Source organism: Primulina tabacum, chromosome 2 (genome assembly GCF_025594145.1).
Source record: "Primulina tabacum isolate GXHZ01 chromosome 2, ASM2559414v2, whole genome shotgun sequence".
In the NCBI taxonomy this organism is placed as follows: domain Eukaryota; kingdom Viridiplantae; phylum Streptophyta; class Magnoliopsida; order Lamiales; family Gesneriaceae; genus Primulina; species Primulina tabacum.
In genome coordinates this window covers 5,127,015-5,252,397 of record NC_134551.1, presented here as the reverse complement: position 1 = coordinate 5,252,397, position 125,383 = coordinate 5,127,015, and the positions used below count along the sequence as shown (strand labels likewise).

Below are 125,383 nucleotides of genomic sequence, written 5' to 3'. Positions count from 1 at the left end.
TTCTGCAGCAGAGATATGATAGCAACATATTTCTCAAAAGCTAATGTTATTATGATAAAACGATCTTACTAACTAATTTTTAATAATTCTAAAAAACTACAATATAAATAATTTATAATATTAACTTTATTTAAGTCTGTTTTAATTATATGGCATGTTTGTTAATCTGGCACATTCCTACCAACTGGGCTAGACCTTTTATGAGGTCAAGGAGTCCTCCAGACATGACCTTGGAAGAGTTCAATTTTTTTTTTTTTATTTTTTTTACGTATGTATTTTGAGTTGGTGATCTACTGAAATAAATATTTTGACCCAATATTGATGAAAAAGAATACTAATTTGAATATTTTCTATTTATAATTGTTCAAACTTGATATTATCTTCAAATTTAGTTTGAACAATTTAAACAATATTAAGATATTTTTTTACTATTTGTTGAGTTCGAAGAAGTTATAATTAGTCTTTAACTAGCTTGATAAAATATTGTATGGAGCTTCTACAATTTTTGAAGGCCACATTGTATAATAATATTGCCCACACAATTTTGTTAATCATACCAGTACCAATACCAGTTACATCAGCAGAAAGAAATTTATCGAAGTTGAAGTTAATAAAGACTCATATTCGATTAATAATGTAATAAGATAGAGTAAGTAGCTAGTTATATTGTTGATTGACAAAAAAATGATTTGGCAACTGGATTATACAGATTCAATAAATATTTTTGCATCTAAAACAGTTAAATATATAGTGTTTATATAAATATTCAAATATTTATTAACTTATTTTTTTATATAATATATATTGTCAATGTTGTATTTATGTAATGTTTATTATATTTATTATTTATTACTAACTAAACTTTTCCATTATTTATCGAGTTTTCGCTTCAAGTCAAATCTAACATAGGTACGGATGTGGCTACCTACAATACGATGTGTACCCCATTTATTTTACTAGGAGGAATCATAATAATGTTACATTAAATGACAGACGGCATTCATTCTTTAATTCAACTAATTAATTAAGAAAGTTTAGCTTTTCCAATTGCTAAATTAATATCATTTGTTTTTTAGTAGGTGTTTTGTAAGATTTTATAGATTTTTATTTGTGAGACGGATATACTATGTTCATATTTATAATAATAAGAAATATTTTTGGTACAAAAAATAATATTTTTTTATGAATTACCAAAATAAGATATTCGTCTCGCAAAATTGATCCGTGAGACCATCTCACGAAATATTTTGTGTTTGTTTACTTAATGCCCACTAAATTCTCCTTATGCCAAATGGTGGTCTGTGACAAAAATAAAAATAAAAAAATAAAGCCAGCAATTAAATATTTTGTATTAAAACATTGTATCTAATGTAATGGTTGATTGGCTCATACTTAGGAAATTTAGTTGCCGTTTTTTCGAATGTCGGGTTTAAGGATACTCGGATAAATTGAGGTATCATTAACTTAGGAGGAAGTAAAAATTTAGTCGAAGTCATAATTTTGTTAAGATATTTACCGAAAAAATATTTGGCGACTAATAATACCGTACCAAGATGTCCACTTTCTTGTTTAAATAATTTTATTTTGGTCGATGAATTCTATATATTCTTTCTTGTTATATCCCACCAAGTGACAATGATCCACGATAAATATATATATATATATAAACATATTTTTGGTCGATCATTTTTTTGTATTTTTATTGACATATTTACTCTAATAATTACTTTCTCTATATATAAACTTTTGATCCCGAACTTATACTTTTTCCATGAGTTATAAAAATTGCTAAATTTAAGATATATTAATATTTTTATTATGTATTTATCCATATAATATTAGATCGATCAATTTTTTTTTTTCAAATTTAGGCATAATTGCTCATTGTTACATCCCTTATGTGCATGATTCTTATTTCTCAACACTGAATTAATATGGAATGTCTTACACCAATTTAAAATTTATAGGAGATTTTCTAATTTAATTATTTTCCTTTGGATTTAATTTTGTGAATACTTAAATCTTTTTTTTAAAAAAAATTGCATATTAAGGTAACCAAAAGTGATCTAAAAAAATGATATCAAAGTTTTATCGTTCATCATGAATATTAACCGTTGGCGAGCTCGAAATTTCGTCCCTAATGGATTATCATTTATGTATACACATATATAAAGCGATATTATAGTAATATAAACATCATTTCCAAACTTTTTTTTTGTATAAATGTTAGTTTTTGTAAAATTACTTGATATAGGAATGAACGTATATATTTAATTTATATACATTCTGAAGCCAACTAAGAGCAAGTAATGGTTAGTTATCAATAGGGAGTAGGGGCCCCAATTAAATCTCTCGATCCACTTCTAAAAGCAGATAATATGGTGGTGCAAAAGTTTCTGTCTTTTATTTTTCAAATTTAAAAGTTTCGAATTCTTTGTTACCCACTTTCTAATTTTCTAATGATCGATCCTTTTTGAATATTTCCCAAAATTGAAAAAATAAATAGAAAGTGATCCACGAAATGTTAATATGCATGACACCTGTAGCAGCCACCCACACTGACATATATATATACTAGTTACTCTACAAACGCGATGCGTGTGTGTACAATCTTTTTTGTCATTATTGATAGACTAAAATAAAATTTGACAAATTATAGAGGGACTAAATTGATATTTGAATGGTTGAAAAAATAAATAAATAAATAAAAATGTGTGTTGAAATTAAATCTCTAGATAGTTAGTATAACGTCAAATATGTATAAAAAAATTTAGTTAATATGTTTGCTATAAACCGTACAATTTGGTAGAATCTTCTTAACAAAATAATGATATATATCAGATTCTTTTGTGATGGGGTACAAACAAAAATATAGTGGGGGGATCCTTTCTAAATCATGTTAGCTATATAATATAAAATAATATATATAATTACAACAACAACCACCCATTAATTATAAATTGGTCAGATACCTGCATTAATAGTAAAAAAAATAATGAAATTTAATATATTTAGTGGCAAGTGTAAGTACTGGCATGCTATTTATTCTTCCTTTATTTATTATTTTATTGAATCTTGTAGATTAATGGGATTATGTATAGTAACAACTTTATAATATTGTCGTATCAAAATTGTGTGTGTGTGTCTATATATATATATATATATATATATATATATAGTCAATTGGGGAAATTAGCAAGTCAATTTCTAATAAGACTCAAACTTATATAATTCCAAAATAAAGAAGAACAAAGTCTATTATATATGCAAATTGGATCACGATTTTTGGTTAGATTCATGGGTTTTTTCTAATTAAAAAATTTTAAAATTATATTTAAATTTTTACAACATGGGGTTTAATAAGTTTTATTAACATTTTTTAAAATTTTATTTAGGTTTTGTATGTTTGTATTAATATTTTATATAACATTATATATAAATAGTGACGACGACGACGACGTTCTATCAAAACAAATTACTACTAGACCTGGTCACGAGCTTGCTTCGATATGGATCGGGAAATCTCGATTTCTAACCGGTCCGCTTGTGTCCGGTTCGACTACTTATAATATTTTTAAAAAATATATATATAAACTCTTTTTTCTTCAAACGCAACATGTCGGAAAGTATGAAACTAAGGATGACAACTTAAGAGATATGCTTCTCATTTTATATTTTTGTTATCTCTTTTTTTAACTAAAATTTCGACATGGAACATTAATAAATATTACCTTCCAATGATTATGTAATGTCTCACATGCTAGTCTATAAAATGAGAAATAAATCTCTTAAATTCCCTAAATTTTCATATCTAATAATTTCAACACAGAAGTTACTTCCATTTTAACATTTTCTTTTAAAAACAATAATACGACCCGACAGGTTGCATGTTTTCTACCCGTAAACGGAACCGGACCGCAAGTTTTAGGGTCAAACCGGTTGACCACGGACTTGGCCAAATCTAATAACGACACGTTTTCAGAAAAACTAACAAACAAATTACAGCACCTTGTATATAGAAATTAAACAAGCGATTTTTTCTCCGGAACAACGTAAAAAAAGACACTTAATAGCCAGAAAAGAAGTCATTTTGTTTTAGCAAGGATTTAAAGTAATGACCATCTCCCTGGCCTCAGCTAAATAACGGAGTTATAGACCATTTCTCGGTTTATGCGTATCATCCTTATGTCCGATGGACGACCCAGGTGAGAAATCTTCCTTGTGTTTAGCCCAACGTCGCGCACAGCTCGGATATAGCATCTCATCTCTTGTCCAAATGCAGGCATTGCCTTATATTAGCATCCTCCAATTATTGTTGCACTTAACTAGCGTACCCCAAATTTGAGGCTTTACTCTTCATCCTCTTGCAAGATATGGTTTATGGGCTTGGGTTTCGGATTTCGAGTTGGGCCTCTGAATGTACTGTATTATTAACATATGTAAACAACAAAATTTTAGATATTATATGTAATTTTTTTTAAAAAAAAATCGTTAAATCTTGATTTGACATATCATTAGTATATAAAATCAGAGTGTTGATGAATATTAATCATTTAATGAATTCATAAATTTTTAGCGTGCATTTGTATAAAAGGATTGTAATTAAACAATATTTTAACTTCGTAAGTAGAATTACAACATTTTTAAGAGTACGTCTCTTGTAAGACGATCTCACGAATCTTTATATGTGATCAACCCTACCGATATTCACAATAAAAAGTAATAATATTGGCATAAAAAGTAATATTTTTTCATGGATGACCCAAATAAGAGATCTGTCTCACAAAATACGACCCGTGAGACCGTCTCACACAAGTTTTTGTCTATTGTTAATGGGATACATTTTTATTTATTTAGTTCCATGTTCTCCCATTCATGAGTTTAGATTGCATTTGGATTAATAGATAACGATTAAGGATTCAAATCTATTATCTTAAATCCATTGTGTTTGTGTGGATAAATTTACTTTGTAGAGGATTTTAAATTCTTTATTGGGCCAAGAAAAGGTTAAACTAAGCCCACTACAATCTTATTATATTTGTTTTAACCACAGGACCAGTTCTTATTTGAAAATTTTTAATTCTCTCCCAAATTTGCACTTTAAGACTGCCGATTTCAATGCATTATGTCCGATTCAACATTCAGGTATAACTTATTATCTCTAAGAATGTGACCGATTCGAGACCGGACTTGTAGTCTATTTGGGCTCCCTCTATGTACCTTAATATCAAGTCATCGTTCGATTCTCTCTCTTCATCTATATATATATATATATATATATACACTTATTATCTCTAAGAATGTGACCGATTCGAGACCGGACTTGTAGTCTATTTGGTCTCCCTCTATGTACCTTAATATCAAGTCATCGTTCGATTCTCTCTCTTCATCTATATATATATATATATATATATATATATATATATATATAAAAGCAGAGTTTTTGCAAAAAATAGTAATTTCTCCCCAAAATGTCATTTCTAAAAAAGGAAAGATTTATCATGATTATGGACATATGTGTATTGCAATAAATGATCACTTCAATTATTGTTTGCATTGATTATATCAATTCATTTAATTCAATTTTTAATTTAATTAATTTTTATATTAATTCAAATATAATTTATATATTATATGTATTTTATTTTTTTTTACTCAAATTGAAACTAAACTCTATTGAAAACGTAAACTATATTATAATTTTTGCACTGATTATATTAATCAATTTAATTAAAAATTGTATAAATAAATTTAAAATACAAATGATTGCAATGTTCAGTATCACTCATGAGGTAAATCATTCAAAAATACATTTTGTTATTTTAAGTAATTTCCTGCCCTATAGATATATATATAATATATATATTATATATATCTATATATATATATATATATATATAAGAAGAGTTTTTGCCAAAAATAGTTTTTTCCCGTCAAAATGTCATTTCCAAAAAAGGAAAGATGTATCATAAATATTGAAATATGTGTACTGCAATAAATGATAATTTCATTTATTGTTTACATTGATAATAACAATTCATTTGGTTCAAATTTGAATTTAATTCATTTTTATATTTTCAATTTTTTTTTTGAAATTATAAACATTTCAAAGTTATTCTCTATTATTTATGTAATTTAATTAACTTTTTCCAATATTTATTGTCACGTTTACATACTTAAATTGAGCAAAAACATCCGAAACTACTGGGATTTAGCCTTTAAACCTTAGACCAAATAAAAAGATTGCGACAACGTACGCCAATAATTGCGTTATTCAAAATAAATAGAGAATTTGAAGTCATCTCTTTTCACATCTCTCTCTCTCAGCCCCGCCGCCGTCATGGACGACCTTGCATCCGCCCTTTCACGCCCCTCAATCTCCACCTCACATTTAGTCGTCCCGACCAAGTTCGCCTTCCTCGGCCATCGCAGCTCCTCTTCCATCGTCATCACCACCTCACCTTTCTCCTCCACATCCTCTTTTCCGTCGGATGATATGGAGATGCTACCAATCAAACCGAACCGCCACAGCTACACTTCCCTGAAGGAACTCTTGCCCTCAGTCGCGGTCAACTCCCCCAAGCCAAGTGCGCTCCACTTACCCCATCCAGGACCCGACATCTGCATCCGGAACCGTCTTGTGAAGCAGGCAGCGTGGGCCTACCTCCAGCCCACGTACACTTCGCCCGGACCCTCCGGTGGTTGCTTCTTCCACTGCTTGTGGCCGCGCGTCGCCGCCATATTCGACTTCCTCTGCCGCAACGTTAGGATGGTCCTTCGATCGGACCCTCCGGGCTCTCCGGATGTGTAGCTCCAGATAACATCAAAGGATATGCGGTAACTGATCCTGATTCGTTTCCAAAAACCACATATATGTACAATTTTTTTTATTTCTTTTCAATTTTCGTCTTATGTAATCGCAAATTGAAATGTTTGTATGTGTTCAATAAGTTCCAAACAAGAAAAGGAAATAGAACATATACATACAGAAAATGAACAAATAATTAATGTACATTTTCGTTTTCTCCGTTTCTTGGCACCACTCACACCATATTTGCTAATGATTTTCTACAAGCCCATAATTAATAAAAACATGCGAATCAAGAATAAATGACATCCTCCGGTCGAATGAAATGTTTATGATTCCGGAGTTTAGAATGGGTATATCGTTCCGGCACACATCGCTTGTCGGGGCTGTTCCTCTTGAATAATCGGGACAGCTTGGACGGCGGAGGAGCCGCCACTGAGCGCTGATCATACATGACAATCTGGTAGAGGTTGAGTGGTTAGACCATGGTTAGAATTGATGGCGACAGCAATGGGCCTGTGAGGGATTGCCTAATTTTCTGGCTTGAATGCACATGATTTGTCGCCATTTCCAACACAAATTCATTTGTTAATTAACTCATTGGGATTCTAATTTTATATTCTCGCATATTATGTGAGATTCAACGTATTATATTCTTTTGAATTTTCAAAAAATTATTTTTAAATAACATGTTAATGAGATGCTTCACTTGATATTCCACGTATTATATTCTTTTGAATTTAAAAAAAAACTAAATAACATGTTAATGAGATTCTTCACTTGAGATATTATCCTAAAAATACATCTAATGATCAAGTTTAACATATTAAACCTAAATAAACTATGTTTATAAGGTAAGTGTCGAATTATATATTGTCCTAAAAATACATCTAATGATCTTGAAATGTAGGATATTATTCTTTACTATGCAAGAATAACAAAAAATATATAAATTATATCAAAATTTCATTTTGTTCATGTCTTTTTATATAAATTATATTCTACACCTTAAATTCGTCTAAATAAATCTTATTGAAAAAATTTAATTATAAGTGTACGTACCTGAATGGGTGGTGTTGTGATGGTAGATTGGGAGGTGGCGATTGTAAAAATTGAAGAATCTTAGTGGAACCCAATTCAGTGCAATTATCCCAAAAATAGATTGCTAAATTCCATGCCCTCTCCTTAAATTCCAGTAAGCTTCTCTCAAGTATCTACCTCGTGCTTCCTTACACAAGGCCGCAACATACTTTCGTAGATAAGTCCACTTCCCTGTAAAAACCTAAAATTAGTTCAAATGTTCTTGATTTTCTTGTAAAAAAAAGTGTTCTTTTCATTTTTTATAAAAAAAATTAGGCGGGCTGCGGTTGGTCTGAGTTGGAAATTTAGTGGTCCGCCAAAATGATGGGATGACCCTACCCGCCAGCCCGACTTGACAAGTCTGTAGAGTTGGTGTCTTTACCTTGGTTTTTGGATACCACAAAAAGATGAAGAGTGCCAATTTCATCTCACCATATATTGGGATCCTATTGAAAGAATATTCAAGTGATAAAATAGTAAGGAACAACAAAATTAAAGAGAGTAAGGTAACAATTGAAAATTATTCATGTTAAACTACAACAAAACAAAAACACGATAGAATATACATACCACGAAACCAAAACATCGCCAACTTTCTCAAGAATTGTCAATATCGCGACAATTATCCTGCAAAGAATACATGGTACACAAATATATTTAATAAAAATTTATACAAGATACTGAATTATTAGGTTTCAAATTTACAATAATATAATTCTTTTTTGTATATATAATTTTATTTTCTATTTCACATACATACGACTTTCGTGGAAGAATAAATAAATAATTGTGTTCTTTTATTTAAATACATATTAATGGTCCTTTTCTTTCCTGAGTAAGTCTCTCGTGAAATGGTCTCACGAATCTTTATATGTGAGACGGGTTAACCCTACCGATATTCAGAATAAAAAGTAATACTTTTAGCATAAAAAATTATATTTTTCATGGATGACCCAAATAAGATATATGTCTCACAAAATACAATTCGTGAAACCGTCTCGTACAAGTTTTCGCATCTTCCCACACCCACATAAATTGAGATTATAAAAAAGAAAGTAGTTGTCTAGTTCAACTAAAAGAAAGAGAACAGTATATAATAATCACCCTATAGAACTACTTTATTATAGAAACATTTTACTTTAATATATCATTAGATTGGCTCAACGTTTCTAAACATTATTAATTCTCAACATGCCATTAATTAATTATGGTCAAAAGGATAATTAACTACAAATTATATGTAACGATTTGTGAAATTTTTATGCACTCCGTTTAATCATTATATTATACTTTCAATAAAAGAAAATTATTGATCTTTCTTTGGGAAGAATTTGACGGGGAATGCATGCTTGCTTACCAATATTGACACCAAAACCTGAGTTCTTGAATCTCGACTCCATTTTTCTCCATGGATTTGAAGCACTGCAACGCATGCAGGATAAGCGTATCCAAGAACCAATCTAATCACAATAAAACCCAATTAATGAATTCCAATAGATTAATTTCCCATTAAAGAAAAAGGATCGAATAAAGCAAAAGGAGGGCTAGAAACAGATCGTCTAGTCGACTGCCAAAAAGCAAAAGAATTTACATACATTAAACAGGCGGTGACGAATTCCCCGATCATCTTCAACACACTCCAAAACAAATTAAAGAGAAAGGTCAATATATAGTTTGGCGAATTTCAGTATTTTTGAACAGTTTGTACCAAACAGATTACTTACATATGTATGTATTTTCAGCTGTTATGTGCAGGCGGTGGACCGAAACACATGGAGCACAAAAATGTTCCAAGTAATGAAAACATCAATTTACTGAAAATTAAAAAATATCAGAAATGAAATGAATTTGCCTCAAAAACTAATCATTCAAGTGACCAAGAAAATATTATTCAAAATAATGTTACCTCTGCAGATTGATTAGAGGAAGAATCCTTCAATTTGTGAAGTGAAAAAAGAAAATCCCAGAAATGAAGCGGCAAGAATTAGTAGGGAAGATAAAGATTGAAATAAAAATATAATGGAGAAGATGGCGAGAGAGAGAGAGAGAGAGGAAGGTAATCGAGTGAAGGGGTATCTTGGCACAGACGCCTCCTCCTTTATTTTACACGTAACTCATGTGATGATTTCTTTTTTTCTTTTCTTTTTTTCCATGGTAAGGTTGTTTGCAGGTAACAGTTGGTTGCCGATGAGGGTGATTTTGTCTTTTCACCGCTGCCGGATATTAGGGTATTATTGGAGTAGTTTAATTTTTCCTCGCACCACCGCATCAGGACTAGTATGTTGATGCCGATGGGCTCGTGAGTCGAATTATGAATTTTAAATATCCAAACAGATCCTGAAAGTTTCCATGTTCGACAAATTCTATAAGTGAGATAGACACTAATCTAATTCAAAAAAGGCTTCCATGTTCACCTATGTATATATACACACATTCAAACGCACTAAGTACGGTTGTATGATTCATTGAAAAGAGGTACCAAACAGGAGAAGATGAATAAGAAATTTGCAATCGTTGGAGATGGATCAGAAGGAGACGGGGATGGAGGCTGTGTTCTGCCCAATGCCATTGTGGAGGATATACTATCAAAATTGCATTCAAAATGGGTTACAATGTCCAGATCGATTGAATAGAGTTTTTGAGAGTTGCATACATGAATTTGAATAATTTTCCTCTTTGAGTTAGCTTTTAGTGTTGAATCAAGTACAAATCTCAATCTTAACAAAACCCCTAGTGAAGCTAAGGATCTGGATCGTATGCAAAAAGTGGAAAACTTTGATATTTACCATGTTATTTCATTCCTCTACATAATAAAAAATCCCAACCTTTTGCTCTTGCCAAATTCCTCTTCCCATGTTTGGAAAACCATCTATTTACCCCTACAACCATATTCAGAAGGCGTCAGTGCTTGTGGTTTCTGTTATCTCCATAGCATGAACCAATGCGTTATCATCATCGTAATTTGCATTCAGTGGCAGATGATCACTTTATCCTATAGCTAGAAACAACTTCAAAGACTTGAGTACTGGTGGCTGGAAACCCATTAAGAACAAGTACACCATGTAAGGTGAAGGGGCATGCCCTGGTGTGTTTTTGTTAACGGGGCTTTATACTGGACAGGACTCACTTCGTCTCCTGTGTTTCGACTTGTACGAGGAAACATTCTTTAACATTTTACACTCGGATAAGATCAAAGGCCTTTCTCACTCACTTCACAATCTAAATGGAGATTTGCATCCGTTGACACGGCTAGAGAGGATATCGAGGACATTTTGGAAGCTTGATGATGTTCGAAATCAGACATGGATTATACCGTACACCATTTACGTGCCTGACTCGTATTTTTGAATTAGAAGAAAAGGAGACAAAATTTTTGGACACTTTACATACGTAAAGAAGATAAAACTCCACGCTGATACCCTCTTACTGTCATGAGCTAAGAAAATTTATTGTTTTTTATTTTTCTTCCTATCATAATGAAAAAAATTACTAAGCATAAGTCAAATGCGAAACTGACAACCTCAAATTCCCATAATAAATATGTACTGGAACAAAAAAATTACATCTCATCAACCCTCTCCCTTTCTCAGATCAGCTTTTGCCTGATATATATGCATGCTCTTTCAGCAGTTACAGGATTCAAATGAAAGGCAAAGGGTTATTAATTATAAATGTATTACATGCCAATCTTCACAAAAAACAAATCCATGCAATAGGCACGTATTGGAAGTGTCTTACGGAAGAAGTGGTCAGCTGGGAGTTGGTGGAAGTAGAATTTTATAATATGCTTAGAGGGTAGTTTTTCTTCATTATTTCATCTATGCTACCTTCTAGAATTAGTCGGTGACCATAAAAATTTGTAATATGTTTCGAATGAGGGAATTTTTTTGGGAAAAAGCTAACCATTCCTTTCTGTTAAGATCAAGTTTCCGTACATGAGACCAATAATGGTTAAAACACGAACATCCAATGATCTACGTTCATTCTCACATATGAAGTTCCCATATAAAAATATATATAAGAATCAATGTGAATAATGATACACACTCTTAGCAATGCCCGAAAATTAGGTTGAACTCAACCTTAAATAACCTATGCTTCGAATTCAGCTAGGAAAAAAACTGGGTTTATTAAAGTAAGTTATCAAAGTATGTATTAAGTTGAGACTTGTGATTTGATGCTTTTTAGGTACATTTTGAAATGAGGCATGTAAATTCCACTAGTGAGTAATTTTCTTAAAAAAATTTAATAACTTTAGTTTATTTTAATACTAAAAAGTTATATTATAATTGAAGGGGGGAAACTTGGAATTCGACTTAATTTGTTCGTACTTTGTACCTATAAGTTTGACATGTAAATACGTTACATTGATATCCCTTTATATCTCCTTCACATAATTTCTTAAGATCTTGAAATGTAGGATATTCTATAATATGGAAGAATAAACAAAAATATATATAAATTATATCAAAATTTCATTTTTTTCACGTCTTTTTATATAAATTATATTCTACACTTTTAACTCATCAAAATAAATTTTATTTGACAAAATTTAATTGTGAGTGTACCTCAATGGGTGGTGTGATGTTTGTAGATAGGAAAAATTGAAGAATCTTAGGGGAACCCAATTCAGTGCAATTATCCCAAAATTGATCCCTAAATTCCAGTAAGCTTCTCTCAATATCTACCTCGTGCTTTAGGCGCAACATACTTTTAAAGTTGTCAAAAACTTGTGTGAGACGGTCTCACGGGTCGTATTTTGTGAGATAGATATCTTATTTGTGTCACAATGAAAAAATATTATTTTTTATGCTAAGAATATTACCTTTTATTAATGTGAATATCGGTATGGTTAACCTGTCTCACAGATAAAGGTACGTGAGATTGTCTCACAAGAGACTTACTCTTTAAAGTTTATGCAAGATGATTCAAAAGAAAAAAAAATGCAGTATTCATATTTCTATTATCTAATATTTTATGTGGATTTATGGATTTCAAATGTATTATTATTGTTTATAAAAGTAAGACAATAAATTTCAAATCCGTTCTTTACAAATTTATATAGTATTTCATGTTAATTAAGATGAATTTAAAGTTCACTAAATTATGATATCATTTAAAATTCATTCTACTTTATATTAATAATGTGTAAACAAGTAAGATATATATTTAAAATTTGATCGAAATCTATTTATTTCAAATTCATATCTCCAAATACAACCTAATAAAAATAGATTATCCAAATATAAGATAAGAAAAAAATATTTTGAATTTTGACAAAAAAAATAATATTTTTCACTCAAAATAGAATATATTACGTAATATATTTTTGACATAAAAAATAACATTTTTTATTCAAATCAACATATATTACACAATAATTCTCATAAAATAAATAACATAAAATATACTTTTACAATTAAAAATAATATTTTGAAACAAAAAGTAATATTTTTTATATATTGAAGTTGATATAGGGAGACGGACTTGTATGTATTATATTAACTAATTGATATATTGATTTATCCATAATATGTCTAGTTCAAGTTAAACAAGTAGCAATTCACACAATCAACTAAAATAATATTTGAGACACGTACATGTATATATAACATATTTTAAAAATTAAAATAATAATATACCTGTAATATATTTTATAGTAATAATAATACTAAGAAAAATTTGGGAGTATCCCTCAAAGTTCACGGGCAGAATTTATAGGTTAACGAGACTAGCAGAGAGACAAACACTTCCAAACTTCAATGCACATAGATTATTATATTGTTATTAAGCTTCTGCACCATTTTCGCACACTAGAACTCACAGTAATCGTCTATTCATTCTCCCCTTCCTTTCAGAATGTCAAGCACCAAGAAAAGATACGTTAATCCAAACAAAGTTGCTGTGAAGTTAGGATGCAGCGACTGCAGACGGTGGCCACGACCAAAACTCCTCCTTCAGTTCATCTGACACCACCACCACCACCACCACCACCACTTTGACCTTGTCCGCAACGTACTCCGACATCAAGATTAGCCTGGCGTCTGTACAGGGCTTCGGAAGGATCGGTGATCAGAGCGTGGCGGTGGAGAAAGTTTCGGACGACCCATATCTTGATTTCCGGCACTCGATGCTACAGATGATTCTGGAGAAAGAGATATACTCGAAAGATGAACTAAAAGAACTGCTCTGCTGTTTCTTGCAGCTGAATTCGCCCTACTATCATGGGATTATCGTGAGGGCTTTCACAGAAATCTGGAACGGGTGTACTCTGCATCCGCCGCCGGAGCGCATGGATGCGGAGGATGCCACGTGACTCGCAGCTGTTGCACGTGTGACGCGTTGATGATGGTATATATCAAATGTAATAAGGGAAGAAAATTGTATGTGGATTAAATCGTAAAATTTGTAATCTCACATTTTGTTTTGTAGTTTTAGGTCTAAAATATATATTATTGTTGTTGTTGATAAAGAACTAATTAAAATTGGTGAGCAGCAACAGTTTAATGTTATTCGATTTAAATCGCGAATTAATATTTTTTCATGGATGACCCAAATAAGATATCCGTCTCACAAAATACGACCTGTGAGAGCGTCTCACACAAGTTTTGCCAACAATTATTATACAAAAACCTCGTTTTGTAATTTAAAACTCTTCTTAAAATTTCATAGTTAAGTGGGAGGTAGTTTTGTGTGCCGAAACCGAAACACGCCGTTTTTACTGGCTCCATGTATTTTTTGTTTTCGAGTTGACATGAGGATCATCTTAATTCAAAACAAAAATACGTGAAACTTGGTCGAAACAATGTTGTTTCGCCTAAACACCCGGTGTTGTTTTCTTCCCACGAGAGAGGATCCGAATCCCTCAATAACTGTTGCATTTACTGATTTGCTTCTGATTTCAGTCAAAATAAAATAGACACGCTCATAATTTATTTTGATTCTCAAACATCTATAGAGAACTTTGAAATAACAGTTTACATAGGGATCGTCATAGGTCTGAGTTTACGAAAGATGTAAGAAGATGAAAAATGGGCTAAAGGTAGATCCGAATTTCATGGGCCGATCTTGAAGGGAATTAATCTCGAGGCCCAATTATCACTTGAATATCTAAACTTGTTGAATCAACAGTGTGCAGATAAATTTGTAGAAAGCAATGCTGTTGTGGCCTTTCATTAACTGATAATTGAGATGCTAAAAAACTAGCTTACATTGTTTGTTATTTGATCTTTTATATTTTATAAAATTATATATAAAGGTTAAGGCGATATCGTAACACCAATTAGTTTTTACGAAATATTATTTTCATTTAGATAATTAATTTTTTCATATAATTTACTCATAATTACAATATCAAATAACAATTAAAAACTATAACAAAATTTTATGTAATAATCATTAGTTTACACAAGTATCGCGTATGAGTCGTTCGCTAATTTATATTATGCTCCTATTTAGGCTCGGCCTATTGGTATGATAATTTCGTCATTGTTTTCTAAGTATCCAAACCAATGTCTTTTTATTTTCCATTTTTATGTGTGATAAATGTGAAGTAGTATTCTATGAAAAGTCTCGTGACTAGAACCTAAGACTAATACTGAAGTTATCACTTTAAATACTCTCTTCCAAACACACCAGAAAGTGGTTGTCATGCTTCATATCTGAATTTGTTAGGTGTCCTGGAAATCTGCCATGATGCAACCGAAGTGTAGCGTTCAAGAACGTCTCGCTTTACAGGTTGAGTTTCTCATTGCAATTTGTCTTTTGTTTGATTGTGTTTTGGCAAAGGTGGATGCAAAGTTTTTAAAGTTGATGATGCATTTGATCAGTGCATCAGAATCCTAATGTTTTTTTTTTGTTTTGGCTGCTTATGTATAAATTGTGTGTGTTGTTGGTAAACCATAATCGAAAGTTTATGCTTGTAATAAAATATGGAGCTAACAAGCTAATGACTGATAACTTATCTACATAAAGATCATAAGTTTGAAATAATGTCTTAGGCGTATGACCTAATTGTAACAAATTTGTTTAGTCTCACGTCGTAAAAAAAAAAAAAAACCGACAAGCTATAGATCCATATAGAATGAAAAACTGGTAAAACTTGTGCTCGGGAGTCAGGAAGGGAGAAGAGGACGACTCGTTGATCACTTAGGCGCTCCTAAAATCGCAGACAAGATCAGAGAGCAATTTTACTACTCTGTATGCAGTCCAAGTTAACTTATTTAAATTGTTAGTTTCTAAGTATAAAAATTTTAAAATAATTATACGTTCAAGAAAATTTAACCAAGTTAATTCACATGATTTAGCCGATGACAAAGTTGGAACAGTCGAGTTAGTCCAATATTATCGATGTCATTTTTTTTTTTATCAAATTCGATGTGATACGATTTAAATGGTGTCGTTAAATTTGTGGTTGAAAACCCATAAAAAATAATAAGCTAAAATTGCATGTACGGTAAATTGTGTGGCTAAGACACCCATGTATTATCTTCGAATTCTAAAAAAAAGGACCCATTTTTTTAATATGTGTAATTAAAGTTTCCCAGACAATAAATATTTTTTTCATTCATATATAAGATTTTGCGAAAACATACAGTTCTCAAAATGAAAATGATATTTTGAATGAAATAAAAAAGAATTAGGATCTCTTTATAATTGCTTATAACTCATTAAAAAATGCAAGTATATATATTTTATGTAAAGATAATACGTGAGAGTTTTATTCTATTGATTTTTCAGAGATGCACATTAGCAAAAAATTTAAAAATATAGGAACTTTTAGTTTATTCACGGTTCGGTCATAAATTGAAAATATATGAAAATTAATTTTACTTGATTGATTTTACCAAGAACTTTTTAATAAACTTAAATGGATCGAAAAACTTTTTGTACGTAATTAACCATTTCAAAAAAAAAAAAAAAAAAGAATGACGTGTGTTCGTGATTCCCTGGTGTTCCAGACTCCTTATTAGATTACTTGATTCTATAATTTAAATTAAATGAATTTTCTCTATAAATATATCGATCATCACGTGAAATAATTAATGGGCCTTGCCTCGTCTGAGAGTGGAATTAAATGCACAAATAAAACATTAATTATTGTTATCGGTAAAATAAACACTCTCTTGTGAGACGGTCTCACGAATCTTTATCTGTGAGACGGGTTAATCATACCAATATTCACAATAAAAAGTAATATTCTTAGCTTAAAAAGTAATATTTTTTCATGTATGACCCAAATAAGATATCCATTTCACAAAATACGACTCATGAGACCGTCTCATACAAGTTTTTGTCAATAAACAAAGCACCAACTTCTATAAACAATGTTTACATCCATCAATTTCAGGGAGAAAATCAATTTTCTTGGAAATGAAAATAAAATCATAGCTTGATCGATATTAAAGCCTGCAGGGTTCAAGATCACGTGAATTTTCCAAAATAAATAATAAATAATACTCCCTCGTCATTTTAGGTCGTATTGTCTTTTTCATCCGTCTCATTTTTGTAGTTCAATTTTGATATTTGATATTATTTTCCATAGTTTTTTTTACCAATCTATCTCATTTAATTTGTTTTCTAATAATTTTTTTCATCAAATCATTAAATAAAGGTCAAATCTGATTTTTTTTAAAAAAATTTACATTTTCCATAGCTTTTTTTATAATTCGTACGAAAACACACACAAGTCTAAATATATTACGTACTTGTGATTTAATATATGAATATTTTGTATTAAAAATATCTGATAACTTTTAAATTTTAAAATTAAACTACAGGCGCAGTTAATAAATATCGTAAATTAATACCATTTTGGAATATTCATACGGAAGAGACCAAGGTATTTACTCTAATTCTTTATAATATAATAAAGAATTAAAGATATTAATTAGATGTCCAATTTTATTTTTCTATCGACATGTGTCAATAGTGGATTTGTGGATGAATATTTTATATTTCAAAAATATAATTAGCATTATGTAAGATAAAAATTGAGCAAAAGATTCTATTTTTTTTTTTACAGTTGAAATCTTGTAATTTATTAAGAAGAAGATATATCCGCAATTACAAGTTTAATCAACCACAAAGGAAAAGATCCATGCTCCCAAACAAAATGAGAGGAGGATGAAAAAGCAAAAGCAGCAACCAAGTGAGCCACCCGGTTAGCCGATCTCCTGACATGAAAAAGATGAGAGCTCTCGAGTGCCTCCATAAGTATGCTAATATCCGCAGCAATAGAACCCACATAACTAAGATCCTCTTCTGGCCTTGTGACTGCTTGCACTGCAAGAAGAGAGTCCGAGGTGATTTGATGAATCTGAATGTTGTTCTACCTGGCGACTTTCAAGCCAACCTGGATGGTAAGAAGCTCGGCCATTGTAAGAGATTGGGCCTTGTCAATCAATTCTCCGAAAGCCAAAATCGGTTGCCCCTCATGATCACGAATCACTCCACCGACTGCACAACTAGGATATCCCTCTTTAAAAGCTGCATCCACATCCAACCGGAATTGGTGAACTAACGGGGCAGACCAAGTGCTTTGAGAGCTTATCAAAGTTGACTTTGTGCCGCTCATAACTGAATCACGTGCCGCACGGAATTCCCGGAGCAGATTTTCACACCAATCAGCATCCAATTCTCGAGCCTTGCCATTACATTCATGAAGATAGCGAAGCCTCTCATTCCAAGTGGCCCAAGTACGCATGATAAACAGTTAGAAATCAGGTTTACTCAGCTTCTCCTTCATCCCTAGAAATATATCAAACACGTCTAAGTGGCGAAGCTGCTTAAGAGACGACCAAATCCAGCTTCTTTTCCAACAAGATTTCACAGCCGGGCAAGAAAATAGGGCATGACTGGAAGTATCCCAGTTAAATTGACACAACAAACATCTTCCAGTAACCGGAACATGATGTGCAAGTAAGTTTTGTTCCGTTAGGATAATATTATGAAGCGCTCTCCACCGTAATATTCTGAGCAAAAGATTCTATTAATATTATTAAAAGAACTAATAAATTAATATCTTATGCACTCATATCAATTAAGTCAAATTGCACGACTAATCAATATTATCTTCCCATTATTATATATTAAATGTGAATTAGTTTGTAAGAGAAAATTGGTAAAGCACAAAGTTTAGAAGGTTCGGCGCCGAGAGAGGACGTGAATCTTTCGGAGATTGATGCATGTGCATTTCATATAGGTGTCTATGATAAAGCCAAAATTGTTAGAAATTAGTTTAACATTCTTTACTCTCTTTTTTTAAGAGTCAATTTGTAAAAAATCCTTCCGCGCGTCTTTAAATTAAAATTCAATACTTTAACACAATTTTTTTAAATTAGTCTTGTAACGATATAATTTTAGTTTTAACTCCCCACGAACCCAAAGTTACAATTTTGTCCTTTTATTATTTAAAAAATATATAATTTTATCAACAAAAATTACATATGTTTTCTTCATTTAAAATATAATTAAATAAATTATTTCTCAATTATCATAGGATAAGAGTAAATACTTATTTTGACATACAAAGTACCTATTATGGATTTCAGATACTTGATTTCGCTTTTTGAATACTTCAAATGTATAAGAAAATACTATATTTTCGAGTAATCACCACAAATTCGGTCATTGTTGGTCTTCTCATGAAAAATACATTATGATAAGTTATTAATGTAATTTTATTTTTTAAAAAAAACATAGTTCACCACTCATCATGAAACAAGATTAGATATTTATTTTGACCTATAAAGTACCTATATTTTTGGAGTTCCAAATGCTTAATTTGACTCTTTGAATACTCCAAATGTGTAAAATAAAAAAAAAAACTGGATTTTCGAGCAATCACCATAACTTCTGTAATTTTTAGTCTTTTCATTAAAATTGTGTTAGGATAACTTACTCATATCATCTAATTTTTGAAAAAACACAGTTTCTCACTAATCATAGGAATTAGAAAAATAATTATTTTGATCGATATCTGGAATCCCAAAATAGATACTTTATCGGTCAAAATAAGTATTTTCTAATTCCATGATTAGTGAGAAACTGTGTTTTTTTCAAAAATTAGATGATACGAATAAGTCCTCCTAACGCAATTTCAATGAAAATACTAACAATTACAGAATTTTTGGTGATTGCTCTTAAATCCAGTATTTCTTACTAATTTGGAGTATTAAAAAAAGTCCAATTAAGCATTTGGAACTCCAACATAGGTATTTTGTATGTCAAAATAAATATCTAAACTTATTTCATGATAAGTGATAAACTATATTTTTTTTTAAAAAAAAATGACATGAATAAGTTATCATAATGTATTCTTCATGAAAAGACCAACAATGACTGAATTTGTGGTGATTATTCAAAAATATAGTATTTCCTTATACATTTGGAGCATTCAAAGGACGAAATCAAGTATCTGACACACCCTAATAGTACTTTGCATGTCAAAATAAGTATTTACTCTTATTCCATGATAATTGAGAAATAATTTTTTTAAAAAATTATATTTTAGATGAAGAAAACATATGTAATTTTGTGGATTACATTATATTTTTTTAAATAATAAAAGGGCAAAATTGTAACTTTGGGTTTATAAGGAGTTAAAACTAAAATTATATCATTGTCATGTACTAAATCTTAAAAAATTGTGGTGAGGTACTGAATTTTAATTCAAAAATGTGCAGAGGGATTTTTCACAAATTTACCTTTTTTTAAAACCATATTATATTTTTTATTCCATTAATACTAATATATGAGTAGATCTCTTGTGAGGCGGTCTCACGAATCTTTATCTGTGAGATAGGTCAATCCCTACCGATATTCATAATAAAAAGTAATACACTTAGCTTAAAAAGTAATACTTTTTCATGGTTGACCCAAATAAGAGAGCTGTCTCACAAAATACGACCCGCACACAAGTTTTTTGCTTTAGTGTGTGTGTGAGAGCTTAAATTTAGGAAAGAAACAGCACGAAGAGTGGAGCAATTTATGCAACTATGTTTTATATATATATATATATATATATGTATGTATATACTCACACTCTATGAACTTAGATACTTATGTCTAGATGTCTTGAGTTCGAATGTTAAAGAAGCTAAAAAAATCAATTCTAGGGATGAGATAATGGAGTGATGACGCATACCCATGAAAACACTAGACCCAAGATCCAGGATAACTCATTATCGTTACAAAATTTAACACATCCCATAGGTGTCCGCTGTTTTTGATGTGAGATCGCATATTTTGTGAGAGGAGTACACAAATTCAGAGACTATGACTATCATTACATCGAGTGTAATTTATTCTGTGTAGCACAACCTTCGCCTAAATGTTAAATGTAACTCATGCGAAGTAGAATAATATAGTGTCACAATTTGGAAAACAATACGAATTCATTGTACAATGATTGGCTAAAAGAGAATGAAATAGTTATTCAATAATTGTATGTTCAATGACTGATTTGAAACATGAGATGTCGCCTGGGCTTAACTTTTTGAAACAAAATGAAAGATTCGTTTCTTTTCAAAATATTTGGATTTGACAATATTTGAAATGTTTCATAAAAATGTACTTTAAATGTTTAAATTGAAATTGATATTTAATTCTGAACTCAAAATCTTAATTTTTATTATTATTATTATTTCGATCGAGAGTCAATTTCAGCTTTTTAAAAAAATGAAAATTAAAATTTTAAGCTTGAGATTCTTGTTTTTATTTGAACATGTACATAATTTTGCATTTTATATAAAATAATAAAAATATAAATAAAATTTTAAGTTTAAAAAGATCTTTCTATAATGGACAAGTCCAGCAGCAGGCTGTTCCCGATCTAGCTAATACATGGTTCAGTATGTGGGGAACTGATAAATGGGGTACATAATTGTGATAAATGATTCGCTCTAAAGTGGGGTACAAAATGCCATTTTTGGTATTTTGCAGGTTTAAATTGTGAATTTGGTATTTTTTTTAATGGTTTCAACTTTCAAACAAAATAATACATACCTTCCCAAACCTGATCTGAGTGCCAAGGATTTCTTGCCCTAGTGAACCACTAGGGTGATCTTGATTCAAATCCCACCGGTTGCATGAAATGTTTAATTAGTTTGTTAAATTATATTTAGGCAAGTAAACAACCCGTTGTACAAGTCTACGGTTTTAGTCGCTGGCAGGCCAGCAGGGCGTGAGCGCGGCGGGAACGGGCTTCAATTTTGCTTTGATAGGAATCATTTGAGTACGAATCCATTCGCATACGAACAATTGTATCATTCATGATAAACATGTTACCATTGGATTACGATGAACTAAGCACCACCAAACTTTATATTGATGCGATATATAAGTAACATTGTCTTGTCCATATGAGAATAATTTCATTTTCTTGTTCTTTTCCTCCAACCTTATCTGTTTAAACAGACACGAAAAGTCTATAATCGTTTCAGCCAGTGAGGCCTGAAAAGATAACATTTTCCGAAAAGATTTAATGATTACGTTTCTAAACCAAATTAATTATTTTTAAAAATTAAGCTACGGCACGAGCACAACCCAAGAAAACATGTCATTTTTTAAAATGTTAAACGTAAAATTTCAGAAATTTTCGAAAAATCCGCAGTGGCCTGTCAAAAACTAAAAGGGTAATTATACAGTTGAAAGATCTTGTTGCAGCTAACATGTAAAGGCATTCATATGAATGAATTAATGAAAGTATGGATTCTTCTCTCAATTTCTGGTTACTTATGAAGATGCTGCAGATATATTTACGTAATATTTATTTTTCAGACAGGACCACTGCAAATTTTTGAATCGTTTTAGAATTGTTGCTGTCAACTGTCGACCGATAGTCACTCTCCAATTTGAATTCCAATGTGAAAATCCCTCTCGATTCGAATGCAGATAGAATATAATATTAATCTATATATATAACAATATAAAATATATTTATCTTAATATAAATATTTATTATATAAGAAAAACATGTTTTTTTTTTCTTTTTGAAAACGAAAATTATGTTTTAAATACAAGCATTAATCGTTGGCATAGACACAACAATAATTTCAATGCGATATTTTTTATCCAAGGACCTATCTTATCTTCAAATTTTCATTAAATTTCGTAAAATACAGAGATCTTCTCGATACGTCAAAGTCGCTTACATGAATCCTCACACGAACGAAAGGTGTTGGAAACAATTGATTTTCATTTTATCAAAAATGATTCAACTATATATCATCTTCTACCTGCATGCAGCTGGCAACAATATTATATTGGTGTATTAAATCAATCTACACCGATTAACTCCTAAAGGGAAAAAATACAAGATAAAAATTGGACCAAGTTCACCTTTAATATCTAAAAACCAATAAACTTAAACACCTGAAGAAGAAGCATTAATATGTGAAGATGATGACGATGAAGAAGAACAGCCAACAACTTTCTCCACAACTATTTCAACTTCATTTTCTAGTGAAGATAAACAAGGGCTGCAGATTGAGGAATAAGTGGAAGAAGAGAAAGATAGAGGAGAAGTCAAAGAGTTCAGCGTGGTATTTGAAGAAGATGAGCAAGCTGGCTCATCAATGGCGGATTTTATAGAATCGGGAGCAACTAAAGAGAGGTGCAACAACAAATCTACAAAAGCTCCGATAACATATCCATGGTTAGTTCGGCCATTAACTCGAAGGTACCAAGTCAGAAGCTCCTCCAAGCATTTCCGATCCTTTAAACCGTGAGCCTCCACCATTTCCTCCATAGAAGCCCTGAAATCCGAGAACGGATCCCTTGAATCCATAGCCAAGATGGAGGCAGTTTCTTTGTACGGAAAATCATGGCCAGTTCTTGATTCTTCCAGGATGGAGTTCGTCTCTCCAGGCTCGAAGAACAGCCTGTCGGATGATCTCAGCCCTCGAACCACCGCAGATGGATCAATGTTAGCCTCCTCGTAGAAGAAACTTCCTTCAGAATAATCTGGAATAATTTCTGTGAATTCAAGATATGCGGAGTTCATGGGTTTGTATAAGTCTTCGTTTGGGTCCGCTCTGAAAGAGAGGGTTTTGGGGTTGCTGACGCAGGCTGGCCACTGCCAAGAAGTGTCGGAGGCCGAGGCGGCGGTGTCGGCGGTCTTGAAAAGAAATGGGAACTTCATTTTCTTACCCATTTGGGGAATGGTAAATTTCAGGGGGACTTGGGAGTGAGGAAAAGATGTAGTCTAAGATAGTGATGTAATATTTTAATGTTGTCTGTTCTTTACTCGCTCAACAGCATTTAAAGCGAACAGAAATGGTAGGTTCACTTCAACGGCAGATTTTCAAGTATGAAATAGGTCAATATAAAAGAGAAACTATATTTAATGCTGTCCTGTTAGCTTATAATAAATATGATCTAATAATATTCAAAGTGAAATAATTTTTTTTTTGTATTTTGAAATATTGAACATATAATTTGAATATTCTTCGATATATTTGTTCCGTTCCCGTTCTTATGTAAATGATATCATTTAGCAAGAACAGTTTTGACACGGTGATGAGGTATGTATTAAAGGTTCAAAATGTTGAATTGTAAAATCCAATACTTGTACATTTCATTAATTAAAATTGTTTCGTTTGTTGTCTAATACTATTCAACATGTATTAAAAAAAAGACTACACCAAGAGTTATAACATATGGTAATTGTGAAATCAAATCTTTTAAACTGCATAGCAGTCGAAGCGTCATGGTTCGATCGCTCTTTTCAGCAAGGATAATTATTGCACCTCAACAATTTCTCTCTCAGTTTGTCTATCAGTATCTTCCTTATATTTTATCAGTCTGACTTTGTAATCAGTTAGGTTCTTAGTTCACTTTTTCTCTTTCAATTCAGTTCGATTAGATTATGTAATTACCCTTTGAATGGATGATCTTATTAAATTACCGAAATTTAAATTATAACATCTTATTTTTCGTTTTTTCAGTTTAAATGTGAATGACGTGTGGCACTGTGGGGCATTGCCTCCACAGGATCTGGACCATTGATTTTAAAGAAATTGGTAGACCCCACATATACTTGATTAAAATTGGATCTTTGATTTCTCACGGGGCAGTGCCCTACGAAGTTGGGTGAAATTTTGCGGCAAACTGGGTCATCCAATGAGTACATGAAGCACAATAGGAGGTAGGTGAGTTCTTTTATTTCGTGAGTACGTTCTTAACGCTTTTGAATTAAATCGCTTATATTTATATGGTGTCAAAGTGTTAGAGAATTTTTGGGCTTTTGAGTTTGAATATTTGATTGATTTTGATGCGGAAACAAGTTTATTAATAAATGTTTGTATTATGGATGAGAATATATTTTTTCCCTTATAATTTTAAAAAGTGGAAAGGCTCATGTTTTACATTTTTCTCCATAATTAAGTAATATGTATAAAGGTGTGATATGTTGTCTACGTCCACCAAGTTCATCCATTTGTTTTAATTATATTCAATATATGAGTGTCATCTTATTAGTGGTATTGTTCATCCATTATGATCACCCACCGTATCAACCTCCGTACCTACGAATAAGTTGACACTTACCTATTGGATATACAATTTAGATATATTTCATCACATTCAATACTTATCGTATATTTTACATAATTACGGATTTTATCCACTAGAAATAAATTGACAATCAGATTGCCCATCAAGTTCTTAATTAACCTCTCATGCCAAAGCCCTAAATTCTAATCATTTCGTGTGCTTGAATAAGGTTATCAGGTTTGTACTTGGAATTGCATTGCTTAATTCTGGGGAATATTGCCGATGTCATACTCGGAGGTTAATGGCAAGTGACATTAGCATGTATATATTATGAAAACGTTGCCATATGGTAAAATTATTGAATTTACAAATCTTTACTGGTCATATCATCCTTTTATCAGGCGAAAAGAAACTCGAACTCGAACTCGAACTCAAATCATTATGGTGCAACGCCGACTGGGGTACAAGCCCGTATCTACTGGTCATATCATGGAAGAAAGGCATTTGATATGAAATTCAAATTTTATGAGGCGCGGGGTTAAAAAGAGACACCAAATGGAGTGGAAAATCATGTGAAGTATATTAATGAGTAGAAAAGCCTACGTCTCGTGCAGCAGATGTATGCTATCACACAAACATTATAGTACACAAAATTAATAACATATTTCTTTCAAAAAAATTTAAATAATATATCAAGATTAGTATATCTCAAATAGATAGCTTTGGATTGGGGAGTTTGATTTCACTCACATCCCATATAGTCAAAATTATTTAAATTATAAGGAATTTTTAAAAGTAACTGTATCATTATTTTGATTTTGATCTCAAGCTAGCTGATTAGTTCTCCCTATGTTGTTAGTTGTTACTTATCAAGCTATGCCGGATCACTTGGCCAACATTAGAATTTAGAATCTTGGCAAAAACTTGTGTGAGACGGTCTCACGGGTCGTATTTTGTGAGACGGATCTCACCTTTTAGTCATCCATGAAAAAGTATTATTTTTTATGCTAAGAGTATTACTTTTTTATTGTGAATATCGGTAGGGTTGACCTGTCTCACAGATAAAGATTCGTGAGACCGTCTCACAAAAGACATACTCTAAATTTTTTTAAACAATGAATAATTTGTTGCACACTATTTCAACAAGTATAACTGATTTTAAAATATTTTTATGCAATTCGCCACACTCATAATATTTACGAGTCGAATGACTGCGTGTGGAAATGTTTCCGATGTAATGATGGAAAAAAAATATTTGACGATTGAGTTAAATGATCCAATGATAAAATCAAGTCATCCATAACATATGTTTAACTCGTCGAAGAGTCATCAACGTGTATTTGACGAAGTCCCTCCAACGTTTAAATCAAAGTTAGGAATGACTATGGATATATGAACTTTTGTCCCTTTTATGTTAGGAGCTGATTTAACAGGCTAATTATCAACAACCTTCGCTTTATATAAATGAAAGGGCAGGGATCGTTGCGAAAAAACAATTTTAAATATATATAATTTCATTGTCTCAAATACACCAAAACATGTGTTTCTTCCTCTTTTATTTTCTTTTTTTTTTTAAATTTTTTTAATTTTTATTTTTTTTTTGAGTGGATCCTTGTTAAGTGAATGTACAAGCATTAATAGGTAATACATCATCGCTCTTTGCCTTTAAGCTCGAGAAGCGAACTCCTCGAAGATGAGCTTAATTACGCCTTCGGGCCTTTTTAAAAAATTGATTTCGGGCTTGGTTAGTGATGGACCCATCTGACTAGAGGTCCAAACAATTGCTGAAGTTGCATTGTAAAATGGGCCAGAAGCACTTGATACATTTTGTCTGCTTTGAATTATATAAAATTGGATTATAAATAAATTGAAATTCATTGAAGCTTTGAATCTATTGCATTTGAAGGTAGAGATTTCAAATTCATTTGTTTGTTTGGACAAATCCATTTGATAATGAATTTCAAATATCAAATAAATGTTTTTTGAGTCATCGTGGTAAATTTCAAATTCATCTGAATCAATTCAAATAATTCCCTAAAATCCAAAACCTTCCCTAATATATGATTATTTAAATGTTCGTCATATAATGTGTTGACTATAATTCAATATAATACTTTATTTTACGGATGTGATGAAAAGTTGAACGTAGATCATATAAAAGGAATTTTGAAAGTCGGGCTGAAAAAGTGTTTTAAAAATATAATTATAAAAAATTATGAGTATATATTTTTGTGTGCTTTTAAAATTAAAATAAAATATATGATACGATTAAATAAGATTCTTAAATTTATTGATTTCTATTCATATAAATAATACGATTAAAAACATAGATAACTTAAGCATAATTAAAATATAACAAAAGTATTATTTTTACCAATTATGTAATTTTAGTGTGTGTTTTTATACTATGTTTTGCACGATTGGGAATTTAAACATAAAAAATGATTTTATTTTTCAAATTACTATCGTATATATTTTAAGATCGAGTGTTTGCCGCTTTACTAAAACCTATAGTTAGTTGTAATGGTGCAACTCAAATATTTTAAACCGCACAACAGTTCAAGCACCACGGTTCGATCGCTCTACCAAGCAGGGACAATTATTGCACCAGCAATCTTCCTCGCGATAATTATACTACTTGCAATCAATGACAATCGAACCCGTGACCTTGGTTCTGATACCAATTGTAGAACCGAGCGCTTGTCGCTTTACCAAAAGCTATAGCTAGTGATAATGGTGTAACTCAAATATTTTAAACCGCACAACAGCTCAAGCACCACGATTCGATCGCTCTACCAAACAAAGACAATTATTACACCCATCATATATAATCATCGTATATTAAAAATCAATAAATCATAGTATAATTGGAAACCATCACATCTCTTTCTTTCAGTTTCCCAATTAATTTCTTATTTGTCATGTAATAATCATGCACCGTCACTTACTCGTTACATCCCTTTCTACAGCCTATTTTTCAAATTCAAAATTAAAATTAAAATAAATAACCTCATCTTCAAATCATAAATAATTAATTAATTAATTGTTTTCTTAAAAATCCAAACTAGAACAGAGATTGAAGCCAGGGTCAGTCTTTCAATTTTTTTTCTCTATACTTATGTTTTTCTATATAATATAAAATGTTTTTATTCCAATTTCTAAAATTTTATTTCAACTTTAAATAAAATACCTTTAGATTCAATTTATCTCACCACATGACGTAAAACAAATAAAGTTACCAAGTTATCCTTGCCTTACTCCTAACAATCCCTTTTTTTAAAAAATAAATAAATAAATCTATTTAACCTATCATAATATTTAAAGGCTTCACATACTTGGCACGTGGCAACGTTTCGCTGATTATTTTATTAAATTGTAACATGGACGTTGAACTACTTGGGCAGGCATGCATTCATTTTAATGATGCTGCTAAATTTAATTAATTTTATAGCTTCACGTGTTATGGATATATGCCAAATATAACACTACAACAAAAATATAAATCAACAATGCATCTACTAAAACCGTTGTCGTATGCTTTTTAAGAACGGTTTTAGTGAAAACTGTTGTCCTAGATGCGTATTTTAAGCAAAAGACAACGGTTTTATAAAAACTGTTGTCTTTTCGGGGTCAAAGACAACGGATTTTAGAGTCAATGACAATGGTTCTATAAAATAGTTGTCTTTGAGCGTGTTTTTTGGACAATCAACAACGATTTTCTACGACCGTTGTTGATTAGAGTGATTTTAACAACGAATTTAGCGACGGTTTTGCTGATACCGTCGCTACAATTAGCGACAATTCAGCAAAATTAGCTATGATTTTAGCAAAACTCGTCGCTAATTTAAAAATAGCGACAGTTTTGCTTACAACCGTCGCTAAATTTAGCGACGATATATAATCCGTCGCTATAAATAGCGACAGTTTTAAGTAAAATCGTCGCATGTTTTAAATTAGCGACGGTTTTGCTTATAACCGTCGAAACCGTCGTTAAATACAGCGACGGTTATAAGCAAAACTGTCGCATGTTTAAAAATGCGACGGTTTTCGGTTAAACCGTCGCTAATTTAACACACATCACTTCACAACACTTAAAATTTTTCTATTTTACACGATTTTAACACTTCAGAACACTTAAAAAAAAATTTTCTTACACGATTTTAGTTTCGATTTAGGGTAAATTTTTTCTCATTAATTTTTGGTAAATTTTTAAGTGTTAGTTAAAATCATGAATATTGTTAGCCTATTCAAATTGTAAGTTTTTTAGATTTATCATATTATCAAAAGAATTTTTTTTTATTTTACTGAAAATATTAGCGACGGAAATCATGAACCATCTGTCGCTAGTTAGCGACGGTTTTACATAAATCCAGTCGCAAGTTGTAGCTACAACAACGGATAAAAACCGTTGTCTTTGAGCGCATCCTTTAACCACAGGGGCTTTTAACAATGGTTTTAAAATACATAACCGTTGTCGTAGGCCTTTTTTTTTTGGTAGTGTAATTTTGGACACATTCAATATTAATATAATATATATTCAGAAAAATAATTGTGGAGTTGAACTGCTTGGGAGGACTTTTATTTACGGCAATATATCGATTGCCAAATATTTCTTAATTTATCTTCACATGTTACCAATCTTATCAAAGCATGAAAATTTACAAATATCTTATTGCAAGAAAATTCAATGAATATTGAACTACTCTTTCAGATTTTATGATATATAAAGAAGACCTGAATGTAATAACAATGTAAGAAAGAAGAAAACATGCATAGTATATTACCTAATACAAGAAAAATTTGGGCACATCAACATAGTTTTCTGCTAAAGATGGCACAAATCTTCATCAAGACTAATGTTACATTGGAGCAAGATGCAAATTATTATACGCTTACTGGACTAGAGATGAAGCTTAATTAAAGAGTGCTACTTGCATATATATATTGAAGACTTAGAAGATTGGTTTCCTTTTTAATGTTCACCATGCCAATTTATATAATAAATCTTAACTCTTCTTCGTCTTCCGGGTGTAATTATCATGGAGGACATCAAGCAGTACGCTGCTTTTACATTTCGGGCACCTTGGATCATCCTCAGCTAGCATCACGTACATCAGGCATCTTGGGCACCCGACGAGCACCATGGATGTCTCCTCGGGGTTCGTCGACTCTCGGATGGAATAGTGGTCGGGTTGATTCGGCTCGGACGACACGCACGAGCTCTGAGGGGATGTTGAAGACACGGTCGATGATGATCGGCTCGGGGACTCCACTACATGGTCACTGATCATTCTTGGGGGTGACAAATTTAACTTGAGGTCCAGTTGTGGTCCATTTCTTGGATTCATCTTTTGTAGTTTTCTACTCAAAACTTCTAGATTAACAACAACAAAATATCAGATGGAATATTATTAATAAGTTTATGATATATATATATATATAGGGTTTCAAGTCAGCTTTAAAGTAAATCAGAAACAATAACTGAGTCGATTCTTCGGAGTGCTTACCGGCGTGAGGGGTTTTAAATCTAGAGACGTCGAAGAAAGGCGGTGGCGGCCGATCGTGGTGATGACGGTAGAGTGTACGCCATTTTACATGGGCTTGTTAGAGTAGTTTTGAACCTCCAAATCCATGCTATATATAAAGAGAGTTGATAAGTGAGAGATATCGGATTGCTTTGAAGCTTAATTAATGTATGTGTGGAGCAATTGTGACGTGAGAAAGGAAGTACTAATAGAGGAATTATAATGGAAGTCTAGAGAGTGAATGGCTTAATTTTGGTAGGGGGGCGGGATAGGATATATATATATATATATATATATATATATATATATATATATATGCGTGCGCGCGCGTGTATATATTATATAAAAACAAAATGTAATAAATTTTCTTAATAAGATATGCAACCACCAATATTATAATTTTCCTATATAGATCTAAAGTCTTGCTTATGTAAGATGCCCATGTTGTCGTAACCGTGGAGTATGAATTCTATATAAAATATGTTGCATATCCACTACTAATTTGACTTTTTATTTATTTTTATTATTGTTTTTGCTCTTGAAAATTAATATTCTAGAAAACATGGATGCTTAAGATCATTGACCTTCATTATGAAAAGCTTATCACCTTCCAAGCTGGCCCTGCTTGGGGTGTACTTCTCATCAATCGGGCCAATCAGATTTAATACATCATTTATTGTGTTTTAAATGCACAGTTGAATTTTGAAATGTTTACAAGTATAATACACCATTTATAAAATTAAATATTATCTAGCTAGCTACGTACAAGGGTTTTTTATGATTTTATCTATGTTATAAAATTCAATAGTTTTTGGCCTAATTTTAATTGTGTTTACTAATTAGTCAAATTTAGAATTTAATTCCGCGCCGGAAGAAGAAACGACTACAACCTAATTGACTAATTACCAATTTATATTTGACTCTATTTATATATATATATATATGAAATTAAATTTAAAAATTATTTCTTTTTACGGAAAATATATATATATATAATTTTTAAATTTAATTTCATCGGAAATTTCATGGCAAGATACCTGGTAAACTAAAACTTATAATAAAACGATGTTGTTTTTTTCCTCCTTTTTTAGTAATGATTCAAATATGTGTGGCCATCTGTAAAAAGAAATGATATTTTAATTTCATTTCATCGCATAATAAATCTGACACCCATCTACTTAATAAAAGAACCGTCTCCATCCATTTCTCGTTAAATATTATGTTCATATTAATGATCGCTCAATTTAAAAGTTAAAAATCTGACCATATAATTATATAGCAGATAACACATCGATATGCTTGTTAATAAAAATGTTCACGAAAATTATATGTAACATACGATTAATTCATTATAACTCTTAATTTTTTTTTAAAAAAAAAAGAAAGAAAGAAAATGCTCAATATGAGAAAAGTCGCGTTGCTAGCGTCTAGCTTTACGTAACTGTTGTTTTAGTGTGTTATATATGTGTGTAGTATATATATATATATATTGTGTAGGTAACCATCGCCCATCCTTATTCTTGTCAAATTTGGGATACAAAGAAATTAATATGTTCTTATCAACACCCATTTTAGACCTGACAAAAACTTGTGTTAGACAGTTTTACGAGTCGTATTTTGTGATACGGATCTCTTACTTGGGTCATCCATGAAAAAGTATTATTTTTTATGCTAAGAGTATTACTTTTATTGTGAATATCGTTAGGGTTGACTCGTCTCACAAATAAAGATTCGTGAGACAATCTCATAATAGACCTACTCTTTAGATCTCCTCTTTTTCTTGATATAACAGTTTCGTTTTATTTAAATGGTTTTTTAATTTTTTGAGTTAATATAAGTAGAACTATAATGTCTATGTACATCTTTAAGGATAGGACAAAAAATATTATCATGAAGCAGAAGAAGCGAGAACACGGGTAGGCCCAACCATGAGAATTGAGCAAGCAACTTATTCATAATATAATAATAATATGATCAAATGTTTATTATTAAGCCAAAAATTAGATGTTTTTTTATACTTGTAACAATGCATAGTGAGCCTACTTGGGTGGTTATGAATAGGATTGTTAAACCTATGAGTCCTAGAAGGTACATGTCTAGCTATCTACTGGTGTTGTCTCGTATATCTTATATATCAGTTTTGCTTTTTCCCTACCGTCTATCATATCTCCAGTAGAGACAGTATAATCCGTTAAGGATCTAGCGTCACTATTTTACATCTCACCTAGCCAACCAGATCAAACGGTGCAGCGTCAGCATCTTGACGTACGAGAACTTTCCAGAAGATCGCTCATCTCAGTGCTACTCTCACTCATGCACGTTTAACCTAACAAATAATAATAATAATAATTTTCACATATATATTTGATTAAGGAAACTATAGAATCGAGTGTTTATAGCACAACAAAATCTATCATATGGACTATGTGAGTCAAATTTTTAGATCATATAGGATTATATTTCATGTATCATATTTCGATTATTCCACTAATATGAGAAAAATTATTGTTCCTCAACAACCGCACTCAATATTAATTATACTACCTTACGGTTCATGAGAATTTAGCGAGTAAATGAAACCAACTGTAGGATCAAGTCATTATCGATCTATCAAAACTTATAATTATTGCTAAATACAACAATAATCCGAACATCATATTCGATCGCTGTTAACTCGGTAAGGCAATTATATGTCCAAACAAAAAAGTTTTCTGTTTTTCATGTCAGTTTATCATACATACATACATATATATATGAAACATATATAGTTTGTGTATCAGTCGATATATATCATGACATAATTTATTTTAGTTGTTCTAAATTGTGGCCATTGTTATATGTTCTACTTTAGTCTATATATCTACCAAAGATATCCATCATTCCTCGTTACTTTTGAGATGTCATTTTTAAAATCTTTATTTTTCAACATACATTATTCTAACAAAAACCTAGCTAGAAATGAAATAAGTTGGAAGAGCGCCAAATTTTCAGGCAACCTAATTATGTCACCTGCCTAATTAATAATCCCCCCAACTCCAATACTTACAAAAATCTAAAAATTTGCGGCATTAAATTGTTTGCCTAACCATACAAAATAAGGGTTTCTCGCAACGTTGACTGTTTTTCTTTAAATGGCTAATAAATTGACGAAAACATTGTTATAATTGGACAAATTTATACTGGCTAGCTATACAACAAAAGTATACTAAATAATTAGTGGAAAATAGTAAAATTCATGTTACAAAAATGTTTACCTTAGCCCTCCAATCACTCAAAATAAGATCACGATTCTAAACTTCAAGATTGTCGTTTATAGTTTAACCGAGATGATACTCGGAGCACTCGAATTCAACTTGAGCTCGGTCGAGGCATGGAGGAATTAAGGATAGAAAAAGTGAACTAATTGTAATTAATGTAACTGTGTGGCTGAGACGTACGTACGTAATTAATATGAGTTGCAGATGCATTAGACGTAGGTGTGTTTTCCTTTTCAATATTATTGATCTGGGTTCTGCTCTGGACGCCTTCTAACATATTTGATTATATGTTAGAATTGAATATGAGATGTGAGAGGACTCAGTTTCCATCTTACTAATATTTAAGCAACATTAATGTTTCTGGGCAGAGAAAATAAATTATGCTGTATCAAACAACATAATGCATGGCTTTGTGTACTAAGTACGTGTAATAATTTGTGCAGACTATGTCGTCACATCATAACTTAATGTTGATTTAGCAGACTTTTCATCTCCGGAAAATCTTGTGGGATATGATGAAAGTTTGATAACTATGCAGAAGATGAACTCGATGACCGATAGTTGCTAACGACTGTGGTTATTTTTTGCTGATTTGCTCTAAATTTTCGTTTCTATGGAGTCGATAAACCCCACATACAGTGTGTGTCAGCAAACGACTACCAACGACAAAATCTATCTACGAAAACGGATTTCTCGCAATCTTCAACAGAAATTTGATGTTACAGGTAGGGTAAGCACAGTTGGATCTGGCAGGCCATCATCGAATTTCTTGCCTTCAACCGAGGGTGTGATCAGCTTCAAATTCATCGATCCAAACGCAACAAAAAGACCATGGTGTAACCTCTAATATATTCTCTTTTGATTTCAAAATCTTTTAAAACAAGTTTTTATTGGGTTTTTAAGCAGCAAAGCCCAACCAAAAAGGAAATAATTGTTTTCGTTCAGCCCATTCTAAGGCCTTGAGCATGTTAATACTGAAGCCTAATTCAACTGGATTTGACTTTGAATTCTTCAACGACAAAGGGCCCAAAACATTAGCTTGGCCTAAAAAACCCAATTTTAGAATATTTAATATATTTCAAATTTCTCAGTATTTGATTATATTTCAAATTTCTCAGTATTTGATTAAGATGTATTTTTAAACAAAATCAATCTGGGCTAAGATTTTATTTTTGTGTGTTCATATAATAAAATTATTATATTTCTTCACATGTCGAATTTTCAATGATGAGTTAATTAGACATCTATATTTATGGAACCCAATATGTAATAGATGATGATAAAGCTAAATTTTTTGTATTATTGTTTCTTTATAATTTGTGTATTTTATCTATTTTCCAACGTTATCTGAGATTGAAAATGTAATAATACTTGCTAACTTAAAATTATTGTATTATATATTTGAGTAAGTTTAATGTTAGACAGGTTCATGGATTTATATTTTGAGAGATGAGTGGACATATTTCATATTTACAAAAAAAAAAATATTGGTCTAAAAAATAATGGTTTTCATGAACATGTTAAGTTGTAGATTCGTCTCACGAAATTGATCAATGAGACAGTCTCGTATGAGTTTTTTTGTATTTAGTAATACACTTTTCAAATTTATTTATTATTATCATAACAAGAAAACACTTGGTCTAGCAACGGTCAAAACGTCGCTACAGACGTTAGTGACGAAATTGACGACGGTTTTTTATTTCGTTACAAAATTCACTCTCGATGTCTACTTGCGATGGTTTTCCTTTAATTCATCGCAAAATTAGTGACGATCTAGAGAAATTGTTGATATTGTAGCGACGATTTTTGTAATCAAGCGGTTGCTAAGTTTGCAATGATTTTTTCTTTTTTAAACCGTCACCAATCTAAATGCAATTGGGAAAATTCCGATCTACAGGCAACGATTTTTTTGAAAAACCCCTGCAACTTTACAGTGATTTAAGTAAAAACATTTGCTAATTTGATATTCTTTATAAAGAAAACCGTTGCTAATCTAGATACGTTTTTAGTTAATATATAATTGGAATTCTTGCTAATTTTTTAAATGCTTTTATTTTTTAAATACTGTTCTTTTTATTTATTTTTTAAAATAATCATTACTTAATTACATTATTTGTGTGGAAATTATATATTATCTAATGCATATATATATATATATATATTAAAAATTTATTGTTATTAATATTAATAAATAACTAAAATTCCTGACTAATTAATAATAAATTATTATGAAATATGCAAAAAATTATATAAGTTAAAAATGCATGCTTGTATGCAATCAAAAGATTCAAAACAAATTAAACTCAAATATTCTACATTCAAACATCGACAAGTATATTATAGTATGGAAGCGTAGATTATATAACAAAAGTCTCACATGTCCCTCATTCTACTCTTCCTTTGCTGTTGTTTACTCCCTCGCCACGTGCCAAGCATGTGAAGCCTTTAAATATTATGATAGATTAAATATATATTTAAAAAAAAAATTAGATTGTTTGGTACATTATCAATGGAACTGTAGTTACTTGTCAGACACCTACTCTAGACAGAAAGAATTCAAGTTCTACATATCAAAAATTAAACATTTGAAATAATTTGACTAAGACCTGTCACTATAATACTGATTATATATATAATTTTATATTTTTTAAAACAAATATGAGTAGGTCTCTTGTGAGACGGTCTTACGAATCTTTATCTGTGAGACATGTCAACCCTACCGATATTCACAATAAAAATAATACTTTTAGAATAAAAAAAGTAATATTTTTTCATTGATGACCAAATAAGATATCTGTCTCAAAAAATACGATAAGTGAGACCGTCTCACACATGTTTTTATCAACAATTATTTTATTTATATGAGTTATAAATGGCAATTCACATGCCGATGGTCATGATATTTATTGATTAACCTGTCCCATGGATTAAATGGCGGGTGATATTTCGTACCTCGAATTGAATATGATAGTAACATATAACTGCATTATTCAAAAATATTGCATCAGCTTATTGGTATCCATATGGCTTCTTCGAATTTGTTCCCTTCTAAAAATATTAATAATCAGATTATAAAAAAAAATCAAGATACTATATAATTTGCATGTGAATTATCTAAATATTTCATAATTTAATAATAAAATGTAATATATGAAGATTATTGCTTGTAACACAAAAATCTCTTGAGACCGTCTCACAGATCAATTTTGTGAGATAGATTTTCAATGAACCCGACTCATGAAAAACATTTCAGTTTTTTGCTAGTTATTATATGAAGAAATATTATGTAATATATGTTTATTTGAATTAAAAATGTTATTTTTTATATCAAAAATATAATGTATAATATATGCTGACCTGTGTCAATAATATAAATACGTAAAATCATTTCAAGGAAAACATACTCTTCTTGTAATATAAAATATTGAATTAAGACAGGTAATAGAGGTGTATGGTAAATTTTGAATTTTCATGTGTTTGAATATATTTTTATGTAGATATAGTTCTTTAATTTTATTCTAATATCTGGATATAAAAATTTATTAGGATTTTATCCATTATAATATAATATAATGTAATATAATATTTAGTCCCGAAAATTGACCACGATCTCCGGTTCTGACACTCTTTAATGTTAAATCTTCCAACACCCGAATTAATCGTTCTGCACATGGACGAATGAATCACAATGTATTTATCTATTTCATATAGTTGTATGTATATCTTGATTCGTATCTATACGATTTATAATGCAAATTGAATTAAGAAACTTCAAGTAATTGGTTTTAATTTCATTTGATTGATTAGTTTGGATAAATTTAATTTGAGTAAAATATATTTATGAGACGAGCCGATCCGAAGCTTAAATCGGTTGCGCATACAGTTTCTTATCAAAAGATAACAGAACATATGCCCAATTATATATTTTTTATTTGCTAAAAATAAGCTCAAATATTAACCAAAAAAGTTTTTAGCAAATTGATAGCGTGTAAAGGGTATCACGAGTTTGGAAAAAACACGTTTTTAATCTCCCTGCTGTAACTCTGGTTAGTGGTGCTGTAACCTCCGTCCACCAAAAGATTCACCCCGCTTACAAACTTTGACTCATCGCTGCTCAGGTACAGCGCCGCCTCCGCCACGTCATGCTCCGTCGGCACCACCCCTTTCAAGTTGGCGGAGGCGCATATAATACCCTCCACCACCGCTCTGTCCACCCCCATTATCTGCGTGAGCAGCGGCGTCGCCACCGCGCAAGGAGAAATGCTGTTCACTCTGATCCCGTACTGCCCCAGCTCAACGCAAAGGTTCTTCATCATCCCCACCACTGCATGCTTCGACATGGTGTAAGAGTGCGGGGACTCGCCGCTGACAACCGAAGCAATGCTCGAAGTGAACAGGATCACCCCCTTTCTCGCCGGGATCATCACCCTAGCGGCGTGCTTGGATCCCAGGAACGCGCCGTACACGTTCACTTCGAAAACCCTCTTGAAGTTATCGTTATCCGCATCGGCGATGGTGAAATCCAGGTTCCCCGTGATGCCTGCGTTGTTGAACATGATGTCGAGCTTGCCGTACTTGGAGACCGCGAGATCCACGGCGTTCCTGACGTCATCGTCGCTGGTTATGTCGCAATGGACGTACGAGATTTGATCGGGGAGATTGAGTTCTTCGCAAATGGAATGGCCCTTGTCGTCTTGCACGTCGGCGATGATAACTTTGGCACCGTGGAGGGTGAAAATCCTGGCCGTGCTCTCGCCGAAGCCGCTTGCGCCGCCGGTAATAATGGCTACTTTGCCTTCTAATCTGCACTTTGAACTAAAATAGTTAGCATTAAAATCTGATTTGATGTGTGAGTTAATCAATGCAGGATTGATACCTTGATCTTGGCATGAGAGCTTCAGCTTTGGTGAAACCGTTCATTTTATTTTTGATGTTGATATCTGTAAGAGATTATGCTTTTGTGAATTCTGATGTAACAATAACTTCAATTTATGAAATCGTGTAGTAGAATTTATAGAGTAAAAGCACGAGCAGAAATAAGACCAAGTCGTAGTATGAAATTTTTTTAATAAATAAAATTAATATATTGATTGATTTATTGAGTAGTTTGATTGTGGATAAAAAAAAAAAAAAACTATATAGATTTATAAATATTATTATCATTTGCATAAAATTTATGAAGTCGTGTAGTAGAAACTTGGAAATATTCAAAAGTCGCGCTTATCCATCCACCCTTTTTATATTTTTTATTTATTAGCTAATATTGTGCATTCAAAATATATATTTCAAATAAAATAGACCTCAAGAAAATAAAATAAGTGAAGTTTTAAAGTCAAAATAATTGAATACCGCATTTATTAAAACAGCTTTCAATTCAACTACCCAATCGGATGGCAGATTCCCTTCAAATATTTCAACATTTAATTAAGCAAGCAAGTAGCCCCATGTGTTTTTTTTCCTGTATGAACGCATACAATTTCCATCTGCAATGAATTATATAAAAACCGAGTGGATACTGTTTGATGAGATCCTATTTTTGGACACTGACTTAACAGTGTAGATATTTATTAATTAATGTCGGGTCCACATTTTTAAGCCGACCTTGTAATATTCTTGTCTCATATCTTAAAATTTAAATATTTAAAATAAGTTTATAATGAGTTACAATGAACTTCTATAGCAATTTGAGTTAATCATTTTCGTAAAGCGATGACGAATACGAAGTAGTTGTTATTAGGGCTCATTGTGCAGTCACGCAGGCGCGAGCCCGGGCTCGAGACGTGACAGATTTCGCATGAGTATGAATATCCATGTGAGAAAATTTGTAAAATAAGATCAGTCATCTATTTAATTAAGAAAATGACATTCTCATATATGTACGTCAATGATAGCATGAAATTTATCGTAAATACTAGAGTACTAATGTATTATTTCCAATATAAGGTGTATTAATTGTCTTTGAGGCACATTGTATTCTAAATTTATTTATTTTTCTTTAATAAATAAATCAGCATACAGACGGGAAGAATGTAGTTTGATGGTGTAATTGGATTTTTATTAGGATACCAATGTTTGTACTCTACCACTACTATTATTATTAATTTTTGTTTTTTGGGAGTGAGTCTATCATTTGTTATCGATTTCTAAAATAAGCTATTTAAAATTATTTATATTTGAACAAAAAAATAAACTACTTTTACTGTGAACGGGTAAACGAACAAGTCTCGTGTAGACATGAGCTCGACAAAATTTTAGGCATGCAAATCCCTTTCATTTTGGCCTTCAAATTCGAGTTTTATCCTTTTTTTTATAAGTTTTGTTCATAATTTCTGCTGAATATCAAAATTCGATTCCAATTTGATTTTCTTATTCTTAAGCAAGATAGTATGTGTAAGTAAGTTAATTACAGTTTTTCAGTTTTTGGAAATAAATGTCGATTATTGTGAATATGTTCTTTATAAATGGACATACTTTTTTTTATGTAAGGACAATTTTACGGTTGAATAAAATCATATGAGATTGTTTTTTTAATTATTATTTAGAGATATTTTGGCATTTTGTGTGAATTAGTATATCGATCTTTGTTACTATACCCTTCCGCTACATCAATAAGTTTCCCGGTTAAATTGAGCTTTTTGATTAGATTGTACTAATTTATTTTTTATTTTTTTAATCTAAAAATTATCATTGCGGTATTTTATCCTTTATGTTTTATTAAAAATATTAATTTTATTACAAAATTATCCTTTATTTTTCATTAAAAATATTTCTTTTATTGATATTTTATTTAGTATTATTATTTATTAAATAAAAAAATAAAGTTTTTCATTTTCTTAGGAATACATATTCTCATAGGAATATATGGGAATATGAATTCTAATTTCAATGAAAAGTAGGTCTTTTGTGAGACGGTCTCATGAATATTTATCTGCGAGACGGGTTAATCCTACCGATATTCACAATAAAAAGTAATACTCTTAGAATAAAAAAGTAAAACTTTTTCATGGATGACCCAAATAAGAGATCTATCTCACAAAATAGACATGTGAGATCGTCTCACACAAATTTTATGTATCAAGTATGAGAATGAGTCGGGAATAGAATGAGAATGAGTCGGATTGCTTTTTTCATTTCCAATTCATTCTGAATGCAAATCAATTGGAAATCTAAAAAGACCAAATCAAAGGTGTATTTATTTTAAATAAGTTGATTAATTTAATTTTAGATGTATTTCTCTGAATAAGTTAGTTGATTTTACTTCTAAGACATTATATTTTCTAAAAAATATACATATTTATTTTTTATATAATTAAGTTATAAAAATATTTAGGCATATTTTATATGATTTTCTAACTAATATCATGGTTATTTATATTGAGAGAGAATGCTCTTGCAATTGATATATAATTTGTTATAGAAAATTTTGATATTTTGGAGCACGACAAATTGAGACTTAAGTAAATTTATTTTATATTTTTATAGAACATCATTGAAGTTAAAATAATATGTTTTATTTTTCTGTATTATGTTTATATATGTATTGTCGGAAATTTTCCATTGTAACTGAAAAGTTGAAGGACTAGGGATGAGGCAGAGTTGAGGGGTGGGTGAAACCATTTGCCCATGGCTCCGGCTTTATTTATATCGTAAAGCATAACTCAGTTTGTTATGAAAAATAAAATATTGTTGATTATTTATTTTTACTTTGTCTAACGTTTGATTTAAGTTCTGCAAAATATTAATGCAATTTATCATTATCTTATATAAGTATATTAATTTATCATCTTATATTATGAGTTATTCATCATCTCATCGATGAGTCAAGTGGTGTGTAAAATCATTAAAATTATATTATTATATATACAAAAAATTTCGTGAGACGGATCTTCAATCCAACCCGTCTCATGATATAGATTCGTGAGACGATCTCATAAAAAAACGTACTTTATCCTATATTGCTTTCAATCTGTTTTTGTATTTGTAATAATAGTTATTTACATTGTTTAATTAATAATTGTTCTTTGGTGTTAGAGTATATGTTGATCAATAAGCCAGTTGCCGACGATAAAAATTACAATTTTGATAATGTATATCAATTTTTTTAAAAAATGATTTTTGATACTTTGTCGTTATATTCTATTTTTGGTTATTTAGTTAGGACATCTTCAAAACTCACCAAAATGGTGTAAATGTTTTGGTGGGGCAGGGCCGATCCTAACAATATTTAGGCCTGAGTCTAACTTTTAAAAACAGGCATCTGTATCATAATGTGTGTTCATATTTTTTTTAATTTCATAGCAATTTTTCAAATTAAATCAATACGTCAAAAACAATATAAAAAACTAAATGGATAAAAATATTAAACATGTCCAAAATGATCACTAAAAAACAACTCGTCTAACAGATCTTTTTTGTGACATGGTTGATCGGAGAAAAGTTTTGATGAGCTTTAACTTTGAGAAACTTCGCTCTGCACTTGCTACTGTGACCGTGACAGTCAACAAGATTTTATAAGCAATATGAGCATTTGGGAAACACCCATCCATTTTCTTCAAGTAAATCACTACATCAATGGCCGATTTTGCTTCTCTTGGTAATGAGCACCTCAAGAATGTCTACTCCGATAATAGATCATCCCCATTAACCTTTTTCATATAGATGGAAACTACCAGGAAAGTAAATACAGAGGCAGACAAATAGCTCGTACGAAGAAAGAGAACTTGTCATACGTGGGGAGAAACAGAAAACATGAGCAAACAGAGACAACAGAGTCTGAGAAAGACTCGTGACCAAAATTTCGAGAAAAAACACTTTGAATTAAAACAGAAAATACACTACACATTGAAAGCCGTATTAGCATTACATCCACCAAAATTTTAGTCAAAAGCGTAGATTATAGATACCACATAAAGCCCCGAAGAAAGTAAAAAACTACAATAAAAAATTAGAAGCCCGAACAAAGCAAATACGAGAAAATAGACTTACAGCTCCTCACGAGTCTTTCAATCAAACCTAGAGACGACACAACGACTGGAGTTGATTATGGCTTGTCTGCAGATGAATATTGGGGAAGATTGAGGAATAAATCGATAACAGGCTAAGCAAGTTTCATTTAATAAATAATTGGTTTTGGGCTATCTAGTAACTAGTATTATATATAATAATTTTTTAAAAAAATTTTTGAGCCCCAAAAAAAAGATGAGTCTGAGTCATTGGACTCATTTACCTCTTAACAAGCACCGGCCTGGGTGGAGGGAGTCTTTCTCCGATGGGGCTGCACTATATTGCAACCCCCTTCCTTTTCGCAGAGGCCCAATTTGTTTTTTAATTTTTTAAATTTTTTTTTGTTTTTTTATTATTATAAATATTTGTATTAAATTAGTATAATATTTATTTTATTATTTAAATAATTAGATATATAATCATACAAATTAAAGAATAATAATTATTGATTTTTAAATATTTATTTATGTTGATTATTAATAATTAAAGAATAATTTGATTTAATGTTTATATTTGAAGGTGTATCTGTATTATGTTTGAATTTATATTAATATTTTTCATTTTATATAATTTTTGTATATTAAATCATATTATATATAATTTAATATTAAATAAAATATAATAATTAATATATGTAAAATAAAAAGAATATTTTGAATAATTCGAGAATAATTTTTTTGTTGTAAGAATAAAAGTAAATGGGTGAAAATGAAAGTTGTATATAATACTAGAAATAACATTATTTAAATATAAAATTTATGTAAAAATATATTTTACGATCGAAAATAACTTTAATTTTTTCGCAATTTATTTTAGTAAAGTTTTTTTTACTTGATGTGACCCAATATATTTTTTTATGTCGTGTCACATAATTGATTTGACCCTATTCTGGCTCCATTATTGTGAGAATGAAAACAAAATCAACAAAGACGACTAGAGGGATATCAATTGTAAAAATAAAATAACGATATAAGATATAATTTTTTTATCAATGATATAAAATGACAAAATTAAATTTATTATACTGCAGATAAATCATATTTATTCTAAATATTTTATTATATAATTATAATTATATTATCAAAATAATAATTATTAAAAGGAAGCAGCGGTTTTTTGTTTTTAGAAAAAGTAATTAAGCGATTGTTTGAGATTTACAAATTTGATTGCTGAAACATTTTATCTTCGTAATATTGATTTTGATATTAACAAAATTTGTTATTTTGTTTATATTGAATTTACCTAAGTACGCAGAAATCTACCGAGCCTGAAGCTATTGAAACGCAAACTGAAATCATTAACTTATTGTTCAAACTGAACCAGTTCAACTGATATATCAAAGACAAGTTCAACTGATTGTCTACCTGATAGGTAGTTTAGCAGAAGACATTCAGAAGCTCTACCAGCTGATGAAGAGCTCAACTGATGAAGAGCCCAGCTGACCAGTTCAACTGAAGCAGTGAAACCAGTTCAGCTGACGAGCCAATTGATTTAACCACACCAGTTCAAAACCAGTTCAACTGACCAGTTTAGAACATCAGTTAGGATCCGACCAGTTTGCAGAACACGACAAGCTTAACTAAATGGAATCCAGCTGTGCGCATTTAAGTATAGCAATTGTCCAGTCAAAAGACAACAATGGACGTTGAAGTAGAGCTTAAAGTCAAGACGTTTCAGAATAACTGTCAGAAAGGACAAGTCGCAAACATCAGGAACAAATTCAACTGCAACAGACATATTTGATGAGTCTTGATGTACGGTCACGAAGTCTCTATAAATACAAGATCAAGACCATCAACAAAGAAGTGTGTGAAGAAAGTAAGAGAACAATAAGACATGCCAACATCTTAGTCTAGAAGCAAAATTCTCAGTGTATGAGAACACTTTCGTGTTGTATTCATAGATCAGTTCTCACACACACACATCATTACTCACCTATACAGAGAATTGAGTGTACTGATAAGTTGAGTGAGTCTTGCACAAAGACGTTAAACTTGTGTATGTACTCTTTAACACATAGAAGTTAAACAAGTGTTGGCTGGAAGGTTCTGCCTTCAGTCTAGACTAGGAGTTCAGTTAGGCAGTGGTGCAAGTCCTTAGCTAAGTGGGTTTGTACAAAGTGTTGTATAAATCAAAGTCTTCTAGTGGATCCTACCCGAGATGGTAGAAGGGGTGACATAAGAGCAGTTGAAGTCTCTGAAAATCCATAAACATGTCTTGTATACTTAACTGTTTAACTATTGTTTTTAAATTGATTTGATCAGTTCAAGCTGCTATCAGTTGAGTTCTCACCACAATTGAATTGATACATGCAAGAACCGATCCTTCTTATTTCAGTTATTCAGTTTACTCAAGTTAAAAGTTTCAAATTAGTCAGCTTTATTAACGAATGATTATTTCGAGTATTTTTCGCTTGGTTTAAAACCAAACTCGATCTAATTCAACGATGTTTACATTTTTAGAACACGAGATATTGAAGCTCATGAAGAATATTGTGTTTGAAGTACCTTCGCAAGTGTTAGAACCGATCTTTCATTGATGAAATTGGAATGAGACTACGCGTGATAAGAAAAGGTTGCTGCATGTGTGGTGGTATGAATGGCTAAGAAGAATAAGGGGAGAAAGGTCATTCTACTTGTGCAACAAATAACAAATAAACAAGTAAGTATTTCATGGCTTATAGAATCAAAACAAATACCATTATTTTTATTTTTAAAAACACAATTAACACCTTTAGTTGCTGACTTTTGATACAAAAAATTTCCAATAACGTTTTCTGCTTCGTCATTGTCAGTTATAAATAGTCTTCGATTTTTTAGATATAATTATAATTATCGTTGAAAAAATGGAATAAATTTATTTCTAGAGGTGATAAATTGCAAATGGAGAAGAAGAGTGTAAAAATATTTAATAAATATTTAAAATGTTACCTTTTCACACTAACAAAATGTTACCTTTTGCAAGTTGAATTTTATTATTCATTTAAGCATAAAAAAAAGGGATGAAAAGTTAATTCATGTCATATCGTAGGATCTAGACATGGTTTATGCCATGATCAATATAGGTGTTCTTAGTGACCGTTTTTTAGTGGTAGTCGTTTCAGTAGGTCCATGTATGAGAGCAGTACTGTTTTCAGTATCTCTGACTGATTCATTTATCTGAGAGTAAGATTGAAGAGTGACACTGCCGGTACAATTGGTCGATTCGGATTGGTACTCTAGTTAGCATTGAAAGGACTTCGACTTTTAGAAAGAGAAAAATACCTCGTTTTCGATTGCCTCGGGTTCATTTACCGAACCCCATAATCTATTTTGACTTTTTGTTAGATGAATATGAATCCTCACATAATTTGATATATATATTGATCATACAATAACACTTTGACATAAGCATATGATATAAAATTCCAAAGAATTCTGACATCCAACAGTATTCATAGGTACGATTAAGCTATTTCTCACAAAATGGAAATTATGATTCATCACCCAAAATTGAAATTTCAACAAATTATATTAATAATCAAATAATATATTTAACAACCATTCTTTATCGCGAAACCGCCGCCGAATTGGCATTCCTCCCATCTTCTATCAGAGAAGCTCTCGCCGACACAACGCTGCTACCAATAACCGGCGAATCAAACACCGCGCAGTCGATCCACTCATTGAGCAAATCCTCCTGTCCCCATACATCGGGTATCCAGACCCGACCCGCCACCTCCACCCGATGCCTCTTCAGCTTCTCCCGCCCGCTTCCACTCCCCTCCACTGTTCCTTCTGCATTATTCGTCACAGTTTTTGACTTGCTCTTCTTCGATTTCGTAACTGTTTTTGTGGATGGATGAGATTGGATTTCGTTTATTCGATTCTGCCGAGGCATGATTGGGAATGGGATCTAGTTCGAGGGAAGCTTCCTCTTGCTTGCTTTATATGGGCAATGGAGGGACTGCTGGCGTGCTGTAAGATTCAGATTCCAATCTTTGTGCTTTTATTTTCTGCACCTCAAAAAATACTAATATGATTCTTTTTGTTTATTGGCTTTTTAAGATATTCTTTTAGAACGACGGTATGTGACTGTGTTAAAGTCATGTGTCATCGATATAATTTTTTGAATATCATTTTTTAAATTATAAATATTATTATATTATTTTATAATACACAATTATTTTTTCGAAATATTATTTTTAGTTTTGGTGCCATTCGATTTTAAACATTCGATTTAATTAATCATTATTAGAAACATGTAGAATAGCACACCCACATTTGGTGATGGTAAATGTCATTAATTCTTAATTATAATGTAGATATAGATATGCACATATAGATCGTGTTCATGCGAGTTACAAAACATTAAATGATCGATGTTTGACTCAAATTTTATAAATAACTAGAGTTGTACAGTTGTACGTCATTTTATTATCAATATATCGATTTATCTTTCCTACGTTATAATTTTATTAACGACCTACTAAAATACTATGATTTTAAATAATTATAATTTAGCGGGGAAATGTCATTTTAAGAAATAAATAATTTTTTTAAAAAATGTCAATGTTAGAAAGGAAGTAATCATCAACAAGCAGTTGAGGGTTCTTTTTCTTTTTCCCGGTAAAGGATTTTTTGTGGATATAATATGAGTTAGATGTTGATATGAAAGAATTTCCATACAATCGTAGGCCAATAGATTTTGATAGAGGGAGAATAAAGTCATTTTCGCAGTAGCATCTCAATCATTTAATAGGAAATGGACTTGGCTGGTGTTGGATGTTGAAGTAGATATTTGGTTCCAAAGTCGTTTTCTACCACTGTTGCCCTTCATGTATATATACTATAAATAGAAATATTGTAATATTGAGTGCTGAAAAACTATAGAGTGATCCCAGTTTCATAAATGAAATTTATTGAAATATATGACAAGTAAGATATTCAAGTGTATATGTTGATTTATATTTTTTGGTAGATTCAATTTATAAAAAATTATTTTGATTTGCAAAAATCATTTATTTTGAACATATAACATGCAAATCTAAAATGACACATGATATTTTTAAAGATGTCCACAATTAACAGTGACTTGCAAGCATTTTGTCCCCAGATGCATATGTACCCCTTACTTGATTGAGAGTTGTATTCTTTCCCTAGTGAAACTTCAGGAAATCCTCGAAACTTTGGTGAAACTTTATTTTTTTTTTTATAAAAAAAATGACCTAACGGCCTTGGTTCATAATTATCAAGAAAAAGTGTTATGCTCAAAACTAAGCTTCACATGAAAACACTGTATCGGGTGAAAAAGAAATATTTTACGGTGTAGGATAACGAGGGCCTCCTTTCTTCCTCAAGAACTCTGGGATCTCTACATCGCCAGATGGCCTATTTGAATCTAAAGGAGATGCCTGCATTGATTTTGATTTCGCCTACAATTACTCATGTGGCTAATGCATAAAAAGACAATGTAGTGTTTTGGGCACAAATACCTGGATAGATTTCCCAGCACTTGCCTCCAGCCTTTTAAACCCAGTGGCTATCAAGGTTATGCTAACCTGTATTATTTACACTCTGTGTATTAATTATTATAACTCGTATAATAACGACCAAGTTAACTGGCCGTCTAATAAATTCGCCTAACTTTAACTTAATATCTTTACTAAATTATACTTCCTGACCAAGAATCTTTCTGAATCGCGGACAAATATGAACATGGAATAACTGGTAGGTGTCGATTAATGATATTGGTATGAAGTTTATGAATAGTAGTCTCAAGTGAATAAACTTACTTGACCACTTAGTGAAGGATCTATCACAGCACCAAATATCAAGTTGGCATTTGGATCCACAAGGTCATATATAACCTCTGCAGCAGCATTTACCTGTTGTTCCACATTTAAAAACATATGCTGAAAGAATTATATACAAATTGGAAATGTGACACCTATATCTCCATAGCATAACGTTATTGATAAACCTATAATGCACCCTTCTATGTACATGGAACACAATTTTCCCGGTCAGCATCTGAATCTGATTCCTCCACGTTCGACCCCAGTTGGCCACAATTTTGCCATGCAAGATATATCATAATGGGAGTTTATTTGAAAACCCCTCAAGATCATGTGGCCAAATCGACGCATCATGTGTATGGTGCAAATGAATTGAGTCAGCTTGCAAGGTCTTGAGTATACTCAAATATTATTCTTTTGATATTCAAAACTATTGAAGGCCAAACTTGTACATATTCAAACAAATTTTCTAGCAAAATTCAATCCCCAATTATATTATTTCCCAAGTCAAATGACACTAATGAGCTTTAGTATAATCAAAATGAACAAGCTTGAGGTATCATTCAAACACTGATTAAATAAAAATTGATAATTAAATTTAAACAAGAAAATCGAAGTATAATTCAATGTTTAGTTTGAGCCAAACTCAAGCCAAAATAATTAATTCATCGATCTTTGAGCTAGTTAAAAAAATTTAAACTCAAGCTCAAATATGAAACTTTAATTAGTATTCAGCTCGACTGAATTTGTTTGCAGCCCTAGGAATGTGAATATTGATGTTAATTTAAACATCACAATAAATTCGCTCGCAGCCATACGAAAGCAATAGTGTACAGGGTTGTAAGATTTGGCTAATTTAATAGAATTTTCGCGTTACTTTTTCCTTTCCGAAGATATGGCAATGATGTCTAGTGAAACAACATTTGAACTCATATCTCAGATATAAAACAAAGAAAAAAAAGTTCAGTGAAGGAACTACCTCAGACAATGTTAAATCAGTACCACCAGTTATATTCCAAACAATTCCAGTAGCTCTCTCTATGCCAATATCCAGTAAAGGAGATTGAATGGCATTTAAAGCAGCATCTCTCGCCCTGCTCTTTCCTTTATAGTTGTAATGACAATATTAAAAACTTAAACTCAACAAGAAAGTGGCAGAGTGATCAAAACATCGTATGAATATGGTAATTGTTTATCAATTTAAATCATATTCATCAATAGATAAGTATTTTTTTCTCTCGCATTAATTAAAAAAGATTAATACATATGATTAGTTAGGTGAATTGGAAAACAAACGTGGTGCTCAGCATTTCTTATATATATATATATATTATTTAACTCCGTAAAATCCATGATTATACGTATTCTTCTCTATTGTTCCTACCCTCGTACATACACGGGATACATGTAATTTTTTGTGCTTGTTCCTCAAGACAACAGCACTTCATCAATGCCATTTCATTTACAACACACCGACATTTTAGAAGTCCCAAGTATTTCACTACTTCAAAATGATATATATTATTGTTATACTATACAAAACTTAAAAATTTCAAAATGATATCTACCAGATCACATGCGAAACATTGATTGCAACAATTATGAGAAAAATCACAATGAAATGATAATAACATTAAACACAAAACAGAGTAACACAAATAACTCTTGATAATACCAGTTGCAGTTCCAACACCCATTAACGAAGAACCTGCGTTAGCCATAACAGCTCTCACATCAGCAAAATCTACATTTACTAGTCCTGGAATCTGCAGAAGATAATGCACCACAAAGTCAATCCCATGACACCCTAAAAATTTCGGAAACAATCAAATAAACACTTGACAAAAATATTCCAAGGGATTATTTGCAACCTCTATAAAAAGTGATTCTTCACTATCCAATTTTACAAGTCAGTTTTTTTGACTTTCTTAACCCCAAATTTTGCCTCCGCTTTTGTTCAGTTTAATTCAAATCCAGAAGTCGTTCTCATGCTTATCCATATTCTACAAAAGTAAATATGATATTTTGATAATTAAATGTAATTTTTTCTGAATACTCTTAACCCCAATAGTTTTATCTAATCCAAAAGTACCCTTTACATTCAATTATAGTTCACAACACACCATCAATCAAAATCTCTTGCAAACACTCCAATAAGGGTATTTTGGGTATTTTGTTAAAAACTATTATTAGAATAACTTATTTGCCAAACATTATTTTAAACTTAACAAATTTTCAGCTTTTTTTTTTATTTTTAATTACTACTCACTTCTGATTTTTCCCGATTCTACCTTTTCCCCCAAATTTAATATTTTCTAAAAGCATAATCTTTTGCAAACACTCCCTGAATAATATTGAACAACTGGTACGCTTACAAAACAATCACACATGCATACGAATGCAAAAGATCTATAATCACGTAAACTAGCTAGATCTTTACACCCCCAGAGTATCATGCTTTCTAAAGAAACATAAAATTTTAGTAAGAGTTAACATCTTTCAAAATGAAAACTGAAAGCTCTCTAAGAAAACATAAATGCAGATGAACCCAAATTAAAATGAAGTACAAGATCCACTAAAAAAAAAATGAAACCCTTATATGAGCAGACATACCGTGATTATATCTGATATACCACGAACTCCTTGGCGTAGAATGTCATCAGCAAGATTAAACGCTTCTGTTACTGGCGTAGATGGGGAAACCGCAGTCAATAGTTTATCATTTGGGATAACAATTAGAGTGTCAACATTTTCTCTTAAAGTTGCAATTCCTTCTTGGGCTTGAACAGCTCTTCGCCTTCCCTCGAAAGAAAAGGGTGTGGTGACTATACCAACAGTCAAAATACCCATAGACTTGGCAATGCCAGCAATTACAGAAGCTCCACCAGTCCCTGTTCCACCACCCATCCCAGACTGCAGATTTTTCAGGATAAGAGACGAGGAGAATTATACATCCTCAGATACTAGTCTATTTCTAAGTAAATGTAAACACCCACAAAGAAAATTTTGAAAGTTACTGGTCATTTTCAATCATCCAGGTGTCAACAGTATAAAAATAACATAAACTATATTTAAAACAATTCTATCATCCAGGTTTCAAGCATATAAAAATAACAAAAAATATGTTCTGAAACAATTGACAAATTCACTATCATAGAGAAAGAACATAAGACGGTTATTCCGGTGGACCATGGGGTATATAAATAGACAAAATAGGAATTAAGAATTATAGCTGCAAAAAAGAATGAGTATCAATCATGGATATTCAAAAAAACCGTTGTACAATTTGCTATTTGTCCATATAAGATATCAGCAAAGATTGACATGACGAGGTTTTCAGCTGAGCATCAGCACATAATAAAAAATTGAATGGTCATCCAACGATCCCATATTCCGGTGATCACTTGAGAACTTAGGAACAGTCAAATAACGTCATTAGAGATTTCTGATAATTGATTATCGTTAATTTTCTAGAGACAAATTTCAATGAAAGAAATATCAATGCCAGTGATAAGACCGAACAACAAATTATGATAGCATGAGAGAGTTTCATACTCAGTGCCAAAGGAGAATTGGCCAGTAAATGCTGAACTTACGGTCACGAAGATCATGTCCGCCCCATTAACCGCATCCTCTATGGCTTTTTTGCTTTCTTTAGCAGCACTCATACCAATATCTGGATCCCCACCGGCACCAAGTCCTCTGGTCAGCTCTTGGCCAATCTGCAACCGATGCTCAGAGAGGACTGGTGAAGCCCTCATGGCTTGTATATCCGTATTGACAATCCAAAACTCGATACCCTCCATTTGACTCTCTATCATACGATTAACAGCGTTAGAGCCACCGCCTCCAACACCAATAACCTTGATTTTAGCCTCATTATTATTGTACGAAGTGGACGAACCTATCAAGCTCTCAGCAACACTTCCACTCCAACTATCCTGTCTTGGCTGGCCAATTGTAATGTTTGTTTCTCCTCTAAGCATTGAGATCTCAGGGTGTAGATTTAGAAACTGGTCCTTGCTCTGAAATTGATCGAACTTGTGAGGGTTTGCTAAAAATTTGAACTGGGGGAAACTCAAGCCACATTTTTGACTCATAACTGAAAACCCATTCTTATCTTCCGCTATTTTTAAGGGGGAAACTCTTGCTCCAAGAACAGTGGACGCCCCTATTGATCTTCGAGTATCTGGGGCAGTGAAATAAGGGGATATGCACGCAGTCATTCTAAAATACAAAATTCTAATCCGAGTAGTTCCTTTCTGATTCCGCTGTCACTGTAAAACAACAGTATGAAGTTAAACCCAAAACGATGGCCTTTTTTTTAATGCCCTGCTTCTGTCAGTAATATATTTTTTAAAAATTTAACAAATATGAATAAGAAAATTTTATTAGAATTTTACCAAGCAGAACATGATAAACCAAGTTAATATATCATTAGATATAACACATATTCAATTCAACTGCATAAAATTAAAATTGAAATCACCAGCATATCATCATAAATTAAATTCCAAAAAATTCAGATATCACCAAATTAAAAACTTAAAAAAACCCTAAATAAACTCACAAAGGCATAGCCGCCAAAACTTCACAAACCACTGAATGAATCTCATACAAAAGAAATCAATGAATTAACCGAAGGACATCTAAAAAGTGACTAAATTCAATGAACTATCAGTAAGCAAGCGTAGTAAACGAGAAGAAACAAACAAGAAGCGCAAGTCACTCAGAACAGTAACAGCATAAAAATCGCTGGTCACATGAATACCTGCAGCCGCAATGCAAGAGATACGAAGACCTCCTTGAATTTCAGTAATGGCTGAAGGAGATGAGATATCGCAGCGAACACTTATGGTAGACTAGTAGCTAATATAACACAAATTTCGCAGTCGGCGGGGCAACGCATTGGCTCGGTACGAAGAGGCCAGGGAAGCAGAGTGGAGTGGAGTGGAGTGGAGCGGTCTGTGATGGTCATGGATTTGCCAGATTGGTGTTTGAATTTTCTATTTTTTTTCCTTTCCAAAAAAACTGTTTATTTAATTTTATTTACTACTCAAACTGTTTTTTATTTTTATTTCTTAGGATATAATCCACATTTTCATCGAGATTATAAATTGATTGTGTGAATTTGTTTTTAGTCAATTAAAATTAATTTATATAATAAAAAGATTTTTTTGGTTTAAAGTTTATATTAAAAAAATCATGATCGAACCGGTTACATAAGATCTTGAAAATTTATACGATATATGAAAAATTAACAGGCATAAGGTTTAGAAATTTATAAAAGTACTTTCAATTTTTAAAATTCGATAATTTTGTGAATATAGTAGCAACTAAATTAAGCAAAAACTTGTGTAAAACGATCTTACAGGTCGTATTTTGTGAGACAGATATTTTATTTGGATCATCCATGAAAAAGTTATTACTTTTTATGCTAAAAATATTACTTTTATTATGAATATCGATCACAGATAAAGGTTCGTGAGACCATCTCTCAAGAGACCTACTCATTAAATTATACTTTGTCGCTTAAGTTGAGCCAACTACAAATATTTTATCAAATTGGAAAACTTTTGAGGAAAAAACTAAGAGCTGAGCACAAGTAATAGTTCTGATTTCAAACATCTTCAAGAAGTGATTGCTGCTTACTCAAATTTTTTAAATAACAAAGCAATCAATCTTTTGTTATATAATTTACACACTCTCTCCAATTTTGTTCCTAAAATTTTCTGTATTTGTAATAAATAATACAATATTGTACAAAAATGCAACTACGGAGTAGAACAAACATGTGGTTGGCGACAAAGGTATGAATCAAACCTTGATGGTTCTGTTTACTCAGACCTTTCAATCTCTTTGAACCTTCGGTCCCAATCACGGGTCTCATAATCTTGATCGAAAATGTCCCTCTCAGTGCTGTAAACAATTCGATCTTGTCCTATGAACGTCTTTTGGGCCATGTCCCGAGCACTCAGAAGCTGAAAATTGAAATGGATTGGTACACTCGAACGATCAAAATAGGACACTGAACTGTTTACAAGTCGTGGGATATAGTTAGCGTTTACCTTTCGCCTCAAGGAAAGATCAGGTGATTCGAGTGCCTTAGCATGCTGTTCCCTGGCTTGATTCCTTCTAACAATTTTAGAGTTTGTATTTTGAACCAAAAACCACCGTATCAATGGAATGGCAAAGAAAGACCCAGCATATATCTGTGAGATGAAAATGAACATTAAATGATATTGCATAACGTAAAACTTATTCAGATTAGCATGGGAAAGTATTAAAAAACATGAGATATACTTAAAATAGCTGGAATGGTTTTCAAGACCAAAGACGATACTGAGAAAACAAGGTGAATAGGTGATGACACACTATTGTTATACCCGACCAAAATAAGGAGCAACTGCAAAACAAATGATAAAATCTACATCACTGATCCTACTGACTAGAATAATGAAATTCAAAACAAAAATTAATGAATCTTGAAAATGATAGGTAGACACCAAATATCGAAATGCTGTATACAATTAATGATGAGATATTACGTCTCCATCTAATAAACTATTAATGATGAGACATCACGCCTCCATCTAATCCAACACAGGGCAAACAAATATATATCAAATCCTTCTTACCACAGAAAATTTTTAAGCCGAAGTTGTGTAGACAAGACTCATATCCCAGGCAACGTGCAAAAATTTAAAATCTTATGATTTGCAAAACAACACTCATTGTTTATTAAGACGGCATGAAGAGAAAGATAAGGATGTCTTGACTTTTTTGTTAATTCATCGTTACAGATGAGTTCGGTAAATATCTCAAAAGAGATCCACGACCAATCAAAGGTCACACAAGCATGTGCTACTAAAACAAAAACTTGAACCCATATCATTGAATGATGTGAACATATTGATCGCACCATCCATATACCAAGTAAACAGAAAATAATTGAAAATTCCAGGCACCATTTTACACAAAATGCGGTATCTGAAGTATTAAACTTGAGTATCGCGGTTTGCCTTCTAATTTGGTTCAGATAAAGCAATCCAACTACGTAGGTGGACATGAGCTGTTTCATACCTGAAGTATGGGAAACATGTCGGAAACAAATGATATGAAACCCCTTGGCTCAACTGTCATATTCCTTCATGTTACAATTCAGTAAAAAAGTTAAAGAGTAGATGAAAAGCAACCACATTAAGCAATGCAAGCTGAATCGTACTTCAACATGGAACCAAGAATTAAAACCCCAAAAAGATTAAGTCCACCAAGACCAATCACCATTGCCCTCTCTGAAGCACTAGTTTTGCTGCAGAAATATTTCTGATGTTAAATCACAGAACTTTATGTTACCAACCAGATAAAGATGAAAACTAAAAAGGATACCTAAATTGCCATATCTTTTCTTTAAAAAACTTTTCAACTCCACCGACCCAATCAGCCCATTTTTTTCCAACATATTCCTTCCGCCCACTCCTCTGGGAGGCTGCAGTGCGTTGTAGGGATGGAAAACGGTATAAAATGTTCCCCTGTATTCAACACACAGTTAAGAAATCCACACAAAGCATCACGTTTGCACAAGATCGCGAGTCGCTGATTTTGTAACTGGATATAACTAGACACCGAAGGATTATAGACCAAACATGCATTTGTGAACAGCTCCAAGTGATTCTGCAAATCATACTCGACACTCGAATATACCATATGCAGTTGAACATGCTCCTTAAAATCAGCAGCGGGGAAGGCACTAAACTTGATTTGGAGAATGGTTTTGACTCACCACAACTCAGGATTATACAAAAACTTGCATTTATGTGCATCATACCCTTAACTAGACACAATTGAAGGATTAAACCACAAACTTGCATTTATGTGCATCATACCCTTAACTAGCACAATTGAAGGATTAAACCACAAACTTGCATTTAATATCAGCTCCAAGTCTCATACCTCGTCGTCTTGAATTTATCATATGCAGTTGATCAAGCCAGGGCAAATCATTAAGTGGCACTGGACATGGAATGAAGCTTGATTGATAAGATGGGTTTGAGTTACCACAACTCAAAACGTATACAAAACTTGCATTTATGGGCATCTTATAATCCTTAAATCTCTTCTTTACTTAAAATGAACTTAAGTTTAACAATCTTCCAACCCAGTCAAGAATGCAAATAATCCAACACAGTTCAACTACAAATTAATGTGAAACTAGTGACAAATTGAGAATGCCCATGTTATTCTAGGGATTTCACATACCACAAGGAGTAGGACCGGAAAAATTACAATATAAAACCTTAAATGAGTATAAAATCTTCGTTTGGTCCTTTCAACTATCCTCTACCTTTACTATCCAGTGCCGGCTTAAATAACCACTCACATTTCGAAAACCAACAGTGGTTCGACGTTTTAACCGTGTTTTCAACTAGTAACTTGAGTGTGCATAATGTGGAAAGAGATGACGCTAGATTTACAAGCAAAACATTCACTACTTCTATCAGTATACTAGAAAATTCATAAAGTTTACATGCGCAGAAAGGGAACATAATTAAAATTCACAAGCCAAAGAGGACAAACCTCTTCATCTACTTCTGGCTGACCATCAAATCGCAGAAGCACAGGTAATATGTATGAATCATCATCCTGGGTGATTCGAACGACAATAGAGTAAATTAGGCCAGAATTATCACCAGAATACAATAACAAAAAACGGCCACAGACATCCAAATAGAGTAAGCTGACATAAAAATAACAACAAAAACTTGGTACATACCAAAGTGATATGAGCTTGAAAACACAACCTACATATATTAATAGACGACCAAACCTGCTAGAAACAGGTTTGGCTTTGTTTTAATGATGATAAAATTAAAATGTTCTCAACATTTTTGGTATGTCTCTTGAAACCACCGAGAAAAGATTGGACATCTAGAAAGTTCATGATGCTTCAAACATGCAATAGCCAACTGAGAACTGGCTTTTGGTGATGAGTATCAGATTGAAGATACCTTATTATCTGTAGTGTCCAGATCAAGATATGGAGCTAATTCCTCAGCAATCACAACACCACCATTTGAAGCTATATATTGTCCAATCTGTAGATTACCAAGGACAAAAGAAGTGTAAAAGCCCAAATTTTTTTCAATACAAGTTTGTAAACGATCTTCGGCATGAAAATGAGTTGAGAGCATGCCCTATTCGTATTAAATGGCCTAGTAAGAATAAAAAATGAGACCCGATCAGTACCGTAACATTTCAAATAGGATCTTAGTGTCAAGGATCTCATCTCCAATCATTCCTACTGCAAACCAAAGCATATTTTAATGCGTCCTTTAACAGATCCGACAGATAGGTGGCGCATTAAGTATTGGCATCAGGCATCTTAATGAATATTATGAGTAACTCAAATATATCTTATCGTCGTAGAGCACCAAAAGCTCATACTATGATATACTTCTATCCCATACCAACAAGATGGTAGCTTTTAAATCTTTATGAAAAGTAATCATCAATAAATCCTCCTTATCCTGTCCATTCCATGGCAAGAAATTTGACTCTTTTTGAGGTCGGATACTCATAATCTCATGCATGTGAGTTGTCCAGTGTTGAACTCCACATGTGAGCTTTGTACATATACATCAAAGTGAGAAGCATCAATGCGAGTCCTAACTGGAATCAGGATGATGGTCATCAGACATCAGAGTGAGACTACAAAGATGTTTGATAAAGTTTCACCTCTTGAATAAATATGGATTTAGTTGTGTTTTGGTTATTCTTTCTAATACAATATTAGGTCCTTTTCCAGGGTCATTTACATAGAGTAATGCACAAGTCCTGTTCCTTATTGTGATTAATTCTTCAGTTTCTCTATAGTATTCCACATAGGGTCTGCTAGTCCTCAATGGCAATGAAGTTTACCTCGATGATAAAAAATTTCTATCAAAACTACATGGTAGAAAATAAGTTAAATTGAAAAGCTATGTTGTTTATGGTTCACTAGACAAATGTTCACTTGCTGGACTTCTGTATAAGTTAATCTGAGCCTTCAAGTAGCTTAACAATCAGTTCGAAACACATTGGTAAAAAATTTCAAAATAAGTAGCTTAAGAATCAGATCCCATGCACTTAAGATGTATATAGAATAGAGAGAACTATATCAGTATTGTATGAACAAATATTCCGAAAATACTCAGAGATGATGGAAAGAAAATAAGGATGTAGGGTGATCATTTAATTAACATTTAGCAATGAAAACATTAAAGCAACGGACCACTGAAACCAGTGCTCAAGTATTACCAACTTCCACCTCTCTTCTTCAATACCTTGATTGGGATCTCCATCCCCAAATACAAAGGAGAAAACCTGAACAAATTATAAATACCAAGTATTCATATTTTAATGGGTAAAAAATAACGAAAAGCTCATAAACTTTAGCTGGAACTTTTGCTCACTGATTCAATAAAATTAATCCCACCGTCGCCTTCTCTGAACCGCCGCCTCCTGTAATAATACGGATCCCAATACCTGGATAATTGATTGACAAGTGAGATGAATAGAAAATTCAGTCCCAGGCTTATATAGAAAATGAAATCATAGGTAGTGTGGGGCCTTTTTTCAACCAAATCAGATCATGCTAACTTTTTATTGAAAAAGCTCAAGTATTAGACCAGCTAAAGAGAATCTAACTAGTTACTTGCTAGTCCATATTTATGATAGAGCAAGCGACTTTCCTCAATTCTCATCACTCAGTACATAAAATTTCAGACTCAAAAACTCTCGAGGTCTTATTTTATCATGTTTCTTATTGCTGGTAACATTACAGGAATTAAAGGGAAGGGAATGCTGTCGTTTGCCTGACATTAAAAAGCATCAGGTTTCCTTCGTGGTTAATATTTCAATGCAATTAAAATAATTGGCTCTTATCATCTGGTGACAGAAGCTGTAAAATCAGATTCATGAAAGATTTCAAACGTTTAGTGTTTTTTTAAAAAATTTCCTCCGATGGACAACAGTGCAACAACTTTTAGGTGAACAACAATGTCAACAAGCAGGAAAACCAAACAAGAAGCTCGGCTACTCAGAATTTTATATCTTTTTAAATTATTTTATTATTAATTCCACATAGAACATGAGTTGGAGATTACCAGAACAAATCAGTCGGACTTAAGTAAAATGTGAAACCAGAGTCATAGGATCTTCCTCTTCTTCCACGATTGTCCTCCTCTCTGTTGAAGACCAAAAAATGGAAAAGAACAAAAAGTCAGAAAATCAAGGCACACATGTTCACCGTATCCATGAAAATTCTTTCCACTCCAGGCAAGTAAAGATTATTACTGTACCGACTGCTAGAAACTATTGCTATTATTGTGGTATACACCAGAACAATGGACGCAATCAGTGCTGTCCCAAAGGAAACCCTCACTAAATACTCTGCCGCCATCTGACACCAAAAACCTCATTCCAATCAAATGAATAGAACTTACAAAAGACTTATATTTACACAATGATTCCATACCTTCCCCTTCTCCAGTAAAGGTTCGAATTTGATCTTAAATGACTTAGCCCCAAGGTTGGATCGATAATTCTTTGGAAACACATACAAAACATCCCCTTCATCCGACACCTGTTAAAGAAAGATCATCAAAAACATATGTAGGATAATTTCCACAATGTAAACATCCCAGTTTGATATTGTCAAACAGATGCTTCAAAACGACAGTACAAACACATAAAGTCCAAAAAATGACCTCCAAGAAGCCATTTGTATCGGCAGCGAGAGCCTGAAGAGCCTTTTGAGCTTCACTCAACTTAAGCCCCGCCTTGCTTGCCACATCACCTATTGTAACTCTCCTCCCGCTCGAGTCAATGGCAGCCATAGCCCGTTCCCTAACATCCTTAGGCAATTTATCACTCTCAACTCTGCCCCCGGGCCTAACAGCAGACGTAGTCACGACATCGTCATTACCACTCTCACTTCCGCTGCTGCTGCTGGCCGTAATTAAAGAAACAGAGGCTTTTCCACACCCAAGCCTTCTACCTCTAGGAATAATCGGCCATTTCAGCGGCGCGAAATAGTGAATCTGGGAGGGTTTCAGCGGTTTGTGGGTAAGGGTCAAGATGTGGGACTTCGGAGAAATAGTAAAGTAGCAGATGGACATGGATGCCATATATTGGTTTGTTTTCGACAATTTTGAGAGCTTGGGAAACGCTCGAATTAGGGTATTAGGCCATGGACTCAAATGATTTCAGGGTAATTATAGTCTAATACTTCCCGTCTTTGAAATGGCAACCATTTTGCTTGGTGAGGAAGACGCCATCTCTGAAATCTGGGGGGGGGGGGGCCCAATGGAAGAGGAAGGATCACGCAGTAAATTTACAATATTACCCTGCAGAAATATAATGGAATTAATAAAGAAAATTATTTAACTTTCTAATTATTTATCCACTAAAAACTGACATGCTAATTTTAGGTGTCAAAATTAGACACGATCTACCAACTCAATACGGTTCAACTAGAAAAAAATTAGGTTTGGGTTTGAGATTTTCAGGTTCTGGTCAGATCGGATTGGACCCGATAGCTGACTCGAAAAAAATGATCGGGTTGGGTTGGGTTGGGCGGATTGACCTGAAAATTTTATTTTTTCAAAAAATATATATTATTATAAATATTATCTACATTTTTTTATATTGTATGTATGAAAATATTTATTGTTTATTTATATCATAAATTTTCATAATTTAATATTTATTTTGAACATTTTTTATTTTTTAAACAATTATTTTTTTGATTTAGTAAATATATTTTATTTTTTTAAAATTACACTTTCAAATTTAAATCATATATGCTAGAGATTTTATTATTTTGTGTTTAAATTAAAATATTAGTATTATTTTTTTTTGAATTTTATTTAATTTTCTTTAAAAAAAATTTATAAAAAATTCAAAATCAGGTTATACGGGTTGATCGGATTGATTCAGATTCGGGTTGAGAGTTTTCGGGTTGGCTCGAGTTTGGGTTGGGTTCGAGTTGAGCAATTTTGAATAGTACTATTGATCAACTCGACCCAACCCACCCGAATTGACACCCCTACGTGCTATCAAATTTTTTAAAAAAAACTTTAAAATTGTGCTTGTTTTGAAATTATTGTTGCGATATCAATTTCACGAATCTTTATCTATGAGACGGATCAACCTTACCGATATTTACAATAAAAAGTGATACTTTTAACATAAAAATTAATATTTTTTTCATGAATGACCCAAATAAGATATTTGTATCATAAAATACGACTCGTGAGACAATCTCACACAAATTTTTGCCACTGAACATATACAGTGTAACAAGGCAACTACTCATCTCCCTTTACACATAAATATTCATAGTTCAAGAATTTTACGATCAATGACAATTTTTTAATAATGAGTGAAGTTCTTTTATCACGAGAGAACACGGGAAAAAACACCGGAGACCTTTTGCAATAGAAAAAAGAGAGTGTTTTTCAATTAAAAAAAATATTAAAATCTTTCAAGTCATTTTAAGAAAATTTTAGATTTGTTATAAGTGTACATAAGACTGCAATGTTTGTACACGAAGAATTTCAGAATAAATTATTTCAAAAATTAATAAATTTTTGGATAACTCTCAATTTTTATTGAGTTTTAAAAAATGGAGTTTAATAATATGTGACCTTTTAAACTTAATAAAAGTCATGAATGAGTTTTTGAAAGTGTAGAAATGATTAGCTGGTGGAAGACGAATCAAGCTAGTACATTTCTTTTGTTCATTTTACTGACTTTTTCTTCTCGTAAACCCAAGTATTTCACTGTCCTACTGGCGTTTCAACCATACGGTACGTTAGTCTAAAGCTCATAAATCCTCGTGCCTGGTACGTGTTTGATCAATTGACTCTTCATTCGTGCTGATTTACAGGTGTCTCATTAAGGGAATTCTTTTTTTTTTTTTGCTATGAGCATTCAAAAGCTTCAAGCAAGTTCGATCTGGAAATTCATTGAGCCCACCGCACTGTATACTCCTCATGGAAAGCAGAAATTGTTCCGTGCCGCTCCTCGTCTGCTCTCCAGTATGCCTTATTCTGTTTACATTTTTAGTAGAGCTAATCGGGTTTGATTTTTCAAGGGGTTGAATTGTTTAAGCTATTTTCAGGACCTCCAAAACTAGCAATCAATTGTGGGGTTCGGTTTCGCCCTTGCATTGATATACACAAGGTTGGATAACGTATCTTGTGTTCTTCTGTCTACCTTTTTTTCTTGTGGAAATGAACGCTCTTTGTTTTTTCATTCTTCTTTATTTTTTCAGGGAAAAGTGAAACAGATTGTTGGGTCCACTCTTCAAGATTCTAAAGAAGAAGATCCAAATCTTATCACTAATTTCGTATCTGATAAGTCAGCAACAGAATATGCTAAAATGTACAGGGATGATGGGCTTACTGGTGGCCATGTGATCATGCTTGGAGCTGATCCCTTGAGCATATCAGCAGCTATTGAAGCATTACATGCTTATCCTGGTAGAATGCTTCTAAAACACCAATTTATTGTGTTATGATGCATCATTTATTCAATTGGCATGGCACGTTTGCTGTTATATATAGCCTTGTACAATACAGCATGTTGATGGAAGGTAAAATCAAAAACGGTTTAAGTCAATTTTTATGTTTCTCATTTGTCAAGCTCACATGTCAACTTGTATCTTGGTTCAGTTTTGATAACCGCTGAGTAGATAAATCTGTCGCTGTCTTGATAAAGTGATACTAAGCCATGATGTTATTGTTTTAAGATGTTGAAATAATTGTTCTTCAGACCTTAGAATGTGCAAGTTACTACTTTACTTTATGTGAAGTACTGTACAAATACGTGGTTTCCACACTACTTATTGCTAATTGGAAAACATATAGGTGGTTTGCAAGTCGGAGGTGGTATCAATTCAACTAATGCTTTGAGCTATATAGATGAAGGAGCAAGCCATGTCATTGTTACATCTGTACGTACTTATTGGCTTTATTCATTGATGTATAGTTTTCCTAAAATCAACGTGCTTTGAGCAAGCTTATATTTTAATCCAACAGATCACTGCCCCTGCCGAAATCCGTTTTTCCTAAATGATGCTTAGTCGAAACAAGTCTTAAGGATACGATGAGAAGACTGATTAAATAGTTGTGCTCGCCTGACTCTTACTATGCATGTTAGGACCCTGGAGGGACTGTTTACTGAGAACAAACATTTAACTAACCAAGTGACCTGGGCGTACTGGAATACATGAAGTCCACTTCTTGATGACTGAATCTTGATGAACATATAGAACTAATACACACTCTTCCAGAGTTGTCTCCCCTTTATTCTTTTTTGCTTTTTTGGATGTTAGACTAAAGAAGACAGAACGAGTTCTACTTTTTTCGTGGCGGTAAATGCTTTTATCTACAAACCAAAAAAACGATTGTTGGATTTGATAGATTGGCGATACTAGTTCAATAATAGGTTAAAAATTCAAACAAAATGCATTAGACCGAGACTTCATGAAAAAGGTTAAAACATCAATTTCAGTGTGACACAATTGTCACCTGAACTGTCTGGAAGTCTGGTTTATTTTGAAGAAATATCTCAAACTTCTACTTATCTGCGCTTGTATTTTTCCTTGGAAAAGATATCTGAATCTAAAGCATGATAACCAAAATTCTCTTTTGAAGCTGTTGATTTAATAAATATCAATTTTGTTGCAGTACGTATTTCATAATGGAGAAATAGACTTTGAAAGACTAAAGGAACTTGCCGATGTTGTGCAAAAACAGAGACTTGTGTTGGATCTTAGTTGCAGAAAGAAGGTGCATCTCTCCCTATGAAGACAACTCTGTGATTCTACTAAATCCCTCATGAAATTTTTCCTTGCTCATTTTTTCTTTAATTGGGTCATGGATGTGAATATTTAACATATAAATTTCCGGATTACTAGCATATTTCCCCTGCTCCCTCCCCCACTGGTATAATCACGACTTAGCAAAATTCATTTTAGAAAGTGATGGAATGATATATGTGACCGGACTCTGTACGTTCCTGTTACAGATGTGCGTATAGGTTTTGGAGGTAACTCGATAATTTGTATCACTAGCAATTGTATATAGTTTAGTGAATTGAAAATGTTTTGTCCAGAAGGATAGATATGCAATTGTCACAGATAGATGGCAGAAGTTCAGCGATGTATATCTTGATCAAAAGGTGTTGGATATTCTGGCAAATTACGCCGATGAATTTCTTGTCCATGGAGTTGATGTTGAAGGCAAAAAGTATGTATTCAACTTATATGTTTCCTTACATTTGCTTGTGAAATCTTTTGCGTATTTCATATCATGGTTTGAACCTGGGCATTAGTTTGCACCTGTGTATCATGAAGTCCAATCTCCTTAAACTAGAGAAGTTAGTAATATTACTCCAGCGATACTTCAATTTATCTGCTACATAAATTCAGGCTTGGAATTGATGAAGAGCTTGTGGCTTTACTTGGCAAGTACTCACCGGTGAGTTGTTTATTAAGCTAAGGTTAAATCCTTTCTATTCTTGCTATTTTAATTCTCTTCTTCATTGTTTTGAACTAAGGTTTGGCTTATAAGTTATTTACAACATTGTATAAGATACCTAGGAACTGATGAGATATCTCTTCAAGTGTTTGATATAAAATTTGAAAGATAATAATAAGCTCTTGAGAGTTTATGAGACCTTTAAAAAAATTAGATAGTACCAATTAATTTTTTACGATCATAAGCTCGATGTTTACCTTTATATCCAGAATTACTTAATTCATTTTCTATCACTATTTTGTTATGGCGTCCGCTCATTTGATTTGATTTGATATGTGTGTGGAAGCATACACGTATGTGAAACAGTCATATCCTTCTGGTAGTTTCCCAATCTTTTAACATTGTTGTATTCACATACATTATACATTTATGCCTTGTATGCGTGTCCATGCAACATGATTTGATGATTACATGACACAGAAGAAAAACCTTATGCATAAAGACTGAACCTATTTTACACCGAAAATTAGTTTTTAAATTGCTTTGGACGTGTGTTTGCTAGATTCCGGTGACCTATGCTGGTGGAGTTACATGCATTTTTGATTTAGAGAGGATCAAAATAGCAGGAATGGGTCATGTTGATGTTACGGTCGGCAGCGCTTTGGATATTTTTGGTGGTAATTTGGCTTACAAGGATGTAGTTACTTGGCATTCTCAGCAAGAGGCCTTGACAGTTTGAAACCTCCGAGTTTGACAAATATTTATTCATTCGATGAGCGGTCGGCATCCTCTTCTTGGACGAACTGATCAAGGAATACTGACTTGCCGGGGTAAGGAAGAAGGGGGGAACAAGCTCATTCTGAAAGGAAAAAATATTCTTGTTCATGGGATGATTACCAAAAATTGAAGTATTTGTCGTTTCCTGGAAATTCTTGCTCCCATTGGAAGTATTTGTCGTTTGTGTTAAGAAGTGTCAATTCCTTGAGTCTCAAATCAGAAGATTGAATTACCTTTTAGATTGCTGTATCAGGTGTTTCAGTGAGTAACTTACGGACACGCACAAGTACCATAGCTTCATTTAGACTGCTTTAGTTCACAGTTCACACCTTTAAGCATATATTTAGATTACAAGCGAAAGAGTGTATCTTGTACATTTGTGATGAAAAGGACGAAATCTATTTTCTATTGACCTCTGGATTCTATCTATACATATACACACATATTTTTGAGTTCTTATCACCGTTCAACCACATGATTTGATCCAATAGTGACAAGTACACAGAAATACGGGTGTAAAGTTGCACAAGCTAGATTGTATCTATTGATAATATTTTCTTCTAGAGTGATGGGAGTAAAAAAAAAACTAGTTCACTTGTGAAATACTTTCCAGGTCTGCCGGCAGCGATCCTTTTGAAGTTATGCGACCATTCTCTCTCTCGATGCTTACAATTTTCTTTGTTTTTGTTTCTTTTTGTACCTGAGTTATCATCTCATCAACCGAAACTGCCCCTTCTCTTAGCATTTTCTGTAGCTCGTGTTTGCTGATCACGAGCTTAATTCTCACAACCCCAGTTGGTTCCCCTATTTCATCTACCAAATTATCAGAAAATCTGACAGTCTTCTTATTCTTCTGCTTCTTAACCGGTGGGGGTGATACAGGTAGGGGAAGAAGATAGTACAAGTGACCTCGGATCATTTCTGCATTGGGATGCATGTGTTTTAGTACCGGAAGTTGATCGGAAATTGCATGGTGAGTGAATTCTGATAGCACTTGGTGAACTTTGATGGGGTTTTTGTATTCCAAGATTTTCCCATCTACTTTCATCACTTTGACAACCTTTTCTTGGAGAACTAAGAGATTTCCCATAGTTTTGTTAAGACGCTAAGTTAGCAACTTTGAGGAAATTTTTAAAAAACATTGGGAAGTACGTACGCGTATTTATATGGGCAAAAACATGAGGTTCCCCTTCTACTTTAGGAAATTTACATGAAAACCGGCCGTCCCACTTGATGACTTTATCGGTGGATACTAGAGATCTTTGTCGTGCATTTGAATATAGATATTGCAAACGAAACTAATTAGCTACTATTTAGTTTATTGTAGGGTTGATATCGTGTGGGAAGAGAACGGTATAATTAAAGGAGGAAAGCAAAAAACATCATTTATATTTAAAAATACTACAAAACGAAATCTATTACTTTTTTTTAATTAAAAGAATATACCATGTACGTATATATATGTAAAAAAAAAAATTATACGGCCTGCGGGGAGTTCTGTTGCTATAGTACATGCAATCGGTGGAGCATCACCAAACACCATTTTTGCTGATAAATTATGAGTTAACATGCAGTAGGAGGAGTAGGACCAACCAAATCCCCTATCGTTGGTGGAAGTATATATGTTTGCGCGACTAAATTCTTGCTAAATTGAATGTCTTCATCTTTCAGGTAAATATTTCTTAAAATTGGATTCTAGTGCTTCTCCACAATTTGGTCGGTTTGACGTAATGATATATCGAATAATGCTTTTTACCCTCCCACAATCTCTTTGCACGGCTAAACTGAAATGATCATATTTTTTTTGTTTTATAAGAAATTAATTTTTCAATAAATTTAAAATATACAAATGATGGATATGACATACGAACCATCGACCAATCTATCGACAAATTAATACCCTTATTCGCATTTGTGAGAACGTGCGTCTAATTTGATAGAGTAGGTGAGCACGAGACGGACTCATGGATTCAATTGTCTTTATCAACATTTTATCGGGCAAGTATGTTGAATGTGGCTTGACTAGTGTAATTTATCTAACTGACGTGGTTTGCGGGTTATTGCGTTAAGTTTGAAAGTTTACTCAGTACACACTGAATTACAACAACTGCGAATTCCCAGTCACCAATAATAATAATACTAATAACCCGATTTATGCTAATCGCTATATAAGTAGATTGCTATGTCATTTTTTTAAGCATAAGGTGACATCCAATTAATAAATAAATAAATAATAGATCTTTGTGCTTCATTCCTTTGTTAAAAAAAAAAACAAATTTTACGAAATTATTATTTCTTATATTGTAATTTCTCTATTTATCAATATTGTGTGCCTATCAAATATGTGTAATAAAATATCCTTTCATCCTTGGAGAAGCAAAACAAAAGAGAAATGTCCAATTCTAAGTTCTCTCTCACTAATAGAAAAACTAACCAACACGTCACCCATCCATCCAGACATATATATTATACTAGTAATTATGCACATGCGATGTGTGGGTACAATTTTTTTTTATCATTATCGATGAACTTAAGTGTAATTTGACAATTTATGGAGTGACTAAATTGATACTTGAATTGTTAAAATAACAAAAATAAAAGTGTGTGTTGAAATTAAAAAAAAAAACAAAATAACAAAAAACAAAAGTGTAATATTAGTATCATATAAGGGTAAAATTGGAAGAAAAAATTGGTGTCCTCTCTAGGTAGTTATTATCATGACCTCATACTTAATAATATAGTATAGATATATAATGATTTTATATGCTTTGAACCATATATATATATATATATATATATATTTTAAAAAAGATATCATGCATGCAATCAGGGGCGGAGACACACCATTTTTCACCCGGGCTGTTCCAAAAAAATTTTAAAAAACTTATATGTAATTTTTTTTTATAATTTTGGATAAATTTGATATTAGTCCGAGTAGATCAATATAAAATATTAAAAGATTTTAAAATTTAAAATTCTAGCCCAGATATAACCGGATTCCTGGCTTCGCCACTGCATGCAATATAAACCAGATGTATGGTGGTAATGTTTTATTATTAATTACTATGGCTTTATTTAAATCACGCGTTGATCGGCTTATGCATTGTTGTTGAGCATGCATCTGGTGGTCCAACTAAGTGGCAAGAATTCTTACTGTGAAGGAAGCACGATATTTTACTTTTTGAAAATGACAAATGTGAATAAGAGATAATGCGATATATAGTGGCCTACTCTGTAATGGTTACTGATGTTATCAACGCGTATGCTTGATATAAGGATTCCTAATATTCTCCCTTGTATGCGTATAAATAATACAGTAAAAGTTTCTTACGAGACAGTCTCATGAATCTTTAGTTGTGAGACGGTAGAAAAAGTAATACTCTTAGCATAAAAAATAATATATTTTCATGGATGACCAAATAAGAGATCCATCTCACAAAATACGACACGTGAGACCGTCTCACATAAGTTTATGTCTAAATCATATGTATGTTTTTGTATTCGAAATCGTTAGAGTAATTATCTTCGAGGTAATGATAGATTATTAAAGCGAAAAAGTCTAATCCTATCATAAAGTTTAAAATTTAAGCAAGAAGTAGTACTCGCATGCTATATGGAGTTACATGTAAATCTTTTATTTTAATTATAGTTTAAACTATAAATATTAAATTCCCTTTTATCACAACAAGTTTTTGTTTAATATTTTTTAGACTCGCATAATACGATATACTCCATTTCCGCAGAAATTGAACGAGTCAAAGCATTGAGCACATGTCAAGTCAAGGTGGTGGCAATTATGATACATTCATTGAGGCGATGTGTGTAGCAATATATGAGGATAGATTTCTTACATATAATAAATTAGAAAATACATTGGATAAAACAATTATTTTTTATAAATTCAATAATAAATAAAATATCAAGGGTCACCACTTTGCTAAAACAAAAAGGAAAGACATTACCAAATCATGTTATAAAAAAATTAATTTTTAGAATAATGTAAAAAAATATGAAGAATTTCAGTTCTTTAAGTCATGAATATGGGCAACTTGGAGTACTGACTATATGATAGAAGTCCGAAGTTACGATGAGGAATAGGTGTGAAAGGAATTTAAATACATATAGTATCCTTTTTCTTCACCTAAAAGTAATGTTTTCATAAAATAATTAAGATATTGTTTAGTTAGTGTGTGATGTAATTATGATATCTCAGGAGATAAGCCGGCCAACTCTCCACAGTTGGAGAGAATTCATGTTCAATGTCCAAGTAGTCCTGGAAAGTCAATTTAACGGTAAGGGTTCATTAGGAGGTCACCCATTCACCCACACATCCATGAGGTTGTCAATAGACCCACCTTGAGCTCCATTTACCCAAATCCGTTGGGAAGTGATCCGAGAGTTTAACCCAGCCGACCTCTTATACTTCCATAATCTCATCGATTAACAAGGTGTTGCCGATCTTCCAATACATATCATCACGACAATTGAGAAAGCCTTGACCGACCTCCCGAGCCGAGCTCTCATCAAATACTCGAGCATGCTCACTACACAGCAGACGAGCTCATGCCTCAAAGGAGCTCATGCCTCAAAGGAGCTCCTATTTAGATATATCATCATATTATCAACAAAGATAAGGGTAATGAAGATTTAATATAACCTTATCCTAAGATTTTGAGAATTTAGAGTTTCAACAAATTTAGAAATCTACTAAGATTATAATTTTAGTCGTCAAAGAATTCAACTCACATAATAAATTTTCTGGTTATAAACTCGATTCTGGGTTGGGCCGCTGTAGATTGGATTTTTGAGGTCGTATATAAATATCAGGTTCTGGTAATTATTTATTCACTCATTCTGAACACACACCATACTTTCCCTATTTTTCTATTATCTGACTCGGGCGGAGATTACGTGAGTCTCCTTTTGTTCCTGTTTTTGTTTCTAGATCCGAAGGTCGGATCCGAACTTCCAAAGCAAGATCTGATCTCCCAGCAAACCTTGCAATTTTCATCAACATCATATGAATAATAAATTGATATATGAATAATACAATTGAACAAAAGACGAGACGGGGACGAGAAGTTATCTTTCGCACCAATTCAGTAATCCTTGGTCACCATCAACTTTTGCCACCCCACGCTCAAAGAAAGTGAGTAATTTTCTTTTAACTTTGTGTGTTCTAGATTGGGACAGCGTTTGCGCTTTTAGACCAACAATTAGGGGCCACCGCCTGCTGACATGGGCGGCCCGCCCGCTAGCCACCATTACTCCGTTGTTCGATCCTTTTAAAATAATGTTGTAGAAGGTTTGCTGTGTGCATAGAAAATTTGTGAAGAACAGCCATTGGCGAAATGAGGCAAATATCAAACTAATATTTGTACAAATACCAGAAAATAATTAGATTTTCGTCTACAAAATTGATAGCAACAAACCTAATAGTTTCGTGAATTCAAACAAATTTGTCGGTTCAACTTGTACAGTAATATTATACTAATGCACCGACGCAACGCTTGTATAATATTTTTTATAATTCATTTGAATTAATTTTAAATAAGGATCAAAATATAATTATAAGAAATAGTGAGGAACTACACTGTAATTTTGATATATAATTTTAAAAATAAAAGAATAAAAAAATGATCTCAGTGAGAATTGAACCTAAAACTTAAACCTCAAGAAACAATGTCTCTATCCACTGAATTACATATAACTTGTATTAAAATTTTAACATTTTATTAATATATATAATTATTAAAACAGACCATGATATCAAAGTTAGTTATTTTAAGTGTTTCAAACTTAAAAAATATAATATAGATAGTATATATTAAATATACATGAAATTCATATATTGTGGGAGTATTTTTTTTACTATATAGTATGTTAAACATTCTAGCCCACTAAAGTCTGTTTGGTATATGTTGGCCCAACGGACTTTACTGTGAACCCAACCCGCCAAAATTGACAGTTCCCGGGTAAAATCCAAATTTGCATTGCTTCAAACAGAACGGAGTCCGAAATTCAAATTTGTACTGCTTCAAACAAGAATGGTAAAATCCAAATTTGCATTGCTTCAAACATGTGATTCAAGCGTTCGAACTTCCGTATTCGATACTTCAATGATAATATTTAAGGTATTTTGATGTTAGTTTTATTTTTATGTGTTTACTGCGAGGTGAATTGAACGTTTTGCGGAGATCCTGACGATTCAAGTATCCCATTTTGTGAATCGGCAAATTAATTTGTGTTCATCTCTTTTTTTCGAACGGTTGCCGCTACTTTTCTTTAAAAAAATTGCCACTTTTTAAAGTTTCGAGATCTTCACTTTTCAGTATGGTTCTGTGATGGAACCATGATTGATTTTCCGGCAGGAATGTTGCGCTCTGCAAAATGGTCAATTGTACAAATTACAATGCCAATTGAATTATTTTCTTCATTAGCTATAGAAATTTCCTTCTTAACTGAATCACAATGCTCAGCCAGCCAGGCGAACTAGTTAAGATTTGACATGCTTCATCTCTAATTGAACTAAATTATCATTTGAAACCGTAGTACCGAATTAATATGCTCGGTAGTTCAGCTTCGTGAAGGAAATGTGTATGTACTGTTGAAGATAGCTCAAAATGCTTGCGAATTCATTGACAATTGTTGGTTTCGGTTTATGTTTTTCATGAATGTTGGGTTTATTTAGAAGGTTTCACATATTATGTGAAAAGCTTGACTACATTTTATTTTATCTGTAAAAATTGTAAACTTTTCTTCTTTTTTTCCATGCAGTTTTAGCCTATATATCCTGGACAATTTATTAATTTTTTAAAGATATATCATGCACACAAATTTTGCTTTCCCCGGTGAAAGTAACATATTTGAGATATTGCTCCCTGACGTCAGGGTCGTCACTTCAACCACGAGTTCTCTATTCTTTCAATTGAACTGTATTCTCTACTGTAGATTTTCTACAAACTTCAAGTGCTGCTAATATTTGAGTTGGATATTTGTGCATGCATAAATCATTAAATCTCATCATGGTTACAATCGTAGAAATATACTTGAACTTTTGTTATCTGAATGCTTACCCCCTGGTCCCTAATGAACAAGCCAAAACTTGGACTATATTTGAACCTATTTCATGATAAATCTTGAGAAGTATCCTCTAACCAACATTGCCTCTCAGCTCCAGCTGAAGCCATTTAAATCCCACCGCTTGCGACCTGAAGCAATGATATTTTCACCATTTGAGTTCAGGTCCAATTTTGTTGTAAGGACAGGCATCTCCAACTGTGTCGATGTCTTTTGCTTCTCTACTTTGAATCCATCAGTATTCTGGTTAAAACATTTAGCATAGGCATCTGGTTCTTTCAACAATTCCACTGAAAAATCTCCAGCACTGTTCCATTTACCCTCTTGAAGCCCAATTCTCATTGATAAATTAATGGGGTTGGTTTCTCTATCAAATGTCATTTCCAAATTGTCGTTCTCCACGGAAAGAGACTTTCTGCTCTCTTTTGGATCCTCATGCCTTCTAAGTTTTGTTTGTGGAAGCCATGATTTGCTGTCAATCTCCCTTGGGTCTGTAGGTGCTCTAACATTTATAGGTTTTAAGCCCTTTAGATCTCTGTACTGTTCTTGGTCCCTCGTAGAACCCACACATGTGGATAGTCCGCCGTTTGTTAAATTTGTTGGCTGAGTTGATTGTGTTTGCTGCAGGCACATATTAGCAAGTTCTTTTATTCCTGAAAAATTAGAATTCAGGCATTGGGTGGATGAGACCAAACCAGATAACTGAACCTTGGCAACATCTAGACCAACTACTCCACCCATATTTTGTCTTCCGAGGGTTTCCTGTGCCTTCTCTAGCACTGCCTGTAAATATTTACTCTGAGCCTCTATACGGAGCTGTAAATGGCGTTGTACCTATGGAAATATAGGAAACCTTGTTATTACTGGAGCATAATGCTTTTCCAATCTTTAGAATGTTTTGCAACCTGCAAACATTTGTATATCCAAATTTGTTGTTGGAAACTTGAAGAAACTCTGATAAATTTTACTGGAATATTTGCAGTGCAGAAGATATTAAAGTCATATCTTAAACATGTTAGTGAGGATATTTTCTTTGTGGAAATGGATGTATCGTGATGCATCTCTTCACAAAAGCTGTTATCCTTTCAGGCGGTTTTTGGTGGTGAAAGAATGCATATTGTCCATTGGTAGAGAGTTTGGGTAGCATTCACCTTTCTTTTTTTTAGCAGAAATGGAGAATAATTTATATCTGTGTATCACTAAAAAAAATGAAAGTTTCCGGTATCGTTTACCTCGAGCTGATCATTTAGCCTTCGTTGCACTTCGATTTGCATTTGTACCGCTTCACCTAAATGCATATTACTGCACACATGATGCCACAATCACAACAGACTTACATTATTAGTTTGATATTTATAGAATGGCAATTAAACATGAGCTAAGGTTTTTCAGTTGCTACTTTGTTGTTTGGGTTGCCATATTACGGTCGGTCATCTGCATTCTATTTGCCTCTGGTATTCTTTGTCCAGTTGCTGCAATCAGTCACCCCGATAAGAGATATATGTAACTCCTTGTGATAGATATACGTTTTAAAACAATATTTCTGGATGTTTTGTGACACATTACCTGCTTTATTACTCCCACCATTGACTTGTCCATGAAGGTTTTTACCGAGTCTGTATTTCTGCAATAAAGAAAATCATGAATTCCACAGATCTATGCATATGCATACACATTAGATAAACATGCAACAAAAAATGAAGAATCACTGGAGTCTTTGTAGTTGAGGATTTCTTTCAAATATCATGCATCTATTATTGAAGAAAGCAGCTGCTTCTTAGATGGGTCAAATCCAAACATCAAGTTTTCACAGGATTTAATGTGGTGTAATTCATGATTTAATTGACCGTACAATTTCTGTTCTGCATGTTAACAAGACTTTAAAAATTTCTACCTGAAGATGACTCTTCAGGTGGTATAAGGTTAGGCCTTGAATTCCCATGACCTTCAAGACTGACTTCGGAGTAGCTTCTGCAAGAGAGGGGGGAGTATATCAGTTTGCTGGATGTAGAAGCATATCGTATGGTACTACAGAGCTTGCAACATTATTTATGCTTACTTTCTGCTCCTCCCAATTGATTTACTGCTTCTATGAATCGCTCATGGAGGTCAGGAGTCCATTTAAGTCTTGGCTTAGCATCAGTGGAGTGTACAAGTCCGGAATCTTCTGTGCCATTTGCACCTTGAACAAGCAAGGGCCTTTCAGGAGGAATGGACTTCCTGGAGGATGGATGAATGATGTTTCCCTGGTGGTGGAGGTGATGATACATGTTGCTGGATTCAATATAATAATTTGCCATTGTTAGCTTCACGTAAGGGCAAGAAAGTCATTTGGACGAAGAAATGTCTACCTGAAAATGCTTGAGTCTGCCTATAATTGTGCACTTTCACCTGCTCTACTACTTTCCTTGTATGTAACTTCCTCCCTTCAAATTTTTTCACTTTCTAAGTTGAGTTTTGCTCTGCCTTATAAATAGAGAGATGGTGTATGGAGTAAATTACAAGTGAGGCATAGAATCTAGGACAGGACCAATAGAACATCAGGTCCAATAATAACAGTGACCTGAAAAGATATGTTTGCCTTCCATCTTCACACATCTGTGGGTCCTCACTTGCAACATTCCTTTCCAATTTCAGATAGCGGCACTACCCATTTAAATTCCTCTTCATTATGCCTTTTGAAAAACTTAACACCTTAAAATAGGTACAAGAATAGATCCACCTCAATTTTTCTTTACAAAGCACACATAGTTGTTATCTGGCAAAATTTAAGAACCTCATTCGCAGAATGAAATCTGAAATTTTCTCCTCTGATGTGGATGGAAGAACTCACTGCATATATTGTGTTCAATCCTTCAAAGTGCCTTTTTTTTGGAAAAGGTGATTCTACTGACTGAAGGGTGAGGCATCTATTTAACGTTGGATGCGTACACGTCAAAGGGTAAACAGCTGGTGAAACTTTGGTTGCTTGTGATTACTTGAAGACCACATTGAGTAACAAATGCAATTTTTATCTTCACATCCTATCCTTTTTAATTTTTTAATTAATGGGCAGTGTAAAGTTGAGGCTGCAATGATATGGATGCACTTTGACATTGGTTATTGGCTTGAATTGAGTAAGAAACTATTCAGCTAACTGGAGTGCATAGACTTCAAACTCCAACACCGTGTCATCTTACTTCAAGTTCTTGATCCACTCACTGCTCACCTTCTCTCAAATTGATCACTATTTTGAATACAAGTAAGAGATTATTTTGTTAGTTAAGGAATTTATTATCGAGAAGAATACTTATGCTACGTTCTGCATGCATTTCTTTATGTGCTGTCTCGTTATGATGAATATTATGCGACTGCTTGTGCCTTTTCCATCTTCGAATTTCATATGGATCAGACAAACATTGGGACCAAATGAGATAAAGAGATCATTCTTCTTTTTCTTTACTTGCATATATGAAAACATGGCTAGTCATAGACAGGTTATTCTTGTTTTCCCATTGACTAGTGATTCGACTGAATTTTAATTGGATTTGCAGATATTCAGACATGACTTAAAATCTTTATTGATGTACAGATTGCGTGCTCAACCTTTTTGTGATAGTGGATTTCTTGTTATATGATTGTATTCAAAACATATTGCGATATGGCATCTTTGTACGGGCAAAACTTACGGCATACATAAAATTTCTGCGTTTAAAATATGCTTCTGAATGCATTTATCCGTAATCCTCCAAAAAAGCAATACTCAATTATTTTGTGCCTTGCTCTAAGACCGCGTTAAGAATAGTTTGAAAGGAAAGGATAAATAAAATCTGAAATTATGCCTATAAACATATATATCGATTAAGCATGTGGTAGAAAGATAAGAGGCCAATCTCTACGAATAAAACAATAAGTTGGTAAATGAGCCACTTATGGCTTGATATATGTGTCCAGTGATCGTGAAGTTTGACATTGAAGAAGTTAAAGACTTCAGGTCTTCATGATTAAATCTTCATTTATATGATTCAAAGCAATCAATATTTCTATCTTTTCAATGATGCATGTGCGTCGCTCGGTCCACAGCCTGGCTGGAGTAGGATAGTAAAGACGGCAAATTATGTGATTCTCTATAAGCTACATCGAAAGACAAAGACGGATTTAATCAGCTGGTACTGCATTTATAGTTTTGTAAGAAGAACTATCTTGTGTTATACCATTTATTGACTTCATTTCCACAAAACAACCATTGAAGTAATTATTGTAAATGTGAAAGTACAAACAGTTGCTTTTCCTTGATGTTGCAACACAACCAGAACTGGTTGTCCTCTGAGATTGTAAGGTATGAGAGGCACACTTGGCTTTTACCATGAAATTTTAAAGCTGTTACGCTTTGTTTTTACCGTCACTTTCTAAAGCTGTTCCTGCCTATATTTAACATGTATGCATAATACTCTGCACTTTAGACGAGAGAACTTGGATTATTGTTCTTTCTTGTACTTAAAACTTTTCTTATATTGTTACCTTGCGTTTGATTTCATATATCTTGAGAAATAAACTACATCTAATGAATGTATAAATCAGCTAGACTCATGTAAAACGGTTTACATACAAGATTTTTAACTAAATCATATAAAGATAGAAATGACCACGGAATACTATTCGCACATCAAAAAAACTGCAAAGAAAAGTTGGATTCTATGGAATGGAACTTAAGAATATTAGATCAAAATAAAGCTGAGGGGACGTATTCTCGAGTTAAGAATTTTGCTTATTCTTCCTTACTAAGGCCACCGAACATGGGTTCCCACTTTCCCCTTCCATTCTTTATTCTTTTGCTTAATAAAGTTTAATATTGCATCTCACTAGGCATAATCAGTTATTCGTCCGAGTTAGTGCTGTTCTTTGTAAAGATGTTTGCTATTTTCAATTGTTACCTTTTGTTCTCTGTAATCCTTCCATGTACGACAGGACACCATTTAGCCAGATTTCATTGGTCTTTGAAAAGTATAAGCAAGTTGGGAGGGCTTTGAGTCTGATGTGTTGAATTCTAAAAGAATGAGCATATTCAGGAAAGCGATCCTAGTTTTGTACTTCGTTTATGAAATAGTGACCGGGGAGCACGAAATTATTCATTCCCTTGATATTATTTATTTGCATTGATGTTGACTTGAAAGTACTGTAGGTCAAAAACTATGAATGACTCTGAGTGCCAGAAGTAAACGAATTTCCTCCTTCAATCAATATCTAGGCCTCGCTTTGGACGATGGATTAATCCCAACTGAATGTTGATGTACACTGTCCTTGGTGATACCCCATAAAAGCCCGGATCATGGATGACTCGAGATATTAAATGGATAGCCTAAATCAGAGTCAATGTGCAAGATGATTTCTTCAGCAGTCGGGCAGGAGAATGTCTGAGACATCTTCTCCCCAAGTTACCAGATGCCCGAGCTCTCATGCAAGCTCCCGGGAACTTGTTACCCAGGCTACCTCGATAAGCGCACATCACTCCGGTGCATCAGTATGGACTACTTTATTCTTGGCAATCCTTACTGTCAGAACCACATGGGTTGGTGTATCAGAACAACTTGTCAGAAGTAGGGTATGGGCAGCCATCTTACCTTAAGTGGCAAGTGGACACTGAAAACAAGTTAATAATGAAATTTCCTCTTATAAATAGCAGATATACTTCTCATTTGAAGGATTCTAGATTTCTGAATTTTGAATTCTTAAGCATTTCACGTATATTACCTCATATACAGTCCTTTTATCTTTTATCTTCAACCTCTTGACTTAAGCATGGGAGTGGTCACGTCGGACACCCCTCCGGCCCCATTCACGAGTTCATTTCACTGTCTGCAGGTCACGGTGGAAGCCATAGCTTAGAGAGATATCTTCATCAAAGATATATCCCTTTGCTCATTTTCCTGAACAACACACTTATCAGAATCCGATGGATTATCCCGACGTTGCTTACCCAATTCACCCGGATCAGATTAGTCCTATATTATGATTTTAGCAAGAACAAATGTCTTGTTTCGACTCTTTGTGCTAAGCATAGTTGACGAATATCTAACAGGATCTTTTGCGATGCCGACATAATCATAGCCTGTCATTTGACTAAATCGAATCAATGTGGGAGTCGTATTCAAGTCCACCCCACAAAAAATTTTGCTTTGATAACCTATCTAGTTTGATTGCTAATCTCAAAATTAATCACACTATATTTTATTATCGTTAATTAACAGTTCTCTTTCTCTAATTTTCATATTTGGGGTATCCGGGTTTTGTTGATTGCAGCCTTTAGATTATGGATAATCATTGTAACTACTTATAATCACTAAAATATTGAAATAAATAAATTAATTATTATATACAAATGAAAACAGATAGATATCCGTCAAAAAAAAGAAGAAAAAAAGATAGAGATAGATAAAGGTCAGCAGAGTACCCCACCTTTGAAAATCAATCGCCAAGTTGTTTGCAAGCACGAAACTGTGAAGTATTCAAATACATATACTTGTTGACAAAATTCACGTGCTCAACCATGACGATCAGCAAAATTGATGGTTTCTATAAATGTTAATTTTTTTAATTTCAAATTTACTGGTTTCTATAATTTAGAATCATAATCGTTTTATTTAACGTATACAAAATAAATAGCTTGATTTATTTAACTTAATTTCAAACCTTATTTTTTCACCTTTTTTTCTTCATACATGACCAAAATTTCATGATAATCGTGGTATTACTATCTAATAAAAAACCTAATTATTTATTATATATAGTTGTCCTAACTTGTTGGTCGTGATATTATTTTTTTGAAACTTGCTAGTCGTGAAATTATCTTTTTTAAGCCTTAACTTGCATTTTTTCCCCGGTTATTATAAAACTCGAGCCAAATACAAATAAGAATTAATCAATATCTTATATCATTCGCATCAGACGGCGTCGTCTACACGGGAGTTGAATGGAGTTGGAAGCTATTGTTTGGGTTACCTTTAGTAAGGTTATAAAACAACTTATTCAGTAAGTCAAATTGGACAGTATTCAATAACAAGTTGTACACTTATCTTTGCTCTGCCCGGGGAGGAGGAAGAAGTTAAATGGCAGCTCGTGTGGCTTTGTTCAGCCATACACTCACTCTGCTCATTGCCAACTCATTTGCTACTTACACTCTGCGTACACTTTTCATCTCTCTAATATCTCTCCATCTTCCCCGCCCCTAGTTAGCAGCTTGGAAGTGGCTCAGTCGGCCTCCATTTCGACGGAGTATTTGAGCTATTGTTCTAGTCTTATTTCGAGACAACTCGCTACAAATAAGATAAATATTAAACTCGAATTCATATTAATACTTTTCACAAGAGTTTGTATCAGGTTAAAGTTTGATTGGCACTCAAATTCAATCTTGATGGAGCTTGAGTCGAATTCAAGATATTCGAATGTACCGGAATCATAGAATATTCTTGAGTTCAGCTCATGTTTATGTTTTAGTAGTTAAATTACAAATATATAGTGAGTTATTTAATATACCACATGATGAATATATACTGGTTGGTTTGATAAAGGGCTGGCAGAACTCGAGTCATTCATGTTCGCACTCAAGCAGTTTGTAATTTATTTCTCAAGATAGAAAATCTGAGTTATAGTTGTTTGCTGATTGAGTCGAGATTAAATATACTGGTACCCGAGCTCGACTCGATTCGAGTATCAGTATTGGTTCAAGATATATTTTAAATTGATAATCTTCATTTCTCTCTAATTATCAGAGGCTGCTGACCAGCCCCTTCAGTTCACGTACTCTGGAGCCACAGGCCCTGAGAAATGGGGAAGCCTGAATCCAAAATTCTCATTATGTGTAACTGGGAAATCCCAATCACCAATCAACATTGTGGAAGACCAAGTAATTGTGAACAAGAACTTGAAGCCATTGCTCAGAGCATACCATCCTGTAAATGGTACTCTGACTGATGTCAGATTCACCGTCGTGGTTGGTAACTTGATTTGACAAGTATTTACTTTTTACACTTCATTTATGATTCATATTTTGAATGGGGAAATTTAGAATTATTGTTGATGCAGGTAGAGTACCCAGAGGATTCGGGGTGGATGATCGCAGATGGCAAGAAGTATGCCTTAAAACAGATGCATTGGCATTCTCCTTCTGAGCATAGGATTAATGGGAAGCGGTATTATGTTGATCTTGCTTGATTTGCAGTAGTGGTACAATTCGCATGAGCACGTAGTCCAATTATATCCTGATTAGATCTTGTGTTATTTTCTTTTGCTGTTATTCTTGCCTCCAAAATTGCTGTTTTATATCAGTGATAGCTCATTCGAATGCGTTTAAATCTTGTGTTCTTATCTTGCGACCTCATTTATATCACATATACAAAACGCAGATTTGCGGCCGAGCTTCATTTGGTGCACGTTTCCGAAGATGGAAGGGTTGCAGTGGTCGGATACCTTTTCAAATATGGACATCCAGATCCCATTCTTGGGCAGGTGAAAATAGGGATATATGCATTTAGTTATAACATTGATCAGGCACCAGAAGGCCAGGATCGAATTTGTCATATATATACATAACATAACCCCTCGATTTTGGAGGTATATAAATTATCTGAAGTTTGATTTAATTTGCATGCAGATACATAAGAAATTGAATGAATTGGCATACGACGAATCGGCACAGCTTAAGCTGGTCCCGTTTCACCCGGCTGTGTTGAAGGAAAATCCTCGCAAGTATTACAAATACATTGGCTCCTTCAGTGCTCCTCCTTGCACGGAAAATGTTATCTATATCATCGTTGCAAAGGTGAGGAGGATTCACCATCGCTCTTATTATGCGAATCAAAGTTCAAATTTTGCGTGTAAAGATTTTCACATTTTAGAAACTTATTTTTAAACTTTTATCATCAATCATGATAATAATCTGCAAGGATCTCTTGTCGTGAGGCCCAAATACCCAAATGATTTTGGGTTGAAATCTCACTTTTGTTGATTGTTTTAATTTAGTTTAGCTAGATAGAAATCTCTCCACCATCGTTATATATCACCATCCTAGCATGTCTTGTTTAGCGTAGGGTTTGGTTATCTATATTACAATTCATCATATTAAGTAACGTGTGAATGTAGGTGAGATCAATTTCGAGAGATCAGGTACAAGCACTCAAGGCACCATTAGATATACAATGCAAGAACAATGCCAGGCCTTATCAGCCTCTCAACGGAAGACACGTGGAGCTAATGCGATGAAGATTCATGCCAATCGCAACCGTCGGGTTGAAAATTATATATGTGTGCGTACGTACGCGCGCGATCATGTGTGTCTTCCATATAAAAAAGTATTTAAATGTTATGATACATTCTAAAAGTAGTTCTCTTCAAGTTTCTTGGTTTGAATGTGGGGTGTGTTTGGTAGGCAAAGCAACTAGTTTCTTATATTTTATTAGTATCTAGCTAATAATTGATCATGTTGTAACAAGTTTCTTCTCAGAGTTGATTTGCATATAATTAAATTGCTGCTGTTGTACAAAGTATATTTTTTTCCTTAAAATAATTGGAGCAGATGATTTAAATTTCTCATCTACTCTTCGAAGTTGACATTCCAACTACTGCTAATAATCTCTGATTATTATTGAAAACTGGAGAAAGCCTGGTGTTGCCGTTGAACTGGATTTTCAAATTTTATCCAATCGAAAATATTTAAAAATCTTGTAACATTTTGTTGCATTATTTTAAAATCTAAAATATGGCATTTTAGACACTGATGTAAAGTTGATGGGATTCAAAATTGTCAGTATAATAATTGTTTTTACTGAGTAGAACGATTAAAATGTAGTGTTCGACTTAAAAAATATTGAATTTTTTATGATGTAATAATTCTTATACAAATTTTTAGTTGTACATGTAACATTGTTCTTTTTATTACTCGAAGAAGGCAAAATTTTAGATTAATGCTTAAACTAAGAATTCGACATCCGCTTGAATGTTTCAGAAGCCGGACTAATTTTACAGCTAACATATTGCACTTTTTCTCATTCGTTTTATATATTTTTATTCGAAAATTGAAGTCGTGTTTGATATACGAAGAAGACGTTGACAAATTATTCAAAAGATACGTTTCATACATATAAATAGAACCGAAATATCAAGAAAATATATATTGATTGACCTTATCATATTCAAACATAAATATGTGATGTTTTTTTTTCTTTACAAAACAAAATAAAACTCAAAAGAAATTTCCTTCAAAAAAACAAAGAAATTATGGATCAGACATGTATATAATCTTTATCTATATTATATTATATTATATTTATATACATATAAAAGTGTGTATAAAGGTCATTTAAATGTAACTCCTATATTAATTTTATCAAATAACTCATCTTTATACTACATTTAAATGTTTTATCCTTTTAATTGCTAATAACAAGAAATTCTTAGTCATCAATATTAGTCTACGAAAGATCGATATATAGAATTTATTATCTATGATATAGAATTGTAAAAATAAAAAGTAAAATTCTTTAGGAGGTTAAATTAAATATAATGAGTTATATTTTACTATCAATATTACTATTTCATTTGTTTAATATTGTTTTTATGATTTAGTCATAGTAATTTTAAATTGATAATTATTTGTCTTTAATATGCTTCTTTTTTGTAGATTATAATTTATTTGTTTCAATTCATTTTGTTCTATATATTATGTTCATTACAAATTATTATATAACATAAAATTAACTGTTTTAATTTTAATTTGAGAAACAATTTTGGAAATAAATTATATAAATTTTTATAAATCATCTGATATATAAGAAATTAAGCTCAAATAAATAATAAAATGATTCAAATCATTTTTTAAAAAACCAATTTTTTTTTAATTTTTATAATATAATCGATATTATATACAAAATGAATGTCACGGTGTTCGTATGTACAAAGATTCCAACCTGCCGGGTAAGAAAACAGTTGTTCAACGAAACTTGTGATATACCCCTTCACCGTCAAGCACCGTATCGTATATCACGCGCCACCGGATTGAAAACTAAGCTGTCCAGTCTCCGACCGCCGCCCTGACGAGAACCGTTTCATGCCTCCTAGACCAGGCGGCTCCGCCACTATTTCACCGCCGACTCTTTCTCCCACCTTCACACTCATACTCTTCCGTAGAGATTCTACCGCCGCCGCCGCCGGCTCTTCCTCCACAGCTTCCATTACGTTCATGCTCCCGGACAGCTCCGATTTCCTACTACCCTTTCTGAACCGGAACAGGCTCATGATTTTCGAGTAGAACCCGGTTTTCTTCTTTTCAACGGGTTTTTCTCCCCTTTTCAATGAATCAAACCTCCGCCGGCAGCGCTTAGATCTCACTCTCCCCATGCAAGAAACTTTCGGAGAACCCGGCTCCGCAACCGACACCGAGGACTTCCCCGATGACGCGAACCGTTTTGGAAAGAGCCTTATATTGACCGGTTTACACGTCTTCCTTTTCGCATCAACAAAAGCGGCGTTCTGGGCCTTTGGCAATCGGAGGATCGACGCTCTAGACATGAACTTTGCAGATAACTTCTGAGAAGTCGAGTTAGAACTTGGGTTTGGACTCGTGTTCGGATTTGAGCTTTTCGCGTAGCCTTTTGTGGATTCTTTCCGCTCGTAAAACGTATTGCGATCGAACCAATCGTATTCCGCGTCCTTTGACAGCCAAAAAGATCCCGGTGGCACATCGGCGGCGTAAGCCGCAGCTTCGCCTTCCACGGTGGTGTCCGCCAGTGTTTCGCAAGAGATTTTGCGATCGTTGGCCCAAGCAGAAACTAAGGTTTCGATATGGACTTGAGGCATTAATGGAAGTAGTTGTTTTCAAGAGAGATCAAAGCTTCCCTGTTGTGCTGGGAATTTAATGAATTCATTTAACTTATAATACAAATTAATAATATAATTTAATTTTCAGTTTATTCGTTAATAATATATATATACCAGACGAATATCATTGAATAATATTTTGATAAAAAGATTTACAGTACTATTATATATTAGGTAGCATTTGGTAGGAGTTTAGATTTCAATTACTTTTTTTTTTCTTGGGTCAAAAGATTTCATCGACTTTGAGTGCTATTTTATTTGTTTTTCTTTGTAATCCTTTCTCTTTCGATTTCAAAAGTGGTCAAATTAATTATATGATTTTTACATTAAAAATAACACTTTTTTAAAATGAAAGATATTAAGTAATTTATTTAATGATATATTTGGTATGAATGAAAAAGAAAATATGATTTTTATATTTAAGAAGAATGAAATATAATTATGTTGAGATAATTTTGTCAAATACTTCCACGAAATTTTCGTTGAATTAATATCCACGTGTAAGTGATTTGAGCATTTCAGTCTCTCTGTCAATATGTAAATTGTTCCAATACTCTTATGAAAATTCTCATTGAACTAATACCTCATTTTAACGGATTTGAGTATTTTAACTCATATGTTATATTTTTTTCAGCATGCACACTCATGTCTCTATCAGAAAATAACGTCAAATGACCATCATTGTTTTTCGTGTTTTTCAGCGTTCAATATATTATTAATTGGCGCAATTTAATCGAAAAAATTGTGGGAAACTTTGATTTGTAATAGAAGATAAGATTTTTTGGAATTAATTGGCTAAGATATTGAACTAATATCTCTCTTTCTAACGATATTAACTCGACGAGAATAACTAATATCTCTCTTTCTAATGATATTAACTCGACGAGAATTTGAAATTGTTCAATACCTTAGCCAATTAGTTTAAAAATTCTCCTCTCTACTACAAATCAAAGTTTTGCACAAATTTTTTGATTTAATTGTGTTACTTAATCTTATATTGAATGCGGAAAAAAAATGAAAAATGCACGATTTTGTAAAAATGTTTCAAGATTTTGTATATTTAGATTATCAAACTTTAATAACAAGCTTTTGTCGTATACGGTGCTGCACATAAAATTATGTATTTGTTTGTTTGTTTATTTATTAATGTCGTAAAAAGTAATCAAGGAAATTCTTGATTAATCGGTATATTCCAATTTGTGCTTTTAAAGAATGTGTAACATTTACCTTCTAAAAATAAATCGTATTTAGTGAATTGATTTTTTTAAAAAAATAAAAATAAATATCGTGCACAAGAGCATTGAAAACATAAAATCTGAAACCGGAGCTTAGTTCCACTGGCTTCACTCGAGATTTTCCGTGTGACGCCTCGAGTTCGAGCCTCTCCACATCCTAAATATAGGAATATAAAAAAGACAAACAAACTACTCGTTCGAGCCTCCCCACCTCCTAGATATAAGAATATATATATATATATATATATATATATAAAGACAAAATCTGGATTCAAGGAATATTTATTGGAGTTATTTTTTATAATACAAAATATAAACACACGCATAAATAGGCGTGGCCATTTTCGAGCATAGTTCAAAGTTGAATGCTTTGAAAACTCACCACCAATCAGGAAAAGCATACATTTGATTGTCTTCTTGACTTTGTATTTTCGACTCTAATTGGTCTTTCGTTTTTTTTTAAATCGAATGAATTATAATTAAATCCAGCTAATTTTATTTATACGGACCCAAACTAATCGTTAAATTTGACATATAAATGACCGAAATCCGAATTAACCAAATTAATTGTATAGATTTAAGGTGCATTCAGAGGCAATAGCTTGTTTAAGATTTAATTAATTCACCGAGTCAACAACATTTTGCTTAAAAAAAGTAACCATAAATATTTATTTTACCTATTTCATATAACATGAAATAAATAACGCAATAAAAAGTTTTTTGAGTTTTTTCTAGGAATAAAAATAGTGTCAGAAGTTTTAACTAACAAGTAAAGACAATAAATTATTATTTTTTGGTGAGCTAAAGACAAGAAGATGGGTGCTACCTTTGGGTCCCCATTGCAAGGGGATGTATCCTGTCCCAATTTCTTGAAACACGTGTAATTTTCAAAATATCCCTGAAACCTCAATATTTCCAAAAATGGTCTAACAGGTTGTGTTTCATCGAAACAAATCGAGAAAGATGTAGAACAAAATCTTCAGGGAAAAGAACACGACACCAAACATTTGGTGTCTCTCACTTCAAGCACTTGCGGTGTCCTGAATCTTGAAGCTGTAAGTCAACACCAGAAGCAAGAATCGCAGGAGCAGATCAGTTAAAAATGTAGGAAGGATGCAAAGACATCGCCGCCTCGCGAAGAGCCTGCAGAGATTATTAGTACATGGGAGCTTATGGTGGGTCTTGAAGAAGTGCCGGTTTGTATTCAAGCCATGATAAGCCCAAAATCGAGTCTTCTTTTGCGCAGTTTTTTGTACATTGATAAAAGAAGTCCTCTGAAGTTTTTGAATCAAACGGGCTCTCCAAGAAATTTAAGAAGGTTTGGTGGAAAGGAGAACAAGAGAAGAGTTAACGGTGAAGGGTAAGTGGAAAATAGACCAAAAATTGTCTTAAAAGAATGCAATAAATCGAATGACAATTGTATGAAGCCATCTCCAAATGGTAATCGATTTTGTGGTTCTGGAGAGGTTATTTTGGCAAAGAGGAGTTTAGGCCAAACTTTTTGTCCTAAAGTTGTTGCGAAAGATGTGTCCGGAGAGGAACAAGAGGATATCAAGACCATTTCAACTTCACCGACCCCCCGACCTCACGAATGACAAGAAATTACTCTCAAGATTCGGATACCCTTTTTGATATGTATGACGAAAAATGCCCACCAGGTGGCGAATATGCTGTTATATTATACACAACCTCATTGAGGGAGTATTAGGAAGACATTCGAAGAACGCCACCCGATCAATCATAGAATCTCATGTTCGAGTATTTGAAAGCGACATATCTTTGCATTCTCCTTTCAATGAAGAACTAAGAGCTCTAATGGACACCAAGGAGGTGAAATTACCATTAGTTTTTGTCAAGGGGAGAATGGTAAGTGAGGTTGATGAAATGGCCAGATTGGACGAGGGCAAACTGGACATTTTACCGTGTGGGATCCCGGTGGAGACTGTTCGGTGTCTGGGGTGTTCCGGGATCCCGTTTACAATGTGTAAAGAGTGCAACGAGAGTAGTATGATTTTGGGCGACGGTGGGTAGAAGAGTAAAAGAGTGTAATGAGAAAGGATTGATTCTATGTACACTACGTAGTTAAGGATTTATAAAATAACTTAATCATGAACGATACACATACGGTTGAAGTAGAATTCACATACGGTTGAATTAGAATTCATCAATTTTGAAGTGCTGAAACATTTAACTTATGCGGTTCTACATCTCTAATGAATACTTTACCAACAAACGAGCGTAAATAATTCAGTATAATATCAATTGAAGAAGGTAAATGATCTAACAATTTTCATAAAATAATGCATTAGATTCTATACAACTGAATATTCATCTTTGATGGGAGACAAATATAAAAGACTGACATCTGCATAAGATATCCATACCTAGTATATTTTCTGTGAGAAAACACGATATTTTTTTACATTTTACATGGATATGAAAAACACTTGCATGCTTAATGGTACTTCAGAGATTGTCAAATTGTCACTGTTACTCATAATTTCCATGAAAATATGTGGGGCAAGCATCATTCAACGGTATCGAAAATACGGAAAGGAATTAGTCCAAGCGAAGCACATCAAAGCCCACTACTATATTATTATTTCAATGTCTTCAATCATACAGAACAATAACACAAAATTGATAGTTTAAAAATAATTTAACACTAGAACGAAACTACTCAACATTACGGGTTCGGTAATATCTAAAAGTTGCTTCATCTGATGTTATAAAACAAACTACCAAAGATACAATCTCATTATGAATTATGACAAGGTTAAACAACCTTAATGTAAATTGCTCAAATAAATACAGAATTAATATGGATTGTACCGACTGCGCCCACGGCCACTGTCACCACCACGTCGACCGCCACTCGAACTTCCACCTGCACCGCTGCTTCTACCACCACCTCTTTGCTGTGGCGGAGCGGTGAATGGCTGTACTCCAGGTTGTTGCCTACACAAAACAGCATAGTTTCAAAAAAGAACTGCACCATAAACTAAAATTTTGTTTGATCAAAATGACATGTCCACAATCCACCGATTATATGCCCCCTGGTGGGTGAACTCTTGTCCATTGAATAATATATTCATTATTTTTAATTTTTATTGAATAGTTCCTATGTTTTAACCTATTGTAATGGACATGTTTTAACCTCAACTTAATCATCAGAGAACATTTATAATGCATATGCTTAAATAACGATGTGGATTACAACAGTAATGGTGATATGACTGCTGTTGCCATTACGATGTAATTTTTGTACGATATAAACTATTTTATTCAATCTCAAGTATCTTTTGTGGCAAGATAATTATTCGAGACGATATACGTTTGACGAACCACAAATAAGTCCGATTGACTCACGAATCACAAATCATATATCAGGAGCATAAAATTTTTATCATAGCTCTATTAAATTGCAATCTAAAAATATTTCACTTACAGAACATATCCAATCCTTCCATCAGGTAAAAGCATAGGCATCATAGCCATGCCAGGGGAAGCTCCCCTTCCGTAGATGAAGGGCTGCAAAAGGAGAATTCACAGCCAGTAGTTTAACACGATGATATGATGGAGACTTCTAATATCAGAATGGATTGGTTTGGTATCAAAATATGAATTTAAGAGGATATTGAAAATGGTAGAAAATTGCAAAGGCACGTATCACCTCAAATAAGAACGACAAAGACAAGAATGAACTCTAGGAAATTGTATCAAACTTTCATCTATAGATTACTCACTCGAATTGTAATATTTTCATCTACTATAATTTCAGTTGACACTAAATGCAGCATTTTGAAACATCTCATAAATCATGGCAACTTGAGTCCATGAAACATATACACAGATCATATTGGATTATTGTCTAGTCTCAATTTTCACTCTTTCCTACTTCGTATCTCTCGACTCCTTTCATGGATATCACAACTGCATTGAACTTGTCTCACAATGCTCGTCATCAATCCAAGACACATCTATGTACCGAAGTTAGAAAAAAGGGTACAACATGGATAGAAATTTTTTATCATTTTAAAAAATATTTGAATAATTCCTGCACCTCTTGATATCCATAATTAACAATAGAGATTATAGTGTCTCAACAACGCTTGGTTTTACATAATGTAATGTTTGTGAAAGTGATGATGAGATGTTGATGCTTATGTTGAATACAGGAACCAATGGGCCTGTTTGTGCGTGTAGCGTAGTGGCAATTGTGACTGGTACCATCATGTAGGTGCTTCCATGAGTATAAATTTGCCACTGCATCAAACCCCATGTATTGCAACAGAGTCAAACCCAACAGATTGCAACAGGTCCCATTCAGCAGTTCATACACCCAAGCTTAAGAACAGCTGAACAGGTGTCACAAATAGTAGGTGTTGTCCAATTATAGGACAAGGGAGTACAACACCAACAAAGTGGAAATAGGGAGGGACAGACGTGGTTTCTATTTCCAGAGAGCGATTGTTAAAACACAAATATGAATAAAAAACAAGAAAAAAAAATCAGTTCACAAAAAGGAGAAAAGAAAAATATGGTACATCTTACTTGAGCAAAGTTTGCACCAGTATATCCAGCACCTACAGCGCCATAGGGGGATCCAATCAAACCATATCCAACATGAGGTGGATAGGTTGGAAGTATAGCTGGCGTCGGTGAATTTGATACCCCGGCATTTTTCTGATCCGCCTGTGGCTTTGCCAGTGAGCATTCTACAACTTGACCTAATAAAACAAAACCAAAGAAATAATACAAATAAGCAGTAGCACAACGGTTAGAATCTTATAAGCCAGAACCAAAATATTGGAAAATACTAGGGATAAATATTTTACCATCAATCTCATATTTCTCCGTGTTCTTCAGAGCTTTCATGGCACTTGATCTTTCTACGAAATGAACAAAACCATATCTGCTTTTCTCTTGTCCTGGCTTTGCAGGAGGAAGAACAATTTTTGAAATGTTTCCATGACGTTCAAACAACTCCTTAAGCTGATCTTGAGTAACATTTTTGGGTAAGTTCTTCACATATACTGCTTTGACCTGTACAACAAAGGCCCAGTAAGTATCTTTTACTAGCACAATGATTTAAAATAAGCAGTGGCAGTTCTATATGAGGATATAAACTAGTTTGTTAATATCTAATATATAGTTATTCTTGGCTCACTTGTATTCTTCACATTCCATTGTACAGTGTGTAATTACTGTGACCTAATTTGGACATCTGAACGTTCTTTCAGGTTCAAGAATGTTTGCCCTAGTTCCAGGATGAACAAATTTTTTTATTTTATGATTTGATTGATTAGTTTTCATTATGAAGAGAGAGTTTGAACTTGATCAGTCATTATGTTCTCACTTTTCAAGTCTTTATTGTTGTGATTGTTATTTGTTGGGAGTATTTTAATCCAGCTGCCGTGCTTCTTTTTGTGTATTTTGATAGGAAACTTTTAGAGTGCCTTGATTTTTTTTCCACGTAAATTTTAGCCCCTCATTGATGATTACGATTTACATGGATTAATCAAGCAATCACCCATACCTTTGCATTTTGAACTAGTCCCCATTGATCATATATTCAACACAATTCAACAAAAAATCGATGAAGAATAAGCCTAAAACAAATACCTGTGAAGAAGACATTTCTGCACTTTTGGGATCAGCCCAACTCACAGTTGGAGCATTGTCATCGAGCTTAAAATCAGGATTTGACATCTTCTGTCTGGAATAGTCAGCACAAGCATGATTATAATACTCGATGAATGCAAATCCACGATTCCGACTTGAATTTTGTGGATCCTACAAAGATAAGATACACGTATAACCTGAACATTTTGGCAGTCGAGTAAATAAAGGACTATCTGTCACGCAGTACCAGAAAGTTGGCAGTATGATAAAAAAAAGGTGTACAGAAGGAATCAAACCCTCACCTTTAAAAGTTCAATGGCGACAATCCCAGGCCCTACTTTTTTCACAACCTTCCTCGTATCTTCTTCTCCCCAGTTTCTGGGTACATTACCAATGAACAGCTTATGTTTTGCTTGAGAAGAAGAGCATTTCAATCTTTTTCCCTACAAGTATCCACACCAGAGAAAATAATACAATAATACTGATCATATTTAACCAACCAACCAACCACAAGAAACCCATATCAACGAGAATCAACTATGATATTGTGTTACAAATATAAAAAACAACGGGTGCAATTATGAGTGTGATTGTGTGTGGATTTGTGAGTGAAAGGAAGGTAGCACTCATCTAACCTTCAATTCAGTACTATTAAGCTCCTTGATAGCCTTGGAAGCTAATTCCTTGGTCCTGAAAGTTACAAAAGCATATCCCTTGTTTTCATTTGAGTCTTTTCCCTTCATTATCCTCACCTGTCAATGGTACATACAAGGCAATCAAAACATCAGTCAAATTAACCACACCACGTGACAATTAAAAATATTTTACCTCTGTAACTTCTCCAATGGATTCACAAAAGCGCTTCAGGTCATTTTCAGAAGTATCTTGAGGAATTCCACCAATATAAACCTCTGAACCATGTGGAGGAAGAGCGAGAAGGTCAGCGTGCTCTTTCTCCATGTCATCGCCCCCTTCATCATTTTCCATGCCTTCGTCATCGTCGTCCTCTTCCTCGACCTCTTCCACTTCTTCCTCTTCTTCCAATTCTTCCTCCTCCACTTCCTCCTCTACTTCCTCATACTCAATCTCTTCTTCCGGTGTATCCTCCATGTCATTGTCAGCACCAAGTTCAACCTGCTCTTCAGACTCAACCAGCTTCTCGTGTTCGATAGATTTAGTAGCTCCAGCAGTGGCTCTTGTCCTTGGCATCTTAGACCTCTAACAAAATGAGCTTCTATTGCAGTTCTGGGAAAATGCAAAACCCAGAAGCATTTGCAAAAGAAAGAAGAAATATGTGGATAGGCTGAAATAAAAAGAATGGCCATAAGGAGTTCCAAAGTAATGATCTTGATCGAATAGGTTACATGAGGTATGGCTCCAAGGAGCTTCTATTCGAACAACTTAATACAACGGTTGACAAACATAGCATAAAAAGAAACAGAAACGATAGAAATCTGAGTTGTCATAAAGTGGACCAAGATGTTCAACAGGTGTAAAATCAATGAAGTGGTGAATTCCTCGAATTAAAGACAATGACAGATGCGGGGAATAATGGAAAAGGCTAAATTTTAGTCTGCATAACTTTTTTGGACAAACGCATTAGCAACCAAAAGTGGAAGGAGGAGTAAGCATGAGAAATGAGAACAGAAAATGAGGAAATGAAAATCAGTGTAGATAATTATTTATGCAATCGGGCATACAACAAAGAATGATACAAAAAAAGATAACATCCCCACTAAAAAAAAAGATGGGTTTGTTATTAGGACGATCAGTTCGTTAAAAATATTAGTGCCACTTCCTGGATACATTTCCAGTCTGTAACTTTCCTGCAGCCAGTTAATGCACAGGAATTGTGAATGACTTATGAGGCAACCTCAAACACATTTATAAAACTATTGCCCAAAACAGATTAGCTTGCAACCTTTTCCTTTCTTATAAAGTTAATTACACCACACGAACCATAAATCTGCAATCAGTGGATCCAGACTTGTTATGAGTAGGGGTAATTAAATCAGCATAGAAGGCACCAGTCTAGGTATGAGCAATCGGTCAAAACCTAACTGACTGAACGAAATTGGCAAACCGAACGTCGAACCGACCGATTTTCCCTATCAAAACCGACCTAACCGAACCAATTAAAAATCTGTTACCACCAAAACAAACACAAGAGACCAACCTGTTGAGATACTAAAACATATGTTTAGCCGAAACCACATTGACAGCAAGTGGATGCATAAAATAAGCAGAAATCGAATCATAAACTTTTACAGATCCCTCAATTACTCAAAGATACAACACATACTCACGTAAATTAGTAGAACAAGTATCGTGTCCCGTCGTCTGTTGGTTCGAAAGTTAGGGTTACGGCAACAGTGATGAGAACGATGGACAGAAGAAGACAGACGGTGTCAAGATGAAGATGGGGTGGTTTTCTAACTTTTCTGGTTGGTTCAGCCTTTTGGACCTAAATTAAGATTGGGCTTTTATTTAAAGCCCAACACGGGCAACAATAAAAACTCAAAATTTAAAGTAAGGCCAAGTTCAATAATAATTATTTTTTATATTATATACATATTGTATATCGGTTTAATAGATTTTTTTAAATTCAAAATCCAAACTGATCCGATTAAATCGAATTGACTGATATTTTTAAAAAAATAATCGAAACAAATTTTTGATTTAATACGATTTTGTCGGTTAAATCAAGATTTTTTTACTTATCCCTAAGCACAACCATGCAGAAAAAATACAAATACATCAAAACCTGTAGTAAAGCCAACAGAAATTCCCTTTGATCACAAATCTCCCTTTCTCTTGAAATTCATGTCATAATCTTTTCTTAACTTTGACCGCATTTGCTTTTGATTCTTTAATCTCAGAAATCGCCACAATCATACAATTCACCGGATGGTAATATCAAAACGAAAGTATCAACTACAACATTGACAAGACGGCGAAATAAGAGACCTTAAATGAGGCTTACCGAATCCTGACTCAAACATGTGATATCACATCCATTCTCTTTTTAGCTAAGACTACAATATTTTCAAAAGAGAAATAAAATTGCAGCAAATGAAACCCTCGAGATTTTGGAAAAAGTATACAAACAATTTTGTTTATCTATGACTTTGATGATCATGAGTTTAAGTCGCTTAGTAGGAATTTGACTAACCAAGTCTTGTTAAAATATTTCAAGATATGATTTAACTAAAAAAGACAATTGTCACGGACCCAAATTTGGCACGAGTTTATAGATAGCTTGGCTAAGGAATGTGCTTTCTAGATGCTAATCCGGAACAATCTACATTTGTATAATCTAAGTTGGAGAAATCCAGAAAGTTACGACATATTTAAAAACAGAACGGAGAGACGAAACTAATTTAGAATGTTCAAAAGTGTCTTGAACATACTAAAATTGCGTAGAAGGTTTCGGAGAACTCAAGAGTTTTCTGAAAGCAAGTGGAATTGTCTAGGATGTTTAATAAATGTCATTAGTGTACTGTCGTTGTGTCACCGAACTTAAATTCCTACTCTTTAAATAAAACTAGTGTAATGGTGAGCATGGTCGAATCCACAGAGAACGTGGGGTAATTCCTTTCGAGTAAAATGCAAATAAAGGGGGGATTTTGAATAAATGGTGAGCATGGTCGAATCCACAGAGAATAATATTATTATTATATTATTAATACTAATAATAATATTATTTTCGAGATGGGTAAAATAATATTATCATTATATGATTAATACCAATAATATTATTATTTTTGGGACGGGTTAAGAAATGGGACCTCGAACTATTTCGGGGATTTTAAAAAATTCCCGAACCCAAAAAGATCCATCCTCGTTTCGAGTTTTCTCCTCAGGTCCCCAAATATGTGAGAGAAATTGTCATCCCTGCTCCAAATTACAGTTGCTGTCAAATTCGAATACATGCAAATGACAATTTCAGGTAAAACCCAAACTTTGTGTAGGGAATAATTAACATCCATAACCCAACTTATACTCAAAACAATGCGCAATACATTAAGAAATCGACTGAAATGCATAAAAATTCTTTCATTTTTCGATCAGATTTCCATCGCAAGAAAAAAAAACCCCACACTTATTACTATTCACTCATCGATAGCTATCATACTTACAGTTTCTGCTATTCTTGTTCTTGTTTTGGTATCTTTAATTTATTAATTGTGTGAAGAACTTGTATCAATAATAACTTATTAATAATACAAAAATAAATAATTGTGGAAGAAAGGGAAATATTATTACATGTCTCTCTTATTCTACCATCCATTTTATTTATTTATTAAACTTGAATAAAACAACGTCAATTAAGTAGGATCAACTTCTACTAATATTAATTTGTGTAGGATTAATGCATTTTTACTAAGTATATTATTAATAAATTATAATAATCGAGTTTCAAATCATTTGAATGAATAACTTGTAACTAAATAGATGTCAATTATGTGTCTTAGAATCTATATATATATAAAAGCAGAGTTTTTGCCAAAAATAGTAATTTCCCGCCAAAATGTTATTTCTAAAAAAAGAAATATATAAATATAATGAATCTCGAAATAAGTGTACTGCAATAAATGATAACTTCAATTATTGTTTGCATTGATTATATCAATTTTTTTATTAATTCAAATTTGATATTAATTCATTTTTATATTAATTCAAATATAATTTATGTATTATATATTTTTTATTTTTTTATTCAAATTTAAACTAAATTATATTGAAGACATAAACTACATTAAATTTTTGCATTGATTATATCAATCAGTTTAATTTGTGATATGAATTGTGTTACTGTGATATATTTAATTTTTATTACAAACTGTATAAATAAATTTTAAATACAAATTATTGCAATGTTCAGCATCACTCATCTATATAAATATTTTTGCAAAAAAAATAATTTTTCGTCAAAATGTCATTTCTAAAAAAATAAAGATATATCATGAATATTGACATATATGTACTGCAATAAATGATCACTTCAATTATTGTTTGCATTGATTATATCAATTCATTTTTGAATTTAATTAATATTTATATTAATTCAAATGTAATTTATGTATTATATGTTTTATTATTTTTTACTCAAATTAAAACTAAACTCTATTGAAAACGTAAACTATATTAAAATTTTTGCATTGATTATATCAATCAATTTAATTAAAAACTGAATAAATAAATTTAAAATACAAATGATTGCAATGTTCAGTATCACTCATGAGGTAAATCATTCAAAAATACATTTTGCTATTTTAAGTAATTTCCTACCCAAATTACTTACTAAAAAAGAAATACAATATTTAATTAGTTTATTTAATTTTTTTAAAAATAAAATTGGTTGAGTGTTAAAAATTATCACTACAACAAGGTTTTCCAATGAACATTAAATTACCATTTAATAATCATAATTTTTTTTATCCCATATGCATATTATTTTGAAATTACCTTAATTTTAAAAAATTAATGCATAGTAGTTTTCTTCCAAAACCATATGTATATTGTACATCTTGAATTGTCTTCTTAAAAATTCAAATAAGATAGCACAAAAAAATTAAAAGAGTATATTCAAAAGAGTTTAAAATGGACATTAAATTACTCTAAATAAACATATATATTACCCTCAATAATAAAAAATGTTTGACATTCAATGCATGCAATTCGAGATTTCCATAATTTGAAAGAGTTAATGTATGATATAATTCTGTCAAAAGCATCCAATGTATAATTTTTGTCCCTTAGGATGTCTTATTTGAATTTTAAATTATAAATAATGCAATATTGCATATTATATTAGAAACCAATTTTATTCTATTTATCTTACTAAATTTATTCACTCCAAAATTGAATTCTGAAATGACTCATCTTTTTCAGCATCATATATGAGTTGAATCCTTCCAAGATGTAATGTTCGTTTAAATTTAGATTTATTTGTTGTTATGAACTACCTACATATGGAAACAACGAGAACAACGAGACATTAAATTTGAAATTTGTCTTTCATGATGGAGAAGTAAAAAATATTATTCTTCTATTTGTACAAAATTTTCATTATTACGTATTATTAATGTGATAATTTTCTTCTACATTACAAGGTTCACGGATGCATGATAGTATAAAATGTCCCCTAATGGAATGATTAAACCAATTCTAAAGAAAGTACGCATCTTATTAGAAGACGCCTTATAAAATTTATTGACATTGCTTTGGAATACACATAGTAAATGTTAATAAAATAACTTTTCTAATTTATACATAATTTACTTATAATCACATGTTTCATTTTTCTTTCGAAATAATAGGTTGTTGTGTATATTATTAAGAGATTTTGTAGATAAAATCACAACTCATTTGGATAAAAATATTGATGAAACAATTATTGTTATCATTCAAATGTGTCAAACACGTGTCATGTCACAAAATTGTTTGTGAATGTGGATTTAGACGAAATTACTGCATTTTTTAAAAAGTATTTATCATTAATTTTATTGAATGCGATTTAAAAATATTTTTTTTATCGCATGTTAAAAAATAATAATATATAGATTTTCGAAAATTAAAGAATTAAATATGTATTAAGGTTGGTAGTCGACATCAATACACTAAACACGACAAGCATAATGACATTGCCTTAGGCTAACACAATCTACAATTTTGAAATATGATAGTGATTATTAGCCAAAAAAATTAATCGACATGCGTTATATTTAAAAATGTTTTTTAAAATTAGCGAGAAAATAGTTTTTATTTTTATTTAATATAATTATACTATTTTTTTCAATTTAAATATATATTCATTTTTCACTAATTTTTAATAATATCATCTCGTGCATCGCACGGGTTAAATACTAGTTTCAATAAAAGAGGAGAATAAATAGTTTTAAATAAAATAATGTTTTTTTTTTTCATTTAATAATTTGAGGTGAGCTCTGTGCCATTAACAAAAACTATGCGGGGATTTTTTTTATTTTTGAATGAGAAATAATGTGGTGCAAGAAATTCGAACGAAGAGTAGTTGCCAAAGAAATATTGTTGACAAAAGTTTGTGTGAGACTGTCTTACGGATCGTATCTGTGAGACATATCTCTTATTTGGATCATATTACTCGTCTCACAAATAAAGATTCGTAAGACTGTCTCACAAAATACCTACTCAATATTGTTGGACCTGATTTGATCTTTACGAAGAGCCAAAACAATGAAATATCATTCAAATCTTGTCAACCAACTGCCAACTAATGGAGCCGATTTTTTTTTTTTTTTGGATCATGTGGGGCGAATTGTGAGGTTCATTGTAAAATAGCATTAATATAAATAATGATGATTCTCTGTTCATAGAAAGTACATCTCGAGAAAAAAAAAGAAGAAGAAAATTCGAAGTTGCATAAAATATAATTGAAAAAATAGTCAAAGACAACATATAATTTTTGTCTGAGTTTCTTGCCAATGGCAAACACAACACCAGCCACAACCACAACGATGCCCGAAACAATTATTGCGGTTTTAAAACTTTGCATTGCATCCTTATTTTGTATCTCTCTCGCCTTTTTCATCGCTTCGATTTGTTCCTACATACAATAGAAATACGGTTACCATATCATGTGCAAGTTCAAGAAAAAGAACATGTCATGAAGGGGATTGATGATAACAAGGGCAATTGTCTCTCTCAAATAAAAAGAACTAAACATCTTTCCGGTCTAATAAATTGAACTGCTTCCTTATATTTCAAAAGAATATAACATAAAAATGTTAATTTTTTTATTTTCTCTGTTAATCCTCGTGAGGGTAACAAATCAACACTCTCAGGGTATGCAGAGTAATGGATTTCGTCGGAAAAATTTATTATTTTTATGTTTGTTTTCTCATCCAACCTTAGACAAAATAAAATATTTATGATTGATTTCTTATTCTATTCCACAAAAATTCTGTCTATATCATCAGCTTAAAATGAAAAAATATACATAAACTACATATATATATATATATATATACCTGGATTTCTTTAGTGGTCTTGAAAATCCTTGTCTAGGCCTGGATTCAACTCTTTATGTACATCAGCTGCTGGAAATCCCTCCGAGTTTGCCATGATTTGTTGATTGTTAATAGACAAAGTCTGTTTCGATTTTTAAAAAAATTCTTTTGTTTTTGTTATTGTAATTTTGTAAGAGAGGACAACAAATAATGTTTGGATTGGATGTTATCCAAGAAATGAAGGAGGATCTTAACCACTTTCTAGCTCTTTGGTTTTCAAGTTTCAACTGCCCGAGAAAATTGTTGGCCTAACAAACCAATCCTACAATGTGCAGTAGCACTGCATATAATTAATGCCAACACAAATGTATCTCCTAAATGACAAAAACCTACAATGTGTAGTAGCACTGCATATAATTAATGCCAACCCAAATGTATCTCATAAATGACAAAAACTTAGGTGAGATGATCTCATAGGTCGTATTTTGTGATACGGATATCTTATGTGGGTCATCTATGAAAAAGTATTACTTTTTATTATTAAGAGTATTACTTTTTATTGTGAATATCGATTGGATTGAACCGTCTCACAGATAAAGATTCGTGAGACCATCTCATAAAAGACCTACTCCTAGTAAATATTTCCCACAAAGCTCAAGCACTATGCTATTATTAAGATACTGAAGAATCGTACAAGAAAGAATTTGCTTTCAGTGGTAGATATGCCTTTCTTTATTATCTTTTTTTTAATCTTCAATAAAAGTATTAATTAACTGCATTTTATTTTCACTTATAGTACTAAACACATGACTTGAATTGTCTCAAATATTGAAAACTACTGATTGTTTCATTTTTTGTGAGCTCGAATTTTTTTTTTTTTTTTGGACAAACTATTTCAATATATAGCAGACATACAGAGCTCATCCTCGTACATTTCAATAAGTTGGTGACACTGAAAACTCGAAATGATCGTCAAAACTATATCAAATCTCGACTGTATCCAATCTTAGCTTGAATCTTCGACCTAAGACTAAAATCACTTTTAGAGCTCTATCGGAAGATTGTAAATACCCAATTTCGTAAGCTAAAAATTACATTATTGTGAGCTCTAAGCATACTTCAATGTGACCATAAGCAAATCAGGTAACTACATCGACCACCTATTCCAAGCCATGGATGGTTTTAATATTGTCTGTTCCAGAAACCTGTTCATCTTCTAAAAATGGAATTGTCTTCCACACAGTCAACTTCACAGGAGTGCTTAAATTTTTTATAGTCTCTCACATTTGAGCCGTACCTTCAGTCGCACAATGCTTCTCAGTGCAGACCGCTGTATAATGAGAACCCGTCAACTCCAAGAGCAAAAATTGCCAATGACTTGTAAGGTTGGAGGGGTCATCAAAGGAATCCACAGCTATTTCAGAAGCCTGAGAGGGATTGTGAGATGTTGTAAACAAATTAATGAATGGTAAATAAAAAGATAAAAGCACCAAGTATGATTGATGAAGTATCTCACTAGAAGAATCAACATTATAAAGACTCATGGCGATAACAACACATCCATAGCAAAATGAATTAGAGAATTTTCTCAAACTTCTTCAACAAAGTTGACTAGCAATCTCTTTACCTTTCCTTGCTCTTCTTAATTTGCATTCCCTGTTTATCTTCCATCTTATGTTTTCCATAAAATAATTAGAACAAAACTCAAAATGTAGACCAAGCGTTCCTAAATCTCAAACGACTGTCACATATTATCAATCTATTCACTTTAAAACATTAGTTTATGAATTTTCTAATTCTAGTTATGTACAAATTGAAACTATTAAAATGATCTGGAAAGATCTTAATCGAACTAAAGAACTAGTGAAGATTTGAACCATTCCTGGTATGTAATGAGTAATGCTAAGTTGGAATTTGGAGAATTTTCAATTAACAGTTGCAGAAAGATGTTTCATACCTGTAAAAAAAGTCATGTTAATAAATTATGTGCTACTCTCACAAAGAGATTTTATCCACTAGACAGAAATAGCATGTCGAACAATAAGATGCATCGACAATCAACACTAAGGAGATTACACAAATTAAATTGTTTTCTGGGAACCGGTAAAAAATTTCCTGATATACCTCAGATTTTAAATCCTTCAGTCTACGGACGTTTTCACCAGTTACACCATGAAAGTGAAAGGTGCACCAGAAAAACCCCTTCCTAATGCTGCATTTCACATAAATTTTTAGGTTTGATTTTGGAAGGACCAGAAACATACACTTAGATGACATGAAGCTCAATGTAATGGTCAGTAAGACCTTGAGTGTCCACGGCTTGATAAACTCCTGGCGCTGGACTTTCGGGTCAGTGATAACAGCTAAAAATCGAACTTCATGTTCCGAGAAATATCGTTTAGCAACAGAACCAATTATGTTACATGTTTTAACATATGAATTACAATTTCACAACTATGTTACAATTTTTAATATATGAATCACATAATTTCACAAGTATGTTCTATAATGTTACATGTTATGACATACGAGTCTCAATTTTACAACTATGTTACATGTGTTTTGATATATGAACCACAATTTCACAAGTATGTTATATGTTTTAACATATGAACCACAATTTCACAATTATGTTACATGTTTTAACGTATGAATCACAATTTCACAACTATGTTACAATTTTTAATATATGAATCACATAATTTCACAAGTATGTTCTATAATGTTACATGTTATGACATATGAGTCACAATTTCACAACTATTTTACATGTTTTAACATATGAATTACAATTTCACAAGTATGTTATATAATATTATATGTTTTAACATATGAATCACATATTTAGTTGGGTCGACACTTGTTGTTTTTGAGTCGACCCTTATTGTTTTACCTTTGGGTCAGAGTTCAGATATTTTTTAGCTTGTAATATGTTTTATAATCATTAGACATTGTATTTATCTTTTAATTATTGGACATTGTATTGATTTTTTTAATTTCGGTTTCAACAAAACTAAAAGAATAAGATAATTAGAATGGACAAAAATTAATATAAAAAAAACATTCGTGGCACACCAGGTAATTATGGGTTGACCCAACAAAATTTTGGTCGACCAAGAAAATTAATCTTGGTCGACCCAAGACTCTTCTGGGTGGAGAATTAATTAAGTTGAAAAGTTTAATTACAATATATATAATAATCAAAAGTCAACTCCTTGTTTCTTAAAAAAAAGTGAGAGTCCTTGTTTTTTAAATACTTTATTTCTCACTCTTACTTTTTTAATTGGCCCTCAAAACGAGAGTTCCGACAATGGCATGATAAATTGAAAGGACAATAAAAAATATATGACTCATTTTAAATTTAATTAAATAAAAGAGATTTTGATTTTATTACATCCAGAAAAGGGAGTCGACTATTGTTAGTTAGGTGAGTTCATTTATTAGGTCATTAATTAGTTAGTTAGATTTTACTTTTTTTAAAAAAATATTTTTTTAATTGATATATCGGGACCTCCCCGATTTGAGGTTTCATTTATTCCCGTTATTTTTGCGTTCTTCACGAGAAAATAATCAAAAGTCGTTTGAAATTTTGAAGATTCTTAGAGAAATAAGTACATACTCGAATGTTGTTCAGTTTAGTTATGGTTGTATTTTGTTAGTGGAGTTAGTGTGAGTATTTACAGTCTAGCAACATGTTGATTGTATGGGTCGAGTAGGTGCATGGAGTGTGAGTCAAGCGTGATAGTATGGTTAGGTCTGGATAGTGTCTAGACCCACATATAGGATGGGTCGAGGTTCACCTGTGGGTCGAGGTGTGCACACCTCGACCCACGTTTCTTCACACCTGTTGGTTGAGGTGCACGCCACACTCGACTCGACCCAGGTTCGAGCTCTTCACATGTTCGAATGTGTGGGTTGAGACTTGTCTAGTGATGTGTTGGTCTATGTTGTAAATATGTTGGATGAGCTTGAAATTCATGGGTAGAGTAACGTGTATATGTTGCAATTCATTAGCTTATTTTTTTAAATAAATTATATTGTCTATAATTTAATATTCTTATTTATGTTTTGTTGGTTATGCTAACCGTTATTCTCTTTGAGTACAACGACGAATGAGAAATTAACGAAGATAATATATTTAAATGGCGTTCATAGCCGAGTGGTAAGTGGGCAGCAATTCCTTTGGATTCTGATATTTGTTCAATGGAATATATAGAAAGTGAGATATACATAATTATGAATCTAGGTGGTACAAAAAAATTGAAATTAAGTTATCTTCCTGATGTGAAGCATTGCAATATTCGTCCAATTTATATTGAGGATGATAATGATTTGAAAGCATACTTATATTTTTGATGTGCAAAAGAAAGACCAGTACTTCATGTCGGATTTGATCTAACTGTTGTTTCTCTTGATATTGTTGAAAGTGAAAATATCATGTCACCGGATTTAAATTTGACTCATTTGGATGATGAGTATGTCGATGATGAAACAAATATGTACTATCTCTATTTTGATAGAACTTTTGTCTCAAATGACCATTGTACCAATAATGATGTATTAGAAGATATAAATACATCAACTGAAAATATGCAAGAGAATTATGTGAGAAGCACAGAAAATGATGTGGATGATAATGATGTCAACATCCACCACATCAGTGTAGCTCATGATACTGAGACTCATGTTCAAGCTGATACATATTCATTTACCGATGGTTCAAGCTTATTTATTGGTCAAAGATTTTCAAGCAAGACCAAAGTGAAGAAAGTGCTATTCAAAATTGCTTTGAACTCATCTTTTGAGTTTGAAAGTGTCAAATCTTCTCGAAATATCTATTTGTTTCGTTGCGTGAATAAAGGTTGCAGCTGGAGAATTTGGACTTCAAAACACGAGAACTCAACATATTTTGTGATTCGTACATACTGCAACACACACAATTGTGACTTGACTAGAATGCGTAAAAGGCATCGACAAGCCAGCTCATCTGTCGTGTGTGATATGTTTGTAGAGAACTTTCGAAGACAACAGAAAACACCTCAACCAAAATCTATTATGACAATGATGCGTAATAAGGGGGTTGACATTACCTATTACAAAGCCTTGAAAGGAAAACAGCTTGCTCATGATATATTCAGAAGTGATCCTGAAATAAGTTTTGGTCTTCTACCTTCATATTTGAAAATGGTCAAGAGAATGAACCCTGGTAGTATAATAGATTTAGTAGTAGATGGGCACAATAGATTCAAGTATTTGTTTTTAGCATATGGCGCATGTGCAAGAGAATATAGATGCATGAGAAAAATCGTATCTATTGATGATACATGGTTGAAAGGAAAGTACGACGGTACTTTACTTGTGGCCTCAGCACAAGATGGAGATTTTCATCAATATCCTTTGGCTTCGGCTGCTGTTGATGTAGAATCCATTGCTTCGTGGAGTTGGTTTTTGACGAAGCTCTTGGAAGTAGTGGTTGATGAGGAAGAGTTGGTGATTATCTCTCCGCCCTCATTGAAAGCACTCGAAACCAGCTGATAAAAATCGACGTCCATCAATGACACCTCATGTGAGTACGTCCTTTGTAATTGGAGCAACCCTCGACAACATTCTTGAATATGTTGAAAGTGATAAAGTGAAATATGTTAATTACTAACTCAACGTAAAAAACAAAATAAGAAAAACTTAGTGTCTCGGTCAACCAAGAAGCAGGTGCCCCCAATACACGAAACCACGAGCTATCGTAATACGAACACAACCCATATATCCTCGTATTTTCCATACAAGAATTAATCTCAGCACTTACTCGTGGCCACGATCTATTGGCAAACATTCTACCTCTTTTCTCAAAAGTCAAAGACATCATATCATTCATAAGATGATGACGCAGTTCCTCGTTTTTCATAGGCTCTTCTTCCACTGTGAACAATCTTAACTTATGGCCCGAAGTTTTTTCAAAAGCTCGAGTCAAAGACGAATCGCTCACAAGTCGAATATTTGGATCCAACTCATCCGCTCTCATAAATGGAATATCTTCATATCAATGCCTTGATGTCTCACCTTGATCTGAGAGAATAATATTAACATACATTTTGTCATTTTTCATACTAAAAATTAAAAATCATATAAATATTAATAAAATTTACCAACATTGACATTCATCGAAGGTAATCTCCCAATTATATCCTTCAAACTCGAGATATCGTCATGCATATTTTTCAATTGATTTATGATATCGTCTTGGTCCTTTAGTATCGTCCCAACTTTATCCTCCAAACTTGTGAAACGAAGTTCATACATATCTGCAAGAGATGTATGATCTCTATGCATAGATGTATGTCTCATGTGAGTCAATGGAGGAGACGGTTGATTCATGTGTGAAGGACTACGAGATGGCCGAGAAGATTTTCTGACTTTATCTCGAGATGATCTGGAGTATGTATATGTGAATGCCTGGATAAACGGTTTATCTCTAGTCTCAGTCTGTACACCCACTTCATCCTCTGGGTCGCCCAATGGATCTTGAGTGCAAACTACTTTGATACCTTGGCAAATTAACTCTATAATGCGATGGTTATCACATTATAAAAAATAAACAAAATTGTCAGTCATATAATGTACAGACAACAGCTCCTCCGTGGTGGGAATGAGCATCCCCAAAATATCATATATTAATCATTAACAATAAACATTAAATTAGTTAACGGTTAACAAAAAATATATTAGATAATACGGAAAATAAATAAAATGAATTTTTTGTATTTACTTTGGTATATACATTTTTAAATGTTTTGTTCACATCATCCATGGAAGGGGAATGATTTTTACTCCATTTTCTAGTCAACCAATGACACATCCGAGGTATCGGTACATTGGGACCTTCTCGATGTCTCTAGCGAACACTTCAACAATTGCTGGAAAATATTAATAAACCAAAATCTAGCACAAAAAATAAACACATTATTAGTATGATATAAAATAACAAGGATATTTCATTTAATGAACAATATTTAGTTACCTGTAAAGGATGAATAAATTCACTTATATGGAAGCTACCGGACCCACTGAAATCTGGATCATTCCCACGACGTGCTACCAAATTTTCATAGGTTCTGAACTTAGTTTCAAGATCTTTTCTAAGTCCATAAATTACTTCTTCGAAAGCTATTCTACCCCAAGAATAGTTTATAAAACTATCAAAATTATTTACTAATCTAATCCATTCTAAATCCACTGTATCATTTTTATTTTTTCTTTGTCTACCTAATACACCTACCACGAACAAAAGACATGCCAATTTCACCTTCTCAATGTTTATTTCTTCCCCTAAATCATTCTCATATTCATCAATTCTATCTATCAAATCCCTCAAACCTATACAGAAACTTCCACCAAAATGTCTCTCCCTAAATTCATCTTCTTCAGGTATCATAGGATAAAAGTTTGAACAATTTAGGTCAGTTAACAAACAATACTCTAACAATGAAAATCGTAAAGGTCGTTTACGATATATCATCCAAAATTCATCACTTTCACTGTCATAACTTTGCCTCGCCATCAAAAACCATAACAATTGATTGGAATTGTTATAATGCTTATCACATAAAATTAAATTAACGAATTGAGTATACTGCACCAAATATTCTATCTCTTTCTTATTTAAAAATGATACAATCTTCTTACAAATTTCAACGTATCTTGATCCTAAAGTTAACTTGCATTCAAAGAATTGATTCTTTCCAAGTTTATCGAGGAAGTAAACCTACAAAAAAACAAACAAAAAATTTTTTAGTTGTAAAAATTAAAAATTAAACCGTTTTGTTCATTTTAAATTGGATCAAGGTGGGTCGTGTTTGTTTCCCGACCCTCTTTACCTTGGGTCGTGACCCCTTCACCCTGGGTCGTGAAGCACGACCCAGAAGACACGACCCAGGGAGCTTGGCGAAGCTTCACCCTGGCTCGTGAAGACACGACCCAGGGAGCTTGGTGAAGCTTCACCCTGGGTCGTGAAGAGCGACCCTTCACCCTGGGTCATGAAACACGACTCGGGGTGAAGTCTTCACACTGGGTCGTGAAGAGCTCGAGCACACGATCTCTTCACACTGCTCGACCCAGGGCTCGAACAACGACGAGACCCAATTGATTTTATATCTCAAAATAAATTTCTTACCAATACGTGATTTTCTCGTTGGATTTGTTGCAGAGGAATACCTTGTAGACTCATTGTTAATTGTTGGCCAAAAACCAGAACAATAAGGTTGAGAACAAAAGGATGTTTTGTGAAGATGAATGAAGTGAGACCTAGGGTTGAGTCAGGAAAGATGGAAAAGATTGAGTCGAGTAAGTTTTTTTTATTTAATTAAATTATAAATTTTATTGTATAAAAAATTAAATAAGAAGTTAAATACACTAATGAAAAAATTAGTTTTTAAACAAATTTAAAACAAATGATAAAAAAGTAAATTACATTCACTCCTTTTTTTTTAATAAACACTTTCATCACTCTCGTTTTCCTCATTTCCCATAAATTGAAACATACATCTGGATATAGTTGTCTGAACCAAGGCGCAGGATAATAAAGTACTCTTCCACAGCTCATCTCCTCTCATTCGCAATACAGTCTCCTTCTCACAAGGAGAGAGAATATCCCAATACTAACTCAACAATGAATCGCTCCTCACTTGACAAGGTTTCACATACCACAAATGAGTCTCCCTAATCATCCAAGCAACCGGCAAACAAAATGAACATGATTTTTCATAAAGAAAAATATGAAAACGAAATAAACAGGGAATTACATCGGAGAAGGGAGCTAAATTGGAGGGTAAGGGCGAAAGAATTTTCGTTCGAAGCAATGAAAATTCATTCCGGGAATCCCTATTCGCATAAGCAAATATGGTACTGGGGAAATGAGAAAAAGGGAGTGAAAGAAGTGTATAAAAATAAGGAGTGAATGTAATTTACTCTTTTATCCTTTGTTTTAAATTTGTTTAAAAACTAATTTTTTCATTAGTGAATTTCACTGATTAGTTTAAATTTTTAATAAAATCTATAATTTAATTAAATAAAAAAACTTGCTCGACTCAATCTTTTCCATCTTTCCCGACTCAACCCTAGGTCTCACTTCATTCATCTTCACAAAACATCATTTTCTTCTCAACCTTATTGTTCTGATTTTTGGCTAACAATTAACAATGAGTCCACGTATTGGTAAGAAATTTATTTTGAGATATAAAATCAATTGGGTCTCGTCGTTGTTCGAGCCCTGGGTCAAGCAGTATGAAGAGCTCGTGTGCTCGAGCTCTTCACGACCCAGGGTGAAGGGTAGCTCTTCACGACGCAAGGCTGGGTCGTGAACTCGTGCTTCACGACCCATGGGTCATGGTGAAGGGTGCTCTTCACTCTTCACGACCCAGGGTGAAGAGCTTCACCCTGGTTCGTGTCTTCTGTGGGTCGTGACTTCACGACCCATGGACTTCACGACGACACAACCCAAGGTGAAGCTTCACCAAGCTCCCTGGGTCGTGTCTTCTGGGTTGTGCTTCACGACCTAGGGTGAAGTGGTCACGACCCAAGGTGAAGAGCTCTTCACCTTGGGTCGGGAAACAAACACGACCCACCTCGACCCAATTTAAAATGAACAAAACGGTTTAATTTTAAATTTTTACAACTAATAACTTTTTTGTTTGTTTTGTTTTTTTGCAGGTTTACTCCCCACTAAATTTGGAATGAATCAATTCTTTGAATGCAAGTTAACTTTATGATCAAGATACGTTGAAATATGTAAGAAGATTGTATCATTTTTAAATAAGAAAGAGATAGAATATTTGGTGCAGTATACTCAATTCGTTAATTTAATTTTATGTGATAAGCATTATAACAATTCCAATCAATTGTTATGGTTTTCGATGGCGAGGCAAAGTTATGACAGTGAAAGTGATGAATTTTGGATGATATATCGTAAACGACCTTTACGATTTTCATTGTTAGAGTATTGTTTGTTAACTGACCTAAATTGTTCAAATTTTTATCCTATGATACCTGAAGAAGATGAATTTAGGGAGAGACATTTTGGTGGAAGTTTCTGTAAAGGTTTGAGGGATTTGATAGATAGAATTGATGAATATGAGAATGATTTAGGGGAAGAAATAAACATTGAGAAGGTGAAATTGACATGTCTTTTGTTCGTGGTAGATGTATCAGGTAGACAAAGAAAAAATAAAAATGATACAGTGGATTTAAAATAGATTAGATTAGTAAATAATTTTGATAGTTTTATAAACTATTCTTGGGGTAGAATAGCTTTCGAAGAAGTAATTTATGGACTTAGAAAAGATCTTGAAACTAAGTTCAGAACCTATGAAAATTTGGTAGCACGTCGTGGGAATGATCCAGATTTCAGTGGGTCCGGTAGTTTCCATATAAGTGAATTTATTCATCCTTTACAGGTAACTAAATATTGTTCATTAAATGAAATATCCTTATTATTTTATATCATACTAATAATGTGTTTATTTTTTGTGCTAGATTTTGGTTTATTAATATTTTCCAGCAATTGTTGAAGTGTTCGGTAGACATCGAGAAGGTCCCAATGTACCGATACCTCGGATGTGTCATTGGTTGACTAGAAAATGGAGCAAAAATCATTCCCCTTCCATGGATGATGTAAACAAAGCATTTAAAAATGTATATACCAAAGTAAATACAAAAAATTCATTTTATTTATTTTTCGTATTATCTAATATATTTTTTGTTAACCGTTAACTAATTTCAAGTTTATTGTTAATGATTAATATATGATATTTTGGAGATGCTCATTCCCACCATGGAGGAGCTGTTGTTTGTACATTATATGACTGACAATTTTGTTGATTCTTCATTTGCCAAGATATCAAAGTAGTTTGCACTCAAGATCCATTGGGCGACCCAGAGGATGAAGTGGGTGTACAGATTGAGACTGAGGTTCAACCGTTTCTCCAGCCATTCACATATACATACTCCAGATCATCTCGAGATAAAGTCAAAAAATCTTCTCGGCCATCTCGTAGTCCTTCACACATGAATCGACCGTCTCCTCCATTGACTCACATGAGACATAAATCTATGCATAGATATCATACATCTCTTGCAGATATGTATGAACTTCGTTTCACAAGTTTGGAGGATAAAGTTGGGACGATACTAAAGGACCAAGACGATATCATAAATCAATTGAAAAATATGCATGACGATATCTCGAGTTCGAAGGATATAATTGGGAGATTACCTTCGATGAATGTCAATGTTGGTAAATTTTATCGATATTTATATGATTTTTAATTTTTAGTATGAAAAATGACAAAATGTATGTTAATATTATTCTCTCATATCAAGGCGAGACATCAAGACATATATATATTCCATTTATGAGAGCGGATGAGGTGGATCCAAATATTCGACTTGTGAGCGATCCGTCTTTGACTCGAGCTTTTGAAAAAACTTCGGGCCATAAGTTAAGATTGTTCACAGTGGAAGAAGAGCCTATGACAAACGAGGAACTGCGTCATCATTTTATGAATGATATGATGTCTTTGACTTTTGAGAAAAGAGGTAGAATGTTCGCCAATAGATCGTGGCCACGAGTAAGTGTTGAGATTAATTCTTGTATGGAAAATACGAGGATATATGGGTTGTGTTCGTATTACGATAGCTCGTGGTTTCGTGTATTGGGGATACCTGCTTCTTGGTTGACCGAGAAAGTAAGTTTTTTCTTATTTTGTTTTTTTTTTTTTACGTTGAGTTAGTAATTAACATAATTCACTTTATCACTTTCAGTATATTCACGAATGTTGTCGAAGGTTGCTCCAATTACAAAGGACGTACTCACATTTAATGTCACATGAGGTGTCATTGATGGACGTCGATTTTCATCAGTTGGTTTTGAGTGCTTTCAATGAGGGCGGAGAAAATAAATATAGAATGTTTGATGCCCTATGTGAGAGCAGAAATTGGTGAGTGGCCGGCTATTCCATAAAACAAAGCCAAAATAATTTTGATACCCTTTCATCTTCTCGGGCATTGGGTTTTGTTAAAGGTTTTGCCTAGCCGTAAGAATATCACAATAATGAATTCAGACCGCAGCGTAGATAGTTCAGGCAAGACATTGCTTAAACTTATTAACCCTTTGTCCATTATGCTTCCACATATGTTGGGTGTTGATGCTTCAGAAAGATGGAGTATAGTTAAACCAAAAAAATTTCTACTCAAAAAACCAGGTTAAATTTTTTTATTTTAAAAATTATTATTTTATTATTGTTTAATGTATATCAATGTATATTTAATGTTGTTTTTTCATTGCAGCGGTGAATGTGGAGTATACAGTTTAGCGGCAGCAGCTTATACCATGTTTAGGGAAAATGCCTATCAACTTGACGATGAGAAGATTGAAAAATTTAGACATTATTGTTGTTGTTGTATTTGGGATAAATTATGGTCGTTGGATTAAAACACTTATGTGATACATTATATTTATTGTTAGTTACATTATATTGATTTTTAGTTAATGTATGTGATCCATATACTCAATCTATTTTAAACAATGAAAATTGGTTTGATTCATTGGGTCGAGGATGGGTCGTGTAGGTATCTATTTTATACCATGAAACATGAAACTAATTCACGCTGTCGTGTGGTCGAGAGTTATGAATCGACCAAATTTTGGGTCGAGTGGTGGGTCGAGAAGAATAATTTTGACTTCTCGACCCATAAAGCTAGATTGTAATGTGCACGTAATATCCTCGACTCATTGATATACAATAAACATTAATTTCATATGCTTCGATATACATTCATTAAATTGAATATGTTATGAAATTTGTTATGAAATTTTTTAGTTCTATTATTATAAAATTTGTTAAGAATTTTAGTGGAATTATAAAATTTGTTAAGAATTTTAGTTGAGTATAAATTCAACCCACATTGTTAGAATAAGAGATACATTCATACTTAAATTATAATATATATAACTCATATTAAATTTTTACACAAATAAATTTTTTATATATATTTACATTCTAATCATAAATAAATTGAATTATATTTATATATTAAAAAATGATCAAAACTCAAAATCTCCACCCACTCGACCCATCTCGACCAAAACTCGACCCAAACCCTAAACCCTAAACAAAACACTAAACCAAACCCCTAACACCATTACTCGACCCACTCGACCCAAAATTGAAACCATTTACCACCCACGCGACCCAAACTTAAAAATCTACTGCAGGCATTACAATCTTGTCCACTCGAGTCACTAACCACCCCTCGACTTTAATTCACCACAAACACATTACATATTAATAAAATCAAATCGATTGTCTTTAAATTCAAACAAATTACATATCATTCAATCCTATCTTCTACCAAATTCTCCTAAGGATGGAAATCTGTTTTGTTTTTTCCTTCCACGTCTTCTCTTGATCAGAGGTGACAGTACTAACATATCATCAAGTGGCCACTCGTTCTGATTCAGAACAGGATAAATTGGCTCATAATAGGATAAAGACCATATCATAATAGAATAATACTCTGAGCAGAAGGAATAAAAATTAACATCACAAAAGTAACTCGCTGCAATTGCATGAGAACATGGAATCTTGTCAATATCAAATTCTCTACAGGTACATCTCTTCGGTTCCAAATCTACAATGTCACTATTTGTAGCACTTCGAACATCGAACTCAAGATGGCCCAGCTCATAAACTTGATATCCCCGACCAATATTAAACCTTTCACGCAGAATCGACTCAACAGTGGGAGTGAAATTTGTTGTTGATGCGATGGATGCATTTCGATACCTTGAAAACCAAGATATAGTCGATGTTTGCAAAGAATTTAGTAGTGCAATGATTGGAAGTTGTCTTTCTTCACGCAATCTTGCATTTATTGATTCAACACCATTAGTTGTCATAATGTTATACCGAGATCTTGGGCTATATGCTCGAGTTCATCGATCCAATGAATCACTTTCATTCAAAAACTTTGCGGCATCGAGATATATTTTCTTAAACTTTTCATACTCCAAGTCAAAGTCGATTTGCTTGTAAATTTTTGCTAACCGCATAAACATTTCGGTACAACCCTTCTTTTTGCAACGAATTTTCATATTTTGTGACAAGTGTCATATACAATGACCATGATGTGCATTTTTGTAAACATTGGCAACTGCAGCAATGATGCCCGGATGTCTGTCTGAGATAATCACCAACTCTTCCTCATCAACCACTACTTCCAAGAGCTTCGTCAAAAACCAACTCCACGAAGCAATGAATTCTACATCAACAGCAGCCGAAGCCAAAGGATATTGATGAAATCTCCATCTTGCTGAGGCCACAAGTAATGTTCCGTCGTACTTTCCTTTCAACCATGTATCATCAATAGATACGACTTTTCTCATGCATCTATATCCTCTTGCACATGTGCCATATGCTAAAAACAAATACTTGAATCTATTATGCCCATCTACTACTAAATCTATTATACTACCAGGGTTCATTCTCTCGACCATTTTCAAATATGAAGGTAGAAGACCAAAACTTATTTCAGGATCAATTCTGAATATATCATGAGCAAGCTGTTTTCCTTTCAAGGATTTGTAATAGGTAATGTCAACCCCCTTATTCCGCATCATTGTCATAATAGATTTTGGTTGAGGTGTTTTCTGTTGTCCTCGAAAGTTCTCTACAAACATATCACACACGACAGATGAGCTGGCTTGTCGATGCCTTTTACGCATTCTAGTCAAGTCACAATTGTGTGTGTTGCAGTATGTACGAATCACAAAATATGTTGAGTTCTCGTGTTTTGAAGTCCAAATTCTCCAGCTGCAACCTTTATTCACGCAACGAAACAAATAGATATTTCGAGAAGATTTGACACTTTCAAACTCAAAAGACGAGTTCAAAGCAATTTTGGATAGCACTTTCTTCACTTTGGTCTTGCTTGAAAATCTTTGACCAATAAATAAGCTTGAACCATCGGTAAATGAATATGTATCAGCTTGAACATGAGTCTCAGTATCATAAGCTACACTGATGTGGTGGATGTTGACATCATTATCATCCACATCATTTTCTGTGCTTCTCACATAATTCTCTTGCATATTTTCAGTTGATGTATTTATATCTTCTAATACATCATTATTGGTACAATGGTTATTTGAGACAAAAGTTCTATCAAAATAGAGATAGTACATATTTGTTTCGTCATCGACATACTCATCATCCAAATGAGTCAAATTTAAATCCGGTGACATGATATTTTCACTTTCAACAATATCAAGAGAAACAACAGTTAGTTCAAATCCGACATGAAGTACTGGTCTTTCTTTTGCACATAAAAAATATAAATATGATTTCAAATCATTATCATCCTCAATATAAATTGGACGAATATTGCAATGCTTCACATCAGGAAGATAACTTAATTTCAAATTTTCTGCACCACCTAGATTCATAATTATGTATATCTCACTTTCTATATATTCCATTGAACAAATATCAGAATCCAAAGGAATAGTTGCCCACTTACCCCACTCGGCCATGAACGCCATTTAAATATATTATCTTCGTTAATTTCCCATTCGTCGTTGTACTCAAAGAAAATAACGGTTGGCATAACCTACAAAACATAAATAAGAATATTAAATTATAGACAATATAATTTATTTAAAAAAAATAAGCTAATGAATTGCAACATATACACATCACTCTACCCATGAATTGCAAGCTCATCCAACATATTTACAACATCGACCAACACATCACTAGACAAGTCTCAACCAACACATCACTCGACCCACACATTCGAACGTGTGAAGAGCTCGAACTTGGGTCGAGTCGAGTGTGGCGTGCACCTCAACCAACAGGTGTGAAGAAACGTGGGTCGAGGTGTGTGCACCTCGACCAATCTGTCGAGGTGTGCACACCTCGACCCACAGGTGAACCTCGACCCATCCTATATGTGGGTCTAGACACTATCCAGACCTAGCCATACTATCACGCTTGACTCACACTCCATGCACCTACTCGACCCACACAATCAACACGTTGCTAGACTGTAAATACTCACGCTAACTCCACTAACAAAAATTCTAACAAAATGCAAGCATAACTAAACCGAACAACATTCGAGTATATGCTTACTTCTCTAAGAATCTTCAAATTTTCAAATGATTTTTGATTATTTTTTCGTGAAGAACGCAAAAATAACGGGAATAAATGTAACCTCAAATCAAGAATGTTTTGATATATCAATTAAAAAAATATTTTTAAAAAAATAAATAAAATCTGACTAACTAATTAATAAACTAATAAATAAACTCGCCAAACTAACAACAGTAAACTTCCTCTTCTCGATTTAAAAAAATCAAAATCCATTTTAATTAATTAAATTTAAAATGGATCGTATATTTTTTTATGGTCTCTACGATACTGCATGTAATTCAACAGGAAACTTTAACTAAATAATAAAATCGCAGAAATTGGTTTGTCAATAAAAAAACCAGGAAGCTGATACCTTGATACAGTGTCTCTAATGATGGTTTGGAGGGATTGCTTTATCGACTGGTAACAGTTTGATCAGCGGCGAACCAATGAACGTTTCGGAACAAAAAGCATTAAGGCAGTACATCCCAAATAGTCTGCAAACGGAAGATTTTCTTCTCGGCCCTTTTGGGTCGGATTTATACTACACTGATTTTCGAAATTTATTGGGTAGAAACATAGCGGACCTCCCTCCATTCACAGCCAAGAAATCAATTGCATAAAAATAGTTCTACCACATAAAAAGCATAACAACGAGAGAGAAATAGCAAGTGCCAAGCCGAGAAAGAAAGAGAGCGAGAGCCAATACTCCACTACAACACGCAGAAATTGGAACCCTAGCAAGAAAGGGAAAGAGTGAACAAAAGTTTGATACCATAAATGGACCCAGAGATTTCGGGTAAACCGGATCGTGTCAATTTATACCCCAACCCCAAATTTTTTAAATCCCATTTTTCCGTGGGACCGCGGCCCATTAAATTTGGGCTACCAGATTTTTCACGTTATAGTCAGTTCAAATAAAATAAATTACTGAGATATAAATCTCTGATAAATAAATGACGAGTAGTCTTATTTCATCTTATATTGTATATGCTTACACTTAAAAATTAAATAATTTATTAACATATATATTATCTATTTACATCCATATTGTCATTAATAATTAATGAAAACATAGAAACGGACAAATAATTGATTGGCCATATATTATTATTATTTTTTAAAAAAGGAACATTAGAATTGCCAAGTAAGTCAACCATACTATCCATATTCAATGGTCAAGAAGTTGAAATCTTGAAAATTAAATAATGGCGTTTTACTAAACAAAATCCTGGTTAAAAAATATTCCACTGGTTAGTTTGGAATAATATAGAAAATTATTTAGTGGCTGAGATTACGTTCGTCTAGTGGATATATACATGATGTCATATGAGTAATGCTCACATAGATATTTATAATAGGTGATCTAAGCCAATTCTCACTTAGGTGTTCACTGTACGTGATCATCATATCAAAATTTTGAAAAATATAATTTTAAGAATAGGTCTCTTGTGAGACAATCTTGCAGATATTTATTTGTGAGGTGAATAAACTATATCGATATTTACAATAAAAATAATATTTTTTATATGTGACTTAAATAGAAGAAATATCTCTAGAAATTGATTTATACGATCGTATCAATATATATAATATATATATATATATATATATTATTCTAATCAAGTTTACTTTTAATAATGCGAAGTCTTCCACTGCGGTCTAGTTGATTTTGTTGTCGACGATTTTCAACCATGTACAAAAAGTACAAGCAAGTGCATGGTTGTACTCTGGACAAAAGACAATCTACAAAAGATTTTTTAACAAAACTAGATTTGAGGGGAAAAAAATAATTAGAAGATTTCTACTTTTTTTTATTCAAAGAAAACAATTTCAAGTCCTACAGGTCATTTTCATTATCTTTCCTATTCTTCTTTGGACCACAAGGTCAGCATTTTGCCGTCTTTGTTTACTTTAATTCAATTCATTCCCACCATTTATGCAAAGAATATCCAACCCTTTAGCTATGCGAAGGAACATTTTAAACAACCAATTAATTTATATATGTTATTTAAAACATTAAAAATTTATATATAATAATAATAATGTATCGACGTATGTGTCATGTGTTTGTACATTAATTTTTTCACGATTAATTGTAAAAATAATTAACAAAATTTATATTCAGATAAAGATAATATCATAATTATAAAGACAAAAACTCGTGTAAGACGGTCTTACGGGTCGTATTTGTGAGACGGATCTCTTATTTAGGTCATCCATGAAAAGTATTACCTTTTATCCTAACACTATTACTTTTTATTGTGAATATCGATAGGATTGACCCGTCTCACAGATAAAGATTCGCGAGTCGTCTCACAAGAAGATACCTATTCAATTATAAAAATTAATGAATGTCCAGCTGCAATTTAAAAATATTACATGTTATAATTTGAATTAATTATATTTAAATAAGATAATATCATAATTATAAAAAATAGCGAGAGACTAAACTACAATTTCGATACGATGAATAAAAAAACACAAACAAAATAGACCATGACAACAAGTTTTTCTTTGAAATTTATATATCGTGTTGTATATTTGTTCAATATTTTTTTATAATTAACTGGAAAAATACTTAATTGAATATTATTCAAATATGATTAATATCATAATTATAAAAATTAACGAACATCCAACTTCAATTTGAAACTAGTGCATGTTTCAATTTGAATGGATTATACTTAAATGAACTCATATAATATGAAGAAAATAGAGATTCTAGAATATAGTATCCTCATTGTAAATAGTTCTTTATTTAAGCAGAAAAAAGTCGCCCAATCAATCTCGTTGGAATTGCCTCCGCTAATTGAGTCGCCTACACACACCAAATATTAAAACAAACAGGTAGTATTTGGATAGAAGAATTTAAATTTGAGCGAAAGGTAGTTTGTGAGAGGGTCTCACGAATCTTTATGTATGAGACGGGTCAACCCTACCGATATTCATGATAAAAAATAATACTCTTATCATAAAAAGTAATATTTTTGCATGGATGACCAAAATAAGAGATTCGTTTCACAGAATACGACCCGTGAAACCGTCTCACACAAGTTTTTGTCAAGATTTTAAGCAATCAGAATTTATAGTAATTAGAAATCCATTATCTTCATATAAAATGGGATGAATTTAAATTTCGAATTTGAAATCCAGTCCTTTACTTTTTCTGCTCAAAATAGAAAAATTATATATAATTTTGGAAATGGTTTCACGGGTACATGTTTTAAATCAGACTTTAAATTAGGAAGCAAATTAAATACAAAGATTAAGACAATCATCATTATTAAGGTAATTTATATTAATGCAGTGAGACCAAGGAGACACTATTTTCAAACAGAGAAGATATATATACAAAGACAGTGTTTTTAACAATATAATATCAACTTTCAACTTTCACGTCAATATATGAAAATTCTTTTTTTTTTTTTTTACATGAATTCAATTTAAGGATACAACAGCTAGCTAGTTGCTCGTAAGTTTTGAATCGTTGAAAAATACGATATAGACTATCGAAATCATTAGCTCCCACAACCTATGTTAGAAGTCAGAAGCTGTCCCTCTTGCTGCCTCACTATAAAACTACCTCTAACCACACTTTCCCCCAATGCAACAGTCAAGAAACCATTTTCCCTCTTCTCCAACCATTCTGATCTTTATATCACAAAATGTTGGGCAAGAAACTTGGTTCAATGAAGAAACTAGCCAAGAAAGTTAGATCCTTCCGCAATGGCGAACCCGTCGAAACATCACATTCCGTGTGTCTTCTAAGGTACAATGATGGAGGATCGTCCCCTACGGCCGCCGCCACGAGCCCCACTACCGGAACTTTTGCCGCGTACGTAGGGGAAGATAGACAAAGATTCATGGTCCCAGTAACGGATCTCAAACAAACCGTGGCTGACCGTTGAGCGACGGCCCTTCCACTCGGCACCGTCGGATCAAGCTAGAGCTGGAGCTGAAGTTGGTCTTGATGTCCTAGAGTAGCGAAACCACAAGTGAGTGAAGGGGCGCTATCCGGAACCCACGGGGTAGCTCACTTCTGGAAGTGTTCCCGTATATGAATAGGCGGGAAGCGAAGAAACTACTCAACGGTGTGAGCCGGGTTTGTCGTTAGCTGTCGAAGTAGGGGGGAGGGAAAGTCCGAAGACTATAGCTCAGTCGAAGTGAATCTAGAAGGATAAGTTGATATCAAATTATTGACTCTAGAGATATAGTAATATGGTTTCGGGTTCGACCAGAGAAACGGCCTAGTGGTACCATGTAGGGTTGCTGCATTCCAAGAAGTGATGAGTGTCGTGCGGTGCTGCAACGGGAGGTTTGATTTCGGAGAATTGGTGGAGGAGTTCATCTAGGAAGGCAAATCATATTTGAAACTGGGAATTTTTGGAAAAATTACGCTCGAGAATTAGTTTCTAAACAAAATTTGAAAGCGTCACCAAGTCGGATCTGCCTTTGGTAGCTGTACGGTGGAATAGGATTTACGTGATCGATGATCCATCCACTGTTTCTTAGAAATGTACATTTATTAGCTGGAAATAGGATGTGGTCATATGTAAATTTAAACAAGAATGTTAGAACAATTTGTCCGTTGTCTTCTAATAATTTCGTAATCAGACATCGATCTAAAAAAAGTGATATTGGAGTTTGCTTTCACAAATTTATGAAAGGAAAAATCCATAGTAACTTTCTTTTAGAGATTGCAAATACTACTTTAACAAAGGCGCGGAAGGAATTTCGATTTAGGAAGCAGTATCAGTGGAAGACCATAATTCATAATTATGCGGTCAGTTGATCAAAGACAACATTAAACAGATGAAGTAAAATGAAGATCGGTAAAATTTTATATCTGTATGATTGTGGGTTTTTAGACCGATAATCAATTTTAATTTATGTAAATATTTCTCTGTAAATATTCATTAAGACCCTAATTTAGTTTGTATATACCCCATTCTTTTGCAAATATTTGTTCGATTTAGAGTACTCCGACCAAACGGGCTCAAATGGATGATAAAAGAATATATACTTTTGATATCAGTCCTGCAACTATTGTCCAATTTTACTTATTTTTTTCCAATCTAAAATGCAAAATTTAGGATATCTGTCGTGGATACTCTTAGTTGCCAAAAACAGGTCTAAGACTGAACTGGATGTTCATGTATAAACAACAAAAGATGACTAAAAAGAGAGGCCAACCAATTATATTAAGTAAAAATATGCATAAATGGGCGAACACCTCAATAATACTACGTTTTATACATGGGAGGAAGTTCAACAAGGCCCTAGCCTCCAAATCCATCCTCCAAAATAATTCGTTTCATTGCATCTACAAATTCCCGCATTTGCTCCCTCGAGTGCAGCGGGGAAGGATATACGAAAGAACAATCCAATTTCCCATCTCTAATCGTATCAAAAATTGCTATAGATGGGCCGACACCGTGAATTGAGCCACATCCAATGGAGTCTTTTAATCCAATAGCCTCGTCCAGTTTGCTGGAATCATCGATAATGGGATTCTCGAAGACGGATAAAACTGCAGTTCGGAGGGATCCTGATGCTGTCAGACCAGGGTTCTCTATTGCCTTGCACATCAAAAAGTTGAGGTCAGTCATGTCCGTAAAATGCTTCTTGTTGTTCTTGGCACTCATAAAGGACATGTATATTTGTTTCGCCAGCTCCCACAAATCTTCACCTCCATTAACATCATGGGAGTTCAGAATGGCCGAGTGATAAAAGCCTGCAACGTTGTAAAATTTTTGGCAAAAACATGTTTCAATGATGCTTTCGTAAAAACCGAACATATACCGTTTTACTAGAAGTTGTAGTTAATAACAACTCGACAACAGACCGTTGTAGTTGTCTACTTTGACAACCGAAGCATACAGTTTTTATGAGGCATTTTTCTTGATCTCATAAGCAAAATCACTTAATTCTACTGAAAGGGGGGTGGGGGTTTGGGGTAGCCAAAAGCCTTAACTGCCTTTTTTCCCTGAATTTCAACTTAATTTTAGACATTGAAATGATAGCGAAAATCATTAAAGCCCTTAGCTATTCCAATGTCATCATGGACCACAAACTTTCAGCGTCATCAACCAGGATTGACAGTTATATGTGCTAAAATGTGGACTATTTGTGACAACACAATCCAACAAAAAAGATCTTTGACATCCTATGTGAATCAACCCCATCTAGCAATATATATTGCTTATCAGTAATCAAGATGTTAAATAAATTGTAACAAAGAGCTTCAGGAGTAAATAGATAAATCGCACTTTGTTCCCTAAAATCTTGTCTTCCTCCATCTTGGCGGCTTTCTCGAGCAAATATTCTTAATGATACCTAAATTCCAACTTCCACTGTAATTCGAAACAGAAGTTTAACAGACGCATTTCCTTCTTTAAGTCCTTTAAATGAAAAGGCCAACCAAACGATGCTTATGTAACAAAATATGCGTTTTTGAAAAGTTTACTTCTCCATCCAAAATTTTGGTTGGAAGTCATCTTCAAAAAAGCCTTTAAAAGCACTGATTAATGAAACACTTTCTTAAAACTAACGTTTCTTACATCCAAACTCGTCCAAAGCAATCTTACATTTGAGTACTTTATTTAACTAGTGCGAATCTAAATTAGAAGAATTAAAAGCCACACTACTTGATTTTATCTTTTTAAGCAATTTATGATTAAAAAAAACACCAAAACAAAAATCCATCGGCAGTTTGTCCTTGTCACAAAAATGAAATGTTTGATTCTCATATCACATTTCGAAGACCTCACTAATCAGTACAGTTTTAATGTGGTTGTTTAACGTAAAGCACTGCATGTTTGTGTTTGATAGTCACCGTGTCATTCAGTTTCTAATAGGTTTCTAATCCAAACCAGATATCATGGATAGTTGACCACCACTAATCCCATTATCACTTACCAATATGATTGCCACTAAGCACTGGATCAAGAATCGAGCGGCAGTCAACGAGTGTTGTAACTGCGTACTTTTCCCATTGATCAACAGGAATCTCTTTTAAGGAATGGCAAGCACTTAATCCAGCCGCTGCTAAGAGCCCACATAATTTGATTTCTCTATCCTCACATTTCTGCAAAAGAGTTGCCAATACTTTTTAAATAATGCAAGAAACTGGAAGGGACGTCCCACATAATTTTTGTTAATAATATTCATTTGAAAAATGCATGAGCTAGCCATAGATGAGTAGATTAACATAAAAATGAGAAAACATTCTGACAAAAAATATCTACTCGTACTTATTTCTACAACGAGTATAAACTTTGGGAAACTTATTGAATCCATGAAATAAAACTAAAATAAAATATCCTCGTCTTCTCCTCGATCAATATCACTGCAAATTTTGTTTTCGTTTCCGCCTAAAACTACCAAGGAAAAAATTGATCTTGTAAAAGAATTCATTTAAATATGCAAACAAAGCGACAATCACTACAACCTCTTGCTTCCAATCTTGACTTAATAACATAACCATGTTCCTGTGTTGGAACGATCGAAATTTACAGCAAAACGACAACTGAAACAGCAGTGATGAATAATTCACAACGAATTGTATACATAAGCACATAAACAAAACTGGATTCCAAAACATAAAGAACCAATACTGAAAGTAAAGATCAAAACTTTCATAAAACCATAACTTAAAATCAAATAATAAATACTTACCGACGTGATCCACATAGTTTCTTCTCCATTGAATTGCAACCTAATAACACGTGATCCTCTAGGTGACACGATATCCTTAAAATTCAAGTTAGAAAATCTAAAAGAATTCAAAGAGTATCCCAACATATCAAACCCACGAGCCCAAAATGGTTTATTCCCCTGCCCACTAGGAATGTATTCCTCAATACCCAAGCTAACCTCACCATTACCAGTAAATTCACTTTCTACCCCCTCCATCAACCTCAATAACTCCCTACGCAACGCCGCAATCGATGTCCTGTCACAAGCTGACGTATGCAGCCTGAGAGCCAAGACCCGCGTCTCATCCTGCAAAGTATAAACGCTTGCAAAGAAAAGATCGGTATCGGATGAAGGGTCTGGATTCTCCCACGAGTTTTTGTTCAACTCATGCTCAAGAATCGAGTGGAAGGGTGAAACGGAGGGACCCGAGTCTAGCGTCTGGAGAATCTTGGACGTTGATTCGAGATCAAACGGCTGGATTTGGATCTGAGGGGTAGCGGGAGTGATGTAGGAAAAAGATTCAGGAGCGGGATTGAAGTGGAGTTTGGAGTTGAGGATGGGGTGGGAACTTTGGAGTTTGTGGAGAGCATTTTGGAGATGATGGAGGTCTGGGGGTTTGAATAGGAGGAGGGCAAGAACAGTTATGCCGGTTCCTCCAGGCACGGCCTTGCACCAGCTGTGCTCGGTGGCACCGACCGTTCGGCTCTTGGGATCCGCCGTGGTGGCTGGCCGTGAAGAACTCATGTTGTGTTTGAGTTCCTCCGCAGGTTGTACGTACGCCATTTGTCTTTCCAATCATGACATTTGTTAATGACAAAAATTCGCGTGATATAGTCTTATGAGTCGTATTTTGTAAGACGGATATCTTATTTGGGTCATCTAAAAAAATATTATTTTTTATGTAAGAGTATTAATTTTTATTATGAATATCGATAAGGTTGACCGTCTAACAGATAAAGATTCGAAAGACCCTCTCACAGATAAAGATTCATGAGAACGTCTTACCCTATATCTGATCTTTAGCTACAGGACTAGCATTAAAAAATTGTTAATTGAGCTACGATGTTTTGATAAAGTCACTATTGATAAAGGTAGAGCACGTTATCAATATATGTAAATCACTTAAACGAGTGCTTTATCTAAACCACTGCTTAAAAAAGCATCATATATTATTATTAAAATGCTAATTTTTTTAAAAATATGTCAAAACGTTTTCCTGATGTATCGGTACCAAAAACACGTTTCTGGTACCGACCACGCTAATGGGCTTCTAGAAGGCATGTTTAAAGCCCGACCCAAATTGTTCAATAGCGGTAGATTTAAAAAAATTAATACAAACTTTATCAAAACACAATGGTAATTAAAACATATAAGGATTATTTTGTCCGACAGATGCTAAAAATAATAAGACTTTCAGTATAGGATGTAAAACAGTAAATTTGTGTTTTATCAGAATTAGGTGTTGTTCCAGG

General features: G+C 33.0%; 12 protein-coding genes, 2 long non-coding RNA genes and 1 pseudogene across 23 annotated transcripts; 3 read left to right on the top strand and 12 right to left on the bottom strand.

The window, feature by feature from the left end:
• Positions 1–6,446: 6,446 nt before the first annotated feature.
• Positions 6,447–10,109, bottom strand: LOC142527338 (putative HVA22-like protein g; annotated as a pseudogene).
• Positions 10,110–23,035: 12,926 nt separating this feature from the next.
• LOC142537325 (transcription repressor OFP15-like) lies at positions 23,036–24,233 on the bottom strand. The gene has a single exon (XM_075642863.1). It carries the CDS (start codon positions 24,042–24,044, stop codon positions 23,256–23,258), a length of 789 nt encoding a protein of 262 aa, XP_075498978.1. The 5' UTR covers positions 24,045–24,233; the 3' UTR covers positions 23,036–23,255.
• Positions 24,234–29,983: 5,750 nt separating this feature from the next.
• Positions 29,984–31,139, bottom strand: LOC142537324 (uncharacterized). The gene is made up of 3 exons (XR_012818521.1): positions 30,892–31,139; positions 30,119–30,758; positions 29,984–30,052 (listed from the first exon to the last, which is right to left on the bottom strand). It is a non-coding gene; the product is annotated as an uncharacterized LOC142537324 (long non-coding RNA).
• Positions 31,140–37,981: 6,842 nt separating this feature from the next.
• On the bottom strand, positions 37,982–39,232 carry LOC142527330 (short chain aldehyde dehydrogenase 1-like). Its single transcript, XM_075632109.1, has 2 exons — positions 39,043–39,232; positions 37,982–38,969 (listed from the first exon to the last, which is right to left on the bottom strand). The coding sequence occupies exons 1-2, from the start codon at positions 39,084–39,086 to the stop codon at positions 38,165–38,167; spliced, it is 849 nt and encodes a 282-aa protein (XP_075488224.1). The 5' UTR covers positions 39,087–39,232; the 3' UTR covers positions 37,982–38,164.
• Positions 39,233–46,509: 7,277 nt separating this feature from the next.
• LOC142527319 (cell division protein FtsZ homolog 2-1, chloroplastic-like) lies at positions 46,510–53,923 on the bottom strand. Of its 2 annotated transcripts, XM_075632096.1 has the most exons (9): positions 53,717–53,923; positions 52,850–53,222; positions 52,542–52,759; positions 51,559–51,858; positions 50,621–50,711; positions 49,925–50,049; positions 48,943–49,035; positions 48,643–48,708; positions 46,510–48,561 (listed from the first exon to the last, which is right to left on the bottom strand). In XM_075632096.1, exons 2-9 carry the CDS (start codon positions 53,169–53,171, stop codon positions 48,469–48,471), a joined length of 1,308 nt encoding a protein of 435 aa, XP_075488211.1. In that variant the 5' UTR covers positions 53,172–53,222; positions 53,717–53,923; the 3' UTR covers positions 46,510–48,468. The 2 variants fall into 2 exon arrangements, with proteins under 2 accessions (XP_075488211.1, XP_075488205.1); XM_075632090.1 differs by having other exon boundaries at positions 52,542–53,222; positions 53,717–53,922.
• A 670-nt stretch (positions 53,924–54,593) lies between these two features.
• Positions 54,594–61,329, bottom strand: LOC142527310 (uncharacterized protein At5g03900, chloroplastic-like). Its single transcript, XM_075632077.1, has 13 exons — positions 60,693–61,329; positions 60,461–60,568; positions 60,285–60,385; positions 60,090–60,170; positions 59,397–59,469; positions 59,242–59,307; positions 57,954–58,040; positions 57,523–57,588; positions 56,335–56,477; positions 56,171–56,257; positions 56,029–56,092; positions 55,014–55,157; positions 54,594–54,926 (listed from the first exon to the last, which is right to left on the bottom strand). Exons 1-13 carry the CDS (start codon positions 61,110–61,112, stop codon positions 54,783–54,785), a joined length of 1,584 nt encoding a protein of 527 aa, XP_075488192.1. The 5' UTR covers positions 61,113–61,329; the 3' UTR covers positions 54,594–54,782.
• Positions 61,330–62,640: 1,311 nt separating this feature from the next.
• LOC142527281 (1-(5-phosphoribosyl)-5-[(5-phosphoribosylamino)methylideneamino] imidazole-4-carboxamide isomerase HISN3, chloroplastic-like) lies at positions 62,641–66,363 on the top strand. Of its 3 annotated transcripts, none has more exons than XM_075632044.1 (9): positions 62,641–62,795; positions 62,876–63,026; positions 63,110–63,171; positions 63,263–63,470; positions 63,858–63,943; positions 64,680–64,781; positions 65,107–65,240; positions 65,423–65,471; positions 66,034–66,363. In XM_075632044.1, the coding sequence occupies exons 2-9, from the start codon at positions 62,912–62,914 to the stop codon at positions 66,208–66,210; spliced, it is 933 nt and encodes a 310-aa protein (XP_075488159.1). In that variant the 5' UTR covers positions 62,641–62,795; positions 62,876–62,911; the 3' UTR covers positions 66,211–66,363. The 3 variants fall into 3 exon arrangements, with proteins under 3 accessions (XP_075488159.1, XP_075488173.1, XP_075488167.1); XM_075632058.1 differs by having other exon boundaries at positions 62,650–62,799; positions 62,889–63,026; XM_075632052.1 differs by lacking the exon at positions 62,641–62,795 and having other exon boundaries at positions 62,817–63,026.
• Positions 66,364–66,571: 208 nt separating this feature from the next.
• On the bottom strand, positions 66,572–67,391 carry LOC142527300 (uncharacterized). The gene has a single exon (XM_075632068.1). It carries the CDS (start codon positions 67,336–67,338, stop codon positions 66,835–66,837), a length of 504 nt encoding a protein of 167 aa, XP_075488183.1. The 5' UTR covers positions 67,339–67,391; the 3' UTR covers positions 66,572–66,834.
• Positions 67,392–73,067: 5,676 nt separating this feature from the next.
• On the bottom strand, positions 73,068–75,794 carry LOC142527267 (myb-related protein 2-like). Of its 3 annotated transcripts, none has more exons than XM_075632024.1 (7): positions 75,680–75,794; positions 75,388–75,602; positions 75,223–75,299; positions 74,895–74,952; positions 74,728–74,800; positions 74,561–74,630; positions 73,068–74,162 (listed from the first exon to the last, which is right to left on the bottom strand). In XM_075632024.1, exons 2-7 carry the CDS (start codon positions 75,596–75,598, stop codon positions 73,419–73,421), a joined length of 1,233 nt encoding a protein of 410 aa, XP_075488139.1. In that variant the 5' UTR covers positions 75,599–75,602; positions 75,680–75,794; the 3' UTR covers positions 73,068–73,418. The 3 variants fall into 3 exon arrangements, with proteins under 3 accessions (XP_075488139.1, XP_075488148.1, XP_075488132.1); XM_075632033.1 differs by lacking the exon at positions 75,680–75,794 and having other exon boundaries at positions 73,068–73,949; positions 74,037–74,162; positions 75,388–75,633; XM_075632017.1 differs by lacking the exon at positions 75,680–75,794 and having other exon boundaries at positions 75,388–75,633.
• A 4,455-nt stretch (positions 75,795–80,249) lies between these two features.
• Positions 80,250–82,913, top strand: LOC142527258 (alpha carbonic anhydrase 1, chloroplastic-like). Its single transcript, XM_075632004.1, has 6 exons — positions 80,250–80,489; positions 81,077–81,297; positions 81,390–81,496; positions 81,710–81,812; positions 81,958–82,125; positions 82,446–82,913. The coding sequence occupies exons 1-6, from the start codon at positions 80,414–80,416 to the stop codon at positions 82,563–82,565; spliced, it is 795 nt and encodes a 264-aa protein (XP_075488119.1). The 5' UTR covers positions 80,250–80,413; the 3' UTR covers positions 82,566–82,913.
• Positions 82,914–83,492: 579 nt separating this feature from the next.
• On the bottom strand, positions 83,493–85,217 carry LOC142537323 (uncharacterized). Its single transcript, XM_075642862.1, has 2 exons — positions 84,257–85,217; positions 83,493–83,607 (listed from the first exon to the last, which is right to left on the bottom strand). The coding sequence occupies exon 1, from the start codon at positions 85,155–85,157 to the stop codon at positions 84,342–84,344; it is 816 nt and encodes a 271-aa protein (XP_075498977.1). The 5' UTR covers positions 85,158–85,217; the 3' UTR covers positions 83,493–83,607; positions 84,257–84,341.
• A 3,767-nt stretch (positions 85,218–88,984) lies between these two features.
• Positions 88,985–94,506, bottom strand: LOC142527223 (heterogeneous nuclear ribonucleoprotein Q-like). Of its 5 annotated transcripts, none has more exons than XM_075631966.1 (9): positions 94,345–94,506; positions 92,867–93,283; positions 92,674–92,790; positions 92,341–92,481; positions 92,039–92,209; positions 91,252–91,459; positions 90,968–91,143; positions 89,862–89,944; positions 88,985–89,371 (listed from the first exon to the last, which is right to left on the bottom strand). In XM_075631966.1, exons 2-9 carry the CDS (start codon positions 93,245–93,247, stop codon positions 89,230–89,232), a joined length of 1,419 nt encoding a protein of 472 aa, XP_075488081.1. In that variant the 5' UTR covers positions 93,248–93,283; positions 94,345–94,506; the 3' UTR covers positions 88,985–89,229. The 5 variants fall into 5 exon arrangements, with proteins under 5 accessions (XP_075488081.1, XP_075488096.1, XP_075488110.1 ...); XM_075631981.1 differs by having other exon boundaries at positions 92,867–93,341; positions 94,345–94,499; XM_075631995.1 differs by having other exon boundaries at positions 94,341–94,494.
• A 4,846-nt stretch (positions 94,507–99,352) lies between these two features.
• On the bottom strand, positions 99,353–116,986 carry LOC142527216 (uncharacterized). Its single transcript, XR_012815426.1, has 6 exons — positions 116,584–116,986; positions 102,334–105,199; positions 102,154–102,241; positions 100,419–101,456; positions 100,051–100,351; positions 99,353–99,626 (listed from the first exon to the last, which is right to left on the bottom strand). It is a non-coding gene; the product is annotated as an uncharacterized LOC142527216 (long non-coding RNA).
• Positions 116,987–119,756: 2,770 nt separating this feature from the next.
• On the top strand, positions 119,757–120,773 carry LOC142527210 (auxin-responsive protein SAUR50-like). Its single transcript, XM_075631949.1, is given in 2 exon segments — positions 119,757–120,116; positions 120,396–120,773. Coding segments are annotated over 2 exon segments (408 nt in total). The 5' UTR covers positions 119,757–119,878; the 3' UTR covers positions 120,566–120,773.
• Positions 120,774–121,409: 636 nt separating this feature from the next.
• LOC142527202 (uncharacterized) lies at positions 121,410–124,720 on the bottom strand. The gene is made up of 3 exons (XM_075631941.1): positions 123,891–124,720; positions 123,132–123,300; positions 121,410–121,947 (listed from the first exon to the last, which is right to left on the bottom strand). Exons 1-3 carry the CDS (start codon positions 124,692–124,694, stop codon positions 121,493–121,495), a joined length of 1,428 nt encoding a protein of 475 aa, XP_075488056.1. The 5' UTR covers positions 124,695–124,720; the 3' UTR covers positions 121,410–121,492.
• Positions 124,721–125,383: the final 663 nt, after the last annotated feature.

Bases quoted from the DNA above. Each gene is read 5' to 3' on its own strand.
- LOC142537325 (XM_075642863.1), bottom strand. From the start codon at position 24,044: ATGGGTAAGAAAATGAAGTTCCCATTTCTTTTCAAGACCGCCGACACC.
- LOC142527330 (XM_075632109.1), bottom strand. From the start codon at position 39,086: ATGAACGGTTTCACCAAAGCTGAAGCTCTCATGCCAAGATCAAG. The intron at 38,970-39,042 runs GTATCAATCCTG...TTCAAAGTGCAG, and splicing joins GCTCTCATGCCAAGATCAAG to ATTAGAAGGCAAAGTAGCCA.
- LOC142527319 (XM_075632090.1), bottom strand. From the start codon at position 53,171: ATGACTGCGTGCATATCCCCTTATTTCACTGCCCCAGATACTCGAAGA. The intron at 51,859-52,541 runs GTAAGTTCAGCA...AAAAATCTGCAG, and splicing joins CGGACATGATCTTCGTGACC to TCTGGGATGGGTGGTGGAAC. The intron at 50,712-51,558 runs GTATGTCTGCTC...TATCTTCTGCAG, and splicing joins GTATATCAGATATAATCACG to ATTCCAGGACTAGTAAATGT.
- LOC142527310 (XM_075632077.1), bottom strand. From the start codon at position 61,112: ATGGCATCCATGTCCATCTGCTACTTTACTATTTCTCCGAAGTCCCAC. The intron at 60,386-60,460 runs GTATGGAATCAT...TTTTGGTGTCAG, and splicing joins CTTTACTGGAGAAGGGGAAG to ATGGCGGCAGAGTATTTAGT. The intron at 57,589-57,953 runs GTATCTTCAATC...CGAATCACCCAG, and splicing joins TGGACACTACAGATAATAAG to GATGATGATTCATACATATT.
- LOC142527281 (XM_075632044.1), top strand. From the start codon at position 62,912: ATGAGCATTCAAAAGCTTCAAGCAAGTTCGATCTGGAAATTCATTGAG. The intron at 63,027-63,109 runs GTATGCCTTATT...AGCTATTTTCAG, and splicing joins CGCTCCTCGTCTGCTCTCCA to GACCTCCAAAACTAGCAATC. The intron at 65,241-65,422 runs GTATGTATTCAA...ACATAAATTCAG, and splicing joins GTTGATGTTGAAGGCAAAAA to GCTTGGAATTGATGAAGAGC.
- LOC142527300 (XM_075632068.1), bottom strand. From the start codon at position 67,338: ATGGGAAATCTCTTAGTTCTCCAAGAAAAGGTTGTCAAAGTGATGAAA.
- LOC142527267 (XM_075632017.1), bottom strand. From the start codon at position 75,628: ATGGCAAATTATTATATTGAATCCAGCAACATGTATCATCACCTCCAC. The intron at 74,953-75,222 runs GTAGAAATTTTT...TCTTTATTGCAG, and splicing joins ACCTGAAGAGTCATCTTCAG to AAATACAGACTCGGTAAAAA. The intron at 74,163-74,560 runs GTAAACGATACC...ATATTTCCATAG, and splicing joins GGCTAAATGATCAGCTCGAG to GTACAACGCCATTTACAGCT.
- LOC142527258 (XM_075632004.1), top strand. From the start codon at position 80,414: ATGGCAGCTCGTGTGGCTTTGTTCAGCCATACACTCACTCTGCTCATT. The intron at 81,497-81,709 runs GTATTATGTTGA...TACAAAACGCAG, and splicing joins CATAGGATTAATGGGAAGCG to ATTTGCGGCCGAGCTTCATT. The intron at 81,813-81,957 runs GTGAAAATAGGG...ATTTGCATGCAG, and splicing joins CAGATCCCATTCTTGGGCAG to ATACATAAGAAATTGAATGA.
- LOC142537323 (XM_075642862.1), bottom strand. From the start codon at position 85,157: ATGCCTCAAGTCCATATCGAAACCTTAGTTTCTGCTTGGGCCAACGAT.
- LOC142527223 (XM_075631966.1), bottom strand. From the start codon at position 93,247: ATGCCAAGGACAAGAGCCACTGCTGGAGCTACTAAATCTATCGAACAC. The intron at 92,482-92,673 runs GTTAGATGAGTG...GGATACTTGTAG, and splicing joins TTAATAGTACTGAATTGAAG to GGAAAAAGATTGAAATGCTC. The intron at 89,372-89,861 runs GTAAGTGAAATA...TGTTTTGTGTAG, and splicing joins GGAAGGATTGGATATGTTCT to GCAACAACCTGGAGTACAGC.
- LOC142527202 (XM_075631941.1), bottom strand. From the start codon at position 124,694: ATGGCGTACGTACAACCTGCGGAGGAACTCAAACACAACATGAGTTCT. The intron at 123,301-123,890 runs GTAAGTATTTAT...ACTCTTTTGCAG, and splicing joins AAACTATGTGGATCACGTCG to AAATGTGAGGATAGAGAAAT. The intron at 121,948-123,131 runs GTAAGTGATAAT...ACAACGTTGCAG, and splicing joins GCTTAGTGGCAATCATATTG to GCTTTTATCACTCGGCCATT.